This window comes from Tetrao urogallus (assembly GCF_951394365.1).
Source record: "Tetrao urogallus genome assembly, chromosome: 2".
In the NCBI taxonomy this organism is placed as follows: Eukaryota; Metazoa; Chordata; class Aves; order Galliformes; family Phasianidae; genus Tetrao; species Tetrao urogallus.
This window is the reverse complement of record NC_136814.1, coordinates 38,454,438-38,598,616: the sequence shown is the minus strand read 5'-3', so window position 1 is coordinate 38,598,616 and position 144,179 is coordinate 38,454,438. Positions and strand designations below refer to the sequence as shown.

At 36.7% G+C, this 144,179-nt stretch overlaps 1 protein-coding gene across 2 annotated transcripts; it reads right to left on the bottom strand.

Moving 5' to 3' along the window:
* Positions 1–35,625: 35,625 nt before the first annotated feature.
* SIPA1L2 (signal induced proliferation associated 1 like 2) lies at positions 35,626–117,875 on the bottom strand (the record flags this gene model as incomplete). Of its 2 annotated transcripts, XM_079532441.1 has the most annotated exons (21): positions 35,626–35,772; positions 36,624–36,705; positions 39,246–39,369; positions 40,311–40,364; positions 46,793–46,924; positions 52,729–52,948; positions 55,812–55,965; positions 58,329–58,553; positions 62,401–62,789; positions 64,351–64,454; positions 64,856–64,956; positions 66,475–66,558; positions 69,568–69,825; positions 84,950–85,224; positions 91,679–92,255; positions 93,723–93,880; positions 99,783–99,886; positions 102,524–102,698; positions 108,259–108,447; positions 110,592–110,725; positions 116,411–117,875. In XM_079532441.1, 21 exons carry the CDS (start codon positions 117,873–117,875, stop codon positions 35,626–35,628), a joined length of 5,151 nt encoding a protein of 1,716 aa, XP_079388567.1. The 2 variants fall into 2 exon arrangements, with proteins under 2 accessions (XP_079388567.1, XP_079388568.1); XM_079532442.1 differs by lacking the exon at positions 40,311–40,364.
* Positions 117,876–144,179: the final 26,304 nt, after the last annotated feature.

Below are 144,179 nucleotides of genomic sequence, written 5' to 3'. Positions count from 1 at the left end.
GCAAGGATGTGGTAACAAGGTTTAATTCAGTTTTATTTCCAGGAGAAGAAAAGTTTGTGGCTGCTTTTGGAAAACATGTTAACCCGGTGTTGCTTTTGAGGGTAGTGCACTGCAGAGAGGAAGAAGCAAAGACTGGCATGGGGCCACCACACAGAAGGGTTGTTCTGGGGCTGGGGTTGGGGATGGCAATGGGGGTGGGGATGGGGATGGAGATGATCTGTGCATATATCAGCTTCCTGTGTGTGACGGACAGTGCCCAGTTCTCTGTGAGAGGAGGGCTGTGCCTCTTGGGCACCACACATCTACAGGGATGGGCCGTGGCTCCTGGCAGAGCTCCCAGAATTTGGCTTGTTCCCATACAGCAAAGTCAGGGAGCACTGCTAACACCCTGAGTTGTCTCAGGAACAACTATAAAACAAAAAATCTTCAGCTGAAATTACTGCTAGGAAACTTGCTCCCAAGCAGTATATGTTTTTATGTTTCTATATTTAAGATAAGACTGAAAAGAAATTCACTGACACACGGAAAATGTCCAAGGAAATTTTGATGCACACTAACAATGTTCCAATTAATTAATAGCAAGTGACATAGGGAGGCCACTTGCGATGCGGGACCATCTGCTTGGCACTGTGGCAGTGTTGTGGCATGGGGCAAGGGAACTGTGCGTAATCGAGGGCTCCCCGCTGCACTTTGACGCAGGTGGCTCTGGAGCTGTGAAAGGAGATTTTTGAAGGGCACAGGAGTTTACTAATTAAAAAGATAAATCTTGTAAATTGCACTCCCATAATTATATTGTCAGTGCAGCAAGCACAGCTAAATTAACTTACAGGAGCATGGCTTTTGCCTTGTCTCCAATGTTTACATACAAATCCTTTCGTGTAGCAGCCCCTTGGCTGCTTTGCTGGCTTGTTCAGTACCATATGTTTTACCCTGTACACTTCAATGGGCAAATCCAGTCTTCTTGATAATCCCAGTAACCACATCTTTAAGTCCAGAACATTGATTTTGGTCATATGGTTCCCTATCTCCCCAGTGGATGGGGATTCTGACTCACTGCTGGAGCTCAGATTGACTGTCGGGATTCATCTTTTCTCCTTAAATAATTGCGTTTGTTATTTTTCTGCTGCAGCAACACCCTCAGACCTTTATTTCTTTCGAAGCTCAGCCCTGCCAGCCCACTGTTCATCTCTGTGGCTGGGGATTTGTGCACACAGCTCTCTGAGGCCATTCAACTAAACTTGGCAATAGGTTGCTCTATAAAGAACAGTTCTGCCAGAGGAAAACTGGAAAATTTTCCCTTATGAAACAGAGGAAAGGAGAACATGACATGACAGGTCCAGTCTTTCTGGGAACACTCCATTCCAGAGTTCAGTGGAGCAGCCCCAGCTGTTTACCACTACCATCAGCAGCAAATGATGGGTATAGGCCTGCCTCCTGCCTCCCTATCTCCCATAAGCAGCCTCCCATTGGAGCAAAAAGGGAGCTGCTGTTTAAAATTCACATTAAACTATCCAGGGTCACTGTCTGTAACAACATGAGGGGTTAAGAGTCACACAAATTTCCATTCATAAGGCTTTCAAGGGTCTGTTGATAGGGAGGAGCCCTTCATTTTATGTCACTTCACAAAATAGAATGTCAGTGCATCAGCAGCTTGGTGCTCTTTGTATATCTTTGCAATTCTTTCCTCTCTGAAATGAAACAAAACCAAAGCAAGGTGACTCCCGCTGTTTGCTGGGCTCAACACTCAGCTGCATGCCATTCTTTAGACTTTTTTCCTAAGGCACTCAGGGAGCAAGATCATTATAAAGGAGAGCAATGTGATCACCACCTTCTCATTTAACTGATGGGAAAGTCTCTACATAGCACGCTTCATTTCCCTTCATTTCCCATAACCCCACAGACCCACATCAGGACAGAGCTGCAGAAGTAACTGCTGTGCCTGAAGACCCACACAGTGACCAAATCCAGCCCTGTGACAGACTGAGGTGAGGGAATTGTTTTCTAAGGCAAGTGCCCACATGCAGAGGGATCTGTATGCTCCTGTCAGCACTCTGGTAATACAGTTACCATCATCCCCAATGAATGGGAAAAAAGGAGGAAGAACCATCCTCATGCTTTTCTATGCCCAGTACTATCTTTTGAAACCATGCATTTAAATACTGCTTCAAGCCTAAGTGTTCTCAGACAGATTTCTTGTTTGGAGCATTGCTTCTGTACTATCACTCCATTCATTTTCTGTACAATAACCCTGTCAAAGGAAAGAGTGACAAGGTTACATGCCTTTCCTGCTTCAGGGGCCTCCTAGAGAGAGCATTTTACTCAAAGCTTTACTTTTTAGCATATCATCCTTCTGCTTCTTGAAAAAGATTTGTGATTTTTTTTTTTTTTCCTGAAGCAGGAGTGTGACTACATTGCTGTCATGGAGCCCTATGGAGATCCAGGGGACGTTGGATGTCAGCAGGGCAAAAGCGCAGTCACCATCTCCCTCTCCCTGAGGGGAGGCAAGACCATGGGCTGTGAGTTTAGGGAGAGGAGGAGGAGGCCTGCCATGCTGCAGGTCTTCCAGATCTGTCTCCCAGCACCTCCTGGGGATGCTCATGGTGTGAAGATGCAACAGAGCTGCTGGAGCACCGTGGTACACCATGGTGGTCTTTGTGAAGCCCTAAGAAAGGGTTTCAAGTACACAAAAAGCTCTTCCTTGATTATGACCATGGCTTTTATTTGTCAGATCACACAATGAGTCTGGCTTTTCTGAAGTCTATTCAGTTTGCAGCCTGCACAGTCACAGCTCCCAAGCATCTAGATACGTTGTTGTGCCCCTTCTCATAAAGCTTTTTTAAAGATCGAGCACAAAAGAGTCTGGAATGTGCTGGAGATCTGTGCCAGAGCTGGCATTCCGGGTAGAGAAAGGCAGGAAACAGAATTGGTAGTTTAACTGTCTTGATTTTGTAAGCACAAAACCACATATGCCTTTGCTTCACTTAACCAGCAGCAGAATGCTGGAAAACTCTTTTTTGCATCTAATATATTTCTTGCAGGTGTGCAGAGCTCAATAATTAAGAGCAATGCTGTATTCAAGACACATACAACAAATCTTGATTACTGTAGATATTTCTCTTCAATTTAAATCCAGCTGAATCTGTACTTAACAGGTTTCTGTGTTATTGCTGTTGCAATCTGAAGGTTCATGCAGCTGTGAGGACCAAGGACTGGTGGCTGACAGGATGCCTTTTCTTTCACATTGTTTCCTCCTTGCTTCTGCCAGAAGCCCACACATTTCTCTCAGAGGTGAAGTGCAAGGGCTGCTCCAAAAGTAATGCTTCCTATTTTATGATGTTGACCCATGATATCAGAGGCAGATGTTGGTGCTATGGCAGTAGAGATTGAACCTTCTCACCAATATTCTGTTACATTTTGTTGCCTCATGACAGATGTCAGCAGAGGGGCAGTCTGAAAAAATGACATCTGATGTGGAAGTGCATATGAAACAAAGATGTGGCATTGAATTCCTCTGTGCAGAAAACACTGCACTCACTGACATTTATGGACAATTGCTGAACATTTCTGGAGACCAAACAGTGAATGTGAGCACAGTAAGTTGGGGGGTGGTGCATTTCAGTAGTGGTAACAATGATTGGAAGGATAAACCATATATTGGATGGCCATGCACAGTTTGTCACACCACAAAGTGAAGAGCATCTTGATCAGCTCATCCACAGATTAGGATCAGGAAACTGTGTATAGAATTGAATATAATCTTCAATACATTGGAAACAATGATCACAACACTAAAATATCACAAACTTTGTGCCAAGTGGGTCCCATGAATGCTCACCCATGAACAGGAAGAATGCTATGAAGTTTATCAGTACCTACTGAATCAATACAAGACTGAAGGTGACAATTTTCTGGATTGCATCATTACTAGTGACAAGACTTGATGTCACCACTGCGTGCCAGAGTCAAAACAGTGTCTATGGAGTGGCAACATGTGAATTCCCCAACAAAGAAAAAAAATCTGGATGAAGCCCTTAGTGGGTAAAGTGGGCAGATGTGCACTGCCCTTTGGGACAGGAAAGGGAAGAGCCTTATGGATTTCCTGGAAACCAGACATACCATCAACTCTCACCACGACATCACAATGCTGACTAAGCTCCAACTTCCAGAATCAGGCCAGAGAAGAAGACAAACTTTTTTTTGCAAAGCAGGAGAAATATTTGTTGTACACTGCAAGCGGTCCTATCCCTAAGCCTCAGATGCAGGGTTCTGCAATTAAAACTTCAGTGGTCTGCAGGTAGTGTGAGTCTGGAACGGCCCAGCACGACTCCAAGGGAAACGTGCAAGGAGATTTGACTGGAAGAAGAGACAGGGCATGAGGGAAACTTGAAAGTTTACATGCATATATCCCAACACGAAGAAAAAGAGGATTTAGAGCACGAAGTCCAGGTACTCAAACTCTAGAAAATGCTTGCACAAACCCAGCTTCTCCCTTATCTTCACATGTTCATAGCATATAATTTCTAGGCACATTTATTCGGTCCCAGTAGCACATAGGATGTGAAAATTTGTGGATAAATCATGACTAAGTAGAGCACAAGTCTCTTCAGGTGAAGATTTATAATTAAAGAGGTGGGAAAGGACTTCTGGAGGAGAAAGAGCAGTTTCCTGGGAACTGTCTGAACACTGCTCAGGAACACAAGATGTGAGACAAGCTTTTGCCACTAGATCCCTGTGTAAAACCGGGTGAGTCACTTACCCAATTTCTTGTTTTCTGCATATTTAACATGAAATTTGGGTTAGTTTTGAGGCATAGGTAAGCCCTTAGAGCCATGAGGTTTTCCTTCCTTCTTGTCCTTTCTCAGTTACAGAGGAAAGAAATTCATTGATGTCTGAGGTCCTCCCATACCGTGGTGATAAGTCTCTTACAAAAATCTGATGGAAACACATAGCTCCAGCTTGACAACAGTGCTTACACAGCAAACTGCAAACAAGGCAAGGGGCCATGTACCCAACAAAATAGCAGCCAGCCACTGCAGAAGCCAGCTTTGTGTTTTCTGTACACTCGAGCAGACAAGAATGAGTAAAAGCAATGTAAAACCTCCCTTCCTTGCAATGTCTGCAGTAAATCTGACTTTGGTGAGAAGCCTGGAGCTCTAGGCTCCTGACTTGCTTTGTTGACAGGCCCTTTCTTCTCCCACTCCCTTATTTGTGTACCTGGATCCATCATTTCTGCTTTGTCCAACCACTCTGGAGCAGGGATGGCACAGGGTATGGCTTACATTGATGTAGATATGAGTGCAACAGCCAAAGCAAGTTCTGGGACTATTCTAATGCATATACTAAATGACTGAAATAATGTAAACACGTACACAAACTTTGTTCCAGTCTTCTCTCTTGCTTGTGCAGTTTCCTCTTTGCCTACCCTTTTCCCTCTCTGCTTTAATGAGGCTGCAGCTCTGCAATACTTTAACTCAGTTTATCTCAGTGCTCTGGCTTGCAGCCAGCCCCAAAATGCCTTCTGATGGGAGAACTGGCAGGGTGTGGGCCTGCAGTGTGGGGCGGGTCAGGGTAGCTCACTGTACTTCTTCCAGGCAGCTAGCGGTGATCTCCTGGGCTCCTCACATAACACCTTGCAACACTCTTTCCTCCCATGCTCCCAAAATCCCCAGAGCTCCCTCTAAACAAAACTCCAGACAAGCAGCCAGGGAGGCTTTTCAAGGGCTGTGCATGATCTGAAGTGGAAACGACAATTTGTCTGCGTTTCCCAGGGGATCAGGGCGTGAGAGATTTCACATTAAAGAGGAGGGCAAGCTAAGGCACATTAACAAGAAACCGCCTTTCCCTTCCAGATTATCAGCAATAAACTGTCCCCTTGCTGCCCACCTGCTTGGACATGCTTCCCTGAGTGAAGTTGGCTATGCTGACTTTGGGAAGCCATGTTGCTGAAAAGCCCTGTGCTGTGTTTCGGCACCACTGAGAGCTGTGATGGTGTAGAGTGGCTCTATTCTTACCCAGTCCCCAACTTTGGGATGGATTCTCAGAAGTACCTATCGGCTGTGATTTAAAAACCAGCAGCCTATATTTTCTTTAAAATTCCCCTCGGCACTTATTGTAAACCCTCAAGTTTCTAAATACATTTGAAAATATTGGCCCAGAGGTGTTTAAACAACAGCACCCCATACCTTGGGTAGCTCCCACGCATTTCGCAGAGTGACCCTTGCCAGCTCCCAAAAGCTCTGCAATGCTTTGCCCAGGCTCAGATTTTTAAGGAAATAAAACAGCAGCTGAGAACATCAGTTACAGCAAGGATTGTTTTGGCAACACACAAAACTCTGGATTAGGTCATGCGCAAATGGCATATGTGCAATTATGCTTTAGTTACAGGCTGAAATGTGGGTATCTCACACAAAAAGGACTTTTTATTTTTGGACTAAGTATTTTAAGAGGTTTCTCAGTTGAAACGGGAGAAGAGGGAGACAATGTGAAGGGGTTATCATCACATAATGAAGTGGTCATCCTGTCATGACACATGTCCCTCGTGAGAGGCTGGTGAGGAGCGGGGGAATATGGTAAGGAATTTCTCCACATCCCCAGACACAGGCAGTGTGCACACTAGCTTGTGCCTCAGGCAACAGCAGGACCCCGCTGTGTGTGCTGTTCCTCCCAGAGGTGCTATTAAAGCAGCCTCTCTTACTAGGAAAACCTGTGGCTTTAAGCCAGCAGAGAAGCTGGCAATGTAAGTCAGGAGAGAGGAGTAGGATCCCTTTGCATGAGCAAGGAAGGACTTTTGCTTTCTTCTCCCTGAACAGCAAGGTTGACCTTGCACAATGTGTTGCAATGAGGTTTTGTGCTGCTTTCCTTTTTTTTTTCCAGATTTTCTTATACAGTGGCAAGGTCCAGATTACACACAGTTTACAGGAAGATCCATCATATGGATGGTCACGCAGTCAGGCCTATTGACTCACTGCTGCTCCTCTTGTGAGCGATGCCTACGTGCTGTAGATGTCCTTGCCTCAATTTCTGTGGCTGGCCAAAGCCCTGCCAGGAGTGATGGGCTGTAGAACCAGCAAGGTGGGTAGGTCTTCCCCCCCACTGCCCTCTAGGTGTTCATTATGGGGAGGCTGCAGCTGGTGCAGGCCTCAAGCTGGCCTCCAGCCATCACCACAGCCTTAGTGAAATCATTGCCTCAGCAGGGTGGAAATAGAGTGGATGGTGGTGAAGCACAGAAAACTGGGAGATTTGATTCCAAGAATAATTTCCTTTTATTCCTTTTTCTCTCTTTTTAACAGAAGTATATTAATGGCAAATATCCATGAAGCTATTGTAGCAGATATGAGCCAAATATACAGCAGAAATCTGCGTCACAAAACTATTTCTAGCAAGCGTTGCTTCTGTCTTTCCTTTCATTAAAGGTATCCACCAATGTCCCTGCCTGCCTTTGAGCCATTCATGTGGGGACTCTGTTCTTCAACGCAGGGCACAGTGATGTATAGTGGGGCACAAGATCAGGCCCCTAGGAAGTGCTGGGTTACAGGAAGAGAGCAGGGAACAAGGGTATAGTTTCAAATCCTGTGGGGGCTGCTGCATGGAAAATGCGTCTCATTCAGTCCTGATGGGAAAGGGACAAAGGAATTGAGTTGTTACATAAAAAAGTGAAAGTGAGAGAAGTGTTGTGTGAAATCAGGACTATGTCACAGCACCTCCTTAGGATGAACTTTCCATTTCATTTTTTGGTTATCTGTTTTTTGGCCACACAGGTTGCAATGATGTATGGCCATAGCAGTGTCACTACCTCTCCTGCTGAGGGGAGCTGGTCTCCATCCCCACAGGCTTACAACCCTGCCCACTTGGGTGCTACCTGCCTCAGTGGTCCTGTGCAGACCCAGGATTCTTGGGAAGCACCGCTGACCTCCAGGGATCCCGCACAGACAGCAAGTCCCACTGTGAGGACCACATGTAGAAGAGACCTGAACAGATATAGGGTCAAGTGACTCAGAGAGAAGAGCAGCTTAGCAAGTGTCTAACTTAGTAAGGGGACACAAATCTTCTGTTGGGACAATGAAAGCTCTTTTTTCCTTACGGCTTCACACAAAATACCACTGAAACTTCACAGAATCAAATTACAGTCTAGCTTTTCACAGCTCCTGTTCTGAGCAACACCCTGCCATGCACAGTCTTCCCTCCTGCTGGTCATCACACACTACCTGCATCCGCCCACTTCTCATCAAGATTCCCCTCAGCTGCTCTCTGAGAGCTGTGCCTGGCTGCAGACCAGTTCAGAATCATTAGGAGGACATGGTACTGCAGCCCAGGCCAACCATCTCTGAGCAAGGACTTAGGAGCATGCAGCCAACTGATTCCTGCCAGAAAAACAGCCTCAAGACTTGGAAGGCTCTCAAGCATCAGGCAGCTGGCCTGAAAATACTGTGTTTGGGTGACTAAATGGGGACACGGGGATAAGGAACATGCCAGTTCCCACCAGCTTTGCTTATTTCAATTTTTGCCACACAGCCATCTCTTCCCAAGCCATAAATAACACTGGAGTATGAGCACTGGGGTTTGGAACTCACCTCTCTTCTTTTAGAGGTCTGAGGTTTAGTCATGCCAGCCTTAGCTACTCCACATGGGCTCCATGAACAGCCAGGAAAGAATGGTAGGCACTGGCTTCTGGAAATCAGTATATGTCACCCATTTTGACAGCCTGGTGACGCTGATTGAGTTGATAAAAGAAAGCTTGAAAGTCAGGACAAGACAGGGTTTCTGCAGGTAGAGGAAAATCAAATGTGGGCTGTGTCTCTGAGGCCTTCACTCAGTTTGTCACAAGCAGCATCATGCAAACTTAAGTAGTGACGTACTAAGTCCTGTGTATTTCACTCTCTTCTCTATGTCCTCCAAAAGAAGCAAGAACAATAAAATGTCTGCAAATTCAATTGTCATTATAAAGAAAAGAGGCTCTCTGTTGTTCTGCTCTCTAGAAATAACAAGGACACTTGCTGGGTTAGTGACAGCTTCAAATGCTTTTTGTTCACCTTGGGAAAATGGCATCACACAGCAAACAAGAGAGCAACCTTTGTGAGTACAGCACTGCAATTGCAGCTACATTGGCATGCATGGGAGAAAAAAAGTCATCAGTAAGTCTACTTAGGGGCAGAAAAGAAAATCCAGGCCAATTAGCTTCTAAAGTAACTCAGAAAACCTGGCAGCTACCCCAGAGAAGTCAGAAGAAACACCAGACTATGAGGGATCAGCCTCAAGAAACACAAGCCAGAATGAAAATCTTCTCAATCCTTCTCTAAATAAGAACTTGGGAACAGAGTTAATCTGAATAATATGGATCTAATGTAATAATATTGAAACTCCTGTCTATAGCCGGAGAGGATTGGCTGTGCAGGTGCCTGGGGAGGAGCTGCCACAAGCCTGCAGCCACAAGGCAGAGCACGGACTGGCTCCTAGCCTGCCCAGCACCAAGCTGCTCCTGGGAAGATCTGGCTTAGGAAGTGGAGATAAGAAAATAAAGGCTATGAGTACACAGGTAGAACAATTTCTTGTCACACAGCAGGTAGCAAGGCTGCAAAATCTGCCACTTAATGCTCTTCTTTGTCTTTGGACTCACTGTACAGTCAAGTCTGACTATATCAAGTTCTGCCCTCCCTGTACTGCCATTGAGTATAGGCAGCTGAAAAGACTTTCCTAGTGGTGATACAGTCTTTCTTCCTCTTTGCCACACATCTCTCACTGGAAGCTTCCCTCTCCTGCACCCTCCCTGAGGTCCGGTGGCATGGGGTACCTGAGTGTCTCACTGCAATAACAGGAGCAGGAGGTGCCAGGTCTCATGGGGCTGCATGGAAGTAACCTGTATTTCAGATACTTCTCCTTCAAGCTCTTCCATGAGGGGCCCAAGTGCAGCGCAGCTATAGGGTGACTTTCCAGGGAAAAAATGATTTTTACTCAGAAAAGTTGGAAGAAGGGAAACCAAGAAAGGAAGAGCTGATCGGTGGACAAAGTCAGTGAAAAAGAACAGCAAGAGGTTTGCAAAGCAGATGCAAAACCTTGATCCTGTGCTGCCATACCCTGACATAAGTCACAGATACCTGAAGGCTGCTATAATTTACTGCAGGTTGCCAATGATCCCATGAACAACTGCAGCAGCTACTACTACAAAAGGAAACTTTGTGAGTAGTATCTCCACTGTAAGGGAGAGCAATGTCTTCTGCATGGCATTTTGGGAACCAGTGTGGTATTTTGCCATGACTGCACTGCTAATGATGGACTCTGTCTGGAAAATACTGGCTGGCATCAGTCCCTGGCTGTTACATCACTGTAATAGCTCTCACGCTCTCAGGATGCTGCAGCATCCAGCAGGCAGCGCGGCACTTCACACCACTCACCTCAGCACGTCAGCACAATTGGCATAAGGAGATATGACTCAGAGTGAAATTGAGGTGTTCGCCTTGGGGAATCTGCAAAGAAAAAGAAAATTAGAATGCTTTTAACACTGTAAATGAAAGGTGTGCTTACCACAACAGAGCTGAGGGTATAGGTTGGGTGTAGGAGTTTCCTAGGGGGAAGGATGGTGGGATAAGCATGGCATTTGCAGGGACAGGTGCAGCATCTCCACACCAGCCCCACAGAAGGCAAAGGCATTGGGCTGCCTCTGACTTGCAGTGTGCCTCTCCTGTCGCAAGAACAAAAGGGCAAACAGCACCAATTGCTTCTGGGGCAGAGTGGTCATTTACAAATGGCTTCAGAGAGAGTGACTTGGCAAAGCTGTAAAATTTTTCAGGATGACAGGATACTAAGGATCTCAGAGCTGAAGCCTCACTTGCTGTAAAGATATTCACCTCTGGCCTTGCTGGTCAGTGCCTCCAGCTCTGGGTCTCATCAGCTCCTTCAAACAAGGCAGGCATCCCCTGCAGAGTCCCTGACAGTCACATTCTCCTCCTTGCTGATGCAGAGGTTAAACACAGAGAACTGTCCCTCCTACCTGCTGAACAAGTGCTTTGTGCCTTCCATTCCCCAAGGACTTTCTCTTATGAAACATATGAACCCATATGAACACAAAGATCTGCTGTGCCTTCCAAGGAAGAGTGACAAGAGGTGCCTAGTAGGTCCCTGAGTCAGGAAACTTGCTTCAGAGGAGAGACAGGCAAGTAAAGAATGAGTGACAGCCTGGCCATTGGGTTCAAGGAGGAGAGGTCCCTCTAGACCTTGCTTCAAAGAAACAGCTCAGAAAACACCAGAGGGGAGAGGGAGAAGTAACCTTGAAGGTGCCTGGTGCCTCTGCAGAGGAAGGAAGGACAGAGAAGAAGGACTTAGGGAAGAACTTGGGATGAGCTGAGCGTATTTCACACTGGTAACACTGCATTGCTACATTTGAAATGTTCACATCTTCGTGAGTGTTAGTAAGCTCCATACCTTTCAGGTGAGCTAATTAATGCAGCTTCTTTATGGCTGAAAATATGAGGTTGTGAATAGGTTCCTTGTAGGTAGTGGGGAAGGTGGTTAGCAGAGCTACCCGCATTGGTTCCCAGAGTAAGGAGACAGCAGCACTTGTGTGGTGACACCGCACTGGAGCAGTAAGTGCCGCTGCTATGCCACCCCTCTGAGTTTCAGTGCTCCCCAGCCCTAGGGTTGCTGGCTGCAGAGGGATGCTGATGTTATATCTCTGCACACTTCACATATTTTTGTTCAGTTTCATCTCATTGATGGTAAATTGAGGTCCCTTTGACATCTGAGAAAAGCTGAGGGTTCATACAGATTCTGAGAGGAGGAAAAAACATTAGGCTGAAGAAGGACAGGTGATTGAAATTCTGAAGAAAAACAATAACAGTTTTACTGCAGCTGACATTCCGCTTGGAAAGATAGTAAGAATATTTGTTATTTTCTGTTCCAGAATGGTCATGTCCTGGTTTATTGATGTTATCTTGAAATGACAGAAAAAAAGTGTATTAATCTACTTGAAATGAGAATCTGAGCTTTAAGAACAGCAGTTGACACCTTCTAAGGGACAGAGTGATAAGAATTGACCATGTTTCATAACTCATAGAAGTCAGTTTCTGTAAGAAACTCAGAGACTCAGCTGCCCCACTGCTACCACCTCCTTCAGTTTCTCCCCATCTGTTGTATACTCCAGCCCTCTATATCTGTCTGCTGAGCTTGTCCAGAGAGCCACAAAGATGACTTTGGGCTGATCATCTCCTTAGGAGAAAAGGCTGAACGAGCTGAGGCTGTTAACCCTGGAGAGGAGAAGACTAAAGGGGGATCTTCTCAACATTTACAAATAAAAAATCCTGGCTGTTGATGAAGATACTAAACAGTGTCTACTCCAATATTAAATCTTGCAGACAACCACTCATTACAAAAGGTGCCATTTGGTCTTTGAACTGTTGACCCTTTCACCCTGATGATCCAACCAGAAGAAGCTGTCCAGATGCTCTTCGCTCCTCTCTTTCACTTTCTGTTTTCCTCCCTGTGTATTCTTTTATCTGATTAATATTACATGCGAAGATCAGGAAAATGCATGACAGAATGCACATATGTATCCCAGCATCACACTTTTTCCTTTAAAGTAACATCTCTGTTCATATGTCTGGCAGCACTGCCTGTGTAATTCCCTCCTGGTTGATTAAAACTATCAGCAGGAAATAGTAAAGTTTCCTGAGAAATAAAGCATGACAGTTGTCTCAGCAGGCACCAGACTTCCACACAATGCACATACACTATTCTGAAAGACAAAAAGAGCTGATTATTAGTTCTTATCAACTTATTTACATTAATACATACAGAGATCCCACTCAAGAGATTCAAAGAATGGCATTGTTGAATATCAGTGGTCTGAAGGCAGCAGAAAACTAGCTTCCCTCAAGTTTGACACTCAGGGACTGTCTAAAGCTCTCAGCTCTGCACCATGCTGATTCCCACACACTCATTGGTGACATTAATGCTTCACTACCATGATGATGTGGGGCAGAGCTGAGCAGAGAGAATATGAGAGCAAAGGTGCAAATTCGTGCTAACTGGGATGCAAGCACTCACCAGATGGTACAGAGGCACTGATTTTTCCCCTGCTTGTCTGCTGTGTCAATGTATGCAGTCTGTTTGCACAAGGCCTATCTTGCTGAGCATACCAATGGAACTGATGGCCATCCAGCCTGCCAGCTGTTGGACATGCATCAGCTTGAGCTGATGCTGTACCTCTGACTCCTGTCAGCAAAAAGTGACAAAGACGGCATGTAAAATCCGAAGGTATAACAGGGAGAAGGAAACATCACCAGGTATATCCTCTATGTGTACACAAGCTCTTTACCACATATACTGTGCTCATGCTTATGAACTGTAAAGCATTGAGGTAGTAAGCACAGCCATTTTACGCTGCTTTCTACAAACTTCTCACCTGATTTACACCAGGTTGAAATTAAAGCGTAAAGAAACATTTTCAGTACACACTGGGCTCTGAACCAATTCTAAGCTAGTGAAGACCCCTTATTCCAGCTCTATTACCCGGTGCATACAAAGAGAGATGCAAAACAGGGCTGACAGCCTCCGCAATATGGACCAGTGAATGCTTTGCAGTCAGAGGGGCCAAGCACAGCTGTACCCTCAGCTGTCTGAGGCAGCCCACTGGGAAGTCCAAGTGCTCATATCTGCAGAAAATACATGAGGGTAGACAAGGAAATCAATGTAGGCATCAGCATGTTGTACAGCTGCCACAGTTCCAACCTCAGCCAGCTCAGACATACAAGCCATCCCACTAAACACACTCAGCCTGAGAGCTGCCCTGAGAGAGAGGCATATAATTAATGAATTACTCAATAAAAGTAGGCACTTGCTTATTGATTGTTGGTCACCAGACATCATATGGAGCTATATTTACCTAACACTACTAGAAACATACTGCTGGAAAAACCTATCCCCAGCCTCTCTCTGTTTGCCATTGGGTTGGCTGCTGGCCTCAGCAGAGACACCATCAGGCTCAAGGATTACTGCATACCTGCAGCACCAGCTGCTTTTTCTCTTGGATATTGCTGCTGAACCATCTAGACCTTTGCTTTGTGGAAATGCTTCATTTGCACATAGATCTGTTTTTCCTTAGTCAGGCTGGATGACTTGCAAGCTTTCTAGAGCACAAAGTAGTGCACAGCCCTTTTTTTCTCTTGCTGCCATTGGTAAAGGGATGCCAGATCTCCATCCCTTTCCACAGTCAGGAGCTTACCAAAGTGGAGCTGATAGTTCCTCTGTCCAACATTCCCATTTCCTTCTGTACAGAGGATCAGCCCCATGACCAATGAGTCTGAGGGCTTCTTAGAAGACAACAAAGACCTTGTTACTTCTGCATCTAGGTGCCTCACAACTGAGGCTGCAGAAATTAAATAATTAAGTCTTTCCCATGGACTTTGCCTTCAAGGATGTTGTAATGTTCCTTAATAAGTTTTAATTTGGATAGGAACAACATGCTCCTGAATGTAATTCTTCTAATGCTCTAATGCTTTCATCCAACTATAATACTAAGGAAAGTGAGTAATATTGGCAAAATAAAGCACTAATTCAAAGTGTTTAGTGTAAGAGGGATCTAAATTGAGTTTTTGAACTTATTGTTCACTAAATATAGCTAGGACCAAAAGGAAGTTGCTGGCTCGCTCCCAGGAAGCCAGGCCAGCATCTGGGCTTCTGAGATTTGCTTTCCCTTTATCAAACCCTTGAGTGCACAGGAATTTGTTGGCTCTTTCCAGAGCAAAAATGGCAACTGTCTGCACTCAGTGTTTTCCAATGAGTTTATCGTGCCCACATTAGCATTTTTAATATGTGACTTGACGTTTTTTTTCATGACATTTCTTGTGCATCATCAAGCAGAGTTAATTACGTTATTTATGTTATAAACCCAGCCTGAGTTTTCAGTGTGTATTACATGGACGTGGTACACATGATTTCTCCAGTAATTAAAAATGTGAATGGGGCATACCTGCATTTGTAATGCTTGGAGTACCTCTGTTCTCTTTGCCTGCCCTGTAGCACATAAATGTGTCTCATCATACCATACATTAAGAGTTCTTCCATTCGTAGAATCACAGAGTATTCTGAGTTGGAGGGGAACTCAACTCCTGGCTCCACACAGCACCACTCAAAATTCAAGATTTATGTCTCAGAGTATTGTTGAAACACTTCTTGAACTCCAACAGTTTGGGGCCGTGACCATTGCCCTGGGGAGCCTATTTGAATGTGCTCATGCAAATTTGGAAAAGGAATGTCAATTTGCCATATTATTGAGGCTGTAGGTACATACATCAAATCAATTGGTCATTGAGCATGAGTCAAGAAAAATTGTTTGGCCCTGTTTGATACTGGAGGCATGGTGTTTGCTGTACTCCTGTCAGGCTCGGTCATTCATGAATCATTGTTTTTCCCTAAGGAGAGCTAGCTCTGGCTGGTCTGCTTTGTATGGGAACACAGGCTTAGGAAAGATGACCTGCTCCTGCTGAGAATGCAGCTATCCCTATGGAGATAGAGGCAGTGCAGGAAATTCCTGCACTGAAGGAATGAAGGAAATTCCAAGTTCACCAGGGGTTAAGGAGAGATTAAGGCAGAACTGAGGGTGTTCCTGTGCCTAGAACTCTCTTTTCAGCATCACCCCATTTCCTATAACTTCCCTGCTTACCCCCCTCTAACAAAGAGATGATTGAGAAGAGCCTGTACAAGCAAACAGTTGAAGCTTCCTAGGTGAGTAATCCTGACATACAGGGAAAGACCTAGGCCCTGGGGCCTGGCCAGCATGTGAAGCAGTGCCAGGGTACAAGGGTGTAGTACAAGGGTGAAGGATGAATACTCCTACATGTACTAAGCTGCATGATAAATTGTACCTGCAAGGGATTCACAGTGATACAGATATTATCCCACTGGTATCACTTCAGGTATTGCATATGAAGCAATACCTACTTGGGAAGAGAAACTATTATTTTTTGAGGTTACTTTTATTGTTTCATCTACCTTACCATACTTCATACCATTAAGAAATGTAGAAGGAAATTCTTAATGTTGTACCACATAAAATTGTAGAATCCTTAGAATCAGAAAAGTCCTTAAAGATCATCTAGTCTAATTCTTCTGCAATGAACAGGGACATGCACATCTTGATCAGGTTGCCGAGGGTCTGATCCAGGTTGAAAGTTGTCATGGACAGGGCATCCACTACAACTCTGGGCAACCTGTTCTAGTGCCTCACCACCCTCACTGTAAAACACTTTTTCCTTATATCCAAACTAAATCTACCCTCTTTAAGCTGGAAACCATTTTCCCCTGTTCTATCACCAGAGACCCTGCTAAAGAGTCAATTCCCTTCTTTCCCGTAGCTCCCTTTTAGATAATGAAAGGCTGCTATCAGGTCACCTCAGAGCCTTCTCTTCTGCAGGCTGAACAGCCCCAGCTCTCTCAGCCTGTAGGAGAGGTGCTCCATCCCTTGGATCACTTTTATGGCCCTCCTCTGGATGCACTCCAACATGTCTGTGTCTTTCCTGTACTGAGGACTCCACATCTGGACACAGTACACCAGGTGAGGTCTCACCGATGCAGAGCAGTGGGGCAGGATTACCTCCCTTTCCCTGCTGGCCATACTTCTTTTGATGCAGCCCAGGATATGGTTGACTTTCTGGGCTTCAAGGGCACATTGCTGGCTCATGTTCAGCTTCCCATCCACCAGTATCCCCATGTCTTTTTCATCAGGGCTACACTCAATCTACCGTGTGTAGATTGAGTAAGTCAGTAAAAATTAAAACAAAACACAGGGTCTGTCTTTAGCTGTATTAGTTGTGCCATCTTCTACCTGGCCATCCCCTGCTCTTTGGAAGACAAATGTCCATGTGTGACTAGACATCAATGTGCCCATATCTCCAGCAGGGCAGAAAAAAATTCTAAGATGCTCATACTATCATCAAGTTGCCTGGAACGCACGGGGAATGCTGGTGGGCTCAGCTCTCCCTCAGTTTTTCATCATTTCTATACCTGCACCTCACAATGCCCTCTTTTAGTTATTATTTTGGATATTGGCCTTGTAGAAGGCTAATGAAGGAAAATAACACCCACAGTTTATAAATAAGTCCACTCACTTTATAAGTTGGCTAATTCTAAAACAGATTTTATGTAGGTGAAGATAAGGTATGTCTTCACATCAAGATCTGTCCATGTGCCAAATTCTGCAAATGGCAATTCTAGGGGAAAAAAAAAAAAAAACTAAAAAAATCTCTTGTACTGGAAAGCATGCAGCAGTTCAAGTATATAGGAAGAAAGCAGCAACACCCAGGCTCCCCACTCTTTAAAAAGCAAACGTAGGAATGGGGAAAACATCACACAAAGCACTTGCTTTAATTTGGTTTTTGTGTGTCCAGTATTAGGTAGAAATACGGTATGAAAATCTGTCCATGAAAAGTTACTTGGATTTTAATTGTAAATAAATGCAAGTAAAACTAGCAAATATGTTGTCTTTGCTGGAACACAGACATTATTCCAGGGCATTATTGCAGGGACTTGAATCTTTTATTGCAGCCCACTGCCTTTTTCCAATAGTCTCATCTTTAGTTACCTCCATAGCTATTGATGAGTTCCAAGTTGCACACACCCCAATATGCAGGACTCCCACATGGGTTGTGGCGAAACCATCATCTGCTCTACAACACTTCTGTCATCATCACAGTGTTGGCCAAGGGCAGAATTCACAGCGTTGAACTAGAAAACTAGAATGAAGATTTTCAGGATGGCAGTGAAAAGGATTAAAAAAAATCAACCCAAACTACTTCTTGTGATCCATAACTACTTTTAGTGAGGATTCCTACAATGTTTCTGTGACAGATGCACCTTTCTGCAAATCTTCTACCAGCATACGAATACACACACTTTAGGATACTCAACGGCATGCTGTATTTTCTGTAGTTGTCAGATTGCTTTGACGATTACAGCAAGAAACTTTACTAATATATTATTAATGCCGTTATTCAAGCCATTCCTTCATTAGAAGTTATGAAATATGGATTATGAATAGAATCTGAATAAGAACATATTTCCTTTGTTGTGTTAATGGCCTGGCTGAGGTCCACAAAAACAGGCTTGTGTGTACAGCTGATTGTCTTGTTTCAAACCTCTGGATACTTTATCTACACAGGCTAGAAAGAGGGCACTCTGCATAGATTTGTTTAGTTGTGCTAACTAAACCAGGACAATAGCATTATTTGAAAACTTTTTAATTGAGGTATTCTTATAAAAACAATTTCATAATTGACACTTGGAAGATATTTCTTTTAGTAATAGACAATGTGAGATACGTCTTTTTTTTTCTTTAGGATAAGAGAATAATGGCTTCAAATTGTACCAGGAATGGAGAGAAAGGGTTCAAGTGTGATATCAGGAAAAACTTCTCAAAAAAAGATGTTGGGCACTGGCACAGGCTGTCCAGGGAGGTGGTGGAGTCACTGTCCCTGGAGGTGCTCAAGAAATGTGTGGATATGGTACTAAGGAACATGGTTTAGTGGGGAACATCGGTGGTAGGTGTATGATAGAACTAGATGATCTTAGAGGTCTTTTTCAACCTTGGAGATTCTATACGACAGAGTATTTCTGATATTTATCAAAGCTTACTTCAGTATCAAGAGATGATTCAGTAAAGTTACAATATCACATAAATTAACCAGATACTCTAATGCTTTTTAATTTCTGTGATGTCGATGCTTGCCCAAGCAATGAAAGCAGTTAAACCGTGAGCTAAAGAGATGGGTAAATAATCTAAAGGCTGACCATTAAATCTCATCAGGACATACATACTACCTCTCTTTAGGAAAACTGATGGAAATGGATTTTTTTTTTCTGATTCACAGCATTTTGGCCTGGTTTGAATAGCACAGCAGTGTGAATATTTTCAGTTTTTCCATCTCTGATTGTAGCGACCTTGCATTTTAGCTTCTTAGCTGATCAGCATTCAGGAATGTAATTGCATTTTTTCACACTCCAAGCTCTTAGCATTCTGAAAAAAGACCGTCACAAACTACTTTTCCCCAGTAGGCAGATGGGCAAACTATATAGCTGAGTCTGAAGAAATACTCAGCCGCCTGAGAACAGTGAGCACATAAGGTGGCCAAAATAACAGCCCTTCAGACTTCAAAAATTTCCAGGAGGCACTGAGACAGTTTCCTGAAATCAGGCCTCTTCACTCACCAGTTACTTCAATGAACCTTGGGTATTTGCTTTAGTCCTGGCAATTTGCTTCAGAATAACTTCTTGTGAGCTCATTACATTCAGATGGATTAGTAAATTAAGCTTCCCCGATGACCTCTTCTGAAACATCTGATGTTCACCTCTATTCATGCACTTACTACAAACCATCACAAGCTTTTTTGATCAGAGCCTTCAGTTTCCCGATACTATGCAAATTTAGGCTCGTATTAATCACCAGCCTTCACTTCTGTTTTGTTTCACTGACATGGATTTGGAGCTTGTGGGAGACTTCCCTCTGACAGCTCTGGCACAGAAGCACTGTGTGCAGTCACACAGGACACCTGGAGCCAGAGTGTGTGATGCAGTGTTTGTATTTCATGTCTGGACTGGACTGAGCATATTCAGGTTGAGGATCCTGTCTTTAACTCAGCCTTTTGCCACCCTTTCAAGACTGACAACAAAGTGTCCACGAGCATCAGCTGTGATATTAATACCTTTTAGAAATGCTTCTAAGTACCTAATTGAAGTATGACAGCATACTGCTGCACCACATCAAAGCTACTCAAAACCTGCTGCTCTCTTCACTTCATGCAGGCCAGGGAGGAGCATAGGGAGTGGGGTGGGAAGGAGGAGGCAGGAGTGCTATTGTAAGCATGTGAGGTACAACCAAACCTCTGAATCCTCTTTCCCTCTCCTTTACTTTATTCCTAAGCCAGAAGTAGTTACTGTCATTCTGAGAATAACATTAAGTCATCAAAAGTGTTGTGCCTGCCAAATGACTCACCAGAGATGAGGTTCTTTTGAGTGGTGCTGCTCCAGAGCCATTGCCTCTCAAAGCACAATGCTGACACCAAACCAGGTAACCAAATAGGAGAACTAGTTCCCAAGGAATTGCAGACTGTGGGATCTGGCATCTTGCTCTGCTTTTGCATGGCGTTTAAATCAGTCATAATGCATGCCTATGAGTGACCTTACACCCAGGCTCACCCAGAATGGAGACATTCCACCTTGGCTCCTTAGAGGAGCAGACACAAACCCTTGGGCCATAGAAGTGCAAACGACTTGACGAATTCTCCCACATTCTGAGTTTTCAAAAGACATAAATACAGCCCTACAATTTCATTTTGGGTTTGGCCGAAACCCATACGTTCAAGGAAGGCACACCTGGAAGTAAGGTTCCAAGAGAGAGGAGGCTGGTAGAAGCAAACGTGGATTAGACCTTTCTCCCAACACAGATGTGATTTGCTGTGTCAAGAATGCTGCTTCACCTGTCTCACGCTGTCTGCTGCCTGCCCTGCTCTTCTTACAGGATCCTGGGCTGGAGCTAGCACAGGCAAGTAAAACTGCCCAGGCCTACTGTGGATGAGAAGCTTTCTTCAAGGGGGGAATCCTGCCCAGGAATCTGGTAGCTCTGTAAATCACAAGACTAATGTACCTTGTAAATTTGATTAGAATCAGCCACGCAGGAGACTCCAATAGCTGAACTTACCATGCATTATAAATAGGAGTAGTTGCTTTGTACAACCTGAAATAACCGAGGCAACAGGATGTCCCTTACATTGCAGCTATAGCGACCTTCTCCAAGCACCTGGAGGAAGCATGTGCTGCAATAATATTATATATTTTATGATCAGTGCTTAGGCTTCAAAGACAAGTTCACCTTTTTTCTTGGCTACTCTCGGGTGAAATTGAGTTTGTTTCTCGCTTCCTGTTCTATAAAGAAGAAAGCTTTATGCATTGTTCATCTTTTATCAACATCAAAGAGAAATAAACAGATTTAAATTTAACATTTCCCTGGCTCCAACTCTTATCAAAATGCTATTGAGCCTGCTATCAGGCTGAGGTTTAATGACATGCTTAGACGTACGGAAACACCCAAATCTCAAGGCTTCTCTGGGGTCAAGAGAGAGCCCTATGCACCAGGCTTGGAATGGGCTGTCAGCAGAATGTGTGGAGGGGATGGCAGTGATTCTGCCTTCCAGGTGGGCCTCCCCATCTGCTCAGCTTATTACGATGTCCTCTACCAGCATGAAAAGCCTGATTCTGCACAAACATAGAAAACACAGACAGCACGTATTTAGACACAAACACCCCCATCCAGCCTTCTCCAGATGTCTGTTGCTTGAGGAAGCAGAAATCAGCTGCTGAGGAAGCAGATATATCTCCAGAAACAAATCAGATTTCTGTCATCAATAGGTTGTATCTGCCTTCCTGCACAGTGACACTGCCTGGGGCTGTCCATGGTGGTCTCAGGTTGGGCACTCCTGGGAGCTGAGACAGATGGCTCCACATGGGATGAGAAGATCCATGGGACCCGCAGTAGATGGGAAAACATCAGCCCTGTGCTCCAGGAGAATATCTGTACAGGGCCACTCTTTCCCACACTCTCCGTGGCCTCCCTGCTGAAGCTGCCCTCACCTCCCCCAGACCTGCTCTTTCTCTTTTGCAAAGAGCTCCTTGAACTTCCCATGCTTTTTCAGCTATTGTAGGCACCTGAAATGATGATATCAATGGTCTACAGCGCAAGCATCCAGGTCACTCACTACAGTACTTCAGTAGTAGGAAATAATCATTCACACCTGGAAAATATCAATCCTCTCCATTCTTCATGGGAAGATCACAGTCTCACAGTGTTTATAGAGATTCTTCTTCTCTTTTCCCTCACACTTTTCTCCTTTATATGTCCCAAATATGCAGCTTTTGCTCACCCATCAATAGCACATGTTCTTTGCAGACACGGGTGGGAGCCACAGATTGAATGGTGTTTTTCGATGCTACATAGTTTTCCTTTAAGATTAAAGTAACCCATACTCCCTGGTAGACACTCTGGCCTTCACAAAATACCCTTTTGTGTCTTTAGTCTGTGGCCTAAGAACGGAGTTACAAATCATTACCAAGCACAACACCAGTTCAGCAAAAACAGATGAACATTCTACAGCTAGTGAAATGAAGGCAAAGTGTGTTTGCCTAATAGAATGTCCAGAGGACATGTAATGATGACTTTGTGCTGATGAATCAAGTATCACTGCCTGTTTGTGGCTTTGACTAGTTGTCAGCTTGGCACATCCCTCAGGGACTGATGCAATGTATGAAGGATCTTGAAGTCATAGTAGACAGGAGGATACCTAACTCCAATGCACTTAATGGGATCTAAGCAAAGAAATTAGGCAAAGGAGACCACAGAGTTCAAATGCTTCTACTGTAACACGTGCTATGTAGCTTAACAGGACTCCTGTTACTGCCCTAGGGCTGCTCAGGTAGAGCAATTGCAATAGGAGTACATGGGACTCTGTACCCTCCCACAAGATATTAATGGGAGAAGTGGAGATTGTACCTCAATAAACCTGTCTGATCATTCACAGACTCATGGAAAGTAGTGGGGGTTGTTTCTTTTAATCTGCACTCTTCTTTTTCTTCAAGTGTCCCAGTTCCCTCAAGCACAGTCACTTAGTCTGAGACTATCAATGAGCACTTTTCAAGGCTTCAGGAGATGGAGTCACCCTATGAAATCTTGCATTTCTTGAATGTAAAAGACCATTAGAAAGATGGTTAGAAATGATTTAAGAGCATATGTGTTCCATATATGGAAAATTTCCAAATTGGAAAATAATTTTATTAATTTTCTAAAGGACACGAACAATATATAGGCTGGAAGTTAGGAATAGCATGGTTTCCCATTCTGAAAACAGGTCTTCTCTGCTGTCAGACTAGCAGTGTGGTTTTGTTTTCAGTGGGGGAAGCCCAAAATATGGCATTCAGCTTCAGCTGCTTTGGTTTTCTTCCACCGCAATGCCTGAAACAGCCTTTTGGAAAAAGGAAATGAACATTTTCTCAGCAATGATCATAGAAACTTCTGATTTCAGAGACACACCATGACTTTGACTGTCATCTGTGTACAGTGAGGCAAGCAGTAGAATCAGTGAGTCCTCTGCTTACTTTCAAAGCGTAGCAACTTATTCATCTACACATACCTTATAACCTCTCATGCATATGAGCTCAAACAGTTATTTAGACAATCTATGGGGGAAAAGTTTGTGACCGGAAAACTGAAATGTGGTATAATCCTAATAACTCCTCAGTATCTGTATATAGTTCTTATCACAATTTTCTCTCCTCTCACTTGATTTTGCTACTAAATCCCTCACACTTTCTCAAGCTACTTATCCTTGCAGGCTGTAGCTCAGGTTTACTCAGAGTGGCAGATTCTTCCTGATAGCACGCACAATATGAGGGAAATTCCCTGCCTTCAGCAAGTTTTTTAAATGAGGTTATTGATTTCACTTTGCAATCGAATCAAAGTAGATTACCTGACCGAGTGCGATGGGATTTCATCCGTGGGGTGAGGACAAAAGGTGAAGGTTTTTCTGTGGAATATCAGCAGAACAAGCAAGGAAACTCGTAACTCTGCCTTGGAGGTTATCAGAGAAAAAGAAGTAACAGAAACCCCACTTTTATTAGCTTGTTGACTTGCGGTTGTTTAATGTAAGATTTTCTTGAAGACACTCACCTAATACAAGTTACCTTCTTTATGTTGATTATCTGACCTAGGTATCGAGACCTTTAAGTGCATCCTTGCTGCAGATCCGTGGCTGAGGCACTCCATCCTCCCAGAGTTCAGATATCACAAATACATGTGTGCATAGTTGTATAGACAAAGGTCTATTTTCTGGCCATTAACAGTGCTTTGGTCACTCTAAAAGAGAATATGATATTAATTGATGTTAATGGCACCGGCAAACATGTGCTCCATATTGACTCCCAGACAGCTATCCCTGCGGCAAGGAAGCCCAGAGCACGAAGAGGGAAAGGCCAAGATGTTGCTCTTCCAGCTACTCTGGTTCTAAAGAGGCTGGCTCTGTTTCCAAGCATAATTTCCATGACCTTGAAGAACGATCCAAACAACTCCAGTAGCACAATCTAAAGTGTATGCAAAAGATCCAGAGGTGACTCAGTATGGTGCCTAAGAAGCACAAATGTAGCAATGTACCTCCATCTTCCCATTCTTGCTGCCTCCTACAAAATCAGTGGTGCCACTGGGGCAGCTCTGAGCACCACCAGTAACAGAGGGGAGTAGCAGCACAAAGCACAACTCTCCTTGACATTTCTTCTATAGTTGCTATACCTGAACCCCAACTGCCTCTTTGGCAGAGCCCAGAAATGTTTCAGTGCACTAAGAAAACATCTTCTGGAACAGTAGGAGTTCCTGCACTCATTACTGGGTTTTGTGTACTTTTGCTCTCTAGAAACAATCAGCTATCAGCTGTGGCATGTTAGACAAATCATAAGAAAGATCCCTCATACTGTTTCCTTTCTTTTTTTTTTTTTTTTTTTTTTTTGGAAGATGATGATTCTTGTGCTTTACTGCCAATGACACTTGAAACAGGCCAGAATAATGAATCTATTTATTGGTTCCTTGTATTACGTAGCATATTGAGTTTCATTACGAATAAGTGGGAAATGTTTCTGTTCAGATAAACCTTCATAGCCCTCATGTTCAAGGATCAATTAATCTCACAAGATGAAACAGACGTCAAAAATTCAATGCAACATGAGAATATTCTGTTATTCTACTTATTATTGTGGCAATAAGCACTGGTACCACAAGTGTTCAGGTTTGCATAAACATTCCTGTTTTAAATCTTATTTTTAGAGATCTGTAGCTCAGTCAGAAATTTGCTGTAGGCAGAACATGTCATACAAATATTCAGCCTAGAACTAATTTTCCTTAACATGTTTAAACACCTTCCAAAACAAATAAACAAATACTTCAGCACTTTCAAAAACACACTTCTCTCTATCTTGATCTAAACACGGGGCTTGATTCAACAATGAGCAGCTCTACTTTGAAGCTAATATGAAGTATAATAACATTTACTGAATTGGGCTACCCTAGAAGTAAACTAGAATGAAATAGTGGTAGATCAGACTCAAAGGCTCTTCATTTATCAAAAGTTCGATGTGCCTTTATTCGATCCTGCTTTAACACCAGCCTGAAAACATCTGACCTCTACTCATAACAATCTGTCCAAAAGGATAGAAATCCTGGGTTATAAAACTGGCTTCCAGATGACCATATATCATTATCTAGGGCATCCAACAATGCTTCAAATGTGTCTCAGCCAAAATAAGATAGGTGAGTGCATTCCACATACTCTGTTCTCATTTATTCAAAATGAAAAATCCCCTTAGAGGGATATTACTTTGTACAGAACTCAAAGCAGCGCTGACTTCAAATACCAACACTTCTCACTGTACCTATCACAAGCATGTGTGCATCTGTGCATGTCTTCTACTGATGTCTTCCACTGATGCCATAAACAGCAAAGCATTTTCTGTCCTCAAACTGTAGTTAGATGTAACAAAAATTACAGCATCTTCAAAGAGAGTTTGGATAGATGGGAAAAGGAAGGAAACTACATTTACTCTGCGTGTTCCTGGATATACAAGATAGGTAACTGTGCCTGTAAGGCACATTGGAACATTGTTTGAGTTTGGACTCCCGGTACAAGAGGGATAGCAACAAACTGAAGAGAGAGCAGCAGAAACATTACATACATAAAAAATAGACTCCGGACCCTGCAAATCCAAGTAGGCCAGATGAAGAACATTCACTCTGATATGAAGGAGAGTGTTTACATTTCTGGCAATGTTGCCTTAGCAGGTTTAAAGTCATCATGTAATAAAGTGAACAAAAACCAGCCTCCCTGAAAATTGAGAGTTCTCCATATATTCTGCTCATAGCTGGAACAATAGCCTCAGTTGAAGGAGGTTCATAGAGGAGTGCTTTTTTCAGACATCACAATATCTTAAGCATACTGGAGGTTAAAGATGCTTTCAAAGAGGTAGATCTTTGGCTGTACAGTTGACTGCTTTTGAATGCCAGAAAAGCTACTCTATGCACAGCAAACTCCTACAGTTACTTTCAAAATAACCTAGGAATCCTGAACCTATTTGTTTGCCACCAGAAACATTTCTACAATCAAGTGTCGAACCGTCTCAGAGCCTTCAAAGTATTTGAAGATTCTTGTGCTGCTTCTCCTTGTAGATGACTTCAATCAGACCAAGCTGTTTACATTTTTTCAAGCCCGCTTTATTTCCTGCATTTCCAGCTGCAGTCCACAGTATGCACTTAGTACTGGTAACACCAGATTTTCCAGAGTTCTCATTATACGACCACAAGCAAATGTTTCAGAAAATGAGTAGATAATTGGGAGGGATGGTATCAGCTGTATTTGTTTGATCACTGTTTACTGTATGAGCATTGTGTGCTAGGTACAATTTAAAAGGCTACAGCTGGACAGCAGAAAGGAAGGCTGCTTTGCTCTGGCATGCAAGCAAGCAGCTTGCTGCAGCATGTGGAGCAGGTGAAACCAGTGGTGAAAGGCAAGGAGTAGACAGCAGGGAGCTTGCAAGCTGGCTGGGGACTCCCAAAGGGAACAGAAAGCCTGCCTGTGACACTAGGATTCACAAATAGCCATAGGCTGCCAGAGGAAAACAGTTTCCTCGAGTATCAGATGGGACCCTGCAGTCCAGAAAGCTGCTCAAAGCTCTATGGTGCAAGCAAGAGGAAACAGCCAGCCCTCATGGGTAGAGAATAAAGATTTATTTTTCAACACTGGAAAAAAATAGGTTTGTCTCCATCAAAAGATCAGAGTATCTCTGTCAGCAATTACATTTCTCTCATCTGTATTCTAATCAAATTATGCATTTGACTGGGAGCCCTTTTGATATTTCAGGCATTTTCCCTTCAAGGAAAGGTGCAGGAATATCTGCTTCTCTGCTCTGGGTATCTCATTTTTCTGTCAGCATAGATCAGAATCCCAGTCTCATTCATAATACTAAAGGCTTCATAACATTAACAGTAAGTATTTCCACATCATTTCCACAAAAATGCAGCAGGGGTATTTCTGAGAATTTTCTTTGAGGTGAAAACTGATTTTTATGGAGGAAATTCATAGCAAGTGGACGAGTCATGATCACCATATTGTTGGCCATTCAAGGTAATGTGGTTTGCTGTCTGCATGGTTTGACAGAGAACATTTGATGCATTCAGGAATTATACACTGGCCAGTTAAATAAGCATGCCTAATCATTCCTCTCTTTTTCTCTCTGTGGAGATTATTAAATTATCTCTATGATGTTACAGAAACATGTAAAAAGGATGCTCATCCGTACTGAATCTTCTGAATCTTCTTAGATCTCTTATATTTCATACTTGTTTTAGATACAAAAATAAGAAATCAGCAACTGAACAACTTCAACTTGCTCTGCAATAACAAACTAGGACAGACAGAAGGAAAGCACCTATACACAGTCTTAGTGACAATCCACATTTCAAGTATCCAAGAGGATTTTCTGCATGAACCTTAATAAGGCTATTTACAAACGATGAAACTCTCCTGTCAGCATCCCTTTAACGTTTCGCAGCATAAACGTTTCTCTTGCCGGACAATTGGCGAGACGTTAGGAGGCTTACTGCATGCTGTGCTGTGAGGCTATCTAGTTTTAAAGAGCAAATGACTCATTTAATAGATATGGTTCTGTTGAAAGAACATTCTTCAGAGCTTAGTAAGAGGTTTAAACCACATTAACATTAGAAATCAATGAGCCAAAAAACTGCGGGCTACTGAGGTCATGGTTAATAAAGACAGGCTTCAATTTTATTTTCATATCCTGTTTTGGTCTAATCCCTTGACCTCATTTTTTAAGCATGGTCTGGATGTAATTCACCATTTCAGACAAAGAGACTGATCATTTTTCCCACTTTTACTCTCTTCAGCGATTTTAATTATATTAAACTTTTAACTGTTATTAACAGCAGAGGAATTGAATCATATTTACTGATATTTCCAAAGAAATCTGCCACCCAGTATGCACACGCCCACAACATGCAGTCCAATTTAATGGTGCCATTTGGAGTACTTCTGGCTAAATGATAGGAATCTTCTGATGGCTAGATGACATTAAAATGCAAAGGAATAGCCCATTGTTTTCTCTTTTGAATGGTAGATAACTCATTCCTCAATGTCCACATCAATGTCTGTATGCAGTCTGAAAGCATGCTGAACAATTTCTAACATTAATTAGTGCTAATATTTAGGGTCCCATACTAATCAAAAAACATTTCACAAAAAGGGATTTTGAATTGTTTAGGTGCCGAGCTGCCTTGGCAGCTAAAGTAAAAGAAAGCCCAGAAAAAAGGAGTGGATTTTTCTACCTTTAAAAAAACCGTATTTCCTACAAAATGAAGATACTAAAAGTCTAAAATTCTGTGCTTATTCAAACTGAAACCCCTACTGATAAACACTTTGCTCCTAGCTAAGGAAGGGATGATCAAGAATCTGGGAGTTATGAGACAAAATGCTGTCAACAGTTCAATTTCAAAAGCATTTCAAATCTGTTAGGGAAGAACCTCGAGCTCAGCAGCTTGAAGTGTACTTAAAGCACGTATTTCCTGGAGCACTTGTTCTTTAAAAGAAAAAATATGTCTTGGGCTTGTGAATAAAGTGTTTTTAGAGCAAGAAACGCAGCACTGATGAGAACACAGACCTCAGATTAACATGCAAAAAAAAAAAAAAATCTTAAAAATATACTATCTACAAAGTCATGAAATAATGTTATGGGTAATGAAAGATGGGTAGGCTGGTATTTACTTCTGGACAACTGTAGGGCATATATTTATTCTATTACTGGTAGCTTTGGTCACTTAAATAATCATACACTTTCACCAGTTTCAAACAGGAAAAGATGAAAAGGACTGAGTTACCAACACTTTACATTTCAGACTAACAAAGTGTCCCAGCTTACATACTAAGTCTGAATATTGTAGATCTTCTTCCAGATTTCTTCTGGGGTTAAGTCATGAGGAAACTTTTTCTTGAGGTAGTCACAATTGCTTTCTAGGTCCCAAACAGTGGATTTACAAAAGAATAGGCAGGATACATAAATTTTTCCAATTTTATTAAAATTCTAATATTTGGAGATAGAGTTATCTGTCATCAATAAAAGTACAACTCAAATAATGCCCCCAATTACTATTAGTGTATTTTGCACATCCCACTTTCTGCCATGGAACGTTTTGTCTCTTTACTCCCCGTCATCTTGCCTCAGATTTACTGCAAACACTTCCAGCTACTCTACAGACACGAGGACACATAAACTGATATTACAGAATATATAATCATCTTTTGGGTTTTCTGATGTTGGTCAGAAAATGCCCATCTACTGCTTCTCAGATTTTGAGATTTAATGATTTGCTATAACAGGAACACAGAAAAACACAAAATAGATTTATATATTTTCTGCAAAACTAACATATTTGTGTTGCTCCTCTAACAGCTTCTGGTTGCTCCTGTTACAATATCAATGTGACTTTTATCATATTAAGGAGCCTTTAAGTATCAACTGTTAGTGGAAACAAAAAGCTCATCTGTCTGAAAAACAGAACAAAGGACATAAAACTACCTCTCTAAAGAGTAGTAAATAAAATAAATAAAAATCCCATATTGAACAGTTTGATACCTTCACACGATCTCTTAAGAAGAAGGGAACAATTAAGTGGAAAAGTGGAACAATTAAGCTCATTCATTCCATTCTGTGGTCCTACTGGTTTCCCATAATTTGGCACAACAGCCAGAAGTGTCATTTGCCTGTCTGGAAGGATGGAAAAGAAAATCAAAAGAATTGAAAATGTAAGCAAATATCCTCCCTACCTCCTCCTCCCCTCTCTACACCGTTTCTCTTTTGTTTTGTTTTGTTTTTTTCAATTGCGTCCCTGGTTAAGATTTTAGGAATCTGCTAGATATAGCTATTTTGGAAACACATATTCTTGACTGGCTTTTCTCATGACTCAAAAATGATTCCAAAGGCTAGTACTGTGATAAGAGAGTGAGAAACTTAAGAAATTTAATGTTGAATGCTAATTCACTCTCATACCACAGTAAAGTTTTACATTTTGCAAGGCTGGATGGAGGTCTACCTGTCTTGCTTTCTGTTCTACAGGCACTGTGGAGAATGTCAGAGGAGCAAAGACTGAAAAATGTTTAGTCTCTGCCTCTCAGTAGCTTTGTCCAAACCCATATAAAACTGTTCCTGGCTGTCCAGACCAGGGTGCTTCTGCAGGCCAATATGTGTTCCTTCTGGACCACATGCTATTGGATTCGTCTTGAGAGAAAGCAAGGGAACTTGCTAAGGAGTGAAATAAAGGAAGTGTGGGAAATCAAACAAAAAGGCATCCTGTGTGCACAGAGAAAAGAGCTGAGATTAAGGCTTATTTTCTGGGCAAATTGATTTCTGGATTCCTAAAATACATATTTCCTTCCCAGTTTGCATAATTTGCTCCCAAACACACAGAAGCAAGCTTTTGTCTAAAAACTTTGCTTTTGGATTGAAATACTTTCTTTTCCTTCTAGTTTTTGCTGCGGAAGTGAGAAACTGGGGTAACAAATAATTTGTTAGCAATATTTAATGTTATGATGTTTTCAAATGATACAACACTAGCTCCTGGGTTTCACTAAATTTCTTAGAAACTAGAACAAAAATTTAATTTTAGAGCATTTCAGACTAAAAGAAGTATTACAGAGAGCTCATGAAATACTAGTGCAAAAATATCATAATGTCTAGCAATTTTTTTACAGACTGAAAGTTGTTTTTCCAATTGTTTGCTCTACAATTTACTTATGTGTTTGCATTGCAAGTAATTGAAGCATTTATTTCTCAAACAACTTGATTTGGGGCACAGAAAAAAAGGCAAATTAATTTCAGAATTTATATTAAACAATACACAGAAGACATAAAGAATTACAGAATCGTAGAATAGCTTGGGTTGGAAGGGACATCAAGGATCATCGGGTTCCCAGTCCCCGCTGCAGGCAGGGTTGCTGACTGCTAGATCAGGTACCAGATCAGGTTGCCCAGGGCCCCATCCAACCCGGTCTTAACACCTCCAGGGACAGAGCCTCACAACTTCTCTTGGCAACCAGTTCCAGCACCTCACAACCCTTCCCCACCTCTAATCTAAATCTTCCCTCACTTGGTTTGAAGCCCTTTCTCTTTGTTCTGCCACTATCCATCCACGTAAAACTTGATTTCCCTTCCCTTTATAATTTCTCTTTAAATACCGGAAGGCTGCAATGAGGTCTCCTTGCAGCCTTCTCTACTTCAGACTGAACAAGCCCAGTTCCTTCCTTCTTTGTAGGAGAGGTGCTCCAGCCCTTTGATCATTTTTGTGAACCTTCTCTGGACCCTCTCTAAATGCTCCTCATCTTTCCTGAGTTGGGGGCCTGAGACCTGGATGCAGTGCTCCAGCTGGGGCCTTTTGAGGGCAGAGCAGAGAGGGACAATCATATCCCTCAAACTGCTGGCCGTCCCTCTGCTGATGTATCCAGGATATCGTTGATTTTCTAGACTGCTAGCACACACTGCTGGCTCATTTAAAGTTTTTCATCTACCAAGATCCTTAAATCTTTCTTAGCCGGGCTACTCTCGAAGAGCTCTTCTCCCAGTCTGCATACATGTCTGGGATTATCTTGACCTAAGAGCAAAATCTTGCACTTTTCTTTTTTGAACCTCGTTAGGTTCTCATGGGCCTTTTGACATTATCAAGGTCCCTCTAGATAGTACCCCTTCCTTCTGCCATTATCAACTGCACCACTCAGACTGGAGTCAGCAAATTTGCTGAGGCTGCACTCAATCCCACTGTCTATGTCATGATAAAGATATGAAAGAACATTGGTACAAAAACAGAACCCTGAGGGATACAACTTGTGACCTGCTTCCCCTTTGACATAGAGACATTGACCACAACCCTCAAGCTATGACCTTCCAACTAATTCCTTATCCGCCAATTAGCTGACACTTTGAATCCATATCTCTCCAATTTTGAGACAAGGATGTGGTGGAGGACCATGTCAAAAGTCTTGCATAAGCCTAGGAAGATGGCCTCAGTTGCCTTCCCTTTGTCCACCAGTGCTGTCACTCCATCACAGAAGACCATCAGATCGGCCAGCCATGAACTTCCCTTGGTGAAGCTATGCTGTCTGTTTCAGGTCACCTTCCTGTCCCTCCAGTGCCTTATAAAAATTCTGTATAAAGCTATCACATGCCTACTGACCACAGTAAAAGTATGTTGTCAACAAAAAAGCAAAAATTAGCCCTGACTTTTTTAGCAGTGATCTCAGAAAAGAAACCTATACACAATAAAATAAAGCCCATGTTGTGACAAAAGTCTCAGTAAGGATCTCCTTGAATAAGGATCCGTATATAAATTATGATATCATTTTTAAGGCAGAAGTTGAACATTTGGTAATCTTGCCACAATTTATATTTTTCCCTTACAGCAGTAAATGCCTGAGTTGGTTTGGTTTCTGCATCTTGGTATACTTCACAGCACAGTCTACCGTGCTGGAAAGACTTCTCTGACATCTAAATCACTTCCATATTATTGTTTCAGTTCAGAACACAAAAGAATCTTTGAAGTGAATTTTCAGACCATCCCCACTTACTATGCTTTGGTTCATATGGATTGGATTTATTGCACAGTGCCTGGCATCCTTCCAGATAAAACTAAACCAGAGCCAACCTAACATACCATTTCAGCCACCAAAGGCTACCCAATCACAAGACCGGACAAAAGCGAGCCTGATTGATCTCCTCTCACTTTCAAAGCTTGCGTTATCAACAGTGTCAATTTTTCTAGTGTTCCACACTAGATGCTAACATTGACTTAAGCCTTTGTCTCTCCACGTATATAAATCAGGCATTTTTAACAGTAAAATGTCTCAAAGTATTATTCTTAAAAAAATCAGATAACTGCAGTGTCCAATTAAATACTCATTATCTTTGCCAAACCTGTATCATGATCCCTAATAAATACTGTATTCACATGTCACTAAAACATCTTATTACGGTGAAAGACACTTGAGGAAGAAGAATACACCTCTGACAAATCTACTCTTGTGAGGAAGTGGTCAGCAAAGGCATTAAGAGATTTGTGGGAAAGATTTCTGCCACTGTCAGAAACAAAACGTTTTTAATTGGTGGGAAAAGGCAAAAAACAACTATGGAAAATCCTTTTTGCAAAGCTAATTAAAATAATGCTTTTTCTTTTTTTTTTTTTTTTGTAATTGAGAGATAAAGATGAACACTGAAATTAATATTGGACTATAAAATCTCACACAAACCTAACAGCATTACTTCAGACAAAGCTCACTTCCATTAACACAGCTCAAAAAGGCCAAACCAGTCCTCATGAAAACATGTTCACAGACAAATTGCACGAGCTGTTCAGCACTGCTATTTTGGCAAGGTCTCCAGCCAGATGGATTTGCTAATGACTCTTGTAAGGTGTTTAAATTAGAATCTAGTGTAACACATGACTGCCATGTTTAATTACTCTTTGCTGATATAGCTTAATGAATATTCTTTGGTATGTAAGAGTCAGAGTTTTTGATGAAAAATACAAAGACAAAATAGACTTTTTCATCTGAATATGAAGATATCAAAGCGTCGGTTTACTGCCCATGTAACTCTTCCTAAGACCGGATAATCAGAACAATGATTAGAGCAGGAATATACATTTGTCTTATGAAACATTTCTTAGCCGATACAAGCTAACAATGGATACAGAATTTTATTTGCATCAGTTGCATATATATTTTAACAATTCTACAATTTTCTGTAGGTCTGCCTGAATGCAGTCAGCCACTGAAATGTAAATGGGATACAAACATGATCTCAAATGATTTCATTTTCTTTCAGAAGGATAACTTCAAAGGATCTTATTGGCTTCATTTCATTTTGTAAACTTCTACTTTTTTGGAGCAGACTTAGTACATATAGCTCAATATCACACACAAAACTGTTACAAAAGAAGAGGAACAAAGTAGTGCAAGCTATCATCAACCTACTTTCACATCTCACATGCTAACACTGCAATCAAATCTTCAATTGCAGACACAAGAGGAGGATGGATGTTATTTGCTGTTTTGATAAATATAAAATAATACAGAAAAGCTAGACATCTTTTCAATTTTTTTTTTCTTTAGAACATATTTATGCATAAAGCAGTTTTTCTCATTGGTCACTAATGAACATATGCCCATAAACAGTCAATACAACTTTTACTCCTTGACCTATGAAGCTACCTCCTTAGTTATAGGATAGGATACACCAAATCAACTCTCATAATGGTGACAATCCCTCATCAGTAATAAGAGACCGTAAGAGCTATGGGAGCTTGGAGTGATTCCAGATTGAGAACGTAGACTGAGCTGAACAGAAACCTGAACTATTTGTGATGACAGTAGTTGTAGATGATACAAGATAAAGTAATTTTTCAGGTTTAGATTTTGAACATTTATTAAAAAAGCAGGATGTATGTTCATTTCAAATTAAACAGTTAAAAATGTTAAAGCATACAAACAAATCAATTGTGTACTAGCAGCATCCAATTGTTAGAATTTTCTAGAACTCCTCAGTACAGTCTTGGCAAGCTAAAAATATTACAACTTGCAACCAACTGACCTCACCATAGTGCAGATAAAACAAACTTTATAAAATCAACAATTTAAGGTTAAATAAGCTTAAATAAAGGTGTTAAATACAAGACACTTGATCAAAGCTTCTGTACAAAGATAAACAAATTTGGCATTATACAATTGATTGGCTGGCTCACACCATACATGTTTCCAATAGTTAAGCAGTATAACTGTTTAGCTGAACATCAACTATACAAAAGTAACAGAAGTTGGGAGTAGGCTAACCCCTGTGAGCCATTTACAAGGCATGTGTATCTTTAGAAAATCAAAACACTGTTTATATTCAGGCACCATTTGTTCCTGCAAATAAATAATCTCTAATGTATCTGCATCCAAACTAGTGTTAAACACATCAGTGCTAACATTTTATAAACACAGCTTTTTGACTATTCACTATACCTCCATTCTTATTGCTATGACGATGTGGACTGGGGAAATAAAACTACTGTACATACAAAAAAATAGAGCACCTTTTAAACATTAAAGTATATGTCTGGTTATTCTTTTTATCTTACAATACTGAAGCCCAAGCTAATGTAAATTGCTTTAACATCTTCACCAGTGCACCTGAAACGCAGGAACTAAAACCCCAAATATTCCTTTTCAGGCAAGCCCTAGCCAGCACATCCTCTAAAAATGTCTAAAATGACACTAGGAATTTTTTTACATTCATCTCACACAAACAAATATCTGCTATTCTCTCCTTTCTTCATACGAGCTTAAAGACAAGTTACCACAGGTCTCTCTCCTTTTCAAATGAATAAAACTGGGTAGAGAATGTAGCAGAAACACCTACAATGGATTGTGAACACAGTGAAATTATTACCCCGTTAATTCAAAAAAATACAGCTGCTACATTACAGCTGTTACAAGTAAGTATTTTCCAAGGGTTCAGCCATTAGGATTTTTTGTCGATCGTATTGAAGAACCATTCTGTAAATTTCCTCAGTTGAGCAGCTGCTGTTTGAGACTCCTCTTGAAGCCTCATGTTATCTTGCCTCAGATGCTGTACCTCTGCTTGGAGAACTGCTTTGTCCTGTTTTTCCTGGTTAACAGAGATACAAGTTGAAGAAAGCAAGCAGTCGAGATTCAAGGACCTATATAGTGTTACTGTTTTAATATTTCCATGCAAACCATTCAGCTATATTCTGTTGAGCACTCTAATGTATTTTGACAACTGCTAATGGTAAGTTGATTCCCAAAATGTGTTTCAAGTGCCTCATTCCTTCTCAGTACATTGTTATGAAGATAAAATGATGCAAGCTAAAAAGAAAGCTAGACCCTATTTCAATATCAAAATCATAGAAATTCACTCAATTCAACAAAAATTCAAGGAGTAAAAAATAAGCAGATTTTGAGTATTATAAATGATATGTGAAAGTCCAGGAAGAAAGAAAATTATCTACTTTCAAAATCTTCCCATAATTATTTTCTGACAAAAACAGACTCATTTCCACCAGTCCTTGGCATTGTTCCCAGCTCAGGAATTACAGCAAATGAGATAAATCAAGTCATTGTTACATGATTGAGGCACACATGAGGCAAGAAGGGTGACAAATCTAGAGTGCTAACTTCTTAGTAGTAGCGCTTGTGTGCATAGCCGTATGCTTTGTTAAATCTCAAACATCACAAGATAGGGATTAAGTACATTATTTATTCTAGAGTAGTATATGTAGGATAATTAATTCTGCAGTAGTCAGTGACCTGCAAACTTGTTAGCCTTGCAGCAATTTGTTTGTGTAGCCACTCCCACACTTATCACTAGACCCTACCATTCATAAGCGTCATTATGTTACCTATTTTAACTTACCTACTTTTTTCAAGCCCTTAATGACCTTCACACAAAAATCTATCTATTAAAATTAGAGAGCAATAATACCAATAGCATACTCTTACCTTTCTCAGGTCAGTTTGTAGTTGCCGAAGGATCACTTCCAGCTGGTTAACTTTTCCAGTCAGAGTAGTTGGCGCATGCTCCCTGTAAACAAAACCATTACATTCAATTTGGGTTACTTAAAAACATTTCAACCCCTGTTTTCTCCACCCATTTTTGCAAAATAATACTTCTAGTGATAGCAGGGGAAGCAAATCTCTTTAGGGATAGTTGGGAAAACCAAGATAAAAGCAGCAACAGTGGAAGGCTACTTACTATCAGTACACAAACCCACTGCTATGTTATTTGAATTATGACACTGTGTCTCATTCAGGTCTCTCAGAAATCAAAATGATTTTAAGGAGGAATGTTTCAGGTTTTATTTGCACACACCTTCCCATTGCAAGTCAAACTTGCTGGTAAATGGTATGCTGAGCGCATTTGTTAACAAGCTACTTTCAGATAAGGACTGTACTAATCTGAAGCAAGCTGCAGCAGTAATTTTTGCAAATTAAAGGATCCATTTGAATTCTTTTGTCTGGTTTGCAGTTGTGTCATTTCCAGCAAAAGATAAACCTACAGCTTCGTGGAGACAAATATTTTGTTTAAAGGTCAAAACATGTGAAATATTGCTACAGGTTAATCAAATGCATGACTGGAGGAAAATATTGAGAATAGCTACTGTTCCCTGTATGACACTGAACACTGGCAGAGTTTCATAATATGTTATAGATGAAATTAGCCATAATGTGAATTATTATCTAGAAAAGAAAATCTGAAGAGAGAGCAATTTTTTTTTAATACAAAGCTGAATCAGTTTCTTCAAGCAAGTGCAAAAATCAGTCATTTTCCAATGCTTAAAGATGAACATTTTAAAATCTTTTTGCAGTCCTTACTGATCACTAGCTGGTGAAGGATGTGGACTTCGAAGTAATGGAAATAAATGTATTTAATCATGTAAGTTAATTTGTTTAAAATGTGTTCAAAATTAAATGGGACATTCTAACAAGCAAGAAGACTAAACCCTTTCTTATCCCTCCATTTCCTCTTTTCCATTCCTGTTGCTGAAGAGCAAAACTAATCAAAGACGTGTTTCCTTTCTAACATGAGCTAATGGACAGAATCTACTCCCCACAGCAGAGAAGACAGGAGCACACTTAGATTACTGGTGGTGAAGAATTTGGGCAGTTTTGGCACAGAAGTTTCCCGCAGCCCCCAGTTATAGGTTCTCCTGATTTATTTCTCTCCTCATAAATGAAAAAGTAGCAATTTTTCCTTGAATGTGAACAGCTGCAAAAAATAAATAGGAACACCTGCTCCAAGATCTGAAATGTTTGCTGCAGATAAGAGTCTTGCATCCTACTGAGCTGAGCTCCTTTTACCAGTTCAGATGAAAACAGAAATGAATATAACACAAACTACTGTTGCAAAGGAGGAACACAGTGAAAAATGCGGCTTTGAGGTGCAATAGATCAGTTCAGGTTAATTGGTTAAACTCTGCATATACCTTTACTGTTCTAATGAGAGAGTTTGTCCTGGCTATGCTACAAATTTCCCAGATGAAAATGCTCTGAGTTTGATTCACATTGAAACAACATTTCAAAAGTAAAGTGAAGGTGTGATCTGTTAAGGCAACAGTTCAGCTATGAAATCATGAAACATTCATGTAGACAGTTAGACATCACATGTTTTGAAGTAAAACCCTAAGAGCCATTTTCACTGATAGTTCATATACTTGGCAAAAGTACTATTGCGAAGACAAAGGCAATGTTCACACAAGCAAAACTGTGTGCACTATATACAGATTGCTTTGATAGATTGAAACTCAGAGAAGCAGTCCTTGTTCAGTAAATTCATGATCTAAATTAAGACTGTAAGGAACTGTTAGGATTTTAATTCTTTATGGCAACTATTATGCAAGGCAGTGCCATTGAGAGGACTTCCGAAGTTAAAGATTGTGTCAGTTCCCTATGGTTAAAATCTGTCAGCTGAAGAGCAGTAAGAAAACATTCCTAACTTTCACAAACCAGTAGCTGGACCAAGATAATTCCATCCAATGTCATATTTTCTTCCTCAGATCTTATAATGTGTTAATTTCTGAATAGTTTAAACAAAATGCTAAACTGCCCATAGCCAAAAGGTAGGTAACATCAGGATTACAGCATTCATTCCAGAACACTGACCTCAAAGCAAATATTCAAATATATCTCCTACCCTTTTCTCTCTCTTTTTTAAAAATTTAATAATAAAGTATAAATTTAATTTTGAAACTTGCATATTTTCAGAGTACAGGAGCTCTGCTTCCTATACTCCTCTGGTTTCTTTTTTTCACATTTAATCACATGATCAAAGAATGGTTTGCATTGGAAAGGATCTTAGCTATCCACTAGTCCCAAACCAACTGCCATGGGCAGGGCTGACACCCACTACATGACATCCTGACTCTTATTTTCCTTCTTTACTTTTTGGCTTACAAATTATTCATTTTGTCCAGTTTTTTCTTTGCATCTCCTTGCATGTCCCCTTCCCCTTTACAGCATTTAAGTTAAGGAAAAGGATATGTAACAAGCAACACTAGGAGAAAAAGGAAAGCAACTTTTTTGTTTTGTTTTGTTTTAAGGAAATGTGCTGTAGTTTTGACATACCCAGCAGCATCAAGAAAATCTTTTCCATCTGTGGGACTCTCATCCAAAGGTAATTCTTGTGTTCCTTCCAAACCCTGAGCATGCTGCATATCATCCAAGGTACAAAAAGATGCTACTCTCTGATCTGTAAAAAAAAGTAACGTAAGGTTATGTTTAAAGATGTATATTTATATATATAAAATAAAAGGCTCTATTACAGCCATTGTTCTTGCTCAGTTCAACAAAAGGATGTAGATTTCTACATCATAGCTTCGAAGATAGTCAGCAGATGTAAAGTACGTTCTAATTAGTTGGCTTCCCCACATCTGCATCCAAAGGCAAACTCAAAGCAAATTTTTTGCACCTCAGATCTGTTTGGACTAGTTAAGACTGATATGATCAGTAAATTGGTCTTGATGAAATCCACAGAAAACTGCTTGAGAACTCAGGGCCACAACCAATGTCAATATGAACTCAATGAAAAAGTTTGTATTTTCTATAGACTTAGAGCCCTTGGATTCCTCAGAAATCTCTACTGCCAATTTTGTACTTTTTTGCAGTTTACTATCATCTCAAGCATTTGCAGAACCTTCTGGTAATCTGCAGACTGGAAAAAACAACAAATTCATGCTAGTTTTATCAGTTGAGGTTTTTGTTATACATATTACGAAGGCACACTATTACCTATGTTGGATTGCACTAGAGTGTAATCTAACAAGCACAGGTTTTACCTATGGATATACAGTGTGGTTGCCAAAATACATCAGTTATCACGTAATAGAACTATGCCATGCAGATCATAATTGCACAGAATGGGAGTAAATTATGCATTCATTAGGATTTAATTTGTCTTCTATAAAAATATAATCCATATTCTGTGGAGATTCATTTAACTTATTTCTCTTAAGCAAAATCCAAGTCCTTAGGTTTGTTTAAATTCTGGTGACAACATGCCTGCCTCGCCTTTTCTCCCCTTGCTCTACCACCCCAGAGACCCAAAGCTTGCATTATCATGCAAACGTGCAAACACAGGAAATATTAAAGAAAGTTTACAAAATATAAAAGTCATCAATCCCAGATCATCACCTAGAAACGGCGTATGATGACAGAACGGCCCAAGTTCTTCATCTGAGTCAAAACCTGGAATAAGATTTAGAATGTTCCTATAAACAAGACAATCCATCTCCACTAAAGTAGCTGTGGCCCTTATGTAAAGTTCACAAAATGGGATACTCCCAGTGCAACTCATGCTGGCTCTCAGTGCCAGCCTTACAAAACCATTTTTGTACACCGACATTACAGTAAAGCATGCGATGTCATGCACAGTGTCTCTAACAGCAATACCCAATGTTGTGCATGGCAATTTGGCACGACACACAAAAAAGACAATCCTCCAAACTCTAAGCACCAAACAGCAAAAACAGGTCAGAACACTTTAAATAGGCAGAAAAACTTGTTTTACAACTTGTCCCAAATAAAAATAGAAAATCATTCAAAAGCCATTTTAAAGGCATTTCTAAATGAACTTTTTTTTTTTTTTTAGAATAGCAAATATTAACAATTCATTTATTATATGAAAAGAGAAATCGGATGTCATATTTTTATCCAATTTTAAAGACCACAGCTCATTTAATTTGATTTTAACCTCATTTCTAACTTATGATAGACCTCAGCAAATTTGAACATGATGCTTTCATGTGTGTTGAAAATAAGGTAAGAATATAATTTCAAACACTAAATCAATTTGAAACGTATTAAGTGGGTAGATTTAATAAGTACAGATAAAAAACCAAAAGGAGTTTCCCAACTCAAAAGCAGTATGTAGGCCAGACACAAAACTGAATAAACAATCAGACTGACAATGGATTGGGTCAGAAGTTTGAAGTACACATGTAATTATCAATTTCACTTTTATACTGTTAACATTTTCTTTGTCTCTTGACAGAAGAAACCAAAGTCAGCAACAAATGTTATTCAATGCTATTGCTATTTTTTCTGTGGTTACTAACATGTGATGCGTGACATTGCATCTCAGAGGCCATACTGTCTGTAAGATAAAAACCTGTGTTTTTCTTCCACTGCAAAGTAAGCTTAATTAAAGAGAATGGCCACTCATTCATCATGTTTTGTCAGCTGAGAACATGTTTTGTCAGTTTGTTCTCTCTAACAGTGTTTTAAAGTAGCTTTCTCTTGATGTGTAAAAGCAGCTGTAAAAGTAGATGCATGCAGCTGTTACTGAAATCACATGATACAAGTTTTAAGCCCAATATTTTTAAATATCTTCATAATACGTCAACACACAACAAAACAAAAATACAAAAAAAAAACCAAAACAAAACAAAACAAAAAAACAAACAAAAAACAACCCAAAAACGGGTGCTTGCAATTTAGTATAATTTGTGGATTGACTTTTTTTCCTGGTATATTCCATAATGAATTTCAAATGCATGTCATTAAAAATAATAACACTTAGAGTAGGAAATAAATTATGAACCCTTTTCTGTTTACATAGTATAACTTTAAAATATTTTTGAAACATTCCTATATTCATAAAATATGAAAACATCTCCCATTCCTCAGATGAGGAACAAAGTCACTGCATGGCCATTAATAACCAGAAGTCTCCAGTTATATAGCATACTATGAAAACTCCTGCGTTGCTCTTCAAAATAGGCAATTTTCAAAACCCTGGTTGATGTCAAAATCATTCTCTGAACAAGTTACTGACACAATAAACTACTATATCAACAAGATCCCTGAGTACTAAAATATTTTGCTTTTGAATACTTTTCAAGTACTTTTAAGGATGCATTTTTATATTCAATAACTCCTACCAAGCCTCATTGATCTCTCTGAAAGCATTCATGCTTCACAATAGTTTCACCAACTTACTATTTAAATCAAGATGGCTTTTAAATCTGAACTGTAGTTAAAATTGAACTTGTGTTTCAAATACCAAAATTTTCCTACTGATTTTGTTTCTATTTATTCCCAACAGAACTGACTTGACTGTACTCACAAAAATGAAATCAGTGCCACCTTTGTTGATGCTCAACTTTTCAACAGAACAATCAAGCATATTTCTGACTATTATACTGCAGGTAGTGCTTCCTCAAAATTATGAGGACATCCCTAACTGCTAAAATGTCAGAATTTTAGGTTTTAGCTGGGACATTCTTGCCAAACTATACAAGGACCCAAGTGCATAAACAATTTGAGAAAATACTGCAATGACAGGCTGAGAGAGTTGGGATTGTTCAGTCTGAAGAGAGAAGACTCCAGGTAGACTTCATAGCAGCCTTCTGGTACCTAACCAGGGACCACAGGAAATATGGGTAAGACTGTTTATCAGGCAGTATAGTAATAGCATATGGGGAAATGACTGTAAAGTAAAAGAGGGAAGATTTAGGTCAGACATTAGGAAGAAATTTTTCACTGTGGGTGATGAGGCAGTGGCACAAGCTGCAGAAAGAAGCTGAGAATGCCGCATCCCTGGAGGCACTCAAGGCCAGGTTGGACAAGGCCCTGGGCAGCTGAGCTGGTAGAAGGTTGGAACTACATCATCTTTAAGGTACCTTCCAGTTCAAACCACTCTACGATTCTACAGTGTATCAGTGTTTGTACAAAAGTTTAAAATTCTCAAAACAACTTTTACTTATTGGAGAGCAGAAAAGACTAAAATAAGCATGGAGCATGAAACAGCCCTTTCATTACAAAGTAAAGGCTACCTACAAACATACAATGAGATTCACATGAAAGCAAAACAGAGCTACACATGCATGCATTAGAAAAGACCAAATCGTAGCTGAATATTTTCAGCTTTTATCAATCTAACAGTTTAATTTACTAATTTGATTTGAACAATTTTCTCTTGTTGAATGCTTCACTTCATTCTCATTATGTTGTGAGTAGCATTATTTGCACTAAGCCAAAAAGATTTTAAATGGAAATATTAAAATTATATTAATTATAGTAGCACAGATGTTTCTGCAAAGATAAGTTGGCATTAAGAAACACTACATTCTGATTGGCTAGTAGATGATCACAAAAATAACCTGGAAAATAATCAGAAGCTGAAACCACCTATTTAAATGAACTAAATTAAAGACATCACAGAAATGACTTCTAGGTTGTTAGTCCCATAATATTATTTATAAAACACTAACCTTTCTAAAGCAGACTACAATAAGTTTAAACAAACAAAAATAGAACAAAGATCTATTAATAATAATAGTGTTTATGTTTGGGCCAATCCTTTTCTATAATGGCACTAGCAGTTATGGACATCTTGAAAGACTTTACCTTTTATTCCACAAGTTCTCTAATGAATACAAAATGAAATATCAACTACATAACACATATTGAAAATCTGTCCTTCTTTCCTTACTTGGAGATCTATCAAAAGGATAATAAAATAATAATAAAAGAAAGAGATTTTAAAAAAACAAAACAGAACAAAACCCACATTCTCTCATTTATTTATTTATTTTAGATTTCTTTGCTCTCCTTCTTCTTGTTCATCTCTCAACTTTATTCTTTAAATCTCCTCAAAAAGTTGCTTTACTTCTCTTTTCTTCTTTAACCTCATTTTTCTCTCTTTTGCTGCACATTCACATGCAGTTCTGTCTATTTTTTATGTTTTATTTCAGGTGTAGATACAACAGTATAGATACAAAGATACAGCCACAATGAACTTCCAACATGTCAGCTGTCTTATCTATAGCTATATCTTAGTTCTAGAGCTGTCTCTCTATACCTTCTACCAAAATAATACACGGGAAGTGGAAGTAGTGAATCTACATATGGAAGACATTGAATTATACTCCTTGCAACTGACTGCATGAATGCTAAAAATCATCTCTGGATAAAAGAGTCAAATCTATGTCCTGCAGTGGAAGGTAGTGCAAATACTTAAAATAATGTTGCACTGAACCTTTTAGATATTAACCCTCAACACAAACACCTCCAACAAAACCTATTACAGATGCAGCTTCTGGAGCTCGTGGAGGTAAACCCTGTGCAGCTCTTCATTGCACTGTGGAGAACTGTCCACGTGAAACTGGATTTTCCAGCAAAGTCTGAAGTAAATATTCAGCTTCTCGCAAAAGTTCTTGCCAAGAAAAGTATCAGAAATGAAACTCGCACAAACCAAAAAAAAAAAAAAGCCCTATCATGATAATTTTAATTTAACAAGTTATGACTTCCTCATACTCTTCTTCTCAACCATTTCCTCCACCCTCGTTAGACTAGATGAGAAACTGCTGCATTAATCAGAATACAACTGCATTTGCATACGGACAGATAAAGGATTGTGGGGCCCACAGGATGTATGGATTTTTAACAGAGAAGAATGTATGTTCTTAGCATACAGTCTAGAAAAATAACTGAGGAAAAAATATGACCTTGCAATCAGTTTGGTAATTCTAATCAAAGAATACTAAAAGATCTTTATAAAGAAAAAAAACCCTCAAATAAAGACTTGCATCTAGGTTCTAGAAAGGAACATAACTTTTAAATATCAGGTTGATAAAGTCAAACTAGAAGTCAACTCTAACATCAATTTCCCATCTTTGACCCTTTTTTATTGGTCTTTTTTGATCGTCCTATTTAAAATGTGATCTTATTTCCATTCCACTGAAAGAAAAGATCAAAAGAGTTTTATATTCATCGGTTTATGATTTTTAGAATTATCCACTCTCTCTTTTTCACTTTGAAGAATGCAGAAAAGTAGTTCCAAGTTATTTTTAAGCACTTAGATGAAGCAACTCCCCAATTATCAACACATAAGGAAAAAACATCTGTCAATTCATATCCAACTCCCTCCCTCCTAATGAATTTTTTAATTATATCCCTATCAGTTATTCTTTTTAAAAATGGTTTTCCAATTGCAGGAGATAGAATAGAGGAAGATGAACAAGTCAAAATTTTTAAGTTGCAGTATTATGAGTAAGGTCCAAATATATTACAAATCATCTTGCACATATGTGGATGTATCTACTGCAGAGTTCTAAACATGAAGAATTACATTCATTCACCAAAATATATATATATATATATATATATATATATATTATTTTCTGCCTCAAATTCTTCTAAAAAATCAGACTTAAAAACTTTCCATCTTGCAATTCAGCCAATCAATTCTTCACCTTAATTACCTACTAAGCTATTTGCAATTAAAATCCAGCAATATTTGCCCTCCCTAGAACAGGGCACTGTGCATAGCTGCGTTTCTTCCACGTTTATCTCTTAAATGGAAATGGCAATTGCACTTACATAACACGTAGCAAAAGGAAGTTATTTTCACCAAAATATTAAGCAGTAAAAGTAAAGAAAATTGATTCCAGTTTTCAAAGAAATAAAAAAATGTAGGAGCATAGCCTATATAGAACAAGCTTTTAGATAGCTGAACTCAAATGTTGTTATTAGTATTAGCATTTAAAAATATTCTTAGAGAACCAAGTTATCAAATATATAATTCACTGTTGTTTCGGTTATTTACTAAAAATAAATACTAGGATGTTTCCTGAGCGTAGATAAAATAAACAATACAGTTCTCTTGGATGCTGATCATCATTGTTGATCTGATTTTTTTTTTTTTTACTACTGTTTGTTTTCTGAAATTTTAATTATGCCAACTAAATTAGTAAAGTACTTCTGAAGGGCTTTTGAAATTTAATCACTTCATACTCAGGGAGGAAATCAGTACCTGAAGTCTTATTACCATGGTTGCTTTTAGCTGAAAAAAAAAAAAAAAAAACACAACAAGAGCCAAACAAACCAGCACCTTATTACTATCGTAACCCATTCAGCTGATAAAAATGGGACCTACACATCATCCTTACTGATATCTCTGATTCATACATTCACCAGTGAGAATAATACCAGATAAAAAATGTTGCATGTTTTAGGACAGTCTTGTGACCCAACCAAAACTGGAAACCAAGAAACACAAATGTACAAATGGATAGATGATTAGACTCAAACACACATCCATCTGTCTGTGTTTATACATTACGAGTATGCTTGGCTGCCAGAGAGGTGAATGAGGTTTTTCTTCATTAACCCAGTCTTATAATTTAATAACGCAAACCTAGTTTATATCCCATGCTTCAAATTCTGGTACTGGAAAGTATACCATACATTTTTGCTGTTTTCAAGAGCTTGTAACATCTCTTTGATACAAAGTTTTTGAAGACAACACAATAAATCCAGAGAAATTGTTACTCCCAATCACTTTTTAAGCATCTAACTCAAGTGCTTTGAATCTCTCCTTCAAAGCACCTGCTTTTTCCAATAGATTACAGAGAGCACTGTGTCCCTAAGAGATGAATGTTATCTAAGACAGGTACTGAGAGTATTTTAGAGAATACTCCAAATTTTCAGTGACAATCTTCATCACTGAGAAAGCATACCGCTAAAAGAACAAAGGAGCTTCAAAGGTAAACACTGGATTTTTGTTAATTCAAAATGTGTCTGTATGTGTATGTACATATAAATATATATTCTTTTTCCCCAAAAAATGTTTGTGTAGTGAACAGTGATCTTTATTCAACTTTTCCTGTTACCTTCAAACGCTCGTGCAGCATCTACCAGGTGGGACCAGTCTAGCCCTGTGGCAGTGTCTGGCAGGGGCATCAGGCCAGGATCATTGAATTTGGCTTTATCAGATAAGGACCCATCTGAGAACCAGAATTCATCTAAACAATAAACACAATAATTAGTCTTCCTATAACAATGAAGTACAATTAATTTTGAACCTTTTATAATGAACTGTAAATATATATATAAAATTAATGACTGCTATCTTCGTTTTTCTTTTTCCTGTTGTTTCTTGTTCAATACTCAATAAGAATGGACACAACTGTTAAGTCGAGCAAAATGAGCTGGCAAGGGTTTCTAGAGGTTTTTTTGCCCCTCCATACATCATGTTGTCTTTGCACTTTCCTGTAAATTCTGTGAGTAGGCAGCACTGATTCTTAAAGCATACTATATTAAACCTGGGCACTGAGCAGAAAAGTTGCTAGATGAACAAAGGTATGTTTTAAATAAAGCTGGGAATCAACATATGAAATATTTACACACAGGGTTTTATTCTGGAATGTAAACATTTCAATTTCAAAAACATTACCTACTTCTATTGCATTTGTAAGTTCTAGCCTGTATCCAAGACTCACTTTCACGCTGAAAATATTACCTATTAATACTTGTGTATCTGAGAATGCAAGATTTGCATGTCAATACCTGAGCTCCAGATTAAGGTGTAACATGCTGTACACTGAAGATTAGTGTATGCATTTCAATTAATCTACAATGTTAGTTCGTGCAGTTATGCGGTCTTTTAGAAAGATACCGTGAACATACAACATAGTAGAGGAGATGTTAATTTTCATAACTATCTTAAATAGTTTAATATTTTCCTTATCTTTCTATAGCAATCTTCACTGTGAATGAATATTGTAGAATAGACACAAAGATGATTTAAAACTGCATTAAAAACAAATTTTAAACTGAATTTCATCTAAAGATACTGATGCAATCACTTTTATTAAATAGTACAGTCAAAAGAAAAATGATTTTTGCTTTTAAGATGTGCCAAAATACCTATTTTTTTCATTGAACACTTCAGAAGTAGAGGTCTCTTCCATCTAACTATTCTAGTGCTTTAGATTACAATATTTAAAGTGATGTTTTTTCTAGCACAATACCATACATAAAAATCACTGAAGGAAAAAATGCACACGCACACATGGAAGATTATTCTAGTGTAAGAAAGTGGCACATTGTCATTGTCCAGAACCATAACAAAGAATACTGAAGTCTATTTGAATTAAATATTTGACCTAAAAATCCCAATGCAGAACCCTTTACAGAATATTCCACTGCACAGAGCAATGATTTGAGCATGTAAAATTAGAGCTTTGTAAAAAAAAACCTGGGGCTGTTTTTGTTTTTATATCTGGAACATCAGAGGAAAGGAGTTTTTCAATTCTCTATCAAGAACTGGAAGTCCCATGAATCAAAATCAATGCCTGTGAAGTAGAAATCCTATCTACTACGGACTTCATCTTGTTCTATGACTTACATGAAAGTATTGTTCTATTACAAATGGAAAAGATTTGACAATTCTCTGTAGAAATGTATTCCATAGTAACCATTTTTGGGATGCCAAAGTAGATGATATATGAAGTGAAACTACTCATACACCTGTAATAATATAATATTATATTTTCAATTTCTTATAAACACAAAATCTTATCTAAGGTTATCTTGGAGTAAAAGTGCTTTGTAAGCTCAACAGTAGAGAATACTCTAAACTTCTGTATATGATTTGGGAATTGTAAGAGCCATATTTGTGCTAGTAGAAATGTTTTATATATTGCTGTTGGGGAAAACAGAGAGAAAGCCTTATTTGAAGGCTGGCAAGCCAGCTTTTGGTTCTAGACCAGCAGGCAGGCCCTAAAGGGCAGCCCTTGCTTTTATACAATCAAGCCTACAGAGGCTGGTTGTGAAACCTGTCAGAAAGATGCCTGTACTCCGTACATTCTGCTGACTTTCCAAATTGAAGTGTAGGAGTGATATATTCACCAGCAGTCAACCTTCATTACATGCTGTCTTGTGAGAACCTCAGTTCACCTTAGGGTGGATTCTATTTGGTCCCTGACAGAGCAGCTTAACTGCTGAAAGCCTCCTGGAGTAGGAGATTTGAATATTAATAGCTCTCAAAACTCAAACTCAAGTGCTCATGTTGATGGCTGATACTATATGACTGATACTATAAGCAGGATAACTGAACAGGCATCAGTGTGCCACTGCAGAATAAGGAGCTCTAAAGACATAGGCCTTTTTGTGCATCTGAACCTCAGAGAATACTATTCATACTTTAGGAACACTCTGGCTAGGAAGAATTATTTCTACAGCAGTGCATTTGCATTGCCTTCCAGTTTCTCTTACCTTCCTGTTGCCTACACATTTTCTTTGTATGAATGCAATATCATCAGCATGCAGGCTGCTTGCTGTTTTCATTTTTGACTTATGCAAATGTGACATGCACACCTTTGCATTTCCCGGAAGGTATGCAGAACCTCAAAGGTCATTATCTTCATTGCACGCAAGTTTGGTTTTGAACCAATGCAGACTTATTCCTTTATTTCCTTGAGGAAATAATGCATGTTATCTTTCAGTTTTAAAGATTACTTTATTTGCTCTACTCCAATTTGGCACTAAAACATTGATCTCCTGGCTTCAGGTCCTTTCATTCATGCCCCTTACTTCCTGTATTTACAAATTTTCTTTATTTTTATTATTGCTATATTAAAGTAAAAGCATTTTCAAAAGTTCTTATTTTCACCAGAATTATATGGTAAACTCAGTTTCCAATAGATATCTCCTGAAATTGACTGTTGTCAGTCCCACCCCTCCTGTATTCAAAGAGTAACTAGAAGGAGAAAGAAAAAAAAGATTCATCTGGCTTAACCCTTTTTACTTCTAAGATAAGTATCTTGCTTCAGTCAAAACTGCTACTTTTATGTAGAGATTGTAGGCAGTGGAAGAATATCTGCTATGTACTTATTGTGTTCATAAACTAACACATTATTTAATAAGCAGGTTATACTCAAAAGATGTTACAAGTGAAGGAACACAGAAAGTCATATGTGGACATAAATCCCAGTGCCTCTTCCAGTTCTTTTTTCCTGCAATTAGTAACTACCTGCCTAGCATCTCCCCCCTCTGCATCATTGCCTAGGGTTGACAAAAGTCTCCCTTCAAAGATGCCAGCTTGTTAGTAGACTTTCTCATGGAATTATGTTTATATTACTGTTAAAACAGTGGGCATGTGCCCCAATAACTACTTTTATGCTGAACTTCTCACAGGCGTTTCCTACAATATGAAGGAAAATATTCAGAATTTGCTAGTGTCTTATTACAAAATATTCCCTTCTTAACGACCCTCATCAGTGAAAGTATCCTGCACCTTGCTCCTTTTCTCAAAGCACACCATCCCTCCTTCCCTTTTTTTTTTCATTATAGGAGTGGACCATGGTCTCAGTCTGACTGCCTCTGTATGTCTTCCTGGATTTCTCTCACTTACGTTTGTATACTAATTCTGTACCTGTGGTTCTTGTTGTTTTCACTCCTTCACTGCTAGTTCAGCCACCATGAATTGACAAGACAGGGATACATTTGTACCTGCAACTGTGCAGGGTATGTGAGAATCACTCAACATGAAAAGCACTGTGTCAGGGAATCTTCAATGTCCCCAAGGTAAAATTTAAGAGTTCTCAGCTACAAAAGTTCTGCTTTTTGGTTTAAGTTAAAAACTAAGATAAAACAAATCTTTCTGGAGTTGTGTACTGTGTGCAATCCACAGTACTCATTTCAAGCTCTACTGAAAGCAACATTTTTTTTCAGTTCACTTCCTCCAGTGATAAAATGATAAAAAAGTCCTACAGCTTTATTTTCTCATTTCCTTCCCACAGTGAACATCACACAGTTTAAGTTCCTGTTTCCATATTTGCACAGTCATTTTGTCTGATTTTCTAGTAATCTGAAACCCTTCAGGTTGCCCATTATGCTCTGTTTTTGCTGTGGCTTTGCTTCGCTATTAATCACAGTCTATTCCTTGCTGGAGGGGTCTCACGAGACTTGGTGCTGCCACAATATTTCATGGAACACATGCTGGGTAATAACATGCAAGAGCATATCTAAAAGTGAATTCTGGTCAAAACCACAGTATTTTTACTGATTTCTGTTAGCATTAAATATCAGTAAAATTAAAATGTTTTAAGATCACAAATGGATGCATTTTATGGAAGACAGTACTATCGGAGCTAGGAGTCCAGGTATCTGAAACTGAAGCCTCCAACTATTATTATAAATGCAATAGAATGGAAATATCTGACACATGCTAATTATAAAATCCTCCCTAACAAGATTCAAGATTAGTTTCTTATAACCAGATACTGACTAGCAGTATTTTGAAAATAATGGTGGGCAAGTCATTATGTGTTTGTCTTCAGGTGGCAATTACAGATAAACGATTATAGCTTCCTTAAGACAGTCGTCATAACAGATCTTTTATCACTGGCTTTGAAAGGTACTTTTAAAATACAGAACCAGAAGCAGAAAATAGGACCTGTGTATGAAAATAACAGGAACTCTCTTGGGTATTAACAATCAGCTTCACACTGACTGACAGGATACTAATTTCATGTTTTTTCCCCACTATGCACGTAAGTGTCTGTATCTAAGATGCACCAAGAAGGGAAAATAATGTAAGACAGTACCAATACACAAAACACTGAAATTCCACAGCTGGAAGAGCAGTATAAAGCCTGAATGCACACCATTAGTTGCTGTGTGCCAGCCTCCAGAATGCTGAAGCCTCCAGCCTGATAAAGGTTTGATCACTTTGCAGATTAACCATCCTAACAAATTGCTCTACAAGTACAGGTCTAGCAGGTGTAAGAAAAAAAAAAATGCAATCAGGAAGCCATTTTAAAGCCCTTAACACACTACAAAATTTCGTATTAGTCTCAAACGAAAGAAAATGGAGCTTCATAAAAGCAAAGGATCTTCCTATTCTGAATTTATGCTAAAGAGTTTCATGCTGATGGAAGAGGAATAGTTTGAAGTTTGGCAAAAGGTACATAAAGCTTGCATTTCCAGCTGAAGCAGGAGTTTAGAAGTTTATAATAGTTTAAAATGAAGCTCAGTGTGATGCACCTCAGTGTTACAGGAAAGTGTTTTTTCATATAACTTCATACTGAAAGCAAGTGATTGCTAGTGCCTTAAAGACACGATGAATGACAGAAGCCTATCATTATTACTTCAGTTATTTGTCCATATTCTCTCTGGACATGGGTTTACAAGCATCCTCAACATTTTCAGGAAACCCACCCACACCTTCTCAACTATCAATTTCAGAGTTCACAGTTGTTCTATTTTTGTAAACTGCAGTCAGTTGCGATACAATATTAACGTAGGTAAGTATTTCTTTATTTCTAGATTTCATGTCTCCTATGGCCGGAGTGAAATAATTGAGCAGCATTTAAAAAAAATAATAAAATTACCCTTATTAAGTATATAAAGATGTGGCCTACATATATGTATCTGTGTATGCAGGTTTGGGCTGTGGTATATAAGCATTAATGTATTATATGATGAATGTAGCACTAATTTGAACGTACACAAAGACTGAAACAAAACAGGCCAGTTGGGCTTGATTGGGCCACTCCTGGAAAATAAAATTATAACCAGAAATATCTTCAGACAATTGTTTGTTGTCGATTACTGATCATCTGAAAACTTCATAGGAAGTAAACACCATCTCCAAACATAATAAACCTGAACTGATCACCAAGGTAAGCATAAGCATGTACTGATGACCAAATATGTTTTTACCAGGATACCCAGAAGACTGATGCGACATTTCTCAATTTCCCCTCAAAAGTAAATTCCAACATATATTCCGAACTCAGCAACAACAGTGACAATCACTTACTCCTCAGATTTCCCATTCCAGGTGTCAGGCTCATTCTGGGAGGCAACGTGCTGTGATATGGTGGAGTAGTGCTGAATAAGATATCATTTGGGAGAGCCTGGTCTAGCACTGAACTTCGAGAGCTGGCATATGAAGATCCTCTTCGATTGCTACATATACTTTCATCTGACAGGGTACGATAAAGTGTCCTCCGTGGAGAAAGGTTTCCATAAAATGAAAACTAAACATCAAAATATGGAGATATAAGAACATATATTACTGGTTAAAATAATTTCAACTAGCATATCCCATCATCAGACTGCTGGGAGTATTCTTCTGGGCAGGCATTCTGAAATTGTTGAGCTAACACAGATCAGAGATTTGTTCCATCACATCAGCTCTGTACTGAGGCCTCAGAAAGTTGAATTGGATTTTCATACTTCTTCCTCTCGATATTTTGGAACAAATTTCCATGAATTAATCAGATTTTGTGCAGCTTTATTAATTCTAAATGTTAAATGAAATCCCCATAGCATTATGACAGCAATTTTTTTTCCAGAAATATATGTATCTAAGACTACCAGCTTTTGGTAACATTTATTGAGGACTGTACTCTTTGATTTTAATTTGAAATGGCTATGCTTTAATATTTAACATTCTGAACTGATACATGGTGCAACATAATTCATTGAACAGTAAGAGTGATTTTAGAGACTGCATTTCTACAAATATCATGAAATAGGCTTAGTGAATAGGATAATAGAGTTCAGTGGAAACTGTTACGTATTTCAAAAAGTTATTTAACCAAAACCCAAACATCTACAGCAGAACAAGATGTTACTGTAGTGTAAAACTGGGCCATTCCACTTCATAAGTCATTCTTCAGCACTCCAAATCCTGTTACTTCTCACATGTACAAAGGTCAGTTATTTTAATTATTTTAACTGGTTTCTCTTGCATGTAACAATTTAATATCTAGCCCTATTTGCCATGTAGCTAACTATGAGAAGCATACTCTCTATGAAGAAAGTAAGCTCAGGACCAATAACTCTTCAAAACAGTGAATCTAGCATAGAGTTAAAAATATCTACATTGTTATATTTCTGAACAAAATTCACTCACTGATGAATGCGTCTAAAAAGAATAGACAGAAACGCTCAATCATGCCACAAAGAACAGTCTTTGCAGAACAGTTAAATGTATTTCATATCTTTAGTTCAGGAAAGCATCTATCTTGAGGACAATACAGAAAATGCTGAATTGTTAGAATGTTTAACTATGTCCCAAAGAAGATTAAGGCAGATACTCAGATTCTAATCTAGGAAAGCATCATAATATCAGCAAGGGGAAAAAAGAAAGGGGGGATGATCAGTTCTAAAGGTTGGAAACAACCTATATGATCATCTAGTCTAACCATCATAGGAATAAACGTCAGGCCAAATCCTTATTTTAACACATGTAAAATAGTGGTATCAACAGTCATGAGCAGCAGTACTAGATAAAAGACATACACAACATCCCTAGGTATACGGACATTAAGTGTATGGTATCCTTTTATAAACAGTGGTTAAAGAACACCAAGAGCTGCTGAGTCTTAATAGGCACCACACTGGGAAAAGGATTAAAAACCTTCTTTCTGTGAATTAAAAGCATCTCCAATCCTCTTTAACACACCTGAGATTCAGCAAGCATTCTGCTACAACTCTTGTATGTTTCTGAAGTCTCCCAACATCACATTACATTTTTATCTAAAAAGATTGGCCAGTAGCTCTTCAAATATGTTAAACTTTAATTGTTGAAGCTTTACAGAGTTTCAGAGCATGACAAAAATTAAACACTACACATTCTAGAGAGTTCACTATTCCCTGCTCTTTGAAGAAGGTGAGATAAAATGAAACCGAAGATGTGATTCAATTCTGTTCAATTTTACATACTCAGAAAAATTACTTTCTGGTTTGCTGTCAAAAGCAACTGACTAAGCTACAGCAAGATAACTACTCTCTACGAGGACATCATCAAAGACTGGATAGTGCTAATTCCTGTGGCTTCCTGTGGGGGTCTCTTGCAAATCAGAGCCCGTGGTCTCTCTTACTTAGATATCCTGAGGGGAGAAGGGGACAGTAGTAATATATCTCAGAACGGCCGCATCACCTCACTCTTTATGTAGGCAGCCTTGAAATGACAGAAACGTTGGCAATTCTTGAAATCGTCACAGAAAGCCAAATTTTGCACTAATCGTAATTTATAAAAATCTCTAGGACATTATTCATAAGAATTCAACTACATACTTAATGTACTTAGCATACTTAACATATTGCACTTTAAAAGTACGTATAATCTGAATTCTAAACTCTGCACTTAAAGGATTCCCACGCGTTTTTTTTGTTCAGACGTGATTACGTTATTTAGCACACTGTATGAACACCAGGGGTTAAGAGGGCATTGAATTTATATCTAAGTGTGACAATTACTCAAGCAATTCAATTGTTTTGTGCTTTATTGCAAATTAAGCCCAAAAAATCAGAATCGTGTATACATGAAACCTAGAAAATATTAAATTCCCTATACTCTTCTTGTGAACTTTTTAATATTCCTGATTGTCTTCATTTGGTATAGAGTTACGCTCTCCTCCAACACCATCAACTGTGTACTTCCAACTACTGGTTGGACTACTTCCAACTACTGCCTATGTAAAATTGTGATTCGGACAGAATTGTCCGTACTGAGTAGCACAAGACAGGGGAAAAGCAGGCTTACTTTTATTCCTCTGCCTAAATATAATTTGAGGTGAATAAATGTAACCATCCAACCTTGAAAATGTTACTCTTAACCTTTGAAATTATAATTAACTTACTAAACCTTTACAGTTAAGCAGAGTCATACTTAGACAAATGCTGTATTTCATGCATAATCATGAAGTAGGTATGATTTTCTTGATGTGGGAGCTGACGTTTTGGGATTTATGCTGAGTATTTAAAGCGTTCCCAACGAATATACTTAGTTTACACAAAATGTTGCTGCCTTTCCTATAGACATTTTCGGAATGCCAGAAGATCATTTCTAACATAACTGTGTCTGAATTTTACACAAAGAAAGTAGCTAACCTTTCTTCTCCCCTCCTCCACAGAGATGTTTTCTGGAAGCATCAACTTCAGAAAATCTTCTTTGGACAACACTTGCTGGCTTTCAACAATGGCATTCCTCACAGCAGTTTGAAGTGGACTTGATGCAGACACAGAATCTATATCATCATATACTCTGTTGAAACAATTGCAAAATAAGCAATAGTGCTCTTGGATTTATTTTCAGTCACAAAATAAAACTTGTTAGACTTATCTCCTGCTACAGCATGCTTTTATTTATAACACTTTCCAGGCATTTTATATTAAACTGTTTGTGGGTTTTATGGGTCCAAGATGAAATTCTTAAGTCACTGAAAGATCTGAAGAGGGAAAAAAAAAAAAAACAACCAACAAACAAACAAAAAAAAAGCATAATGCTAGTTTCTCCCAACTCGCCTCTCTCCTTTTCACACACAAGATTTCTGTATTGCTGAGGTTTTACTCATATCAACATTTTCAATAGTTCCTCACAAATCAAAACAATTTTTAATTCCTTAGCAAATAAGACAATCTAGATTTTTTAGTGTGATATTGTATCCAAACTGAAAAAATGACTATGGTCATCAACAGCAACATTTGAGGTATATTTGTAATCAATTGTGCCATGTGCCAAGTGTGTTTCATTATCAGCAATTTCATACAGCTATTTAGACAAATAAACAGCTGTCTTCTTTAATTATCAGTATATAAAAATGTATTTACAGTCAACAAAGGACTGTCAAGCTGAATTATTATTTTTCACCCTCCTTCCAGTGAGAAAGGAGAGAATTTTAGCAGATTTACTCTTGAAATGCAATCTAAGGAACCAGAGATTCCCAGTCACATAGAACATGCATTTGAATCCATTACTTACTGTCAAGTGCAGCATAATCAGTGACTCTGTCCTCAGCGGAGAGAAAACAAGCTTTGCTATGGTAAAGTGTAATTCTCAGTGAATTATATCCTATAGTGGCACAACATTCAGCAATTGACCTGATTTCCAACATCATTGCTAATTAGAGATGTTATTTTATTTCAACATAATTATCCTCAGAGGGATATTTCCTCTCTGTGATGTATAGAAAGCTTTCCTAGAAAGAAAGAGGTGAAGAAGTGCTCTAAACCATGGAAAAACCTGAAAATGTTTTCTGGTATAAGAAGTGCTGCCATATTCAATTAATATTTCATAAATTGAACTAGCTCTTGAAGATGCTTTTCAAAATAGCTGTGGTTTCATTCTAAATGCCATGCCTCATTATGCAATTTTGTTTTAAGGGTTCTATTTGAAATAAAAAGAAATTATTTCAGAGGTTCATTAATTTCAAAATACAACTTTCCAAATGCAAGTACTGCTATGACTGAGCAATTTAATATTTGAAAGCCTAAAATAAATAAGCAAACAAATAAACAGATCACCTGTACAATACCACAGAGAAACGTAAATAAGAAGGACAGGAAGGTAGTGAAGTTGTATTTTTAAATTTTGAAAACTAAAAATGTTAGCAATATCATCAAGCTTTTATCTTATAAATTTGTACACACATCCACTACAAAGTATTAGATGGAAACATCCCATTCCTATTGAATGGAGTAATCCCGTTTTAGGCATTTGAAAATCAGGGGCTGCATGCCATATTGTAAATTTATCAAGATATGTAGGGCCAAATATGATTTATTGAGATATAGAACTAAACAAATTATGCACAGAGAGATGTCAAAGAGGTTATCAGACAAGATGATTCTGACGGTAACAGAAATTTGAACATTTGTTCTAAACAGCTGATTCAAGTATTAGTTATTGCTGCAGTTCTTGGAAAGTTTCATGTCTATTTGAACTGCTGCATCTTTTCCTTTGAATGCAAGTGTTTTCCTTCCACCTAAGAGTAACACTTTCTTAATGAACTATTCCTACATTAAGTTGTACATGCAGCTGTTGTCTAGAACTGATAAGATTATCTTTGTCTAAATGTTATTTGCTAAAATAAATTTAAAATGCACTGCTAATGAAGCCTGCACATTGTGCTTAATCTCTTGAGCATCAGAGATTAGGATTAGAGACACTCGATCTCTGCCTTGTGAGGTCCTATCCACCAGTTCCTACCTATTTGTTAAAATACATCAGAAAAAAAGTATATGGAAACCATTCAAATATCTCAAGTGGCATTATTTTTCCTAGTTACCCACATAGATGCGTGCTAAATTCATAGTCACCTCTCTCAATCTCTAATGTATTATTGACAAAATATGCAACAAGGTAGGAAGGTTTAATACAGAAACATTAAGAAGCAAGCTATTTTCAAGTAACTGTAATGTTACTGAAGATTTCTAGAAAAGGCCTTTAGACATAATACAATTGTGGCTTTCCAATTGTTTCCCAGAGATTTGAAAAGGTCATACATAAAGATACAGGAATAAACCAAACATTTGAAATGGAATCTGTAATTTTTCATCTTTCTATCCTATTTTAAAATATATTTTCCTTGCCCTTCTGCCCCAAACATAGTTGAAAAGAATTCTTACTCGTGGCATTCAGAAATTTCAGATTCTTCAGGTGTAGGACTTCCTTCTGATTTCTTCCATCCAATGACGTATTTACTCACTGCTCCTTGTCTGTGGTATGGTTTTGAAACTGACCCAGAAATCTGTTGACTACTATTCTGTGACACTATATAGACTTTGGAGGTATCTAGAGAGCCACTCTTTTTAGAGCAATGTGTTGATGGGCTTCCTGAATGATGTGACCCACTGAAAAAGCAAAGGAAACACACAAAACAGCAAATCAAAAATTCTTCCCCGTGTACTCAGATATAATTCTCAGTGTTCACTTTTACTCAAGTTAAAATCAAGGCAGCAGCATCAGTACAATAATTTTCTACATACTGCTGATATATATGCATATATATCAAATGTCTTTGATGATAATACAATAATAATGAGCTTTTAAAGCAAATAATGTCCAATTTAACATGCTGAAATGCCAACACAAACCATGATGTGAGCCAAAATTAAAGACACAGGCTTAATACAAATACATGGATTTCCATTTGCTTTTTTCAGTAAATATGTACATACACAAACATTATTCATAGTATAATTCAATTTATGCCAAGGCTCTATATAGGGAATTATCCCAAATATCTAAGAATTCTATGTCTCTTCCACTTCAAATGATTTTTCAAGCTTATGACAGTTTAAATTCAGTCCTTCATTCAGTACCATTATCTGGATGATTTTAATAGTTTCTTTTACTACAAATAATAGCATCTAACCGACAACTCTCAAAATGATTCAAAACGAGCTAAATCAAACACTTCCTTGACAAGCAAAGTTGTTCTTTTCACCTTGGACGCGAAGCAACCAATGCATTCACAAACCAAGAGTCTGAACTTAAATTAGAGACTGGAAACTGAAGCAGCAGCTCCTAACATTCATTGTTGATTTGCAAATACTAAACACATTGCTACTTTTTAATGTACAGGATTCATTCACAAAGGAGCAGAAGAGGTTGTTGAGTCAAACACAAGCAATGCACATGCACAGATGTCATTATATCTGATTAAACTGCATGATATGGAAGAAGCTTCAAACATCTCTCTTTTTCCCCACAAATGCAGAAACAAGATCAGGAGTTTTTGAGGAAGACAATAAATTAGGTGGTGTTAATAGCAGTTTGATTAGCAGTTGATTAGCAATATAGCAGTTACGATTGCTCTCATGCTTGTTATCCTTGCAAAAGTGTAAAGAAGTTATATCAAGACATTTATATAAAGGCATAATCAGAATAATTCAGTAACAAAAAACTGAAGTCTAAAGGTGAAGAAAGTATTGAAGCATAATGTAAAAAATATATCAGACTGACAACAAGGACACTATCCAGAGCATTTTAGATTTTTCTATGTAACTGAACTCCAGAAAAACTGAACATCCAGCTTCATTCTGTACGTTTTAAATAACAGGACATTTTTCTAAGAAATGAAATACTTATAGAAAGTTGCTTTTAAATGAGTTCAAAGCAATGGTTAGAATAAAAACTGTATATTCTCAGCATCCAAATGGTACTGATGGTCTATGCGAGGAAAAAAAACCTAAAGGCAACGGAGCTGTTTCAGCTACAGTAACCTAAAGGCATTTGATAATTCATGTGTGTACTTAATATAAAATAGGAGAGAGAAAGCCATTAACAACATAGCTGCAAGACATAGTGTTGTGCATAGCTCAAGTCAATCTTGTAGTTTGAAATAGTGTTTCACACAGCAGACTTAATTCTCAGAAATCAGTTATTTTTAAGTGGTTCTTTATCTGATCATGTTAGAGAATCAAACCAATTGATGGCCAATTGAACTTAATTTATTCATAGATTCATCACAGAGTCACATAATCATGTTTTTTGTTCAATAAATTCAATTTTAATAAGGAAATAAGGAAAAAGCATTTATAGATCTGTGACTTTCCACTAGTCTGTGGACTTGCTTTTCAGTTTTATGCTGTTTAGCCATTGTAAAACAAGCTCACTGTTCAACATTTATAAACTAATTTTGAGTAAAAGCCTTGTTTAAGGTAGAGCTTCATCACTGCAAATTATGAACAATTAAGAACTCAATGTCAGACCAGCTGGAAAATATACATGGGATGTGGCAGTAGATAGCACACAAATATTAACATTCTTTTTTTTTCTCTTTGAATGTTACAGTATTGCAACATCACAGTTATATAAAGAGATTTTTTTAAAAATAATATAAGCCTGCAGGTGCTATATAGGTGATGTCAGCTTTTAAAATGAACTGTAAAATCATTTATCACTTCAGGATAATTTGAAGGACGCTGAAGAAAAGTTTGAACAATACAGATGGGTTACATAATGCAAGTCTGACATTTTCTTGTGGTGAAAGGATGTGGAACACAGATTAGAAGCTGAACATCACTATTGCAAAGTGGAATTGGTCAGTCCTAACATGAGTTGTCACCTCAACTATAATTGCTACTTTGTAAATCCCTGGATAAACTCACAGTCTATTTAATCTATATATTTTTAATTGTTTTTTAAAGGAATCTATGGCATATTTATTCCAAATAAGTGATCAGCATAATACTTAATAGTTGCATGGAACCTTAATTATGAAAGCAGCCACACAAGTGCTGAAAATACATATTTTAGCCATCAGAAATCAATTACAGCCCTCTGTGATGAAGTCCCAGAAAAGAGCATATTTCTTCCTAATTGTAAAACTAAATTTCAACACATACAAAGCAGAGTAAATCTGAAGCTTCTACATTATCACAGATGTGGTAAAAGCTTAGTGTGAAACTATGTACCTACTTTTCACAAAAAGAACTATTGTACCAGTCAAAGCTATTCCCCATAAATTATAAAGAAAAAGTCTAACACTCAAAGTAAGCTTTGAAGACTAATTCAATCAAGCATATGAAGAAATGAGAATATTATTTTGTTATTTTCCTGTCCTAATTGACATTCAGAAGAAAAACGAGATGAAAAGAAGAACAATTTCCTTCCATTACTTTACAGAATAAAAACTTCCACACATAGACCGAAGTCTCAAATTTGAAGTCATCATACAATGGGAAATGGGAGATAAAGACAACCAGCTGAAAAGTGTACTTTCACAGTGTCCTTTTAACAGGTGTACCATACATACATTCCATTGGTAACAAAAAGAAGAGTGCAAACACAGCTAGAAATACAGCTCAAGATACAAAAGCGTAAAGTATACGCCACAACAAGGTAAATTAGAGTTGATGGTATACAATGCAGTTTCACTTTATGTAAAAATTGCCAGTTTTAATTTCTTTGATTCTCTTCATCATTTATCTGATGCAATTTGTTGCCCTGTTCTAAATAAGTCTGTGAAATAAGTTCTAGGGGAAAAAAATATCGGGGAAAATATAGGGGAAATATAGGGGAAAGTCTGATGTCAAAGTAACATGACTGGGGTGTTTGGACCTACACTCCTTACAACCAAGAAAGATGAGGAAAGACTAATTTTAAATTTACATGAATGACACAAAGTATCATGAAAGCATCTTATGTTTCCTTCGTCATCAACAAAAGTAAAATTGTTTTCTAACATTCTAGCTCTCAATCACTTGTAGAATATCATGGGATTGTCAAAGATTAAATCCAAGAAATTTCAGTAAACTTCTCAGTAATAGCACATGGTGAATTCCCAAATAGAAGTGAAATTATTGTCAAAACATATCCAAGAAATACATTGTGAGAATGACCTTCACAAATACTACAAAAACAAATACAACTGAAGAATTCAATTCATTATACCACTTCATTTTTAATCAGATGTTTCTCAGCTTTGAAAACCTAAGCAATTTGTACAAAGCTACACACACATTCTTGATCAGATCTGGAAGCAGGACTAGTCATGCTCCTTAAGCAGACTCATCAAAAATTACCTGAAAAACGCTATACTTCCTCACGGGTATTTGAATACAACAAAAATCAATATCAGGTATGTTTTCAAAGAAAAGTGAGGAAAAAAAATTCAATAACAACAACAACAACAAAAAATTATCTGAACATCAATCTATAAACCCAAATCCCTAATTTATAAGAAACACATACCTGGAATGAGAAGAGATTTCACTGAGGTCTCCCATACTTCCTTCAGCCGTATGACTGGCAGAAATAGCAGAGGCATAGCTATGAACAGCATATATCTTAGCTGGATCCTCATCTAGGCCAGCAGTTTCAGAAGACTCAGTCCATTGCTCAGTACGACAGTGTACTCCAGACCTGCTGCCAGCAAGATGCAGAGGGGCCAGAAGAGGTGCAGATATACAAGGAGCTGTATCAATTCCACTGTCAGTTGAAGCTCCTTTTATATATGTTAATCCAAGCAGTTCAGGATCCATAAGATCTCCAGAACCAAAGTGTTTTTCATCACTGTTGCTGGATGTATTGCTAGATAGGGTGTTGCTGCTTGAGTGGCTTGAACAGCTTTTATCTCCAATCTTAACAGCAAGAGGAAAACAAACAAAAAAGAACCACCTCAATTTAATTATAAAATCTTAATTTTCATGTAAATTACTGAATTTGTGCCATTCAAAGATTACTTTATTATTTTTTTATGGAATGCTATAATTGCAAAGTATGAAAAAACAAATTATACCACTTGTTTCTATTAAATAATTGCATAATTGCTAAACAGACTAGGATAGGACTAGAAGGAATGGCCTCAAGTAGTGCCAAGGGAGATTCAGGTTGGATTAGGAAAAATTTATTCTCAGAAAGAGTGATCAGGTGCTTGAATGGGTTCCCCAGGGAGGTAGTGGAGTTATCGTCCTACATTTAGATGTGATACTAAGGGACACAGTTTAGTGGGGAAATACTGGTGGTAGGTGGACAGTTGGACTAGATGATTTTGGAGGTCTTTGCCAACCTTGGTGTTAATTTGAGGCAGCAAATAAAAGTGAATACTAGGCTCTATTTCCATCTTATATTGCAAATCATAAGATCTCACTTGAATTTTTTGATTATAGGACTTGCTTAACATCCATAAAATTGAATTTCTAGAGAGTTGAAACAAGCATTTGCTACAGCTAGAAGCATTCATAATTATTTGTTTAAACAATTTCTGCTGCAAATCTGAAGATCACAGGAGAATGAATTAGCCTTGGCTTTTTCTCTGTGTGGGTGAAATACACTGTTTATTGAATCGAATCCAATTGGACGTATGGCTGCTTGAACTCCAGCCAAGTGCAATGTATGTGTACCAGATGAAAGTAACTTCAGTAATACGCCTCCAAACTAAGTATGGCAACTGAAGTGGAAGAATTATGTCATGCGTTTGTGTCAATAAAGTTTTTGTGTTTTGCTTTGCTTTCCTAAAAAGAGATTTTATAGAAAACTGGATTAACTTATCTTTGTAACATCTCTGAGTAGCCAGAACAAAGGCAGATGGGCTTCTACTATGCAGAATATAAATGGGAAGGGAGACCCTTATTTTTTCAATCTTTTATTTTTTAATGAGATTTCCCTCCTAGCAGATGTATATACACATAGTTGTTACTAATACAGTAAAGCAGTTTGAAAAACCAGACTCCAGAAATAACATTCCCATTCCATATAGGAATTAATGCGCCTCAGAATTTGAGAAAATTATTTTTAAAAAAAGTAGGGGTTGTATTTGCATTTCTTCTATCCCTTACAAAATGGCCATGACCTTAAAAACAACAGAACAACTGATAAAAATACAAATGAGCAGTTTTCCCAAGGAGCTACTTTGGTAAGTGTCTAGCAAAACGGATTCTTTTTCTATTGTAAATGTAAAACAGAACCAAAGTGGAAAGGAACAGGAAGAGAAAAGGTCAAATAAATAAATAAATAAATAAAATAAACTACAGGATAGACATTTTTGATAATACTTAAAGAATCCACAGAGTACTGTATGTTTACAGTGTGAATTTCACTGGCTATCCCAAAGCTAATAGCTATTTGGCAAATCGAGTTGAATAAACAGGGAATGCACAGAAGAATGTTAAGGTTCCTTTGCAAAGTGAGGTAAAGACTTACATGTGCAAGTTTGTTTGGCGACTCCTTGCCACTACCATCTTTTTGTAAAGCCCGGTCTTTGTAGGAGCTGAGGATTTTGGTCGATGGTGCATGCCACTTGGTTTCTGCCATAAATAATTGTGTTTTAATTTCTGAATGCTAAAAAGATGAGTATACTGTACAAAGAAAAGAGCACATGGCTTAGCATCAGGTTTCAAACCTGTACACTCTTTGGAATCAGAGATGGGCAACTTTGCAAAATCATTAAAATCTAATTTTTCAAACATAATTAAGTGAAATTCAACCTGTTTTCCATCATTCATGATGCTTTCTGATGTTCAGGAGTTCATTTGGATATCTAGATATCCCACACCATATTCTATTAGATTGTCTGTAACAGCTCCGGCTTTCACTGTCATATAACCACTTTTTGGGTATAAAACTGTTACATCAGAAAGTGGCTGCACTTTTGCAAGTATTACAGTGGAAAGAGCATTTATTTTTGAGATTTGGTATTTGTTATTACCAGAATGTCTAGTTCCTTCCAAAGTTTCATCTCGTTCTCTGCCTCCTTCAATCTCCAGTGAGCCTGAACCTTGGTGTTCATGAAGCAAAGGGGATTGGCACCTTTTAACATAAGCAGAAAATCAAGCCATTTGTTTTTTTTTTTCTAGAAAACTATTTACATGACAAACAACACTTTCTACTCTTCAAAGAAAATATTTAGTAAAGTGATTTGTTTAAACAGTCATTATTTCTCCCACCAAGCAAGTATAGTAACATTTCCAAACACTGAATAGACATATTTACATACAATTTTCTCAACAGTACACTTATGTCCTTCAGTGTGAACAGACCACGATGACTTTGAGCTTCAAAAAGAAATGCATTCTTGGAGCTACAGTAGCCAAAGGGTTTTGCAGAGGATAACTATGGTAATGCATACTTAACTGCTTAATAAACTAAGCCCCACAGAAAATAATGGAATTTTTGCAAGGTTTCAAACTCAGAACGTGTTTGCTAGATAAAATGCTTTATATTTTGTAAACTTTGTTCCTTCATTTTTACATAACATTATGAATGATTGTCTGCACTCATTTTAGAATTAAATCTATTTGAGATTACAATCTGAAATAAAAATTCTACTGTAAAAATTGCAGAAATTAAATTATTTCACAAAGCAACATAACAAAAATAAAATCGCAGTTAGTAATCTCTGTGCCAGTAAAAAGACACCAGACAGATTTTTATGCATATACTGTGAAAAAAAAAAAAAGTTTTGTTTTAAATATTTGCACCTATTTAGCTGTCAGAGATTTCAGTGAACAATCTCCAAGATACAGCATTTACATCTGCACACACAAACATCTATGCCAAAGGAATTTTTTGCATAGGCAAGACGATGCTTTCAATATTTACATTTTTTTCTTACAGATAGTTTCCAAAAGCCAAATGCTTTTTCATTATACTATCTAAATGCTGCCACATCCCAACATTTTATAAGCTAATTTTGTACAACAAAATGATTCATTTAAAGTAATGAACAGATTTTTTCACGTAATATTTTTAAAACTTGAACAGCATGTTGGTTTTTTTATTCATGGATAACTAATTTCTAAAACTTTCAGCACCAAGGGATTAACAGGCACGCAAACATAACACCCACATATTGCAATAGCCTTAAAGGGAGATGATACTTATGAAATACTGTTACTTTTTTGAGGAGAGATACTAGGGAATGGATACCACTGGAACAAGAACAGTAGGAAATAAAACCTTACAAGTCTATAAAGATCATTTGTAAATTAAATACTCCCCCGGTGAAACTAAAGGAGGAGAAATCACTATATGGTCTCAGTTCTGAGTTACCAGCTGATTTCTGTCCTGTCCTGGGAAAGCAGAACTAAGAACTGTTTGTTATTTACCAAAATTGTAAAATAATAGTTTGGTCCTAAAGAATTAAGTAGTATGAGTAAAATTTTATTAGCATACAGATTAAACTACATCAAACCTCAGGAGTCTTAAAAGTTTACTAATAGATTTCCCAAATAAATCTATGATATGGAACATCCATATAAAATTTGTTTCAGAAAAAAGATGCATGGGAGATTCAGAAAGATTAGAAAAATAAAATAAAATCCATACCCATCATATCCCACTTGCTGTCTCCATTGGCTGCTACCACTGGGACCTGGGTCACTGGAGGAAGACTGGTTGCTTGGAGAACTTCTGTAATGTTGACTAGAGTCATTAACAGTGCACTGAAATATTCATAAAGTTTCAGACTTGAACTGTTGGTTTGTTTTTTTGTTTTTTTAATATACATTCACTTTCACAAACAAAACAGATAAAATATACTTAATGTACATTCTTTTTCAGAATTTTCTAAATACATCACTTATTTCATGATTAATCACAAATTTTCATTTTTTCCTCTGAACAAGTGGGATTACATACAAGTCAGAGCAGGTGGATTAGACCTCTAAATTCATGCATAGGAACCTCTGCCTTTCTGGGCAGCTGAAATGCACTGCCGAAATTTGTTTTTGATCAGCCTCCAACTCTTCACTTCTGTGCATATCAATCCATAACTCTGCAATTTCACCCAGCTACATTATCTCAATTTTTTTTCAAGATAATATGTAGGAATGAATTTATATACTCAGGGAAGACTTGGAAAAAGGTTGTTTTAGATTTAAGCACCACAATTTCCCAAGGACATGAAGTTCAATATGCAACTTCAGAGTTCAGCTTGAAAATTTCAAAGACATTTGCTTTATATTTTGTCTAACCATCAAACACACGTATGATAAACATGTAGATGGTTGAGTGCCTAATTCTTCAGCATATCCCATTCTGATAAGCACTGACAGGACTAAGCCTTTCACAATCAAGCAAATTATTCTGTAGGCTACAGTTGAGTTTCAATTGTGTGTTCTTTCCTCTTATTGCCAAGAATGCAGCACTTCTTGCTTAAATGAACCAGCTTTAAAGAAATGGTAAATTATCATCCCACACATTTCGAGCCTTCAAACTAATATTTAGGACATTATCCTCAAACCTTGGATATTGCCAACCTATTTCCCAGACAAGTGCCTACTTATTAGCCCGCTACACAAAAAGTGGCAACAAAATCAGGACCACAGAAATGTATTCTGATGATGCCTCACTGCTCGTTCACAGAACAGTAGCATCTGTCTGATACTTGGAATGGATTCTGGACTCCAGGTGAAAGAACACGCTCATCTACCACTGTGACTCAAAGACTAAAGTATACAGAATCTTCTTGGTGTGAAAAGCCAAAAAAGTGAGTCCAACTGAAGCTTCACTTTTAGACACTAATTAGGAGAAGCTGTCGCAGAACTAGGCGAATTGTAAAAGAAGTAGATTTCAAACATATCTGCGTATTTCTCAAGGACAAATTACAGGCAAAACTTTGCTCAACACAAAAACATTTAAATTGCCTTCTCAAAGAACTCTCCCCAGGAGGAGATCTAGGAGTACAGGCATTCAGCTCCCAGTTTTTAATTTCATCTTTGGTCTGGGCACCTAACTTGTCACATGTCACAGTAGTTAAACTGTTGCTGCTGATGCCTTTTGCTATATCTAGCCTTTTAAAGCTTTTTGCTGTATCTATAAACATTTCTGTTGCTTCTTCCTCTTTTTATCTGTAAAAAGACCCTCTTTATCACAGACTTCAACGTTAGCTCATTTTCAGATTATCTGCGATAACTTCCTTTTTTTTTTATCAACCTACTTTTCCTTGCCTTCACTCCTCTTCAATTTGACTAAAACGGTATTGCAGCTCAACCCTCTAAAAACTCTTCATCATTTTCCTAGTCTGAGTACACATTTTCACATTTACAAGACTATAAGTACTAATCAAGCTCACTTCAAACTCTTGTTTTAATCACATCTCTCTGTCAAGCTATTAGCTATGCCTCTTGCTATGTGGAAACGACCTTGCCAATTAGAAACATTTCATGTTTCAGGACCCACATATCATAATTGATCGTTTCTCTCCTTTTTCATTATTTATATTCTGTATCATGCCTTCCCCAGAATAGCACTCATGCACTGCACTTGATTTGTTTAAGTAATCTAGAGATTGCTTCATGAGAAGAGAGAGCCTCTGTATTCCAAGCTTTTTATGTGCTTTATGGAGAGTAAGAATTGAAATTTATATTTGTGAACATTTTTTGGAAATGAGTATTTGGAAACAAAATTTGGAAATTTGGAGATTTCAGAAATTTTTCATTCTTTCCCTATTCATTCACATTTAGTATGCTTAACAAATACCCATCAAACCTGATATATTTGAGGAACATTCAATGTATTTTTTTCTTATGTTAGATTTTACCAAAAATATGTGTAATGAGATGTCAGAGCTCTTCTACTAAATAAGGTAGACAGTATAGCAGTAACAGCATTTAATGATTTCAGCCAGAAATTTTAAGGATGTACAAGAATCGTACTTCAGATTTTTATATAATTTAGCTATTCCAAACATGCAATATTATATCCTTGAAGATGAGAACTACATCACTCCAGAGAGAAGGACATTAAGCAGAAATAATGCGAACAACAAGGGACAGAGAGCACAAGACCTAAAGTTTTCCTAAATAATTAAAGATGTATGTATTTACAATTTTTAAAAAGAAATTCTTTTGTGATGATTACAATTGAATTAGAACACAGCTAAGATTTAAAGATACCATCCCATCATCTAACATACATTATATATTCAAATCACAAGCTCTGCTTTGTTTAATTAAAAGCAGGGGAAAGCATAAGGACTAGTAATGAGTTACACAATCCTTTGAAACTATGCAAATAGTGTGGTAATGAGATTAAATCATTCATTGTTAGAGGGATGGGTTCATTTTATTTACGCTCTTAATTGCTTAAATAGGATCCCAAAAGGTGGAGGACAGGACATTGTTTAGATCAAAAAGTAACTAGGGTTTCCTACTTCATTGATTTGGGACTAAAGGGGAATGTTGGTGTCCTCATCAGTAGGATCCTCTTAGAGTACACTCTTATCATGAACAACAGAAATCACTTGTTTCATATAGAATGAACTGTAATCAATTAATTCCCTCTGATACAATCTCAGAATTACTGTTGAAACTCAACAAAATAGCATGAATCTTCAAAAGTTGTTGAAGAACCAGAGTTCTACAGAATAGAGATATCTAAGGCATACTAGGAAAATGATGGGCATTAAAGGTATACTACCTTGCACCATCTGGCAGTTTCCTATCAAAAGAAGTGCTGCGAGGAATGGCTGTCTGAGCCTGCTGGAGAAGCTGCTGGCACTGCAGTCTGTCAGATGTTCCTAGGATTGGAGAGGCACGAGAGAGAGGCTGCCCAGCGGGAGTCGGCACCCGATGCCAAGTGGTATTTCTTCTGAAAGGGGTTTTATACTCACATGGGGTGCCTTCACTGTCAAGTTTGTATTCCACCATGGGTATACGACAAAGTTCTGAACAACCCCTGTTGGATGAACAAAAATCATGATCAGCCTCACTGGAGAAAACAGAAAAAACAATCTTGTAGTCAGATGTACAGGCATTTTTTTCTGTCTGCTTAGAGGTGTTCATATAGCGTTAAGCTGTCCTTTGCATGCTGCAAAGCTATCATGCCAAGCAGGTGAGAAACATGTCAAAATAGAGGATTCGCTCTCCTGTGCTCGACAGTTTTGATCTCTCTCATTTCTCTTCAAAAAGAAGAAAATATTAAGCTTTAATTTATATATTAATGTGAAGAGCACCTCTCCTATGAAGACAGGCTGAGGGAGCTGGGATTTTTCAGCCTGAGGAGGAGAAGGCTCAGGGGAGACATCATTGTGCCCTTTCAGTACCTGAGGGGAGCTTGTAAACAGTAAGGAGAGATGAACTTTTTTCAGAGTGTGACAGTGATACAGCAAGAGCGAATGGCTTCAAACGAAAAGAAAAGAGATTTAGGCTAGATTTAAGGAGGAAATTCTTTTACTCAAAGGCTGGTGAGGTGCTGGCACAGACTGCCCAGCGAAGCTGTGGATGCCCTATACCTGGAGGCAATCAAGGCCAGATTGGATGGTTACTGGGCAGCCTGAGCTGGTGGGTGGCAGCCCTTCCTACAGCAGGGGGTTGGAACTAGATGATCTTTAAGGTCCCTTCCAACCCATGTTATTCTATGATTCTATGACTAGAGTTTCACATAATAAGAACTAGTAGACATAAGGCATTTAGAAATCAGCAAACATCAAGTTCTTCAATCAAAGCTTGTTTGTTTAAATTTGGTTTGTTGGTTTGTTTAAATTTCATAAATTCAAGCAATTTCTTAATGTAAAATTTACATATCTGAAACTACAAAACATGTTTGATGCTTTCCAGCAATGCAGACAATCCTTAGTGATATTGAGAAATAGCCTTTATAAACTGTCCTATTCCCACTGACTACTCTGTGATGTCAGTGATTAACTTGTAAATAAATATGTTTCTCCATTTATTTCTAAATAGTACTTCCTAATATTCCTCTGGGAGTCTCCATGCTGTGAAGACAAATTGTGACACAGAAGAAAGAGACAAGTTGGAAAGCTTACAACTTTGGTTTGAATCTTACAGCATCATTAAATACTACTAGCATTCCCAGAAAGCTCAGATAACATTAGTGACACTGTTGCCCAAAAGATCAGTCTGCCTCTGGGGTATTTTCTGCAGACTCAAGCTGGACTTGTGTTAACAATAACTGTTTCACCAATTCATTAACAGAGATTACCAATGATTACCACTACATTTATATCTCACATTCTCACAATAGTACCTATTGTTTCTCTGCTTGATAGATAGTATGTACTAATTTAATTCTGTGAACAGTCTAAAAAATTCTATTGATGCACACCAAGTTAAAGCAAGAAACAGTCAAATTTCACTACTCTGTCCTTGAGCTCAGTCCTAATCAAAATTTGCTTTTGTCAAAAACTCAACATTCATAATTTCTGACTAAATTAAAAACACTTAGAGAAATTGTTATAAAGTTGCATAAAATGTTTATAAAGCGTGTACAGTCCTAACCTTGAAAATACTTTGGGACAAATGACCTAACACAAATACACAGTGCATATTCGTATAGATACTATCCCTCAAGGCTTCTCAGCAAAACCTTAAAGTAATACCTTCACTCCCAGTGTTTCAGTAAGCAGATCAAAATTAGGTATTATAAAAATGTTAACAATGGTATTCAAGGTTACTGAAATGAAGACGTGTATAACTTTAACAACTGCACTCCACATATTCTATATCTACCCAGTGTAAACCACCAAATGCTTCTGGCTGCTGAATTTTATGGTACTTGAATAGGAACAGTGTTTATCATGTAGCATAAAAACCTCAGACCCCAAAAGAGGTAAAGGAAAAATTACAGTCATAATACAGAGGATAAAGCATTGTGGGTGCATATTCGTAGCTAGTGCAGGGCATACTGTGATAAAGATGAGATAAAGAAGGGTCACTGGAGTATTCTAAAACAGAACTCAGAATTCCTGATTTTTCAAGCTTATTCTGTGGCTAAAGCAAACAAACAAAACAAAAAAAACCCAACAACCAAGCACAACAGAACAAAAACCAACAACAAAACAAACCAACAAACAAAGGACAAAAAACTCAACAGTAAAATCTAATGAGCAAACTCTGATGATGTAGTTGGACATAGAATTTCTTGTGTTATTTTAAACAAAATCTAAGGAATCATGCTAACACTGTAAAAGAACATTATTTCTGCAAACTTAAGAACTCAGAAGGTAAGAAATCTCAAAATTAATTCTGCATACAACTTCATTTTACTCTCTTTCTGTCAGTGGAGTGAAACAATGTATTTAGTATTTTGCTTTTAGCAGAGTTCTTTATCTCATTCCATGCATATAAAGATCAGAGTTCGCTGGAGAGATGCTGCTCAATATGTAATTATCATTATGATTGAATACGTTAGATATTCAGTTGTATTTCTGCACTGATTTATGATGAGAAATTATTTGATAGGTGCATAATTTCACTGCGTATAAAACTCATTTCCTTCCAGTTCCTCTTACCACAGAGCATCAGAGATTGGCTTTCTGTTTTAGCATACCTACAGAGGTAAGAAGACCTTAACAGTCTTCTATCACAGAAAAGAAATGGAGTTACAGAAAAACCAATATTATAAAATTATCAATTAATTTCAGAAGATCAATTTGGTCTCTCCCACCTCCCCTGCATGAATGTCACATTTATTCAGACTACCACTTCAAACCAGTTCATTTATGAATATTTCTAACATTGTTTCACCCTTCTGAAAAGTCATGGAGCACAAATATTGGATTCCTAGAATGAGGAATCATGTGGTAAAGGCAAGTTAAGCAAATTGCACAGAATTGCACGAACATTTATACTGGAGAAGCCTAAATAGAAAGAACTTCTCCAGTGCAACATTCAACTTCTTATAAGACCATCTTTCTCTTCATAAGATTCCACATATTATTCACTATGTGCAACAAATGAGACCCATGTCTAAGGCACAATAGCCTCTAGCAGTGCAACCTTGATTCATTTCCAAAGCAGGGCGATAACATTATGTGAACACAGAAGGTTCTCAGAGAACAAAAAAAAACAACCACAAGATTGATTATTCAATTAAAGATTTTCATAAAACCTTATATACAAAACAAACAGAACAAAGAGTGTGCAGTTGATAAAGCAACGTTAATATTAGTTTAGCACACTGTGTAATTTTTCAGGCAGTCATATTCATTATTTGAATAGGAAGTTCAACAATTAAGTAGGCAACTATTTCAATCATTCTTCTGCTGATTTCTATGTATTATTTCATTCATTCCTTCATTCCCATAAATCTTAAGTGTTAAAAATAAAACATTCCCTCTCCAACTTTAATTATTAGGATACTGATTTCACAGTTTGTCTTAGTAATTGAGAAAGGCAACTATCATTATATCCCTTATTAATTACTTTGTAGGGGTTTTCTAAAGTATTGTAAGAATATCTATGGGCTCTAAAAGCAAAATAGATTGTTACTAATAGCAGTTTGACTTCACTTGCTAACTAAATCCTTATAGCATGATGTAAGAACAGCCAACAAACTCTCCATCAAAGAAAATTAATTTCAATGCCTTTAAACAAGTATTTTTACTGTACTAAAATATATTCCCCTCGAGGATAAATTACAATGAGAGAGGAATAAAAAAATTTTAAAAAAAGCATGAAAATCTAAAAATGTTACTTTGGAATCCAAAATGGACCCCACCTTCTTAACTGTCACAAAAATCCCACAATACTCCATGGCTAAACTGAACTATTTTACATGACTTCCTTTGTCACATAAGATTACTTATTTTAATGTAAAAGTGCCCAACTATTCAATTCAGCATTTATATGGAAAGTAATAATTTACTGCTTCACAAACACTGGCTAAAGAACAGATTGGCAGTTTACTGAGATATGTAAGACCATAACTGTAACTCTGTAGATCAGAAACAATGACAACAAATTATTTCATGCCTGTAATCTAATAGGGATTTTATTTATTTGTTTATTAAGCTATGGAACTGTTATCTTGTATGAAAAATAACTGATGAAATTAAATGCGATTTCCTATTAAATACTTGGACCATTATCTAACTTCTATTTATAAAATCACAACTTAGTCCACTGGATAAAGATTATAGAATTTGTGCCAGTACACCATGATAGATTTACTTAATTACTTTTTAAACTTTTAAAATTCAGTTTAAAGAATATGTAAAGATAAATCTGTATTTTAAGATCTTAAAAATTTATTTAAAACTTACATTATTGGCCTCCATAAATTCATATAACGAGAATGTTATTCTCAGTTTCCAAAGTTATGAAAGTCTAGAGATGAAAGGATACAAAAAGCATTGCTTGATCTAGTAAAGCAATCATGCAGACATCAGTTTAACTATTTAAAAAACTGATTTTAGGTTAAAGTTATTTTACTCAATGGCATTTGAGGTTGTCGAGAGCCCACAAAAACATGATTTTCAATTTTTAGATTTCACTCATCCTTATGAATGATTTGTTAGCATAACAAAACTGGAATAACTGGTTACAATTCAACATTAGGTCGATGTGTTGCAGATCTGAACTACTAAGGGGGGCTGTAGCGCTAGAAAGGTATTTATGGTGATCATCAATTTTATTGCAATTCTGTTGTTATCACCATTTCAAATCAATATATATCATCCTGCTCAATAAAGAGCTATTATCTACATGTGTCAGTACAATAACTAGTTACATTCCTCCAACTTAAACTTTGAAAGTAATCTCTTCTATTACTGTACATGTTTATTCTTACTCTCTAGCAATTCTCACAAGGTGTCACAAGGAGAACTCACCATGCATCTATTAAATCCATATGATAAAACAGATTGATTTCATATAATTGTATAGATTTGATTAAAAAGCAGAATTTATTAGCTTAGTTTTTCTTAGACTTGTTGTGCAATTAAGTAAGATAAACATACATTTTCTTTTCTGTGACTCTCTGAAGTAGCTCCCAGAGGTTACCCCTGAACTCTATTGACTCTCTGCATCAACTACAGAGCAACCTCAAGATATTGGATAAAATCCAAATGGCCTCAAACAACTTATTTGGTAAAAAATGAAAAGAAAAACATTCCCAAGTTATGACATCTAAGTAGTCCAGACATGCATCAAACAAGGGAAAAATATCATTTGAAAAATATTAAATGTGTTTTAGTTTAAAAAAATTTCTTTACACAACAGATGTACACAACTGCTTAAGGCAAGCTCAGGTCATAAGGCTGCTCCCACTTTTTCTCTCCTAGTTTTAGGGGGATAATAACTGTCTGGCAGGTCCTTCTCTGAAGAGCTGAAGCTGACAATCTCTCCTTTATGAAAGAACCTTTGTTGTCTTTCGGTCTTTGTTACAGAATCTTGGCATTAGCAAGCCGACAAACAACTTGAAGCTTCTTAAAAGCCTCTATGCCCACAATGTTGTATGAAAAGGGCAGGAGGAATACAGACAGGACACATGCATTAGATGAAAGGAACTAGTCAGGAAATAAAAAAAGGGAGAACAAAAACACAAAACAACCATGGTGTTTGACTTCACAGAGCAAACAGTGAGGCAGTAACAATCCTTGCAGTCTCCACTGATGGAAAGTGGTACTCAAGAAGAGCAAGGCACATCTCCAATTCCCAGTCAATATGAAGACAAACACATAAGATTATAATTGCAGGGGTAAAGGCTCGAGAAGCTACAGGCAAGAAGTAAGAATTACTGAGAAAACAAATAGGATGGATTTTTGTGACATTGAAGAGAAACACTTTCAAAATTAACCACAAGTCTGTAAGAAGACTCGAAAAACCCAGGATTGGGAAAACCAACATCTAAGCACTCCAGACTAAGATATGGAAAAGGTAAATAACAAAGAGAATATAACAGAGACAATAAATGAAGAACCAAGTAAAGACATAAGGATTTGAGTCCTGAAAGAATTGAGTTCAGAATGAAATCTGATTCTGAAATAATCTTAAAGATAATTGAGAGAGAGAATTAAGATGAAGATCTCCTTTCAGAAGATACTTGAATCAGCCATGAGCAAGTAGCAGGTGAAAATGTTATTCAGGACTCTGAAATTCAGGAGAGCCAAGTTCAGCTCAACACAGAGATAACCAAAAGATATGGATCTTGTCAGTCCCAAGGTGCCAGCTGGATGCTGCCACACTGCTCCTTTTCTTCCATCTCTGGTACCCAGCTGGAGTTGGGAGAGCTGAACTTGGCTCTCAATAATTGTTGGACAAGATCCCCTGGGAAACTATCCTGAAGGACACAGCAACAGAACAGAGCTGGCAAGCACTTTAAGGATGCTTTTCTGACAGCCCAAGAGCTCTTCATCCCCCTGAATAAGAAATAAGACAGATGAGGCAGGAAACAAGCAAGGCTGGTCAGGATGAGGGAAAAGAAAAAAAAAAAAAAAAAAGAAAAAAAAAAAAGGAGAAGTATAAGCAGTGGAAGTGGGTGACTTAAGAAGAATCTAGAGATGCTGTTCAGATGCGCAGGGATGGAACCAGGAAAGCCAAGGCACAGATGGAATTGAACTTGGTAAGAGAATGTGAAAAACAACAAAAAGGGATTCTTTAGAGACATTGGGCAGAAGAAACAGGCAAATGAATTTGAGAAATGAAAAAAAAAAAAAGAGCTGGCCTACTCACATGTGGAGAAGACTGAGGTACTTATATTCTTTTCCTCAGGCTTCTCACACCACTTGTGTCCTGGAAGCACTAAACAGGGGTCAGGGAGCAAAATTCCTCCCATTCTAAGAGTGATCTGAGACAGCCAGCATGGCTTCACCATGGGAAGATCATACCTCACCAATCTAGTGGCTTTCTATTATGGAATGACATCATCAGACGATAAAGAAAGGGCAATTGATGTCATCTACCTAGACTTGTGCAAGTCCTTTGACATGGTCCTGCACCACATCCTTATCTCTATATTGGAGAGAGATGGATTTGAAGGGTGGGTTATAAGGTGAATAAAGAACTGGTTGGATGGTTGCAGCCAGAGGGCTGTTGTCAATGGCTCTATGTCCAGGTGGAGGTCAGCCATAAATGCTGCTTGCAAGGGGTCTGACTGGGGACTGGTACTCTTTCAACATCTTTAATGATGACACAGACAGCAGCATTGAGCACTCTTTCAGCAAGTTTGTCAATGACACCAAGCTGACTGGTACAACTGGCACAGTAGAAGAGAGAGATGTCATTCAGACGGACATGGACATGGCCGAAAAGTGGGCACTTAAGAATCTAATGAGGTTTAACAAGGCCAAATGCAAGGTGCTGCACTTGGGTTGAGGTAATCCCAGACATGAGTACAGACTGGGAGAAGAACTCATTGAGAACAGCTCTGCAGACAAGGACTTGTGGGCCCTAATGGACGAAAAGCTGGGCATGAGCCAGCAGCATACTCCTGTAGTCTGGAAGACCAACAATATTCTAAGGCTGCATCAGAAGAGGGAGATTATCGAGAATCCTCCAACATTTTTGATTCTTTACTTTAGTGGGAGGATAAATGATATTTTTCAAAGCAGTTTCCCATACCAGCAAAAAGACTTAATGTCTCCTGAATTCTTTGACACAGAATAAAGACAATGAACTACAGATGACTATGAAGCTATCAACAAGTTTCAGCAATTGCACACGGCATAGTAATCATCTAGACTGATAGTACACCAATCTTAAGATCAGTTCAGTGAAACATAGTTCTGAAGGTGTATTTTAAACTTTGCTACTTGAAACTTTCATCCATTTCTTTAACAAAAGAAAAATGACAGACTGACTATAACTTCTGATAGAGAAAGATAAAAATCTTTCAAGTGTACTCTAAATGGTTATGCATATGTGTATTTTACTTTGACTGAGGGACCAAGTGAACAATTTGAATACCCAGGGCTTCTATCAGCTACAGTACATACATAAAGTGTGATCTAGATGCACGCATAGTGATGTGGATTGAAAAGTGTCAGACTCACAGAGATATGATCAGTGGTATGGTTGAGCTAGATGACAGTATTCAGTGGTGAATCCCAGGGCTCAATACTGAGTCCAATCCTGTTTTAACATCTTCATTAATGATCCAGATGAGGGGACAGAGTATGTGCTTAGAGACTGCTCATGATACAAAACTGGAAGGAGTGCTTGATACCCCAGGATGGTTGTGATGACATTCAGAGGGATTCTCAACAGGCTCAAGAAACGGGCAGAGAAGAAACTCCTTAGTTAAATAATGGAAAATTCAAAATCTAAGTGAAATAGAACTTCTCAGCTCAAAAAAGATCATGGTTAAGGAAAGGGTGGAATTTGATCAGTGCATATGAATACTTGATGGAAGGATGAGAATTGGACAGAATCAGGCTCTTTTCTGTTGTGCTTAGGTTCAATGGGCTCAAAATAAACAGAGAAGGTTCACTCTGAACATTAGAGGCACTTTTGCATAAAATTTGTATTTATTTATTTTACTAGTGAAATGAGAACTGTGAATAAGTACATCAGGTTGCTCAGAGAAGTTGTGAAGCCTCATTCCTTGGAAATATTCAACATTCTCTAGGTGGCCCTAATTGAGTAAGGGAGGCTGGACAAGATGACCTCCAGAGGTTACTTCCAACCTCAATCATTTCATCATTATGTGAATGCGTAAGTTTACTAAGTCAAATATAGGAGAAAATTGTATCTTTGCATACAATTATTCTTTGCTGCCATGCTTACTGTTACTTGGAAAGAAGAAAGAAAAAAGAAAAATTATCTTTATTAAGCAAAAATCAATAACAGAGGTGTGATTCAATGGCAGGATTTTGCAAACATTTTACCCGAAATGATAATTTGCTATTACTTTGAGTTGTACAAAATGTAAGCAAAGGTCACTTATTTTTAATATTCACTTCAACACCTAACCATGAATTTTTTTCCGCTAATGCACTTCCCTAGAAATGAAAGTTCAGTTCTAAAGATAGTAACAGAAATTATTTCCTTTTAAGAAAGTTGGAGGAGTTTTTTGTTTGTTTGTTTGTTTGTCTGTTTTGTTTGTGGTGGCAATGGTGATGAGGAAATGGTTGGACTAGATGATCTTGTAGGTCGTTTCCAACCTTGTGATTCTATGATTCTCATTCTTAATGCATACAATTCTTGCCTTAGAAGATAAATAAACAAGCATAACATATTGAATGAGCTAGAATTGCAGTCTCAATTTGAACAACAATTGGCACTGTAAATATCTCATTCAACTTACATGGTTAGGTCTTCTAAAATTTAGGCATACCAATGAACTTGTCAAACATGAAGAGTAAAAAGAGGGGAACTAGAAGTTGCTTCAAATTAGCGAATAATCTGACAGAAGAGATAGAACTCCTTGTCTGATACTGGTAGACACTGTGGTATTCTTTCCAAATGATAATAAAATGAGAAAGCTTTAAACCAAATAAAAGAGATACAAAATAAATCAGCAGTAGGATACAGTTTTACCTTGAGTCACTAAGATTTTTTTTTAAATTAAGGAAAAAGGCTTAGTTCAACATTAAAAAAATACCCAGTGAAGTTGTCTAGTAGATCAGCTTATAGCATTGAATGATACACTAATATTGTATAGATACATATAATTGCAAATATTGAGCTGGAGCTTCTTAAATAGATGTTTATATCGTATACACACACAGATTGACATTTTTTCCTCTATTCTCTCCGGTTAAAATAAGTTAAAACCTACCAAATACTTTTCTTGATAAAAAGCAAGTGACTCTCACTGAAGAAAAGAAAGTATTACATGTTTCCTAGGTTACATAGTTTCCATCCTTGGAGTTTTTGAATCTATGACTAGATAAAGCCCTCAATTAACCTGGATTCACCTCATTGCCATTGCTGTTTTGAGAAGGTTGGACCAGATATCCCTGGGATCCATTCTACCCTGAGTTATTCTGTGTTCCCATAAATGAAAAAAGTTTTCAATGAAGTAAAGATAAAATCAGTCACAATTTCTGTAGACAAGTTGCACGTTCCAACCCAGATATATTATATGCACACTGGATCCTTAAAAAATATCTTGTGTAATATCACTTACATATGCCCCAACGTATTTATAACCAAAAAATTCTCTGCTGAGTCACAATTGAGTAAGCAATAAATTAAGTTTCAAAACACAAACATTTGGCACTCTCAAGGATTTTTTCAATCACACTGAATAACAGAGAAGAATTAAAAGAATTTTGAAGTCCATCTCTCCACAGAGCTCTGTATGTTAGTATTGCCCTTTTTATTGCTTGCCTACAGTAACTGTACGAAACTTCAGCAATTATAAATAGCTCCTGCTATAAGTTCAATTCATAACTCAAGTATGAGGAAAACTCAAAGATGTTTTTTCTTGGATCAAAAACATGATAAGCACTCACAATTGCTTTCAATTTTGCACCTTATTATCTCTACTTTTTTTGTTAGATTATTCCTGGGTAGAATCCACATGTTATATATATTGCCTATATTTTCCCTTATTTTGATGCACATCAAAGTAGAAAAAGATGCTAGTTGAATAAAGTTTCAGCTCACCAAGGATTACAGCAATGCTGCATATACTTATCCCCACTTTCTCAAGAATGATGGATTTAGAGCAAGATCTTAAAGTGCAAATTGTAGGTACAAACAAAGGCCAACTTCACAAATTCTTTTCCTTAAAAATTATACTGAGGGCAATGAAACAAAAGAAAAGTGATTTTTTTTTTTTTTTACAAGGAAGTATTTTTCCTTTTTTCATTACAGAACCATGATCATCTGTTTATTTAGATAAGAGACAGAACACACTTTTTTATGGCCTAGTATGTGGACAGTATGGGATGTCCCATTCTGTATGTATATGCTCTGTGGTTTGCTGCTTTCCGTTCACCTTTCTGAAGGCAGGAGTGGCAGGCACTTCACAGTGGTGGGGAGAGCCAGAAGGTCTTACTGTGACACTGACTACATTATTAGGAAAGAACTCAGGCCAGGGACAAAAAAAAAAAAAAAAAAAAAAAAAAAAGTGGCCTATAAACTATCACACCAGTTTATGGCAAAAAACAAAACAAAACAAAAAACAACCCTTAAGATTTGAACTCTTCCACTAAGTCAACTCTTTCACACTTCTTAAACTACTTTTCCAAACATTCCATACTCTGCTGGATATCTGTTACTTAAAGAAGCCTTAAAAACACGACTGTCTGATAAAATCACAACCATTTAAGAACAAGTAACAGAACTGGAAAGCACTGAAGGTCATTACGTTTACTTTGCACATAAAAGTTTGCAAAGTTTATGAGAAGAAAATAATCTCAAAAGAAATGCAGTAGTGTTTAATAACAGCTCCAAGGCAGTTCTAGTTGCAGGTACAAAAATATTTCCATTTTCAAAATTACCAGCAACAACAGGAAAAAAAGCCTGTTCACAAACAAGTGGAAACTACCACTGCCACTTCTCCTACAGTGGTTGTACTTGGACTATTGCTTCCCACCCATCCTGAATATCTTACTTTAAGCTTCATTCGCTTTCTAAACTTTCCAGAAATCGTTTAAGCATTTTTGATACATAATTGAACTCAGACACATAAGGGTTGATGTAGTACTAAAGATTCTAACTGAACGCAACGGTCTAGAGTTTAAAATGGATTTACAAGTACTTGAATTCTTTGATTGGATTTGACTGATTAAGGAGATAGTGTTCTTGAGCATTACTGTGATAACACAGGTGAAAGCAAATTGTAAGTGAATTGTTATTCTCTTGTTGAAGTCTGTATAGTTTTAGCTACTGTGCTGCAGTAATATTGACAACAGAAGAACACATCAACAACTCTGAAGGGAAAGACGTCAGAAATAAATATGACACAAGGATATTTATTCAGATCTGAATGTACTGACAACCATGTTTGTTCTCAAATTCTTTAAATTACAAAGCAGTATACTTTTCTAATACCCATTTATCCCTTCTAACTAAATATCAGCTTGGTGCCATGTAAATAATTACGATTTCTCTATTTGTTCATGATTATTTAATTGCTGGAGCAATCTGAAAAGAGTAGGAGCTTTGTCTCAAATTCATTAACTCCACAGGATAGCAAGTCCTGGAAATCCTTACCCATGACTGGGGCTTTTGCATATACTCCTATCAAGACGACAGGTAGAGGGATGTACTTTAAGTAACGGAATACATTTAGTGAGTAAACTCTCCCTCCATTTTCTTAACCGTTCTGTGACATTCATTTCTAAGCACTTCAACAACTGAAATAATTTCATGCTAAACTCCCCCCCCCACACACACACACACAAAATAAACCAGAAAATATTTAGTAGCCAAAAAAAAAAAAAAATCGTTAGTAGCTCTTCGCTAATTTTCTCAGTGAATATTTGACTACAGAGATTTAAGCCTTTGGAGTAGCAAATGTCTCATGGGTAGAAATGTGTTTTAGCTTTGTTGATTGTTCTGTAAGAGAGGTGAATACTGAGAACAGACAATTGGCATGCAATTAGAGAGTGAATATAACCTTCATCAGGGCACATTTAATCCTGCAAAAGGGATGCTTTTTGTTTTGTGGAACCACTGATTACACTCACATGCCAGAAAACTCTACAGGTGGCCCCTGTAGAAGTGGTAGAATTATGATTCAATTATAATTTGAATATCCTGCCTTCCTTAGCTACAAGGGAAAGGTTTCCAAGCCACACTTTAGATTACGTTTATAATCCACACCACTTAGTTCTCTCATACAAGCCATTAGGATTTGTATTAAGTTTGATAGGGGTCCCAGGATTGGTGATGCATAACTGTAGGCAGTTGGCACGTGTAATTTGGCACAAGGATTGAACTGAACCTCATGTTATTTCATCTCTTAATAAGGAAATGAAGGAAGTGTGACATGGCATTTTGCAAAACTGACTGGTAATAGATTATTTAGATTATTGCTTGAAGCATAATCATGGTTTTGTGGGATGCGCTATTTTAATAAATCCAGTGAATAAGTAGCCATAAAAAATGATCTTAATCACACTGTAGACATTATTCAATACCACCAACAGAATGATGGTGGAGGGTGGTAAAATAAAACCTCAACTGTTTTTGGACTTTTACTCAAAGGATGTATTCAAAGTGCAGCCTCACCAGTGCCAAGTACAGAGGCCTTCTTTTCATCCCACAGTGTCACAGGTCACATTTGCTAATTGAAACTGTCAATCCTGTTAGTTAGTATCTATACAATTTTCTGTCTGCTCTATATTATAAACATTTGGGTCAGGCAAGCTCAAAACTTTCTGTTTATCAGATGCTTTTCAAACTAGGTGGCCAAAAGCATTTTACGTGTTTTTGGGAGTCAGAGGGGGAAATGAGTGGCTTTCTGTTTCAGTGAGAAGCTGGAATTTGAGAGAAAAGAAGCACTGAAGAACATTTCTATTCTATACTACAGAGATATGCCAAAAAGAGCTGAAAAATACTTCCATGTGTTCTTCACATTTTAGAATAGAAACAGTTTTTTAAAAAATCATTTTCCTTAGTAATTAGTTACACAGTTGACAAAAATGCAAAAAATTTATAAACAAGAACAGCTTTTGTAGGTCTTTCCCAGTTTGATGGCACTCCTTAGTTAAAACTCCTCCTACACACAGAGTGCCATGTATCTTAAGCTGATGTGGAATTTTAATGTTTTATTTTTAAACATGTAACTAAGATAACAACTCATACAGTGCGCATTTTTCTATCAGAGACTATAAAATACACACTACCTTCAACATAATAGGATCAGCTCATTAAACTCATGTTCTGCAAACAACTTGGAAATGTATACCAAACAAGCCAGTGAAAACTCATACCCAGAAGCAGATGGTGAGAACAGCAAAGCTAAGCAAAGAGATGCTTAATTGCAAATTCTATCCAACTAAGCAAAACGATAGTATTCTACATTCACAGACATTTACTTCAGAAAGGAACCCAATGCTTCAACGTGCAGGTTGAGGCAGGGAAGGGCACTTCTGTGTCATTCATCAGGCCAATGTCTACTTGGATAATTGCCACCAATTAAACAGTATTCATGTACAGCTGGCACCAACTTCACAGAACTGTATGCTGTGTAAAATTTCATGGATTGTTGTCTTGCCAAAAGCAACACATCTAATTTTTTTTCTGTTAAATTAAAAATCAACAAGAGATTTAAAGATGGTCTTTTACAAGTAGACAAGTAATCCAATTTACTCCAGTACAGTTCTCATTCAGAATAAGCCAAATTAAAATGTCTGAAAAAGTGTGTGAGAAAAGACATTATAATAAAGTTTTATATTTTACCTACTTTTTATCTACCTCAATAATATTAATAATAGAGAGAAGAGCAAACATACTTGTCACAGAAGAAAAAAAGTAATGCTGACAAAAGAACATTGCACTTCATCCCTGAGAACAGCTGCACAGTCACCATAACTTCTACTACAGTCTTTTCCTGAATGTGTGCGACCAGTTCTTTCATGCTCCAGTAAGGTTTTTTTAAAAAAAAATTGCTTTAAGAGATGATTTCACAGGTTAAAAGCAACATTTAATAATAATAAATTAGATTTCTGTGGAAACTGAAGAGGACTCCAGCAGTTGGTATTGTTTATGTACTGTTTTCCTAATTTTGCTAAAATTTCAATGCAAGAAAATAATAACAATCCTTTTCCATAGTCAGCACAGAAACTAGAAAGAAATAAAAGCTATAGATGTCAGAAGATTCCAGGTTTCAATTAGCACTGAAATATAAAATTAGCCTGTGGAAGGAAAGAAGTCACACAGGCTTTCATAGTGGCTCAATCATTACGCAATAAAGTTTACTTCTTGCTCTTTCAAGCCACATAAATGTAAATTTCCCTCTAAATTTCTTACAAGATCTCACTGTATCTTCTGTTCTAAACCAATAACTGTTTTGGAAAACACTTTCGGGAAAAGATTGCTTTAAGAGTCTCAATAGTATTATCTTTAAACATCAATATCTATTTCCAGAGAAACTGTGTAAGCAGTGTCAGAGGAAAAATAAAACAGATGCAAATATCACATTGAGGACTGTTGTTCCTTACCTTCTAGGTGCTCCATCCTCGTGTGGCTGAATAATCACCACTTTTACAGTTACTGATGTCCTTAAAAGGTCAATCATTTGTTCATGAGTCAAAGTTGCCACAGCCACTTTACAGATTTCAACCAGGCGGCTCCCCTGCCTCAGGCCTGCTTTCCATGCAAAACCGAAGGGCTCCACATCGGCCACTATTCCTTCAAAGTTCACGTGAAATCCAAGCTGGCCCAACCCATTCCTTCGAAGGGTCATTTCTGTGGTTTCGCATCCTCTGGTCACTATCTAAAAAGGTATCAAATTGTTAGGACACTCATTTCTTTGAACACACAGACAAATCACTTTTGAAGCAGTATAAAGCCATGTATTGTTCACAGAATCATTCTGGTTGGTGAAGACCTCTAAAATCATCAAGTCCAACTGTTAACCTAGCATTGCCAAATCTACCATGTCCCTAAGCACAAGATCTACACATCTTTTAAATACCTCCAGAAATGGTGACTCAGCTACATCCTGAGCAGCCCGCTCCAAGGCTTCACAACTCTTTCAAAGAAGCATCTTCTAATATCCAACCTACACCTCCCTTTGTTGCTTGGGCGAAGAAACAGACCCCCTCCTTGTTACAACCTCATTTTACGTAGTTGCAGAGAGCAATAATGTCTCCTCTGAGCCTTTTTTCCCCTAAGCTGAACAATCTCAGTCCACTCAGCCACTCCTTGTAAGACTTATTCCCTATACCCAATTGACATTAGATCATAAGTACATAGGTCATTCCAAGATAATACCTCCTGCTTTATTTCCATGGAAACTATAACAGATACAAAAAGCACAATAACTTTGATAAATTCTCAGCTACAAAACACTATTTTTCAACACAGACACCACCATTAGCTACAGATTTACACATGTGATAAACAAGAGACTGCATGCTGTGCTCTCAACAGATTTGTACCAGTGAAGGTGAAACACCATCGCTGTCACCACTGCTGAAATGCACCACTCACCACCTCACTGTGCTCACATCCATTGTTTGTTCTCCATTAAATATTCACTAAGAATAAATGAAAGTCAATGGGTGCAGTTTTTTCAACATGGAGAAATTTAGTGACACACCTTTGCTTCATACACACTTCTATGACAGACACCATTTTGTCACACTCTACTGGCATCTGTCACACAGTAACAATTTAACAGAATATTGGTGGGAGGATTCAACCTCTACTGCCATACCACTAACATACATCTCTGACATCATGGGCCAACATAATAAAATAGGAGGCATTACTTTCAGAGCAGCCCTCAGATTTAATTGCCATTAAATATGTTTAATATACTAATACTAATCATAGTTCTGACATCTGTGGTTGTTGGTTTCTTGATAAGTTAAAATGAACAGAACACTTCACAATATTAAAATCTTACATGCCCAAAGGAAGCAGCTGTCCTGTGTCAAATTCCTTTCCTTCCCTCACCCCAGCCCAACATGAACTGAACACCACTTATATCTTATTAAAACATAACAACTGCTTTAGCTTCAAAATTCAAAATAAGCAAAAAAGCAAAGTCCTCTCCTGTCAACTGCCTCACTCTTGTAGGCTGACTGATTGCAGGTGCACAGGCATTTTTTCTTCAGTATTAGACACACTTGAGATATAACATGAGCGAAATTAAGTCAAACATTTCAGTTCTAGTAGCAGCTCTTCCTCCAGACTTCAGCAATGTAGATCATTTTGATTTATTTTTACATGTAGTCAGGTTCCTAGCCACCACCACCTCCAGATGCAGACCTCTAAAATGGGATAAGATCTGCATGTCACTAGGAAAGTTAGAAACTTTATTCAATTAAAATTATTTCTGTCCCTATATAGAACACTCAAAAACTTTTAAATGCAGATTTTGCTAATTAGGCTCATTTTTATATAGAACGTAATTAATCTTTGAAGTTTTGCTCAGTAAACCTACAGCAGTCTGTATGCTGTGCTACTTTGCCAGATTCAAGGGACCGAATCCTAGTTCACTTCCAAGATAAAATCATGAGTTTCTCTAACATTCCTCTCTGTTTACAAAACCAGTATGCATGTTAGCGCCGTTAGTACAATTACAACAAAAACTTAACCACTAGCAAAGCTTAGAATCACAGAATCACCAAGCTTGGAAAAAACCTCCAAGATAATCCAGTCCAACTGTCTGCATATCAGCAATATTTCCCACTAAGCTATATCCTTCAGTACATTATCAAAATGTTTCTTGAACACCTCCAGGGATGGTAACTCCACCACCTGCCTGGGCAGCCCATTCCAGCGCCTAACCACCCTGACATTATAAAATCATATTATCAAAAATGTTTGTTCATAATGTATATCATTCTTTCTCCTGCAAGGCAAATATTTTCCCTTTACAGACGTGTATGCTAACAGCATAGGTCAAGGGATCTTCCCAAGGTCATAGTGAATGAAGAGCATGCCTTGTTCCACTGTTTGCAGGTACACTGTTTGCACTTTATTTTAGTAATCATTACAAAGGCATGCACATTATCCAACTTTTGACATCTAACTTAGCTACCTTAAGTTAGGAGGCTGGTGTCTGTATATCATTCTCCCTCTCCATTTTCTACTTGAGCCAGAATTTGGGAAGAGTAGCTCAGTAGCTTATTGTGTGCATCCTACAGAAGCATGATCCAACCTAATTCAGGGCTTTATGGGGAGGGCATGGGAACACACAGCTGTGGACAGTGCAATATCACTGAGACTGGCTAAAGCTGTCACAGAACCATTCCTTTCACCACCTGAGCCAGATGATTTGACTAGGTGCAATTTCATGGGAAGTTTAAGCAGATCTAACACCTTGTTACCTTTCCCTTGCATTACACTACATCTTGTGCAGCCATGCAGACAAAGATATGACTCATCTAAAAAACAGAGGCTTTTGTTTTCCTTGCTTGTTTGTTTTTCTAATAATATTTCAAAGGAGTGGCGGGCAGAGAGTGAACAGACTGTCCCTTTCAATTACAGCTACAACCAAAGCATATCAACATCAACAAATGAACTTAAAGCAAACATTAAGCTGCAAGTTACCTTCACAGCTTCCTTTTTATGCTTCCTGTTTAGACAAATCTTTGTCCATGTTTGTTTTAGAGCCTGGAAGGATGGGAGGCCTAACTTTAATTCCCCCTCAATGCAATGGTCGGTGGGAAAAACTCTAAAGCATTTGTATAACTTATGCCTGCAAACTGGCCAGCTGAAAGTCAGCATTTTCAATACCTTAGTAAGTTTCAAAGCATTAGCACTATCACCTTTAGAAATTATTTTCTATACAGATATTTACCACCTATTAGGAAAAATTAGAACGTATGCACACACACAAAGAGCTACTATAAGGCTACTGTTAGGGAGCTGATCAACCTAAGAGAAAATCAAGGTAATCCCCTCATTCATTAAAGTCTAATCCTTACCAATCTGTGAAGCATCAGAAAGATCTTGCAAGGATCAGATATTTCAAGAATCATTGTCTGACAAATTTAGGCTATGTAAGCTGTAGCACATTGACTTCACAGACCTTCTGAGGGTGTCAGCTTCAAAGTTAAAATGTGAAAGTCATTATTCAAATGCCCAATACATATTCTAGGGTTTTGTTTACCAAATCATGTTCTGGATCTTCCCATTGAAATTATTAAATAATTATTTCCCTTGTCATTACTCAGCAGTAAGTTATTTATGTGCATGTATTATTAGAGTTACTCAGCAGACTGAAAACACTAAGCTTTAACTCTCAGCTTTACCTTCAGTCCTGGCTAATTTTCAGCAAAACTTCATAATTTATAGCAGAGAAGTGCAAATTAAAATTTTCAACTCCTCATTACTATCCTTATATTTCTGCCACAAACTTCTGAAACATATATCCAATATTTAGTCACACAATGACTATTACAATCAGGAGCTGCTGATGGATGAAATTTTATTCTCTCAAAAGCACACAATACGATGCTGGGGGGAGCAGATACATGTTTGTTGCTATGTCCCAATTATAGAATACTGCATAACAAATGCACCAACGTATATGGACTTCCTCAACTCAGACGAGTCAGAATCTTCTTCAAATTGGTTTAATATTTGGAAGGTTAAGAGAGATGAAAAGCGATCAATTCTGCTTTAGATTCAACAAGTCCTTAGCAAGGTTAAAAGATTTCCAGGAGATCAAATGCCCCATAGGCACATCCCCTAAAATATGGCATGGCATCATACATAGTAATGTCACATAGAACAAAGAACTCTCCACTTTAAAGCAGATCTTTCTGTTTACTTGGCTACTGTTTCTGTTAACACGTGGCTGTGCCTGAAGGAAGAGATGGCTTCGCTTCTCTGGATACACTTAATATAGATGAAATTAAAAAACAGATCTTCTAAATCCCATGAAGGAACCAGGAAGCACAGAGGCTTCTAATGAACCCTTGTCTACTGAAATTGTTATCCAAAGATCCATTCAGGGTTCTCATTTAATCCCTCTCTCTGCTTTGCTCTATTATCCTAACATCCAGATCTACAGCTTTTCTGCCTTAAAAGACCAGTCTGTCAAGTTCATCTATAGTTTACTTTTCCTCCTCTGCAGCGTATCACTTAATATTCCTCCTCCAATACAGAGCTGACTCTAGATTGAACAATCACAGCTCTTTCTTTTAGGCCAGAACTCATTCTTTTGGTTCAACCTGAAATCACAGACCACAGCTTTTCACTTCTTTGCTTAATACAGGTATTCAGAGAGACGTCCTATTCATTTTGATAATTCAGTCAGACAATAAAGCTAATTCTTTGACAATCTCAGTTTTTAAAACCACTGAATGAAACACGCTACGCTTAAGAAATGTTTGTACTGGGGCCTGGAAAGATTTAATCATCCAGTCAGTGGAGCTTGCTAATTTGTCACAGTGAAAGCTTTCAAGTTTAGCACAGTTGTCAACCTTAGATGTGTTCTGAGTCAATTAGAAGGGTTTTAAAGTATATATATATATATACATATATATATACATATATATATATGTGTGTGTGTGTGTGTGTGTGAAGCACTGAATCAGTTTTAAATGCTTTTTTAGTGGTTTTAAGTGCCATCTCTGAAATTCTATACAAAAATATAGATAAGGAACATTCAACATCATAAAATGACTAACTGATTATACAACGCAGCTTTCAAAATAAAGGAATTAGCAGAGAAAAAAAGAAAATATGATGTAAGAAAAGAAGATGAAAAGCATTTTTAAAAATTGTATGACAGTTATCTTTTTAAGCAAGAGAAAGTTGGAAAGGTGGTAGTGAAAAGAGGAGGCAGCCAGGGTTCATTAGAATAGTTATCTGAAAATAATATTCAGATTATTTTAGCAATAACTGATGCAAAATTTTGAGGCTTAAAGGCTATACGGCAAATCTTGTCATAAAGAGGAAGTATTCAAGTCAATTAAGCAGTATTATTGTGACAGATGCTTACTTCCTCATAAAACAGAACACTATTCAAATTAAAAGCTGAAGCTGTGGCGACGATCATCTGTGTTATCATAGCATATAGATTATCATTTTGTATTCAATTACTTCATTTTACAGATCTATCCTCAGAAGCTGGCATGTTTGCGTATTTTGTAAAACCAAAGAAATGAAGAACAGCAAAGAAAGTTGTTACAACTGCTGACAGCAGAAGTTTTCATTAGAAATCTGAACCATTTTCCCACCTGTGTTAAGTAGGCGAAAAGTTATATTATCCATTGTGGAATATATAATAGCAGGGGACTAAGTATACGCTAATTTTCAGAAGGAAAATATCTATGCAAGGAAAGTGAAGCTGAATGCCCCAATGAAAACAATAATAGCAAGAAAAGGAGTCCAAAGGCCTCCATCATTGGAAAAAAAAAAAAGATGATTATTTAGAGTAGAATATCATGCAATGCTACATGTGAATGTAGAACTAGAGAAGCCCTGAAACATCAGCTGCAATCCAGCATGAAGAGGGTAAGCATAACAATTCCTGTTCAGTACAAGGCTTTTTAATATAAAAAAAGCTAACACCATATATAGGGCACTTAATTTAAGATCAAAGGGGCAAAAAGTGTAACCACATGGAGGAGATGTATCAGTGGTTTTACTTTGGAGCTCCTGTCAGTCCTTTCACACTAACTGGAATAGGTACAGGACAGTTAACTAAGGGTCGTAAGTACGTGAAAATCTTTATCCAGTCAGGTGTAAAAACTGGCATTGTTAGGTCTAGTTTTCTTCATTCCCTGCAGTTGCTCAGTACAAAAAACGCAAATCTGCAGAACTTACACAACTTCTTCTGCTAAGATTCACAGTTTGGTTTTTTGTTTTTTTTTAATCGCAAATTCAAGTGAGAATATTTTATACACTTGAGATTTTGTGTATTTTTAATTTAAGGTATATTTCTACCTAAAAAGGTGTGAGTTGAGAATAGGCTACAGCAAGGGAAGGCAAAAAGTTAGCCTTTTGGTACTGACTTCAATATTGAAACCATCCATAGCCTCAAGAAGTCTATCAAATTACTGGTATTTGTTTTCTCATCCCTGAAAATGGTTTGATAACTTATCTCATATGCTGTGTGAGGATTACTTTTCGTAATGCTCTCTGAAGACTGAAAATGGTACTGAAGTACAAACAGAGGACGTTTTTAATTACATCTCAAAGGAGCTGTAGAGAAGCAACTCTTCATAAAAATTTTGGTATTCCAGTTTAGTAATTGTACTTACTTCAAGTCTTTGAACAATTTCTCTGATGTCTTCAGCACAGTTATCCGCTGCAGACAGAAGAATACATTCTCCTCTTTCGTAAAATATTTTGATGCTCATTAATCCAGATGTCCATCCAATAACATCCCTGCAGGAGCAGTTAAACACAACGTTTTTTGATTCCTTTTCAATCAGCATGATAAATTCATTGGAGATTCCAAGGAGACATTCAATGTCAGAAGACTGGCCAAAATCTCGTGCAATCACATTCCACATAATTGCTCCAACACTGAATAAATGGGCATCTTTCCTTGGTTTCACTTTCTCCTTTTTTTTTGCTCCTAAAGTAATAAAGCTAAACTTCGCTGAAGTATCCACTGTAGCTGTGGTAACAAAGTTTTCTGCCAGATCTTTCAAGTATTCTTGACGTGTCCTTGTGGCCATGGCTCGAAACTTTTCCGACTTATGTGCTGCATTTTCAGCATTAATAACTTTGGCTAAAAGAAAGTCCCTAAAGACTGCTGATTTGGGAAAAGTTACTCCTTTGGGAATGGGTGGACCAAATGGAGGTACATCTTTTGATCTTGAAACACCAACACTAAAAATAGAAAAAATGCAATGGTCAATTCCTTAAAAAAAAAACAACACAACAACAAAACATCAGAAAACAAGCAGTTACCTATGCAGACCAGTTACAACGATAAGTTTAGTTTTAAAATGTAAATTTTCAGATATTTTACACACAAAGAAAACTTATTTAGCCATTTGTTTTAAAAATGTTTTTTCTTTCTAAATACGTGACATAGTGAATGTATCCTTATAACACAAAGATTATCAAGGATGAATTCTTAAGGTGTCACTGACTCCCTTCTTTAATGGAATAAATTTATAAATTCTTTGCAAGATATAAATGAGATCTAAGCATTTTTTAAAACGATTTTTTATTTAAAAAAATCACTTTCAGTTTTCATGTAATTTCATTAGATCTAAGAAAAATATAAATATAAATAAAGTTGATATGAATCTTCAGACATCTTGCAATGCTAAGATGTGAAGACAGAAAAGGTATCAGTGTCAAACTGTCTATAATGGAAGCACTGCCACTACTAAATTCATAAAATTTCTTGATATCTACAATTTTTCATAGAGAAAGTTTACAGCAAAATGTAAAGGAAATAAAAACATTTTTCTCATTGATACTCTGTTATAACTAAAATTGGTAGCTTGGAAAGGTATTTAATCCATAAAAGAATTTTAAAGTAGCATGCAAACTACATACAACTACTATGAGATTGACTGAAATGCAGGACACGTTTGCCAACATTTAGTAAAAATAAAAATGAACTTATGAAATATCACGTAAGAGTATGCACAAAAGAGCTACTAAAACAAAATCAAGTTTCTATAACACATCTTCTCCAGCAATGTGATCCAACCTCATGATGCATTCTGAATTTCATATTAAACAAAATATAAAATTCACAAGTGTTAAATCTGTGCCACTGTCCTTGAAGTCCTTCTCATTCTTTGCACACTTCCCAATCAGTTCAGAAATATGCTTCCTCCTTGGTAAACTTGTTAGAATTTATGATACTCTAATTCAACTGTGACAGTTAAGATGAACTGAAATTTGAAATACTACATTCCCCAAAAGCCCTAATTCAAGTGCTTAGACAAACTCAGGGACTCATATACATTAACAGCATTCTAAAATACTTTATTTTAAACCATTTTCCTACTTTAAGAAAGGAAACATGCAATACAAATTCTGAACTAATTTCTATTGCTATGATTGGAAATCTTACTTTCAGCAACCTGTCATAGCCCCTTTTTGTGTTCATAAATCAAGATGCAGAGCTCTGCAAAAGTCATTTAAATCTTACAGATTGTGCATAGTGATTCTAGATATGTGCAAGGAAGACAATGGTGTTTCAAATTCATGCAAAATGAAGTATAAATCTTAAAATTGTACACATAATACCTCTAGCATGCATAAAAAGGTTAGAAAGGACAGTTGCATTGTATTCTTAGAAGCAAACTTAAATACTTATAAAGCTCTACTCACCTATAGCACACATTTTCAGTGCAAGGATTATGCACTTTGACTATGACAAATACATGTTGAAAGTGGGAACGAATATTTTTTGGAGTAAAAGGAAGTGCTCCTGGCTCTTGGAAGACAATGGTAACTATATCATTTCCTATATGCCTTTTTCTTAGCAGCTAGACAAGAAACATGCATTGAAAAATTAGTTAAATTAAATAAATCACAATTTCTTCATTTTAGCAAACAAAAAATAATTTTTTTTTTTTTTTTTTTTTCAGAAGTAAACTTTCAAGTTATGATATTTTGGATGCTGGAAATAAAGAATATCAAGCTGAACTGTAAAAAGACAGGAAAAACACCACAACTGGACTAAGTTCACAAAAATACTAATGAGTTTTTCCACATCCCCACACTAGTTCTGCATAGTTTCAGCTCACTTCTCTCTTATTCTACAAGAAAAAAATTATCTTATTTCAGTGCATCAGAATATTAATTAAAATCAGTTCCCCTTTTACAGCATAATATCTGTCTTAATACAAAAAACATTTGATTGTATTTCTCAATGCAATTTCCTCTTCCATATTGCATTTTATTCAGTATCATCCTTAATGTGATCATCTTAACTTTTATTTTAATAGATTATCATGAGTATCATCACAATCTATATATAGCTGCATACTTCAAGAGAGCCAAGACAAAATATTCATGGAGAAACAATAGCTACTAGAAACTGTATTATCTTAAGCAAGACTTCTGATGAAACTTTAAAACATATATCAGAAAATAGCATTTGATTAAGTCATGTGACTTGATCATCTTATCAGATTTAAGATCAAAGTGAATGTAACTGCCTATTTGAACAAGTTACAATGTGCATCCTTTTGCACACAAATTATGCTATAAACTCACCATGTGGAACTTATCACAGAAATAAATGCATCAGGTAAATCTTAATTTGCTGAGCTAGTGAACCATATATTTAGATCACAGTAGTGAAACAGAAGTTCATATTAAAGTGATTATTATTATCTCACAGGTTGGAATTTACACTGCAGTAAAGTTTCTAGGACACTTTCCAATTACAAGGTACAAGGTGATTCATTACTGTTTTGGTTATGTAACTGCATCTGACCATTTACTCTTTCTTGCCATAGAAAATGCCTCATGCTTCTGCCTATACTTTTCCACAGACAAAATTACAGAAAAAATAGAAAACCATAACCTTTTAAAAATTGTATTTATTTCTCAAGGCAATCACTGCTTGCAAGTATATTTTCTGCTTTTGTAGAACTCTAAGAGATTCTGCTTGCTGCCACAGGTTACTTAAGCAAGTTCCTTACTAAGAGGCAAGTTTTAGAAATGTTTGAAATTGTACTATAAAAAAAGTCCTTTATACAACAATGGCAGTTCACATATCCTATGTCTTGGCTATTATTTCAAGCGCTTAAAACAGTAAGAGACACAAAAACCGTAAATATGAAGTCATCATTTTTAAGAACCTTACCAAGTTTGCTGAGATCTTAGTGACTTCTTCAACATTTTAAAATAAAATCAGCATATCACTATTATAAATAACTGTCATGCATAAGTGGTCAGTGAACGTTAACACAATGCAAAGCGCAGTCATATGTCTGTCCACAGAGAGTCAAAATGCAAGGACGTAGAAAGGGAAGAGAAAAATTGGGGTGATCTGGAACATGGAAAGAAGTGCTCTGGATAGGATAAAAGAACAGGAAAATAAAGTACTGAATGGAGAAGGAGGAGGGAACACATACTTCCCCGAAAAATGTGAATTAAGGATAGCATACTGAAAATGAAAGAGGAATTGAAAGAAACTGGAACTAAGCAAGAAGAATTGTAAGAAACTCTCTAGTTTCTATTCTGTAACTTATATATCCCTCCCAACTTTCACATCCTTCCCCAAGCCCCCGGTTCTCAGTTTCTGCTTCCTCTCCCATTTTGAGGTCTGCTCAGGTGTTGTTTTCTTTCCTTTTCCTCACCCCCTCACCCTTCTGCCTTTCTAACATACTCTAAAGATTCTCATGCCAATGCAGAGCACAGTAGGAACTCTCAACAGGGTACACGGGTCACAGAGAATTACTTACAGTAAGGAGATACCAAACACTCTGACATCATTCCAGTATCAATATAAACTGGCATGGTAGAATTTAAAAATGAACCCAGTCAAGTACGATAGGCAGCCAACAGGAAACCAGCGAAATTTTATTTGGGAATGCAAGACACACAAAGGGGAGTCCAGTAAGGAAAATATGTTAGAAAAGCAGAATCCATTTGATTAAAAGTACTTATACCAAATAATAATTACACTAACTTTGAGATTTTTACTAGAATACACAATTCTTAATTTTCAGATATGCATCTCTAAAGCAAAGTATTAGCTGTCATAAAACTTAGGACATTTACAGGCTATATACAGCCATAAATATCTATCCATTTGTGCAGAATTTTATCTACCTCATCAAACTGAGAAACAACAATGTATTCTTGTTGTAGTTGCAGTGAAAAAATATTAAGTTAAATTCCAAGAGTAAAAAAAGAAAAAACCACAAAACTTATTTTAGCACATTTCTAAAATAAATGGCTTTAAAAAATATTAATTTCAATCTGTCATTAATCTGCACCAAAACCAGACAAAATATCAAAAGATATTTCATCAGATCTGGTAAAAATGAGTTTGACATAAGCATATGTGTGGTTATCTCAGGCGTTTCAGCAGTAGGTTAAATTCAAAAAGTTCATTTCACTCTTGCATATCTGTTTCAAGTTTTCATTAAATCTGGTGAAAACTGAATTGATTTAGATTATTCAGCTCTTACTATGTGGACATAGGCAGACTGCAAATATGTGAATGGGAAAAATGCAAAGGAATGATTTGGAAAGGGACTTTGCAAAGGTAAAGTTTAAAGGAGATGGCCTTAAACCATGACTTGAAGAAAAGGCCACTGAAGGAAAAGGAACTGGCCACACCAGGGCTGGCATTCTTTTCTGTCCTAGGGAAGGAGCAGCTGACCTGGAAGTTCTCAGCCTATATTGCAGCCAAAGTGAATATTACCTTGGTTTTTGGTTCTCCTGCTGGCTCTAAAACTAGAGGGATGTCCTGATCAGTGACCAAGCAGGGCGTAGTTATGTCCTGGAAGAAGCAACAAACAGTTCTGGTGTGGCCTGGTTTTGGCTCACAGGTATTTGGAATCTAAGAAAAGTTCAGTGCTTGTTCTTCGAAGGTCTTATTTCTAGATGATGAGGAGTAATCCAGTATTTTGTTCAGTCATTGTCAAACAAAGGATATAGGGAGAGGGTGTGATAACCTCATTGCCAGTAAATATACAATATGCTAATAAAAAGTAACTATTGAATGGAGGACTTCATTACTAATAGAATCCAAAAGGAAAATTACCATAATCCCTAAAAAATTCCCCTTTTTTGGCTACGTAGAATTAGTGTGATGACTCCTGAAGAGACGAACAACATCTGCATTCCACATCACCTGTAAGTGTCTCTCTGTTCTGTTTCGAGCAGAACTGACATAACTGCATTTGTGGTCTTCAGCATCTAAAATGTCTCAAGGAAAAAGACCTAATCCAATTTTAACTTAGTTTGTGAAAGCTAGGTTAAAATCCTTGATAATTTTTTTCACAGTATTCATTTTGGTGATAGAAGAAAATTTAATAATGATTGCAGATACTTTTTGAACATTAAGGCTGGCTAAATTCTGGTCATTTGGGTGAACTTGTTGTCACACTTCATTAAGACAGTGTCCGTGCTGCACAAATAGTACTAGATTCCAGCACCTAAAAATCATGTGGGGGTGAGGTGTCTTCAGATAGACATGGTATTAAACTTGGAAAACTGACGCATTATTTTGATCCCAAGAAAGCAATGAATAACAACATGATGCTTCTACTAAATTCTGAACCTGTTAAAGTGACAATGAGTGCTTACTAAAACACTGTGGGAAAGGAGTGTTTGCTGCTGGGGAAAACCATGGAGTTAAAAGGCTGTTATTTGCAACAACTGGCACCTGTCGATAAAGAAAGACACTTAAGGAAATGACAAGAATGTAAGGAAAGTAGAAGAAGAAGTGAAAGGACAGGAATAGGGAGTGGCTGAGCAGAACAGCAGTACAGCTGTACAAACTGCAAACAATAGTGAAAATGAGCGGACCAAGTCAAAGGATATCCTTTCCTCACAAACAAGGGAAAGTCATGGAAGATGATAAAAGTAGTAAACTCCAAATAAGGTCATATTTACTGTCAGTGCCTGTGATTAACTATGGAAATGTTTATTTTTTTTCTTTAAGGCAAGCTCATTCAGTGCATTATATCAGAATAAAATGTACAGTTTTTCCAATTTACATGTACTTTTTCCAGGTCAACATATTCAGAATTTTTCTATTACAGTTTCTTCATCTGTGCCTTGCTAGCTTGTAAAGTTCTTGCAAATACATTATACATATACTAATAAACTGAAATATAACAATGTTTCTGGAGTGTTTCAGGATTTCAGAACCTCGGCATTAAAGTTATTACTGAAAATGTACAGTACTGTAGGAAAACTTGGGCTATTTAACAAAAACGAAACAACCAAGTATTCTTGTGTGCAAACCAAAGCAAACACTTCAAATGAGAGTCAAACCATTATGACAAATTACAGAAACAACAATTCCTAGTGTGCTTACTAAATTAATCCTGTATAATGATTAAAAATTCAGAGAAGTGAAGATATTGATAACAATTTGTTACCTTGATTACTAGCTACTGTCAGAGCTGAGTGTGTGAAGCAGCTGAACATTCTGCCCTCTAAAAGGCACACACTTTCATATATGATTTGTCTAAACATTCATATTATTCACGTGATAGAGAATTTTTATATTTTTATGCCTAATTTAGTTTCTTTACACCACATCCTAATCCTGTGTCATACAGTAAAATTCACAGTTGTCTTAACTGTTTAGATGAAACTGTTTAAAGAGTTCTGAGTTAAGAGAACTGACTACTTGAGTCACGTTACATACTTCCATTGCAAATTTCATTTACCCTATATTAAGAATTTTTATTTTTTTTCTTGTATCCTTTTGTTGCTGCCTTGATACATCTCTTTCCTTCCACAAGTCCTATTGACAGAGCAAGACACTAAAGGTGCAAATCATATGGTTTAACAATAACTAACCCAACTTCTGCACACTGTTCACAAAGAAAACTGAGATAGCATCTTCATTTCATGACAACCCTCCAAAATAACCCAAGTCTTTATATCTCACACCAGAGGGAGATAATATTCTATAAATAAATACAATATTTATTTCTGCAGAGTTAAAGAAATGTAGACTAGTAGTGTAGAAAGTCAGAAACTATCAGTAGTCTGAGCAGTAATTCTGCTGTTAAGTTATGATGTTGATATATTATACCAAATGTGCTTGTAGTTTTTCAGTTGGTTATAAGAAATATCTGAGACAGGCAAGACAGAATAACCTTATTGGTGCACACTTTGGTTGCTGTGCTATTGTTTAGCCATCCTTAATGCTTTAAAGATATTTTGAAAATCAGGTAAGCAAAGAGAATTATCAGAAATAAGTACACGGCAGTTTTCTGACTTCACAAGCAGACCCATTGAAGGATACAATTAGGCACTGAATATTAAGCTGATGCATCAATAAACATTTTAAGATCTGCAGCATGAAGTAGAGTCATTTAGAAATCTTATCACATGCACATTTTTTTACCATAAGACTGTTTTCAAGCTTTATTCCAGGCAACATTTAAAACATATGTAAGATATAAACCAACTCCAAATTGAAAATAACTGATTGACCATGGGCAACTATACTGTGTAATAGCATTGTGAAAAGTAAATATAGAATCAGTTAATAAAGTATAAAGATATTACAAAAATAATTTGATTAAGAAAAAAAAAAGCAAAAAACCAACATAATCACAAGATTATGAGACACACTTTGTATAAAAACAATTCAGCTCAATTAAAATAAGTACTGTTTGAGAAACAGTAACTCTGTGTTAATATCTATAAAATACAATTATACAAAAATGGTAAATAACATACCTGTTGCCTGTTACTGGGCATGTATGGAAGCATTGTTGATACATGAAACATTAACTCATAATCTTTGTAAGTAGTATAGAGGGAATGAGTTCCTGTTGAATCAGCTGAAAATGAATTTAATCATAAGAAGGTCAGTAAAATAGAACATTCATATGACTTTTTTGGACACCACTCTGTACATGCTATGATTTAAATCTATTAATGCAATTTAAAACTTTTTTCAATAGAATAAAAACAATTTGTATCAGCTAAAAATCTGTTCTGTAACTTCATATTATGACAGATAGATTCTGCAAGAAGTTATGCTTAGGGATTGCTGCCTAGGGGATGAACAAATTTTGTATAAGCCAGTACTGTAAGATCTTAATATTCCATGGGATAAATAAACAAATGATTTAGTTTTGTATTATATACATGTATTATTATTATTATTATTTAAAATCTTAATAAAGACAACCGACTAATCCCATTCTTTACCAAAAATAAAGTACTGGCAATGACACTTCAAATGTCACAGTAAAACATATACTGCAGATCAGACATTTTAAAAATCACAGAATATGTACATAATATGTTGTACAACGATGTAAAGATAATTTTGTTGGGAATTTTCAGAGTTTTAAAAATTATTGAAATACACTTCATATCAGATATGACATTTTATTAGGTAGTTTAGAAATACAGTTCACATTTCAGAACGTTTACAGCAAATTAGATGGGATTTACTTTGCACTCAGAAATTAATCGCTGTTATTCACTTTGATGTCTGGATTACTTAGGTATGACTAATTACCTTCAAAGAAAGAGCTTGGGAACTCTACTCTGCCAAGGCAGATCTCAATTCTTCTTCATTTTTTCAATGTTCGCCTATTTCTTTTACACAATTTTACATCTTTCATAAGCAATAAGTAATAAGCATTCTCTAGCATTCTTTTACATAGTGTTTATTTAGAAAATAAATATTATTTATTTAGAAAACAGTGACCATATGTTATAATTGTTTATGAATACTTATAGATATTTAAAGGGTAGGTGGGGGGGTAGACTCCTTCGGTGCTGCCCAGCACCAGGACAAGGAGCAATGTACACAAACTGGCAATTCTAAACCCATCTGGATGCTTTCTCAAGCAATCTGCTGTAGGGAACCTGCTGTAACATACACCTAAGTGTACCATTCAGCAGTAACTACACTGTATATCTATAGTCCTAAATTTGAAAGCATTTAAGTGTGTTTATAGTTTTGAATACATTCATATTACAATTGGCTTAATCAATTAGGTGTGCACAAATTACATTCATTTACATTCACACAATATGAATTAGTTCGATAACAAATAGGAAGCATAATTTCCACTTAAGTTTCTTATTTGGATTTTATTTTACAAAGTAACCATTATTGCATTCCTCTATTGTAAAATCCTTAATGAAATTAATTTCATTATAAACTTTGTGTCATTTTAGACAGGCAGAGTTTGGAAGATGTAGAAAGGGGAAATCAGCTAAATCTTACAATGTAAATATCTGCTTAAACTACACTGAGCGTGGCAACTCTAGTCCCCAAATCCTTTTACAATTAGATATTAAAGAGGGACAAAGTATCTCGAAAATAATCCCTTTTAAATACTAATTACAGAAAAGCAGATTGTTTAAAAAAAAAAAAAAAAAAGTTTCTTATACAACATCCTACTCAGTCAAGAGATTTAAATTTAGTACTTTGACTTTGAAAATAAGCAAGAAAGTTTCTTTTGAAATTCAGTCCCTTATTTAAGTAAGCTGGAATTTTCTAACTCAGCAGATGCTCCACTGAACATTTCTTAAGTACCTCTCTGTCTGAATTTACAGAATGGCTGCTACTATAAACTTTTCTCTGCTAACAGTTTTAGCAAACAGCATACCTGGACTATGTTTTTCTGCACCTTGTTCTTTTCTGAATACTTATTTCACAAATTTTGGGGGAAAAAAACCAGCTAAATTTCTTTGAGTAATGAAGCACATCTGCTTTTGTGCAGAAAAGCAATTTTACCAAATGAAATAACACTACTGGTTTTAAATAACTTCATATAGATAAGAATTGCAGCTAGATTATACTAAGAACCAGATTAGATCAGGTACACAGTGGTGAGAAGAACAAAGAAACTTGGAACTTATCTATTCCTAGATCTCTGTGATTATACAAAAGACAAAAGATTCCACACAAGACAAGAAGGTCTTCCCTTAATTTCCTTTAATAATATCTTTCTCAGTTTCCTTCTTGGCAGCTTATCTTTAACAGTTTAAGCAACTTTCCCATTTGATTATAAGGACACGTAGTATACACAGGACAGCAGGATTTAATAGCTTAAAATGATGTACTTGGCTAACTATGTTTCTCTTTTACTACACACCCTCATACAGCATACAAAAACTGATTTATTTTTTTTTTTCCAGGATGTAGCTGACAAGCTACAGAAAAGATCACTGCTTATCGTGACCAGTTGACAAAATACTGTTAAAATCACATTAAACTAAAAAAAATGAGTTAAGCTGAAGTTAAGGGCAGTGATGAGCAAAGCTAATAAAGATGTGTGTCATTGTATTGTTAACACTGCAATTCCTATTTTTGTTATACTTCATCTTCCTTGTCTACCGTATAACATTACTAACCAAAATTCAAAGACATGACAATGAAAAGATAAAATGATATTTGCAGAAGATTAACTTGAGAACAGCAGTTCCTACCCTAGATCAGAAACATAACTTACTTTTGTTATCTAGCTGAGCTCTGTATTTACTAAACCCTTTTAGCCGTACTCTCTGGCCCAGCAGATCAAGGAACTCTTCAAAAGCTGGTCCTGCCATCTCATTGTTATACATTTCTTCTTCTGTGCTTTGGCCTGCTTTGCAGTAAAGGATACCAATCTTATGTTGAAAACTCAGCTGAAATAGAAAATAAAACAAACAAAAAAAACAATTACAGAGTAAAGGAAATTGGTATGAATGAAAATTAAATACTGACACTGTTAATGTCTAGCAGAAAATATTTAAAAATGCAAAACTGTGTGTTCTTATTTCAGAAATGAAGTCACCATATAAAGCAAAAAGCAAACAAATATACTGAAAGAAAACCGGATTGTCACTATTCAAACAGCTAAAAACAGAGCAAGACAACTTTTGTCTTACTGATGTATTGAAGCAACCTCTACTGCATGTTATAGTATTGGAAGTTTAACTGGTAAATTTTGTGTATTTGTCCAAGGTGGGTTTATTCTTCTATTTAAGATTCAGCCGAACCATTCCCTATACGTGAACTTTCCCCTCCACAACCTTCTAATTCAGTAATAGCAGCCATTCAGAAAATGTGCTTCTCTCAAGGCAATACAAAAACAGACTCACAGAACAATAATTTCCATTTTATTGTTCAATAAATCTTGCGTCCACCCCATAAAATTGCCCGTTTAAACAACAAAATATTCAGTTTCCAAAGGTTCTAACATGTAAATACAAGTTCTATAACAACATACTTCAATCTAGAAATCAAACAGTAGTTGAAGTTTTCTTAAACAAATCATTCTCAATGGTAGGGTATTAATATAAAAAAGTTGTTTCTTCAGTGGAATATGGTCCTGTTTTCTCAACTTTTATGCATGCTTAAAATGACAAATTGGAAACTCTATGTAGTACTCCTATTATTCTTAACTGACAAACCAGTAGAGCTTCACAAACTGACAGACACCATCCACTGTCTGTATACACACCACTCAGCTCTCCAGATGTTCAGACCAGATCTAATTAAACTTCAGGATTAGTGTCCAAAACAGGAATTATATTTAGACAGTTTCTCACATTAGATCAAAGGTGACAGGAACGGTCTGCTCCACCTCAGTCATTTGTAAAACAGTCTATATTGTTAAGTATATTATATTCACAGAAATGCTACTGCTCTCATGTTTTATCACAGAAGTTTCTAGGAAAAGATGTAAAATTAAAACACTAAAAGACTGAATCAAGGAAACACACACTATACAGAAGAAAAAGCATCAAAAATGTAATTCCAAACTTCAAATGTTCTTTATCTTTCCTACTTCATGTAAAATGGAGAAATGTTACATTTATTGGAGAGTTCTATGCAAGGCAGTCGCCAAGCATCAATTAGAACAAAAAAACCCAAAACCCTACAGTTCCCCAAATCACCCCTGAAGGAATAGAAACTCTCACTATGCTTTTACTAACCTAATTTTTTGTGCTTCATGATTTTAAAATTGAGGTTCCTTGTGTCCCATGAAATTCAGGGTCTAATTTGACAGCATTCTTGGTTTAATTATTTACCTTCAAGCACAACCAATACACAACCAATAGTAGAATATCCTAAAGATGTCCAAATTAATGTAGGTTACAGACAGAATCACTGACACTATGAATCTCACGCTCCAAAGCTAAATGTATTGAAATGAAGTACTAGGACAGCAGTAGACTATTAAAATCAATAGCAAAATCCTTCAAAACATCAACTAGACTGAAGTTCACTTCGTGTAATGAAATTGAAGTATCAGTGGGACAATTTATTTCCATGTAACCTTGTATAAAATGCCCTACTCTGCAATTTCAGCAGATCTATATACATGTAAAAGCACACTACAGGACTTGATCTACTGGTATGTAACAGACTGTAATAATACACAATGGCAGCCCTTTCCCCTCTCTCACAAGTCCCAGTCCATCCTCTCCATTTGATATATGCTTTTCATAGGGTAAATCTTTATGTGCTCTCTACATATTCTGACTGAAGGTCATTAACCAGGGATCAGTTAGGAATATAGAATACATACAGGCTCAGTAAGGACAGGAATGAGGAGTGACACTGCAACAACATTAAGCCTAGACCACACAGAGCACAGATCAACTAGAAATTACCATAGTTTGAAATGAAATGGGTCATCATGTAGAAGAAGATTCAGGGGTATGGATGTGTACACTGCTGAAGGTGCCTGAGTTAGACCTCTAATCTCTGGGGAAAGGCAGGGTTAAGATCCCAGTCTGCTCTTGCTATTTCCTCTTGATTGCCATATATACTATCCATCCAGAATGCCTCCCTGATTGATCTCCACATTGAAAGAGTGCCTGGGGAGAGCTATGTAGCTAATAAAATATTCTGGACTGCATGCCAGGAACTTTTTATTCAGTGTAAAGCTAGCATGAACCCTAAATGGAAGAAACTGGAAGAACTGCTCATATAAATATCAGATTATAGGAAGCAGTACTGTTACTTGACACTTTTCAGCAGAGAATGAGAATGCTTGTAGCACATTGCCACCTCTACCCCAGCTCAGTGTCTAATACTCCAATTTAAAAAACAGGGAACTTAAATTAATTTCCTTGACTTTACGATAGTAGTGGCAACAACTAACAGTACAAGTGAATGGCAAGTCAGGGAACCACTTGGGTAAAATATACAGTATAGAAATTTGCAGTGATGCTCCTTCATTCTTTCCCAGATGAGTCATTTTTTAATTAGATACAGAATCATTAGTATAATTCCAAACAGAAGTGAAGTATCCTCCAAAATGTCCTGTCGTTTCATGGTTAAAACACTCTCCTTCAGAAATACTAAAGACAAAGATTTAAAACCATCCTGCCCATGAAGCACTTAATCCTGGGTATTCAATTCATGGACAAGAATTGCTAATTCTAAGTGATCCTATACAAGGTTGATTCTATCAATACCACTATTCCCTAACAAAACAGCAGCTGCAAACATGCTTGCAATAATCTGAGCCTCCCACCCATGCACTAGGAGCACTCATACCCACACGATTAGTAGGTTTAAGCAAAGTAACTAAGCTCAGAATCATTTGGCCTGTGTAGAGGCAGAAATCAAGGTACCTGTAGAAAGTCAATGCCTAAGAAAGAAATATGTAAATGAGCTTTGGGAGTATCTTAAACAGGCGATTCAACTGATGTGAAAATATCAGAATATCAGAAAATTTAAATTGATAAAGTTTGCCAGAATTGGAATGGCATTCCATGCTTATATAAGTATACGTAATTTCAGACATGGTTCTGATCTCATGATTTCTAAACAAGAAATATTGTGTTTAGCGTAACTGAGAGCAATTTAATAACATGTAATCAGAAAATAATGTCTAAATTTATTGACATACTTGAGTGTTTTTTGTGATTTATTAATTGTGCATAGAACTCCTCAAAATGACAACTTCAAGTTAGAATCACTCATTACTGAACCTTGGTGCCTCGTCGTCTTAAACAGCATAGATTCTTTATCACATAACAACAACTTGATGACTTTTACCATGTGGAGATTTCAGAGTTTTTCTGGAAAGGAACCTCAAAAGCAGCTAAATATCACCACATTCGAAGCTCATATTTTCTTATGGCTTTTTGTGATCTCAAGCTTTAGTTTGAGAGAGAAGTGAACATTCATAGAGTGATGACTGGTATCAAAAAGTATATATACCATAAACCATTAGTAGAAATGTGGAGTGGAATTAAAGAGAAAAGAAATCCTGTCAAGGTTGTAGATAAACTAATGAATTTTCCTGTAAATTTATAGTCAAATCTAACACTGATCAGCACATGGCAGAATAACTGGGAACTACTTATATTCTCAAATCATGTCAACCATTCACTTTGCATCAGCTTTCTACTGTCATTTTAAGGACAATGCTTTCTCCACAACCCACTTCAGATTTCACTGGAACTACTGATTTCTTTCACTACCTGCTTCATAACACTGAAAGAACTTTCAGTCTGCTGAAGAACTATGCAAACATTTAATAGACTGTTATACAAAATACTTATTATTCTGATGACAGTACTAAATCTCTAGATCACGATTCATATTTTTAAATTCATGATATTTCAGGCACTTGTCACTTTCAGCTACAATGCATAACTTTTTATATTTACTTAATTAATAAACTGAAAGCATAAAGTACATAAGGGGATTAAAAGCATAAATGGATCTCATGCCGGTTCTATGCACAGCTTTCTGCTTATATCTAAGTAATTATCTCATAAGAAGCAGTATATAAAATAATTAACACTACATTTTGCCTGGTGACAGTCAACTTAAAAGCAAGACTGAATTTTCAGAACCAAGTACTAAGAACCAGTAGTGCTATTACCACTGCGCCTCAAAATTAAGAGTTGATGTTTAAAACTACACTACCCATTGAAGTTACTGATCTCCATAACTATTTTTCAGAAATACTTCTCGTGAGTTTGGGAAATATCTCACTGAAGTCAACTAAACAAGTACTCCCTGCTCTCTAGACCATCCAGTGCCTTTAGGAAATGAATATTATTTATTAGATCTAAATCTAAATTCATTCTGGAACTCGAACCGGAAATCCTGAGAGCAACAGGAGATCAAGAACTCTCATATTCAGAACAGAGCGCTACTGATTTCCTTTGTTGTTTTACCAGAAGCACTGACAAAAACAGTAAAAAATATGGACCTTGGACAAAATTAATTTCAAATTAGAAGTTTTCTTCAAAGACTACAGCAAAGAGAAATAATAAAACATGCACACAAAACCAGCTTAATAGTCTAAACCAAAAAGAAATACTCCTCACTTTACCTTCATTTTGTCACAGGAAAAGATTGGTAGACACCAATATGTTTGACGCAACCATGTTTGAAACTGAATTAGCATTAAAAAAAATTATACCACTGCTTTAAACAATAGAATCCATCAGCTTCAACAGACAGATATTGACTTTTACACAGAACATGTAATCTTTACTTTAAATGTAATAAAACAAGTTTTAACACTTCAATGAAATCTCTTCGTAAGTTTGTCCTTCCAAATTATTCATAAGCTATGAATTTACCTACAAGCTTCTAGAGAGGCTGATTCTCTTTATTGAACACAAATTTCATAAGCATAAATTTTCAGGGGAAAATGGTGATTATTTCATTACTGTTGCAGTTAATTAATTACATAGTCTCAATTATAATTTCCATTGTTTGAACCAAGAAAGATTCTATTCAATCTACTGTAAAAGTTAATCAGAAAATTAGTGTTAAAAGAAATAAAAATTTAAGATATAGAGATATGTTATATTCTTTTGCATTCTTACCTGTAAGCAGTATTAAGGAAACATATTAGAAGTATTTTCATTTTCATACAGCATTTGTACACAGTATATACAGGGCAAAAAAAGATCATGGAAATAACTCAATACAGACATTAGAAGTTTAGTTATAATCCCACTCACTGGTCTAAAGAGGATCGCAATAGCCTAATCATTTTTCTCAAGCTGTAACACATTTAAAATAATTGATTTAGAAAAGTTAACCTCATTTTGTCAACAGAAATGCAGAGCTCATAAGTAAATATTGCCAAAATAAAAAATGTGACTGATCTGCATTACAGATCCAGGCTTATCAACATTATCTGCAAAATATTTTAAATCCCCACTGCCACAAATACATTCTAATTGAATTATCTTTAAATAAAAGTCATACGTTACATACCCCTTGCTCATCCAATTTAAGTAGCTGTTCAGGTACTTTGGGTGAGTTGGATGCTTGCCTCAGGCACTGAATGCTCAGCTCTGGTATTACATATTCTAGTACTTCTTTGAGAGGCAGACCTCTTGCTGTGCCATGCCTTGCAGTAGATGGTATAGCATCTTCTAAAATTGCTCCTCTAAGTGTAGTAAGCTTCAATAAAGATACAAAGTATTTTTAATTATAATACTAGAAAGAATTTTAGATAATGTGTTCAGGTTTTACAAAAAGCATGAAACAAAGTATGAAGAAAAATATCAATGTATTCAATTTTCTTAAATGAGTAAAAAGATTGCTAGATAACTTTTAAAGAGGACACAGGCTCTTATTATCTCAGTTATGTATTTATAATCAACATGACAGCAGAAGTGACTGCTTCTTCACATGTGGAACAGGTGAGTTCACACCTCACATACTGTGTTCAGTTTTAAGTCTTCGTAACAACAGGAATATTGAATTGCTCCAAAGCATGCAGAGAAAAGCAATGAAGCTGGTGGAGGGAATAGAAAACAAGAACTTATTTGAAGCAATACAGGAAATTGGGCTTGTTTAGTCTGGCGAAAAGGAACCTGAGGAGAGACTTCATTGTTTCTACAACTGCGTCAAAAGAAGCTGCAGCAAGGAGAGTGCCAGTTTCTTTTCTTACATGGCAAGTGACAGGACGCACAGACATGGCCTCAAGTTGCACCAGGACAGGTTTAGATTGGACATTAGGAAGAATTTTTTTATGGAGAGGTTGGTTAAAAGAGGCTTGCCCAGAGCAGTGGCGAAGTGCATATCTCTGGAGATATTTAAGATATCAAAACATCGCAATAAGGGAAAAAGTTTAGTGATGAGACTCAGGAAGTCAAGCTGATGGTTGGATTTGTTGATCTTGAAGGTCTTCTCCAACTGAAATGCTTCTATGTTTTGTTTAAAAAGATTTATTGATGAACTTATTAACTCAGTAAAATTCTGAAGATTTATTTTTTCTAAAATAGAATTTTAAATCACTAGAAAAGCTAAAAATCATTAATTTTAATGTCATATTACTCTAGAAAACATGGTACTTGATTGTGAGGTTGGACAGACAAGGTAAGCCACAGCTAATGGCACCTTCATTTATCTTATCCATTTTTTAAGCCATGCTAACTTGTCTTTATTGGCAAAAAGAAACATTACTTAGAAGTGAGTAACCTAAATCACTACTCTCCATAAACAGAGGCACATCTTTTTTTGTCAATAAAGGAAAAAACTAGCCATAAAAAAATTTGTTTCTGCACATTTGTAAGAAGTGCATGAGCCCAGAGATATCAAGAACTTGTTTTAATAGTAATAAAAGGCAAGCAGTCATAAGGATAATAACATTTTGCATTTTCATGCAAATCAGACATAGTTGCTGTCATAAATAAACTATTTTTGCAAGAGACACTAATTGATTTGAAATAAAAATTAAGAGAAATGTCCTTCCATAATAATAATGAAAGCTATTCTTCCAGTTAAAGTAATTATCTTATTAACATATTAATAGAATAAAATAGTTCCACTTAGAAGTAACCTAGAAAGACCATTAAGTCCAACTGTCTAACCATTTGAAGGCTAACCAAAAGTTAAAGCAGATAGTTGAGGGTATTATCCTTGAACTCTTTTGAATCTGTCAGGCCTGGGGGATCAGCCACCTCACTGTGAAGGCCGTTTCAGTATTTCATTTCTTAATACCCTTGACGCGACCTTCTGCCAGTCACACACATCCTATCATTGGTTACCCCTGAGAAGGAGAAGAGAGCAGCACTTCTTCATTTCTCTTCCTTAGGAAGTTGTAAAGTTCTTTCCACAAATTATTTGAAGTGCATAAAGCACGCCTCACAGGAAAAAAGGCTTCTAAGAAAATAGTTTGAAATAGAATACTCAAAAGTACACTTAAGTTTTAGTACTCACTTTCATATTTTTCCCCCTCTCTTTTCCCCTGCATTTCTTAATCATTTTTTCCAATCCTTAGAAGCATAACATTTATCAGTTTGGTCCAAATTTGCCCACAGGTTTGTTCTTATTACCTGATTCCCTGTTTACCTCTTGCAGATATATTAATTTCAGCCAACTTACCTCCTTTTGGATGCCTATCTAAAAATAAAAATTGTATGTAGCAGTGAAGAGAAGAACTTCGATCTAGGTAGCAACTACATTTACTAACAGTACAAGAAACATTACTTTCCCAATAACAGATTTACTTTCCAAGTTAGCAAACAACTAGCACCCTAAGTTCTAAGTCAGCTTTCCTCTGCAGAATTACTGAAATAATATTACCAAAATAATATTACCTCACTTGTTCTGAAAACTATACGATAGTTGAACTGAGATCCTTCTTTCTCCTTAGCATCTTCAACCTTCTCCCTCCGGATGCTGACTGCTACAGGTCCAAGATTTTCATCTATTCCAAAGTAGTTCTGATGCTCTTTTGCACAAAATTGAATGAAGAAAGAAGAGAATAATGAAGTGTGAATCTCCCAGAAAACGTTCAAACTACATTAAAAAATTTTGCACCAAAAGAAGTACTGTTTCTAATTGAGTGCAGTGATTTGTAAATACATTGGGTGTACTTTGTACTTACTGTACAGTAAGCATGTAAGTCACAAAATATGAACTTTGATTAGTAGAATGATACCTCATCACACAACCCATAATTAAGTTCAACTTCTGATACCGAAATAATTATTTTTTTACATGACACTGTAAGAAACTAATTTGAAAAAACTTTATCTAGATAAAGTTTCTAATAAAAGTTAGTAGTCTCCAAACAAATATGGTACCATGTAGGTTCCTTCATTCCATTCAGTTTACTCTTATTCTTGCTTAACACTTTCCATTCAGTAATTCAGTTTCAAGAAGTGAAAATTGAGACTAGTGACTCTTCAATCTTTGTATAAAGTTAAATTGGGACTCTTAGGCCCTAATCAGATTAAAGAAAAAATTATAATGGAAGCCAATAAAAAGATGCTTGGGAATAGCCTGAATAGACCTACTAAATGCAAACAGCATATCACCAAACCAATTGCTTTCTACAATGAGATAACTAGTTTTGTGGATGAAGATGCAGCAGTGAATGCCAACAACATGTATTTTTGCAATGCTTTTGATAGCCTTCCATAGTATCTGTGTATGTAAACTGAAAAGACTTGCTTTGGACATAGTTACAAAGTAGACAAAGTAACTGGACAACTGTCCTAAAATGATTCTGATAAGCAGTATAAATTCCATTTAGTGGCCACATGCTAAAGGAGTTGTATCAAAAGTTGATAGTAGACAGGACCTGCTTCTGTTTAATAACCTTTCTTAAAGATTTGAAGGATGGGATGGAATTTCACAAGCAAGTCTAAATTCAAGGGAAAGAGTTCATGTATTGGAGGTTATAGCTGCATTTCTGAGGGACCTCAGCAGTCTAAGAACATGAAGACTGACACAGACCTGCATTTCAGACAGAGAAAGGTCATGAAATGGCATGGGCTTGGGACAAACTATTTCAGAAGCAGCTCTGGCCCAGGTGAGCACTAAATTCCACAGCAGTCAGCAGAACAGCCTGGTAGAAATGAAGGCTAAGCACACTCCATGCTGTGCTAGTCGGAATATTCTATTAGGTCAAAAGAAAAGATTATTCCTCTTTATCTGGCACTTTTGAGATCACACATGCAATGTTGTTACCCTCTGTCCAATACTGGATATAAGTCCAACAGACAATTAGCAAGAAAACTTTGAAGACAACAGGAAGTTGGAGCATGTAACAGACGAACCGAAGCTTGAAGATGAGTTTTCACAGCCTTAAGAAGAGTACAAGGAGAGCAATTGTCTCATCCCACCACCTGAAGGAGAGCAACAGTAAAGGGAGAACCAGACTCTTCTCCAAGGTAAGAAAGAAAGGACAAGATTCCTCAGTTACAAAATGCTGCTCCCCATAGTGGAGAATCAAACCAAGAAGCAGGACGCCAGGAGAGTTTGTGAAATCTCTATTTCTGAAAATAGAATAAATCTAGAGAGACAAGGTTCTGAACAGGTTGCTCAGAATCTACTTTTAGAGGTGGCTTTTAATAGTGAATTGGACTGATGATCTTTGGAATTTTCCCCCAAACAGGTTTATGCTATAACTCTAGGTTTTAAATAGTAATGATGCAATAGATTAATTTGTTCTTTTAAGATTACCTACATTAAACTAGTTTGATGAATGAATAAGAAAGTTTTCAGAAATGAATAAGGAAGTTTTCACAAAATTTCTTTTACTGGGAAGTCATCCCAGAGATCCCACGCTTGGAATGGATACAAAAAGATAAAGTTATCTCTAATTATGTAAATGACAGACTTATTTGTCAAATCAATTTTAAATTATATTTCCAGTAATTTTCCCAAGATCTGTCTATAAAGTGGTGGTTACAGTCCATCTCCCACTGGAAAGAAAACGAGTAGCAGCACATTATAGACAGAAAAATGTTTTTGCAAGGAACACCTGGGATCAAAAAGGCACAGACAAACCTATTCTTTCATGCTCACCAGCTACACTACATTCTTCTCTCCATCTCCATCCTGGCCATTATATCTGCATGGATTAATTATGGCTCATACTTCATAGTGTTAAGTCAAAACTTTGAATTTCAGTTAGTAAACTTAACGAATCAGTGGAACAAGATTGTACAGATTATAAAAATATTAATTTGTGTGTGCATGAGAGAATAAAATTCATAGGTCAAATATTCTGAACAACATAACTCCCCATAGCTGCTTAGTCAGGCTTTGACAAGGGGTGAACTTAGTTTGTATAGCTCTCTGTTTCGAGATAGAGAAAACTGTATTCCACATTTAGCAGGCACCTTGGCAGCTATATTACTGAGCAGAAAAATGCAAGCTTGGCAGATATGTTGTACAAGACATTAGTGGATAACAGAAAAAAATTAAAGTGTTATGAATGTATATATTTCAATGCTTAGAGTCAGTATTTTTAATTGTAAGTTGTTGTTTTGTTTCTTAGTTTTTTAATCTCAAGCTATAAACTCATTAAGCTCACTAAATTTATTTACGTTGAATTAAAAGTATCATCTTTTTGAAATGAAAGAGGAAAATGCTATTTTCTAGCTGTTTGAAGAGAGACAGTAAATATTCTATCTGTCATTTTGAGGAACAGATGTCAACATTCCTTCTTACATGAAGGTCTTATAGAACTCTGAGTTAATACCAATAGCTTGCTAAGCCTGCACATTTCTTTTAAGACATTTTTTTCCACTTCGATATCAGTTCATAAATCCGACAATTGTAAAAACTGTTAGCAAGCATCCCACAGATAAAAAGCATAGTAATAACAGTCAAGTCTTGAGGTATTATGAGGATAATCACACAAAAGGAAAAGGACAACTCAATGACAATAACAGCATGCTTCAATTATCCTTTTTTAAAAAAATCAACACAATTTTTCCCCCCTCTCATCTCAGTCCATCACACAAAATTGTAGTTCACTGAAGGACACAATTAATAAATCAAAACCATTAGATAAAATAAGATGTTCTAGCTTTTGATAACCTTAACTGGAAACTGAAGATATTTTTCATAAACATTAACATATTTTACATCAGTCTTGTTGGATTTGATTTTAACAATAGTTACAATGCTTATAAATATGCAATATAAAACTACAGCTCATTTCAGAAGATTGAATTCCAAATCTTTCCTTTCTTCAAAGGGAACGGAATAATTAGTGCTACACATGCCCGGGTGTTTCTTCAATGCATCTTAAAACAGAAATAAAACTTGTATGCTGACAAGTGCCAATTATAAAACTGTGAATTAAATCACATATGCAGAAAGTTGTTTCTCTATCACAGATATGTTATTGAAGGCAAAGAAAATCAGTAGCATTACATATGTCTCTACATGCAAGTGACTATTTGCTACATTTTTCATTTCATCCTTCCACAATTATTTTGCTAAATTCAACTGTGCTATTGAATCTACAATTCACTGAACAATCAGCTAGGATAACTCAGTGTCACAGAATAGTATCAAGTCTCAGTACGCATATAAATGTCATTTTTTCTTACACAGGATATCAGCAGAACAGCAAGACATTTTGGCGCTGAAGGAAAAATACCTGTTTTATATCCTCTATGTGCTTTTTTTTAGGTAAAACTGCGCCCAGTGGGAGGTAATCTTGAGATTCCACACATGCCTGATCCCCTCAGATAGCAGATACAAAAAACCGAGTTTTTGCTATGTGTGCCCTCACTTGCTTATTCTTTTACTCCTAAGAGTTATCAAATAAAGGTTTCTCTTCTACAGCTTCTGTTACTGTTCCGTGGAAACTTAATACGGGAGAGGGCATGGCATATATATGATTTTAAGGGTGAAACCGTAACAGTTTCTTCCTGAATACTAAATGCATCATGGCATTTACTTTTGAAGAACATTATCCACAGAGCACTTAGTAACAAGGACATTAACAATTCACATTCACTAGTATTACACCATATGGAGTACAATTCTCAGATACTATTTAAGTTTTCAATATTACACTAACATAAATACACTTTATTTTTAATCAAGAAATCATTCATCATCAGAACATTAGTTACTTAAAAATAACTTCACTTGCATCATCTTTCAAGAAAAAACATGAACTTTGTTTCAGGTATCTTTAAGTGTTTTCTCTTTGTATTTTCTTTCTCCTTCCAACACCGTTTTTATTGCAAAAACAAAAACAAAAATGTTCAGCTCTTTGGAACCTCTAACACCTCCACTGCAAAAGCATTTCACAAACAAATCATCTTTTATTTGGCTTAGTCCTTGTCCTTTTTTTTCTTTCTTCCTACTGTACCATAACATTTCTCCATTGACAGTTGTTTCTGTCTATGCCAATCCTCTCTTCTGCCTCTCAAATAATACACACTACTCTCACAAGTTTCCCTTCATTCTCTTCCACTCTGACTCCTTCAGGACTTTTCGGTCCATTGCAACCTGCCTAGCATAGAAGCCATTTTGAATGCATGAATTTACTGCCCATCCTTGCTTAGCTATGTGCCTTTTTCTTTCGCATACATCACAGTTCTAGATTTTTCCCTCCTTTTCTTTTAAATACACCGTTTTTACAATCTGTATGTTCTAGGCTTCCACCATGTTATTAAACCTTACTGGACTTTCTTTTGAGTCTCTCATGAAGGGTCACAGGAGTAAGGAGTACAGGAAGGAATACAGTATAGAGCTTATTTCCTGCTGTTCAAATACAGTTAGAAGACAAAGGAAAAATGATTTCAGGAAGTCTTAGGTTTGGGTGTCTGTTCTTTTTTTGTTTGTTTTGCTTTTTGTTCTTTGTTTTGTTCCTTTTTTTTCGTTCTTTTAATAGCAGCAAAAAGATTGAGCGGGAACTCATAACAGATAGGCCAGAGAGTATTTTGGGTTTCTGCCTCTCACAAAAACAGGGATTAAAACACACTGAGAGCAAGGCAGTGCTGAATACAGAGAGCCAAAGCAGATCAGAGTGGAAATCTCCTCTCTGAATAACAATTCAAGCCACGTTAGTTACTCTACTGAGAAGAGCACCCTGCTACTTTGCAGTTTGATGATACTCAAAAGAGTAAAAGGAGAGGAGAAAAGCATACAACAATCTTCTTAAGGCTCAAAAATTAAATACTGTCAACAGCTCTGCGTTTAATGAGCATACATATGTATGCACAGTAAACACCCTAGAGACACAAGAAGACAGTTTAATTTAGAAGGCAGTCATGAGCTTTGATAATGAAATGTTTTCTTCTGGAAACACCTTTTAGGAAATAATGATTTCCATTCTGAGTATTGGTATTTCCACAGCTTTTTCTGGGTATAAAACTGATCTTTTTTTTCCTGCCCTCGAAGAAAGTCTTGGAACAGAGAAGTTGCTTCATCTACCAATTTAAGTGATCCAACACTTAGCGAATTTAGGCAAGTACTGCATATCTTTACACATAAGCCACTGGACTCTTGCTTACTTAAGAGGCTTAACTTTAGTAGCACATTTCAAGATCCCCAGTAATACTTAGGTCTTCCCATAGAGAAGAATTTTATTTTTTTTCCTAAGCAAGTAAAATCTAATCCAACCGGTTTGAGACATGCACGCATTAGAAGAAATTACCTTTTCCATAGAAGAATTTGCGGTAATAATATGCTCCAAGATCAATGTGTTCTATGATGTAACGCTTCACTTTCTCTCTGTGAATCGACTGGTTTTCTCTTGGTACCTCTAGCACTGAAACACCAGCATTTGTGCAATGGGAACTCAGAGACGACTCAAAAGAACAACTTTCACCTGAAGAAAAAGATGCTGAATTTGCCCTGGAAAGTGCAATCCGTCTGTCTCCTTCCCCACCAGTTTCATTCCTGAAGTAAGGACAACTTAATACTAAGTCATTACTTTTCCCATCACCCTCATCAGCATCTAAGTTCTCTTTTGAATTGAGATCTTCTTTGCTTCCCAAAGGCGATTCACAGTTTCCCGTTTGGCCTGCTGGCATCTGAGTTTGTGATGCAGCTGAAGCCCCAGTGGTTATATTTTTCCTTTTTCCCACGTTTACTCTGGTAGCCATTGCTTCATTTATGTTAAACAAAATGCTCTGGACATCGTAATGTGCAAAACACTTCTGACAGTTCCAAGAGCGAACATTTCTGTCGAGTCTATCATCCAGATCAGAAGAAAACTTAAAAGTTTCATGTTCACTTTTAACTGTTCGTAATTTTCTAAACAGAGACGTTTCTACCGTTTCTGATTTTAGTCTCCTCTTGAAAGATTTCTCCCTTTCTCGACCAATAAGCAGGGCACTATCCATATAATCCAAGCCAGAAATCCTGACAAATTCTCCCCTGGAAATCTGTGCAGCAGCGTGTAGACTTGGAGAAACTGAAGGATCACAGTGGAAAAACTCAGGAAATCCAAAAGGAGCAAGGGTTTTATGTTCAAAATTTTCCACTCTGTATCCTCTTAGCATTGCAAAAAAATTTTCTCCAGACAATCCTTGCCTGTCAATTGAAGAAGTACTGCCATATTCTCTATGAAGTGCTGCTCCAGTATTTGGGTTGACAGCATTCTGGTCTAAAACATCTTCAGCATCAATATCACTTATTGTCACATCGCTGTTGCTTCTCTGCCTTATGGGATGAAGTCCCCTTTGAGGGGAATGAACAAAAAGATCCCCAATAGAGTATTTTCCCTCTGCAAATTCCAGTTCCAGCTCTTCTTGCTGCCCTTCATTTTGGTCATTTTGTCCATTTGGATGTACTGATCCAATGCTTTCATAACTAGCTGGTGGTCTGTTTTCCCAAGCAGCTTTACTCAGCTCTTTAGAGCAATCCTTTTTAGGGGGCCATTCAGATACCCTTGCTCGAACACCCATTTTAGGCACAGCTGGTGTACCATTCGATTGACTACTCTCAGATTTGCTAGATGCATTTGAAGGAACAGGAGGACCCATGCTACCATTCAAAGCCTTAAGTTTTCTAGCAAAATAATCATCAGATTGCATGCTTCTTGAAGACTCCCTGAACTTTGAAGAAGTTCTGCTGATTTTGTGCTTATCTTCTTGCAAAGACCTTTGATCACTCATGTCCAGTCAGTGGGAGGGGAACCACTAAAGTCACATAAATGTACTGTTAGTTTTATTATTACATTGTTTTTTCACGGGCCAGTAAACCCCAAAGTAAATACACAGTTACAGTCTTCCCACAACTCTCAGTGTCCCATTTTTGTCCAACTTCTGCCAGGAGAGCAATCTTAAAACATTTCCTTCCGTTCAGATGCATTCAGTTCAGTATTAATCCAGTCAAATGTTTTTTATCTGTTTAGAAAAGAAATGAAAACAAAGCGTATTAAAATGTTTATAGTCAACAATGGTAAGCTTTTAGTGTTGTTTGTATACATACTATCTCCCATGAAACTGAAACTAATGAGAATGTTTCTTGTGGTTTTATATGCTCTGACACTTAAAACACAATAAATGCAAAAATTCCAGTTTCCTATATGATCCCCACAGGATGTGAGTAGTTTGGACTTGCACACCTGTTCATTGGCCAACCAGTACATGTACACTGTCTAGCCAGCTGACAGGTTCAGACAAACATATCAGCTATGTACAGTTCTGTCCTTTTCCCCCCCAGTACTGACAGTAATAATAGATGCCTAATATCTACTTAATCACTGTTTTTTACACAACATGAGAGTACAGTCATCTCCAAGACATCTTTTTAATGTTTGCTTGAGACTGATTAATATAGGAATTACTGAGGCAAGAGTGGTAAAAATGTAAGTAAAATATATGAAAACAGATAGGACAATAGACAAATCAAAATTTTCCATTTAAAAGAGCATTTTAAGAATTAGCAAACTTTCTATGATAACTCAGTGAATAAATGTATTTTTCCCCCTCTCCCAACAGATTTCCTTATGCTCCTTTACTTAGAGTGCAAAACAGCTTTGTTTGTTACATTAACATTCCACTAGCTGGAAATGCGGATCGTTAATGTAGTTACTATACTAGAGAACACATCTGCTGCCTTCCATAAACCAGACAAGAGAGTAGCCCTATTGATAAGTTTTAAATTACTTACTAATTTGGAATTTCTAGAACAAATATATATATATATCTTTAAAAACTTTAATGACCTCAAAGAAGATTATAACTCATGCTGTGAAGATTCATTCACAAGCAGAGCACATACTTTAATGCATCACATAAAACTAGACTAACAAACATACATGCCTTTATGAGACTTAAAGAAAGCCAGGTCAAATTAGACCGAAATATGAATTCTCCACTTACTTCAGTTAAGATAAGAGATAATGAGAGGAGCTCAGAAAATGATTTCTTTTTCTCCCTATATTTAATGCCACAGAAACTCCCAAAGAGAAAAAAAAGAAAAAAAAAAAGAAAACAAAAGAAAACAAACAAACAAACAAAAAAAAAACGTGTGAGGCAGGGAGGAAAAAGATTAATTTGAAATAAAAGTTCAGAGTATTTTTTTCTGGTTGTCAGAAAAAAGAAAAAGAAACAACACAAAGATGCATTTCATACAACAAACTTGAAGAATCTGCTAAAATGAGTCAATAAACACAAGCTAGCATCATGAATATGATGGTTTCTATGCAACTCATTGTTACTGCTATCTATATCCAAAGATATGTTTATATATTGCAACTTTAACTACGTATGAATTCCTCAAAACTTGTTTGATGGCTAATTACATCAAGTGAAATAAAGTTCTGGTTTTCTTACCAGACTCCAAAAATTCTATACATTAACTTGTTTGGAAAAACAATCGTTCAGAAAAAATAGGTAGGATTTGTAAACACAGACTTATAATAATACAACATAAAAAGAAAAGTACCCATCAACATACTTCGCATTTTTGTGGCACAACTAATATTGTAGTGGTGAGATACATTAAAACTTCCATGAGATTCACATTAACATGAACAGCTGACAGCATTTTTATTTTTTATACAAAATATTTATTGGAAGTGTTCTTTATATGAATAGTAAAGTTTTTACATTAAGTCAACTTTACCAAATAAAAAACAATGAAAGAAGACTAAGCTACTCCAGAATCATCTTTCTAATTATGCAAGAAAAAGAAGTACTGAGAATAAATAGAGTGCAATTTTTCATATCAGGAAGAATATTTAGCTTCTTACTGAAGATTAATTTTTTTAATTATAGAGAATCACTTCTTCTAGACTTCTTGCCTTTTCCTAGACAAATCCATTCACAGAAGTTGCTACTCTGTGAAATTATTTTTAATAAAAAATAAGCTCTTACAAAATGGAAAAATACATGTAAGGCCAATACTGTTTATCCTACAAAAATTCAATTCTTTTCTTCCCTTCTGTTAACTTTTTTCCATGATACGCATTTGTGCAAAAGTTGTGAATTGGGACAGGAATGTAACTGTAGGTCAAAATTAAATTGGATATGAAGTGGTGGGAGGCAAAAAGGGGTAGTAACAAATAAACTACCACCCTAGTCATTTTGAATCCTAATCCATAGTGTAATTTACCATTTAGTCTCACAAAGTGCTCTATTTGCAAATAGCAGGAAAGAACTCAGAGGCAAGACATCTTTTCTGGTAGTGTTGCCTTAAACACTTCATGTAGCATGGCCTGAGCATTTTAATTAAAGGTACTTTACAGAAGGTAACATTTAAAGAGTACTATTATTCTTTACAGAGCAAAGCTGGAAAGACAGAAGAAGAAATGCCTGTTTTAGAATTTGTGGTTGGCATTTTATTGAAAATTTGATCACATCTTCAACTACTAATATTTGTTTAAGATATACTAGGAAACTTAAAAAAAAAAAAAAAAAAGTTGGCATTATAGATAAAATCTGCCTGCTTTAAATGTAAAATGTGTGTTATAGCACTGACCATTTCTGTAAATTTCCAAAACTTAGCACAATAGCATGCTTTGACTGACAGCTGGTTGATGGTGATTATGTTATCCTGTACTTGTTATTTTTAATGGTTTTCTCTCTCCATAATAAGAATTGAGCAACTCACAAGCATCTAGAGATGACGTTGATACTATCTGATATAAACTTATTTTATTTGGTAAATGTAATGAACTATCACTTCCACCAAGAATGCTGTCAGTAAGATCATGAGTACTCGCTTGTCCCATTTCCTTCAAAATCTTCAAGTCTTTCTCTTCTCATTTTATGATTTAAGAATGGAATCACTAACAGACAAGTCAGAAGATAAAAAGCTCCATGCTGCCTACCCTGCCGTTGTCCTCTTGCCAACTCTTCCCACTAAGGCTGCTGGATGTTATGCAAATAACCTCAGTTCCTTCCACACTGCTACAAAGACTTCCTTCTGAGCTCAATACAGCAGCCGGTTTGTTAGCCACAGTTACAGTTCTTTAAAATGGAATGTTTCCAAGTTTTCTGGGGACCTGGATATATGCCCACAGACGCTCCTGTGCCAGTAGCAGAGCAATGAATAAGAACTGTACTACTGCTCTATCCTGTCAAAAGGAGGTTGTTTGGTAACCCTGCCTCATGTCAGCCTTGATAGACGGAAATGAATTATTTAAGAAGTCTTTCTGTAACCATTTTGTTGATCAAGAATTTGGAAATCTGCCCCTATTATTATGTAATGTTATCATCCTAAAAAGGACACATAATTTGGATGAAAGCATTAATCTCTACTATTCATCAAGATGACAATTCTAAAAATCATGACTCTCAAGATCTACTAATCTTAAAAAATGGGAAGTGCAATTTGATAAAATAGGAGTATGGGAAGAAAGAAGATACAAAAAGCTGAAGACATAATTTGTATTCACATAATTCTACGCAACATTTTATGTGTGCTCAGTTTCTGCTTAGTTTCCACTCTTCAAAGAAATACATGGAAATATAGTATTCTCTCTCTCTCTATTTTTTTTTTTTTTTTTTTTTTTTTTCCACTATTGCAAAGTAGCAGCTACACAATGGCTACTTTATGGAAATTTAAAGCAAGTCTGCAAGAAAATTCTGTTCAATGAAAATGAACAAAGCAAAGGAGAAATGTACGTAGTTTTCCAGCTACCGATATTTTCAAAAATTCTGAACATAACCCACTGAACAAATCTGATCCAAACTATTATTTCCTAAAACTAATCCAGGAAAAAAAACAGTATGTTTTCAAAACAAGAAAATTCACATATTATTAGTATATATAATAAAAGGCATTTATTTCTTAACCCCTCAGCCAAATTCCAAGTTGATTTTGAAATCAAAATTACCCAGTTGTCATTAGCGAAATAAGGGCTATGCTTGGATTTCAAGCATGTGTCCGAGGTAGAAAATTCTGGTCACATAGAACTGTGATCTCATACCATATGACAGTTGACTACAATATCACAGGAGAACTATTACTTAAGATTGGAATATGAAAAAGGAAGATGAGCTCTTCAGGCATTTGTTTTCATGCAAATGTCTCTAGAAAGCCATGATATTTAAGAATAATTGTCTTTAAATAGAACATTTCTTTCAAAGTTTTCTATGAGGCACAGTGAATATTAAAGGATGACACTAACTATAATTGAGCTGCTTATTCAGATTGCAGCTGTGCAAAATGGTTTGGAAATAATAAAATGAACAAATTATGAGCACAGTTCATGAAAAAGTGATTCAAGTTATAATATACCAAATTTACAATTAAAGCTATAACTACTAGAGTATAAATGGTTACTTCTCATACGAATATTTCAGACACTTGATTAATATGCAGACATAGATAAGAGACAGAGGAAAGATGGGAAGTTCTTCATTTGACTACAGGAAATACATCTGAGTCGCTATGCAGTGAATATTTGTTGCACACTTCCTTAGTTGCTTTGTCTTTCCTTACAATTATCATAATTATTGCAAGAGAAATGTAAAAGAAGAAAGTTAAAAGAAACCCTTGTTGAAATGATAGAGTTACAGAAATATATTTTCCTACAGAATAATCAACCAACAATCATATCACAGCTTAAATTATTTAGGATAGTGTGGCAGGGTTGAGAGGGGAAAATAATAACTAGGAATGACAACAGCGTACATGGTTCTCAATATCAGTACAAGAGCACCACATTTCTAGTCAAGGCAGTACAGTTGCATGACTTTGGAACACATACAAGATTCATAGAACCATATAATGGCTTAGGTTGGAGGGGATCTTAAATATCATCCAGTCCCAATTACCTGCCATGGGCAGGGCTGCCACCCACCAGCTCAGGCTGCCCAGAGCCCCCTCCAACCTGGCTTTAAACACCTCTAGGAATGGGGCATCTACAGCTTCTCTGGGCAGCCTGCGCCAGTGCCTCTCCACCCTCTAAGTAAAGAATTTCTTCCTACTATCTAATTTTAATACCCACTCTTTTAATTTAAAACTGTTCGTCCTCACCCTATCACTACCTGCCCATATAAAAAGTCAATCTTCCCTCCATCTTATAAGCTCCCTTAAGGAAGGCAACAACAAAGTCTCATTGAAGCCCCCTCTTCTTTGAAGAGAGTAAGCTCCCTCAACCTTTCTATGTGAGACTAATGCTCCAGCCCCCGATCATCTTCACAGTTTGCTTCTGTACCCACTCCAATAGCTCCACATCTTTCTTGTGCTGGGGATCCCAGGCATTTTGAAATCAAAATTACCCAATTGTCATTAGCGAAATAAGGGCTATGCTTGGATTTCAAGCATGTGTCCGAGGTAGAAAATTCTGGTCACATAGAACTGTGATCTCATACCATATGACAGTTGACTACGATATCACAGGAGAACTATTACTTAAGATTGGAATATGAAAAAGGAAGATGAGATAGGGCTTCACAGAGATAATCACATTCCTTCTCCCTGCTCTTTTTATGTAGCCCAGGATACAGCTGGTCTTCTGTGCAGCAATCACACACTGTTGGGTCATGTCAAGCTTTTCATCCACCAGGATGCCCAAGTTGTCCCCCTGCAGGGCTACCCTCAGTAAATTCTTCACGGTCTGTGCACGTATCTGGGTTTGTCCCAGTCCAAGTGCAACACCTTGCACTTGGCCTCATTGAACCTCACTCAGTTCTCATGGCCCCACTTTTCAGGCCAGTCAAGGTCCCTCTAGATGGCATCCCTTCCCTCTATTGTATTAAGTATACCAGTCAGTTTGGTGTGATCTGCAAGCTCGCTGAGGGTATGCTCAATCCCACTATCCAAGCCACTGATAAAGATGATGAAGAGCATTGGTCCCAAGACAGATTCTTGGGGGACACCCACTCATGACCGATCTCTATCTGGACAAAGATCCACTGGTGTAAATCATAATAACAAAGTACACCTATCAACATATCTTCTATTACTTTCATTGAATATTCATTTCTTAAATATTAAAGATCAATTGATTGTTTCACTGAAAAACATCATTCAAGATTTTCAATCAAGCAACCTAGGTGATCTCTCAGTGAACATCAATGTTCAAAGGGCAACGAGGCTTGTGAAGGCCAAATATGAAGAGAGACTGAAGGAACTGGGGCTGCTCAGCGTGGGGAAAAGGAGGCTGAGGGGAGACCTTATTGCTCTCTTCCAGTATCTGTAAGGTGCTTACAGTGAGAGTAGGACTGGTCTCATCTCACTGATGACATTTGACAGGACAAGGGGAAATGGCCTTAAGTTGTTCCAGGGCGAGTTTAGGTTGCATAACAGAAAACACTTCTTTACAGAAAGGGTTGTTAAGCACTGGAATAGGCTCCCCAGAGAGGTGGTTGTTTAAAAACCATTTGGATGTGGTGCTCAGGGACATGATTTTGCAGAGGGTTGTTAGAGTTAGGGTAGTATGGTCAGGTCATGAGGTCATGGTTGGACTCTATCTTTAAGGTCTTTTCTAACCTGACTAATTCTGTGATTTTATGTTTTTATCTACAGCCATTAATGACTAAAATATTAATGTCACTGATCTTAAAGTGTCTAAGAAATCATTTTCCATCTGATGTTTTATCATTACATTTTCTTAAAACACCAACATCAATATTCTATTGTTCCACTAGCACAAGTTTTGAAACAAAGATACATAAAGGTTAATTCAATTTCCAAAACAAACTGGAAAGCCTGCTATTCTTACAGTTCTATTAAAGACTGTTCAGTTATGCAACTTATGCAGAGTTTAACTATAAAATTCAAATTGGAATTACACATAGCTCACGTAGAACCATGCAAAGTAGCAGAGTGAAATCACAATTGCAAAATGATCACTAAAAAACACACTAAGAGTCTTTGAACTCTTTACATTCAGTTGCATTATTTTTAAATGAAATTGTGTAATCTCACAAAAATACAGTAAGGCCTACAACATAATGCTACTAATGAAGTAAAGAGGAAATGTCTTTATATTAAATTATTTTAATTTTTCTAGGGAAGAGTTGAAAGTACATCTACCAGCACTGACCACTTTTTATCCCATGAGAAAGAATAAAGAAGAAAAGAACACAAACACTAAACTCTTCACAGAATATTGTTAACCAAAACATTTTTTTTTTTTTTTTTGGCAGTGTGAATCTTTAATTGCAAATAGAATCTACATACCTGTCAGTCAAGTTTTTCTATCAGTACAAATTTTAAATAAACAGAAATCACCAAAGAGTCTTTGTTCCCTTTCTTCTTTCCATTCATGAATCTACATGTCGAAGTACAGGAAAAAAAAAAAAAACCTCTGCTTACTGAACATTAAATAATCTATTTTCTACAGGGAGACTAAAATGACATCTGGAACACATTTTACATTTATGTATATTATCTCCTTAGGACAGAAGTATGGCAGACTAGATGACTGTAAGATATTTCCATATCTTAAAGTATTTAGGCATACTTATTTCTCTGCCTGCAACATTTCATAGTGATTAGAATTTCCTCATAAATATCTTTATCCTTAAAAACAAACAAACAAACAAACAGTAATAAAGAATATTTACTTCAGGTTTTTATTTTTGGGGTTTTTGTTTTGTTTTGTTTTTTTTTGAGAATGAAGATTCTTTAATACATAATGATACAGATACAAACCAGAAATATCAGACAGCAGATAATTCAGGTAAATTTTGTATAATATAGCTTCTCATAGCCAGTGTAGTTAAAGAGCTTCCAAAATAGAAGTAAAAAGCTGCTTTTATGGCATGTATTTTGCCTCAATCACTAGAAATGACTTCATAAGAGAGGTCAGGCTAGAGCACGAATGATTCATCTTTTAGAAGAACTTTCAGTTACAAAACTAAAATATTTACTGCAGCAAGCTTCACTCAAAACCAGACAGAAGTCATTTTCAATGGTCTCCTAAAGCAAGCAGCACAACATCAGAATCCTTCATTCCTTTGTAAAAACAATGATGTCTACAGGCTCAGAAATGGTCACATGTTCATGTTTTCCTGAATTGCCCTTTGCTGTTTGAAGGCACGTATTCTCATTTAAACTGGATAATCCCCCAAAGGCAGGGAATGTTTCTTGGTCCTGATCCAACAGGACCCTCATATGCCAGCCCTATTGTACAGGATGCTAAACATTATGATAATCCTGTTGGTAAAAAACAAATGTACTAAATCATTTTCAGAGGCAAATCTTAGAAAGAAAAACAGGACTTGTACACCACATTCTGATCATTCAGACACAAGGGAAAGGACTACTACCTTGCAATCGTTTGCATAATGCAAACAGAAAGTCACTAGTTGCTGAATAACCTGCTGCATGACAATTTTACGTGTTGGGATAATGCTCCAAGGAAAATTCTGCATCTGTAAACTGACTAGCTGGTGATTACAGAGGAAAATATTCATATTATAATCAAGAAATGTATTATATGTGATACATTTCAAAGCAAACTTGTTACTTTCAGGTTGCTCACAAACACTACCAAATACAGGAGTTAAAAGTTCACAATTGTCGTAAAACACTGACAGAAAAAAAAAAAAAAAAAAAGCAAATCACCATTTAAGAAATAATAGACATGTATTCCATTATTCTGAAACAATTAAAGAAAAATACATTCTACCTATTTCCAGAGTTAATCATAATGTCCTAAAGTATCAATTTTTCTTATTCTTCTAGCTCAGTGCAATAAGTAGTATTGGAATTCCATTAGAAAAACACTGAGCAGCAGCAGGCACAGGGAAAAATTAGAAAAAAGAAAAAACAGACTATTAATAAATGTCCTGTCCAGTTTTATTCCAAAAGTAACAGTAAGAGAGCTTTTGCACTCAATATATAACAAATTTCTGCAGACAAAATGATATGATAGAAAAATTACAACTAGTTAGATAGTATCACTAACTATAACTAGTGAAGTTAATAGTCTGAATGTTAAATCTTCAGGAATACAGCATGAGTTCAAACAAAAAATACCTAAATGTTTTAAGACTTCTCATTGAACATGTTAGCACTGTTATACACTTTCTGTAGAAAATACATGTTCTAGGTTTCTCAGACCATTTATGGGATGTTCGTAAAACTATTTTCACATACCTGCTAAAATTGCTTTCTATTATTCTGAATCAAATAATGAATACTGGATCTGGAGACCCTTGGTGTGTCTGAAGAAAGGGCTTTTAATGAGAAGTTTATAAGAAAGAAATGTTAATATTTTGACTGGAATTTCACATTTGGGAGTAGAAATTTGGTAGTAGGTTCAGAGGCTGTATTTCATTTGAATAAAGAGTCAAGCACTGGGGAAAAAAGTAAATTGTTCAGTAAGGAGAATAGATTGCAAGCTTTGAGTTTCACAAGTCAATGTGCCCCAACAGTTTATAAAAGGCATTTCCATTTTTCATAAGCGTACTACAGTGAAACCCAAAATCAGGATGGATTGTCCACTCAGTAAAAAGACAAACCAACAAAAAACCAAAATTATTAAATAGTTACAGAATTGTAGGGGTTGGAAGGGACCTCCAGAGATCCCTGAAGTTGCCTACTCCATAAAATAGGTTTCTAATTCTGACAGAGTACTCAGAAGAACTCTGGAAATGTATGAATCCACTGTCAGTCAGAAAACAATGCAATACCTTGAGTAAGAGGAAAAAAATTCCTAATCAATTCCAAAAAAACGTTTTCTATTTTTCCAAATTATCATCAGTGAGAGTGTGAGCGTCCAAAGGAAACAGATCTTATAGACTGGATTCAAAGGTACAAAGTCTCCAAGTGGTAACTGAGGAAATTTGACCTCTTGTTCTGTTGATGTTCATGAGAATTGAACACGTCATCTTACAGGTCCCCATATATTTTCTCACGGTGGCTCAAAATGTTCACCTTTTTAAGATTAGTTCAACGCCTACAGGTAGCACTGAGAAGCTGCCCATCAATTGTTAAACTGCCACACAGACAACCCTTCCACCCATCTGCCCACCACCCACACAAAGCTATGGGAAGTGCAGAATATCTGCATGTGACATTAACATTCAATTTCTATGAAATGACATTATTACTTCTGTTATTTTATGCACTGTGAGCAAATACTGTTTGACAGTACTTGAAAGAGATGCAAAAATTAAAATAAAACCTTAAAAACTTTGCTAAACATAAGCTTTGTTTAAATTTGTCTTCATAAGATCTGTCTAGTGTATGAAGAATAAAAAACACATTCCGGTTCTTTATGAGTTGTCATGCAACAAAGCTACCTGATGATGCACAAAGTTCTTCCTTAGGACTCCGATTCCTAGATGTATTAACAGCTCACACAAATACAATTATTCCAGCTTCTTTTGGAAAAAAAAAAAAAAAATGGTTCTAGAAAAAACAATACTATGTTGGTGGTGTATGTAGGAAAACCTTACAACTCATTACCACAGAGAATAATCCTCTGTTCCTACCCTATCATACTGCAAATGCACTACACAGCCACTCTGCATATATGCATCATCCAGTAATTCCTCAAACATTTTGAAGTGTCTCAACGAAACATACAAAAGCAATGTTAACTCCCTTTTCTTCTGCTAGACCAATTGCATTTGCCCAACATTTCCAAGTACAGGTAAGTGAGCCTGTATCTCCTGTCACCAAATAGTGCTGCCTAAAGAAACAAATGTGTCTCTGAGCATATTGTCACTACCCAGGTATCATCAAATGAATATTCACAATAATGACCACAGTTTCTTGAAATTTTTTTAGACTGTGACTCCTGTTAGAAGGACTGTAAGCTCACCATCAGCGTTCCCTCAGGCTGGATGAAAAGCTATCTGTAATCACTAGAAGCAACTGCAGACATTCGCCCTCTGTACTTTTCAGGAGCTGAGTTGGCTCCACAAATTAGAAGTCATTTCAGCGTTACTTCAATTTAATTCATGCACCACAAACAGTGACCTGCTGTTATTAACAGCACTTTTTCTGATATTTTGAAACCTCTGGAGAGGTAGGCAATCACAAAGTGGATAAATATAGTTTTACAAATTCAAGCTAGCACATTTTTAGGGAAATAAAAAAAAAGGACTTTAGGCCTACTTCTTTAAAGCAAAGGAAAAATCTGAATAATCTTGCCCAACACAAAAGAACAAAATATTGAAAAAACAAGCAAACAAGTACACCTTCATTAATTGATAATAATTAAAAAGTTGACTATTGTCCATGATGACAGATGGACTACTGAAAAATCTAAACATATAGTGTGGAACAGATCTAAAATTTTCACTAGAGAGTACAAAATGTACATAAAAGGGCATATTTTTATGAAAAATAGAAATTCTAGCTTCTGCACTATTCCTTATGTTTTCAAGGCAGTAAAACAGGAAAAAAAAAGTTTTATGTCATGTCATTGGCAATAGAATGGCTTTGATATCATAGCTCAGAATTACTTTCAGCAGTGAAGAATGAAGCAGTTGATTAAAATTTTTAAATAGAAATAGAAACATTAACCTTTATCTTGATTACTTTTTTTTTTTTTTAATGGAAACTTGGCTCTTTATTGACTGGTACAGACTGTGAGGTGGCATAAACTGAAATACTACTGGCCAATTTCATGCACCTTTCCAATTGACCTGGGCTCTGTAATTTCAGATATCAACAAGTACCTTCCCATGTACTCTGAAGTAATATTGCACATCACCATATATCAAGAGCTTTTAAATAAGTTCTTACTGAGAACATACACTTTCATTTCTTCTGTCCTTTCAATCTAATCAAAGATCAAGCTAAATACGGACAGAAAGGATGTTGAAATCTATGGTGATTGGAATACACTTAATTCATACAATCTTAGAAAGTAAAAACAATTTTGATTTTAATTCTACAACGTAAATGTGGAAAGCAGATTGCATAATATTAACAAAATATTTTAGATTACTCTTAGTTACCAAACAACTTAGCAACTTTAACAGTCACAGATCTCTTTCAATGAAGGAAACCTTTTCACATAAACTAAAATGCAAACAGAAGAACAGTAACAGAAATGAGAGAGTTCCTAGCAGAATATTGCCCTTCATTTCCCAGCAGTCCACTCAAATTCAGTACAACTTAAGAACAATAAAAAGTCAATGCCATTTGTACAGTGATCATTTGATATCTTATCTGGAATCAAATTGCTCTCAAACTGAAAAATAAAGTTATTGATAAGACGTAAGATGACAACTGAAAGCAATTTTAGTAAAATGAAAGTTTTAAGTAAACAATGTCTTACATCCCACCCCATCCTACCTATGTTCTTGCTCCTTTAAAAAACAAAAGTAATTTAGCTATCTTTTATCTGTCTCTGGCATTGCTTTACAGTTTTGCCTTTAGTTTGTTAGGGAAAAGTATGTGACAAAGAATTACCATGAATTGTCCTGCTGCAAAAATTTGCTATATATTTTCATTTTAAATAGGAACAAAAGTGTTTTCAAAACTACAGTTTGGAAACATATTTCAGAAATTCTGAGCCAGATGAGCAAGGACCTCACCTTCCTAGCTCTTCTAAACAGAAGACTTCTCCTACAGTAGACATATTTTTCTGACAGAGTCACTGTGACCAAAATTAAGGAATGAAGAGTCAATTTTATATTCCTTCCTGCTTGAGAGACTTTAAAGGGAACGTTTATAAGCCTGTCTTGATTCTTAGTGTGAGGACAATGGAGTAAACTAGCCTTTAAAAGGTACAGTCTTAAAAATATGTTCTTAACAATACAGAAATCTTACTACTTTGCCCTCCACCCTCTCAACTCCCAAACTTATCTCTTTCTCTGGATCCTGTAAAAAAATCTCTTATGAGACAAAATGATGATAGTTTCAGGCTATTCATAACTCTGCTGTCATGTCCCTAAATTCATTGGATAAAGATGACTTTAGGATACTTTTTGAAGACACTTTAAGATGACTTACCAAAATATTTCAGTAATTAGCAAATTGTGTAGCTTAGTGACATTATGAACAAGTCATAAGATGAGGGGGAAAATAAACACCCATACTCAACAGTTTCAGCAACTTACCTTTACATATCTATCTGAATAGATTAATATTAACTGAATACTGAATACTACTGGAAGATACAAACAATACAAATGTGATTCACTATCAGGCATAGGGAATACGAATTAAATTCCATGCTTATCTGGAATGGTTCACATTTATAGGTTCTTTTTTTTGCTTTTAAAATTCAGATTACATAATTCCTCATCCAATAATTCAGACACTGAATTTTACATTTGTTTTATCAAGTTCTGCTCATTATGTAAATGAAAGTGTTAAAATAGGAGGGTATAATTAACTGATCCAAACCGTTCGTGCACAAATGTAGCTATGAACTTAAAGCACGGCAAAAAAAATCTGCTTTTGAATTTTATTATTGGCCTCAATTTAGCAAAGTTTCTGTTCAGCCAACAGACTTTCATTCATAGAGACTGCACATTTCTGGAACTGCATTTTTACTTGGTATCAGTGCATATTTCTCTCTTCCACAACACATCTACATTGAAGAAATGACAGAATTATTGCAAAAATCAAGTGTTTTGAAAGGAATAATCACTTTTGCTAAGCTTCTGACTCTTAGAAAGATTATTACACAAACTACATTTCTGAAACATCCTGATGAGACTCAATTTCTTTTCCTTCTCAAATCAGATTTACTATCTTTATCAGTAAAATGACCAATAGATTCCTCCACTCTTCCCAAATTTAGAACATTATCATATTCTATTTTCTCTATAACCTAGAGAAATGTTCATCCCTGAAGTGAATTGCCTCTGCATTTGTCAACGAATTATAAATTGCTTATAAAAGACTTTGGATATTAGCATCACCGTTATGTACAGCACTGATAAAAGTATCTTGACCTAGGGTAGATTATGAAGTGAGTGATTTTAACAGATTTTCTACAGACTATGCTCAGCTGATTTTTCCTCGTTTTTAAACAAATAAATGCTCATATGTATTTTAAAAAAATTACAAAACAATTAAATAAGCACAAACACATCCATGCAATAAGGTAACAAAAATTTCTACAGGCTTGAAGATCAGTTTGATAGAACCAATAAGATTAGCCATAGCAAAAAGTAGTAGACCAATTTATTAGACTTTGTAGAAAATTAAGATCTATCATCACATTTCTCAGGTAAAACAGTGACCTTTCCCCATTTCCCTAGTACAAACCCCTGACCTCTCCCACATCCCACTTCAGATGAAGGTGAACCTTTTCAAATGGACTTGAATAAACTAGTGTACAACCAATTGCACATAAGAGATGACACAGTTTTATGCAGAAAAGTTAAAGTAGAATTTTAGAAGAGAATAGTTCTTTTCCTGTTGTGTAATGTATAGGAATGTAATTTCCTTTCAGATCCCTACTAGAAGTTAAAATTATGGCTGTCACAGGGCCATGCATTGTGCCAGACATACCTGTCAAATCACCTGGAAATAAAGTAAAGAATCCAATTAATTCCTTTACAGCTACTTAAGAAACTACAGTAAGTAATTTTAAAAACACATCAGTAATTTAATGTCTTAAGGCACAGTGAGAACTGATTTTGTAAGAAGAGCAATTAAAAGATACAAAAAAAGCCATAAAACCCAAACTAACTGCAAGCCACTCTCATGCAGTTCTTTTAATATTAAGGCTCATATAATCATAGAATCATACAGGTTGGAAGGGACTTCAGGAGATTGCTTAGTCCATCCCCCGTGCTAAAGGACGTTCCCTCTAATAGGTTGAGCAGGAAAGTGTCCAGGCAGGATTTAAATATCTCCAGAGAAGACTTCACAGCCCTCCTGGGCAGCCTGCTTCAGTGCTCTAGCACCCTTACAGTAAAGAAGTTCTCCTGTATGTTTGCGTAGAACTTCCTCTGTTCCACTTTTCACCAGTTGCCCCTTGTCCTGTCACTGGGTACCACAAAAAAAAAGCCCCATTCATTTGACATTAGATATTTATAAGCATTGATAAGATCAGCTCTCAGCCTTCTCTCTCCTCATATGGAAATGCTCCAGGCATTTTATTGTCTTTTTGACCCTCCACTGGGCTCTCTCCAGATCCCTACATTTTTTGAACTGAGGAGCCCAGAACTGGACTCCAGATGTGACTTTGCCAGAACAGAGCAGAAGGGGAGGATTACTCCATCAATATGCTGGCCATGATCTTTTTAATGCACTTCTGGATCCCATTGGTCTTCTTGGCCATGGGGGAACACTGCTGGCTCACGGCCACCCTGTTTTTCACCAGGACCCCCAGATCCTTCTCTGCAGAGCTCTCCAGCAGGTAAGCCCCTAACCTGTACTGACGCATGTGGCTATTCCTCCCCAGGTGCAAAATTCTGCACTTCCCTTGTTGAACCTCATCATGTCCCTCTCTGCCAAACTCTACAATCTGTCCAGGTCTCACTGAATGGCAGCACAGCTTTCTGGTGCATCAGCTACACCTCCCAGGTCAGCATCATCAACAGACTCCTAAAGGTGAACTCTATCCCTTTGTCCTGGTCACTGATGAAGATGTTGAACGAGACCACAGTCAGTGCTCAGACAGTGTATAGCTCTAATTAGTACTGTTGAGTCTTAATTGTTAGGATTATAAAGATTATTAAATTAAGATTAAAATGAATTCAAATAAACCTATTTTTTATTAAGCAGGCACCAGAGCAACAAGTTCATTACAGCATTTGGAACTAATCTTAAAAAGTGCACTTGCACAAAAAAGAGAATGCAATTTAGAGATAAATAGTTAATTGTTCCTACATACACAATGACCCAATATTAGTTTGCATGGTGCACTGAATTCCATCTCATTCTGATACGCATATAAAAAGTTGGACAATACTACAATGGTAGCATATTGTGCTTAAGCTAAACAAGGCTGGCATTGTTTCCATTGAGCTCTACAGATCCTCAGTGACATTTGTAAAGAGACTGATGAAAGAATACACATTAGCATAAAAATTCTGAGTCAACTGGAAAAAAAGCAGCTTTATGGAAAACTGTAGAACTGAGGTATAAATACAGAAATGATTATCCAGAGCAGCTACAAAGCACAATGCACTGAACATTTTCCTATCCTACTCTGAAATACTATGCAAACAGGTTGACTTGTACAGTCATTCATTTAACCTACAAGGAACCAAATTTAAATTTGGGGTTTTCTGGTTGTTTCTGTAGGGACTTTGTTTCACACTTTAGAAAGCAATTTTGCTTTATACATATAATAAGGGGGGAAAAAAGAGAATAGGGTTTATCCAATATTCAGTTCTCACTCTAAGTTACATCAGTAACTATGTATTCCCACTGTGTTGAAATATCATTAATATTCCAGTAACAAATAAGTGCTCACTTCTCTATTTGAAACAGAGAAGGAAATTAAACGTTTACTGCAAAATGTCTACAAGGCTGAACCTAAGCAATCAACATTCTAGTGAAATACCATAACTACCAAGCAATCCTCTGAAGAGGAAAAGCAAAAATGTTTGACAGATCTCCAGTTCATCTTCACCAAATACATGATCACTTTGAAAATTAAATATTAATGTAATAGAAAAAAAAATTTCTTCCCAGTTCAAGCTATCTTCCACATTTAATTATAGACACAACAACAGAAGTAGATACTAAGTCTGAGTAGTCAACATGTATGCCATACTATTTTGGAAATCTATACTTCTAGAGAAGGAACAAATAACATTTAAGACTATATATATGATCAACAGAAAGATTCCTTAAATATGAATAAGAATCAAAATCTACTTTGTGAGAATGGAAGACCTTATTTGTAATTTTACTACTTTCTGCAACTTAAACATAAATGGAGAAATATCTGTTGCCATTGTGCTTAGCTCTTCCCCTCCATAGTATGCAAGAAAACATGCAATAAAACTATTCTAGTAACATCTTCACGGAGTAGTATACCCAACGTAGTTGGACAGTTGCTGTGATAAATACTTGACGAAATGTAACTTTAAAAAAGGGCAGAGAATATGCTAATATGCAAATTAAAATAATGAAGGTAGATGACTACATGATAATCACCGTAGTCATCAGCGACCGAAAGGATACATAAAGTATATTCCAGACATAGCAGACACTTAGATGTAAAAGCAACAAAAACATAAATAAAACTAATTTTTTAAAACAAAAATCTATCAGATAGAAACTCAAGTACATACGTATGAAAAGTCAAGGTATAGAATTGGGAGAAGTGGGGAAGACGTGTTAACAATAAGAATTGCTAGAGAAAATATTTTTCTAAAAGGATTGGACAAATTAAGCAGTACCAAATCATTGCTGACTAAAATTAAAATTTCCTTAGTAGCATTTCTCTCAGTCTCTACATCTGTGCAATATCCAAAGCCACTCAGTTTCTAGGCCTCCTTCTACATGGAGACTGAGCAAGACTGGATTGCTCAGTCCCTCAGGGTATGAAGTATATGAACACACACATATAATACATAGCATATATAAGTTTATGTAGCAGTATGACCAGGAAGGTTGCATATGTTAGCTGATGTCAGTTCTTTCCTCTTTTGCAACCACATGGACTACACACAAGCAACCTTGTAGTTTTACTAAGGAGCGAAAAAAAAAAAAGTAAAAGAAAAAAAGCTGGTTGGGAAAGGGAAAAGGAAGTAATGCACAAGTGAGCAAAACTCAGAAACAAAGACGGAAGAGTTGAAGAGCTATGAGCATGTAGCAGATAAGGGACATGCAACGGAATGCATTTCCCAAAAGAAAACACACACCAGTTCTTCATCCTCCATCCATTTCGTTTGCAGACAGCACTGAGGTTAATGAGAGAACGATTTTTCCAGCAAAATAAAAGGTTCACTTAAGATTTATTCATACATCACTAAAGTAGATTTAAAAAACAAACCAATCCACATGTAAAATACATAAATCAAACAGATTAACACTAAAGCACTCACTTCAAGTAGATATTCACAAAGAAGGGAGGCAAGATAGGAAGCCTTCACAGATGAAATTCCACTTTTTTTTCCCCGAGTATTCTAAAATATGCTATTTCTGATCACACTTCACAAAAATATCTAAACCTTGTGTGACCATAAACAAAGCATCTCCTGTCTCTCCAGAATTTTTATTGTGTTTCTACAAGATCTTCCTAAAATAAAGTTCTAAACTAGTTGAACTCAAAGGCACTGGATGTTGGCTTTAAAAAAAAGAGAAGTTAAGAAACTATTTATCCGTGAAAAGTTGTCAGCCATGCTCTGCATCACTGAAACATCAAGATACAATATTCACTTTTTATTTTTCACCCCAGAAGTACAGCCGCAGTGATAGCTTCCCTGAGCCTTATAAAGTCTGTAGACCTGCAGCTGTTACACAGGCAACTGTGACAATGTTCCTGTATGTCATGAATGTGCCTGTTTCAAAATGTGCTTTAATTCAACTCTACTAAATCAAAAAAGCCAAGTTTCCAATGATGAAATAATTATTTCAGTATATAGTTCTAGAAACAAAGTTCACAGCTCTTCACAGAATCCTCTAGTCTGCTTCAGTGTGTGGTTTAGCTATTTTAAGTTCCTGGGTGAGCTTAATAACAAATACAAGGGCAACAGGAATAGAAACATAGGGCTTAAAGACAAAATTATCTTTATATTTCATAAAGCAGACTTGCCAGCTACAATGTAACTTCAGTATGCCAGTTTTTATATTTCACATTTATATTTTTATAGTCCTAACAAAGAAAAAAAGAAAGCTTAATTTAAGCTTAGCTGTTAAGTTTTTAACTAGATCACTTCACTACCTCCATACAGAATGACAATCCCAACAATTCACTATAGTGGTACAAGTTTCCTTTCTTCTTCGCCAAACCACTGCACTTTAGTAACTTAGAATCTATCAAGGTTACACATGCTACACTTTTTCCTTCAAGAAAAACAAAGTAATTCATTTATCTTTATTGTGTTTCAAAGCACATCAAAGGCAAAATTAAAGAACCAAGTTCACTTTGCTAAACCTAAAAATACCATTAAATGCTGGCTGCCCTGAAAACTGAGTTAGTTGCAAAGCATACAGCTGTCATTTAATGCTCACACTTCCTCTTCCTCTATATAAAACCACCAACTGCCAAATGTAATATAATAATTAGCATATGTAAAGCAAAAGGCCTGAAATATGACATCAAGTTATTTGCTCCCTAGAAGATAGGTTCTGAATTAAACCTGAAGATGCATCTGACCTTCAAAATTTTAGAAGTCTTGACAAGAACAAAACAGGAAATATATACGCATGTTTACAAGTGTATTCTAAATTTTAAAATGAGCAAGAAACATTCTCTTCTTGGGGAAAAAAAAAAAAAAAAAAAAGAATCAGAGTCAAAAAAATCAATATCACATTCCTTGCATCTAATTTCTAAACATGTTACAGACAGAACACTCATCGTTGAGTGGTAAGTAAATATCTGTGAATGGTACTTTGAAGCCGACTAAAGAATTAAGGAATGTAGAAATAGTGTATCTAATCTGTCAGCCTCCTGAGCATAATTAGCTGTTATCATCATTAACAAGAATGAAGATCACTTGTCTTTTGGAGGTTGTAGAAAAACAACAACAAGCAGCATGCCACATACAGAATCAGTTCAACTCCTCATTTCTTCTAAGGAAGCAGTTAGTATAGATGTTTAACAAAAAGTATATGAAATGGAAACGTTTTCCTGTCCCTCTTATAAATAACCACTTCAAAAAAAATGTTTAAAAAATTTAGTTTACATTTTTAGGAAAACTTTGTTGCGACAGCAGACTTTGATCCTCAGCATTTGCTGGCATGTAGCCCTGCCCCTCCCAGTGTTGTCCAACATTTGCTTTCATGTATGATAACAAAGAAATCTCAAGAAATTTATGAAGAAAATTGTCCTTTCTTCCCTCCTCCTTTCTCCCTGAACTGTGATTTTTAGCCATTCATATCACTTCCTCCATTTGCAGCATGAACAAAACCAAATTGTGTACAAGCTGACAGCAGATGAAGTAGAGTATCAGGGGAACTTTTGTAGCACTCCCTCCCCCACTCACCTTGGCTGATATACGTGACAGATTACACAGTACATTCAAAATGAGGAATCTGACAAGCAAATCTAGTTACCAGGCTAAATGGCATCAGAAGGCAAGACAAAATTGCAGGTCTAGCAGGTAAAAACTATGAAGTATTGTTCAGAGCAAACCAATGACTTTCTACAGGACTAAGAAAGAAAAAAAAATACTTGTGAGATTTCTATTTTTGAAACTTGATACTTCCTCACCTCCTCTACCCTCCCTGACCCCATCTCTCCTCACTCCAGTCTTCACAAACAGGATTCAGGGCATGCCAGGTTAATAAGCAGACCAAGTCAGCCTGCAAAGAAATTTTAAGTTGTCTGCATTTTTTAGATAGAGAGTGGGTGCGATATGGTAACTAAGAGAAGACCAAGTATGATGAGAGGCCAATCTGTATCACATCATTGGTATTTTAAGATGAAAGATAAGGACTAGAACTTATTCCAAACAAATACTAAGACACCCTGCAGGCAGGGTAAAAATATTATAGCACAGTCAGTTTCACAAGATCAAAATTAATCTTTGTTCTTTCCACTTAGATCCTGAAAAATACTTCCAAAAGCTCTATTTTTTTCCCCTAGGAGGGAAGAAAAAACAACAACAAAACACCAAACACTGAGCTGAGCCTAAGAAACGTATCGTTTCTTTTACTACTCTATCACCTAAACTTCCTAATCAGGGGAAAAGTGGCTTAAGCATCATCCCTGCTTGTCCATAGCTTGATTATGAAAGAAAGAATTGCAAGCAACCTTGTGTGCCAGGCAATCATGGAATGTATCAGTATGTTTTAACATTTTTCTGCCTGAAAAATACATAGTGTTTCCCCTTTTCTTATAAACTGTCAGAGAATGACATAGAATCACTGAGTAGGTGAAGCTGGAAGGGACTTCTTGCAGATTATCTAGGCCAACACCCCTACTCAAGGACAGTCAGCTACCGCAAGTTACTAAGGACCACAGGTCAGGGTGCAGTCATGTTTTAAATACCTTCAAGGATGGAGAACTTGGGGACTATCCTAACAGCCTGTTCCAGTACCTGAGAGCCTTCACAGTGCTCAGATGGAATTTCATGTATTTCAGTTTCCACCCACTCTCTCTGGTCCTGTCGCTTTGACTCTACCAAGGATTTCATTTCCCTTTCTTGATTTGCCTCATCAGGTATTTGTATATGCTGATAAGAACATTCACCATGTGTGATAAGCACAACCATCTGGGGCATTGTGCATTCTTCCCAGTTTTGTATCATCAACAAACATGCTAAGTACGCAATCAAACCAATCAACTGGATCACTAATTAGAATATTAAATGGTACTGAAGCCAGCATTAATCTATAGTGTACTTCACCAGCGACTGGCCTTTCATAGGACTTTGTAGTGCTAATCACAACCGTCTGAGATGGCAGTTCAGCCAGTTTACAGTCTTTTGGTCTCTCTTGCTGTCTGTTGTTCAGCCTGTACAGATTGCTTATGACAATACGACAAGAAACAAATTGGAAAGTCTTGCTGATAGCAAGGTAGACAACATCTACTGCTCCTCTTCTCATCCACCAATCCACCACCTTCTGTGATGAGATAGCTATCAGGTGAGCTAAGCATGACTTTCTCTTTTTAAATCCATGGCCATTATTCCCATTCATCTTCTTGCCCTTTATCTGAAATTACAGGATTACACATTCTTTCACTATCGCAGTGATCAAGACAAGGCTAACCAGCCTGCACTTCTCCAGATCCTTCCTAGAGGGTGTGATCCTTCCTTCCAATCCTCAGGAACTTTTCTAAATTGCCATGACATTTTGAAGAAAATTGGTGTGCCCTTACACTGCTATCAGCCATCAACTCAGAACTCGTGGATACATTCCATCAATGCCATGGATTTCTTGACATCCAGATTAAGCATTCATTACCATAATCCTCCTCTTTCAACAGTAAGTCTTTCTTATTCCAGGCTTAGCCTCCCTTCTTAAGGGTCTGGGATACCTGAAGGCCGCGCTTATCAGTGAAAACAGAGGTTGAAGAAGGTACTGATAATCTTAATTTCTTCTGTGGCCTTTGTTATTCCCAGACCTTTGTAATCACCCAATTCAATTAATCAGCCTAGCTTTTCTTTCACTACTTACGCACTTACAGTAGTCTTTTTGTTTTTGTTGTTCTTTACATCCCTCATCATCTTCACAATCATAGATGGTGTTTGGCTCTCCCTGAACCTTTTTCAAATTCTTATTTCTCACATTACTCATTCTGTTACATACTTCATTTCACCAATCTTCTCAGAGAAGTCTTTCCTTCAAAAACACGTAATTATTTTTAACCTATCCTTTCACACTGCACAGTGCTGGTAACAACTGAAAATAGGCTCATAGCATATGTTTCTGACCAATTTTTTAGTTGATATACAAGCATATTTGCATTAATTTTTCATTACTTCAAATATTTCTTTAGACTTTTTGCAAGAGCCAGAAACAAAGGACTTCAATTAATTTATCATAATCCTTCACTTTGTATGAAAGAAAAATATACATTCTAATTTATTTCAGTTTAAGGAATTGTATAAAGTAAGAGATCAAGACGGCTTACATTCTTATATTTTTGTGGTTTTTTTCTCCTTCTCATCTTTTCCCAAGAACTTTCTTTCAATTCTTTGTATTTGGCTACTAGAGTGTAGTAGGTTTCTTCTTAGATCAATTTAGTTTGCAATAGTGTTACGTCAGCCTTTTGCTAACAGAAAATAAATTTATGGAGGGCTGTAAGACAAGTCCATATTAATTGCTCTCAATTGTTAAAAATAGCCTCCTTTTCCCCTTCCCTTCTAAAAGTTATCACTCTTTAGCAATTGATCTTGGATCTTCTTTCCTTAAATCCAACCTGCTCTTTCCTTTTTCCCCTATATCCTCTGCAAAACAGACAGCACAAAACAAATTAAAACAGGAGATCTTATTATTAACTTGCACGTTAATCCAGCCTAATTCGTAACTTTATTGAACCTCACCAAAATTATATTGTCTGTCTTAAGTGATCAGTTAGTGCTTCTTACAATTATTCCTTATTTAGAGTATCACAGAATCCTAAACCCTAGAAGGGTTGAAATCAAACGGGACCTATCTAAAAAAGAAAGAAGAAAGAAGTTGCTTCTGTTCATCTTATTTTCCCACCCCAATATAGGAATATTTTGGAAAGAAACATTCAAAGAAAGAACAGAAGTTTCTGAGTGGCTTCAGTAATTATCTTTTACTTAGGAAGTATGGAAGAGAATAGTAGTGGAACACTAATTTACTGCAGAAGTACAACACTTGAATATGCAGGAAATAAAAGAGATTTGAAGGAACGCAGTGTCAGGAGTCATTTAATATAATTTGCTTATAATTATATAGAACATGATTTGTTTACATAAAATTAACCTAATAGTACAAAACCCAGCATTTGAATTTTACCATTAAAAAAAAAAGCTAGAATAGACTAATATCTCAGAGTATCTACTTATTTTCCCAAGTCTAAGTGTATACATTTATTTTGTGCTTTGCATTACAGAGATACAATAAAGTGACTAATACTAAAGAAATTACAGAGGCTGTCTTAGAAGCAGAGCCATTACCCAAAGATTCTGTTTCTGCTTTTGATACAGTTTGATTGCACATTCCATCTTATCCTCCTAATTATTCAGTTAGAAAGAAGGGAGGTAGAAAGGACTCATCTCTTCCCCCTGTCCCACCAAATCTGTCCATTACACTGAAAGAAGAAAAAGGAGTACATGACTTTTCCCTCCAGTATCCACTGCAGGTTAACTTCAGTGCTAATGCAAATGTGCAAAAATTGTGAGATCTTCCCTTAAATCAAGCTCTTCACAACTTTATTTTCTCCTACAGAAGATGTAGAATTGTAAAAATCTTAATTATATCACAGTACACCTTAATTCGGTAAATGATTATTACCTTCAACTTTGTATTTCTCATACACATTTGATTATATGCTCTATGTTAGACTGGCCAGTAATTGAATAAATCGTAAGACACATTGTGGCTTTGTACTATTTTATTTCCTCTCTACAAGAGACATCACCTACAACTACTTTACCCTCCATTACTTCTCTTTATCTGTAATATGAGGAACTTATATTGCTATTTTCCATATATTTCACATTTATCACTGCATTTACTTCAAGTTAATTTTCTTCATCTGAACTTATTCAACTCCCACACATTTATACCTAATATATCTTCTACTATTTGCCATTACCAATACTACAATATTCCATTCTTCAAAACAAAAACAGTTGTAGCACATATTTACCAATGTCTGACAGTGACCAGATTGCTAGAGCCAATCACTGCAAAAAAAATATTGATATGGCAGATTCCTCTTTATGTTACAGCATCTTGGGGAATCCATGGGATAACAGTACGTAGTATGAATTTGATCAAGTTGATAAAATTTGTATTAAAATATTCCTCAAATGACTGTATATTGTTGATAGAACCCTATTTCATAAAAAAAAAATAAAGCAGTTTTTATTCAGAAGTGTGCATTCACACACGTTGCCAGGTAAAGCATTCAAACTCTAAACAAGTTATTCATCTCTTCACTACGATGTAAGGAGCGCACCTTTGTTAGATGACAGTCTGACTGTACTGAGCAAACATGAAGTGTTTCTAAAGCTTACCTACTTGCTAAAGCTATAAGCAATCCAGTTTGACTAGATCAAGGAGCTTGCAGAATTAGGAGCTTAGGAAAGATGACTGCACCTCATAATTCCTGTCACAGAACACATCAAGGTAGTTTTTGGCAACTGTAGGCTCAGAACTTTCTACAAACAGTTTAACTCACCCTTAAAAAGACACTAGCATAACATACTAGAAGAGGGCCACATGGCTGGTCATATCAGCTTTCCAGAGGAAGGCCAGGCTAAGAGTTTTCAAATGACCAAAATTTAAAATTAAATATATATTTATATATATATCTGCGCTTATCCTATGCATTAAGGAACACAAGAGTCCTTCTGTATAACATCTGTACGATAACTTTAGCCTCAGTGCTGGTACCATGTGCTCCAATATTAACGAGAAGCAACCTGCCAAGTTACAGATTTTTGAAAAAAGACTGAACTTCACTTGTATGCTGAGCTTTATGAGCAATTCCCTTCAGACCATCTAGAAGCATTTTAACAAATCTGTAAGAAATACAGATTTTGACATGTCAAACATCAAGACAGACAAAAACACAGATGCCAGTTTATTTAAAAGGTGGGCCATAAAACAGATACACCAAAAATATATTTGTCATGAGTTAAAAATCTTGCTTACCTTTGGTTAGAAAGCTTCTCAAAGGATGCCTACTCGAGTCACTTCTTCTCTAACTTAAATAATATGGAGATACCTGCAAGTGAAGTGAGACAGGTTCAGGTTGGTTGTTGTTTTATTTGTTCATTTGTTTCTTAGATGAAGGTGTCCATTTACAATATTTAGGCATAAGTTAAAAAAAAGCCCAACACAATAACTTCGGAAGAACATTAGTATGAGAATCTAATAGCATATGGAAATACAATACAAATAAACCCTAATGGCTTAAAAATTCAGCATAGTGCAACACATATCATGTTTATGTGGTGCAACAGAGAATTTAAAGATGTTATTTGTTCAAGTTCCGGGCAATAAATTGGGAAAAAAAGCTATGCTGGGGAGGAATGTGGGGAGAAGATGTAATAAACAACTAGCTTCAGAACTATCAGCTTGTTTCCTTATGGCTCTGCTTCTATGGTCATGATAAAAGGTGCACAGTAGAACTGTATTTTTCACAGCAAGTAGCTCAGTAATATTTTCAATTACAAGTCAGAAAAATTCATTATGTTTCATAAAATATTTTGAAGGAAGATTGTAGTCAGTTCTTTCCACAACGTTTAAAAAACATTCTGCTACAACTTATGGAATGAATTCCAGCTAACAGAGCATCAAACACTCTAAACTTCACATTTTAC